This window comes from Haemaphysalis longicornis, unplaced genomic scaffold (genome assembly GCF_048455015.1).
Source record: "Haemaphysalis longicornis isolate Haplotype H1 unplaced genomic scaffold, Haemaphysalis longicornis Haplotype H1 scaffold_9, whole genome shotgun sequence".
Lineage (NCBI taxonomy): Eukaryota > Metazoa > Arthropoda > Arachnida > Ixodida > Ixodidae > Haemaphysalis > Haemaphysalis longicornis.
In genome coordinates, this window is record NW_027526460.1 from 112,594,463 (window position 1) to 112,738,641 (window position 144,179).

The window sequence follows — 144,179 nt, forward strand, 5'->3', positions numbered from 1 at the left end:
AGTCTGTGTGGTGTCGGCGGCCTGCAGCACTGTTGGGGGTTCCCGTCAGTGCTCGTGTTGGACGCCTTTCGCTGCCACCTGGCCGATTCCGTGAAGAAGTTGTTGCGCGAACCCCGCACCTAACTCAGTGTCATTCCAGGAGGAATGACATCCCAGCTGCAACCGCTAGACGTTTGCATTAACAAGCCTTTCAAAGACTGCATCAGGTCCTGTTACGAGGAGTGGATGAGGTCAGGAGACCCGTAAGTGACAGCTACCGGATGGCTGACGCGGGCTTCTCCAGCGGTGCTTTGTGGCTGGATCGCGGATGCGTAGGCCAGCATCCCAGAGGAGCTCGTAAGTCGCTCTTTTAAGAAATGCGGCATCTAGAACGCCCTTGATGGCGCTGAGGACCACTTTCTGTGGGAAGACATTTCCAACAAGGCGACTTCAGGAGACAGCGGCAGCGAACCTGATGATGACTCAATGGACGTCGGGAGACAGTGCCAACGAAAACCGACAATGACTGAAGGGTAACTGCAGTGCAAATAAATGTTTTCTGTGCTCTTTACTTCGTATTATATGCTGATGAAAACTTTTTTTTCTGATTTTGATGTCCCCGAATTACACCTCGTATTATACGCGGGTCCGCATTATACGCGGGTTTTTACGGTACAGTCTGCCAGAAGGGGGTGCACAGGCGCTTGAATGTACTTCCTTATCACGCCTAGGGCAGGTGAAACTCACTTCAAAGCAAGTTTCCTTATGTTTTCCCTTATGTACAGCCTCCCAATTTTTTAATACTCTCACGGGAGCGACGACCGATCGGCATGTCAGTGCCTTAACACGGTGGGGGCCCAGCGGCGAAATAGGCGAGAGTACGCCCATGACTATCTGCATGACTATCTGTTGTGAGAGTCCCCTGCAACGCATGGTCACATTACAGCACAGCACCCCCCCACCCCCCAATTTTCTTATCTGCGAAAGCTGTTTCGCAAAAGTAGCTGTGCAACGTAGACGTTCTTGACGAACGTGTGCCGGGCTATTGATGCCGGAGAAAAATCAAACGCGCATCGGAAATGCGCATGCGCTTCCAATAACCCCGGTTTCTCGTAAACAAAATTTATGCAGACACCTTGGTAACAGCGTAGCAGACGATGCTCATACAGGAGAGTGCTTTCGGCGCGTGCGCGTACTCTCGCCTACTTTGCCGCTGGGCACCATGATGAGGCGCTGACATGCCGATCGGCCGTCACTCCCTTGATATTGACATTGTGAGAGGGTGTGAACACCAGTTTGTAAAGACATTTCAGTCTTGTTAGGGGCCACCGATAAGTGTTATCCCTTCAGGGAATTTTCTGTTTCACGTGAGCTTTATTTCGGCCCGCAAACCTTTCCTGTGATCACGAATACTTTCGTTAATTGCAGCCTTTTCCGGTCTGCTTTAACCCAATGTTTACAATGATCTTCTAGGTTGGAGAGAGAGAGAGAGAGAGAGAGAGAGAGAGAGAGAGAGAGAGAGAGAGAGAGAGAGAGAGAGAGAGAGAGAGAGAGAGAGAGAGAGAGAGAGAGAGGCCAACTCGGTGTTCACCCAAAAACGAAGAATCCTCCAGCTAGGGACAAGTGCACGCATGAGTGACCCTCTCCCTTTATGGTATCCTGAAATTTGCAAGGCCTCACTTATATTTCTGGGCCTACTTCTCGTCTGCTGTTGAGTGAGCAACAACGCCCCCAGCTTTAATTGATTTCTTTTTTTTTTACGATATTAGTTCTTCAAGTTTCTCAAGCTTCCTGACTGCCCCCTCCGAAAGGCTAACTGCAACGCGCAACCAGATATGAAAGAGCGGTCGCGCGTTGCCCGGTAGCGATAACGCGGCCGTATGCAAGTTCGCGTAGCAAACTTCCGCGATAAAAAACGCGGCGTCCGTGTTTACTATGACTTGGTTTTCACTAGCGTAGTACGCGGCCAGTGCTGAATGGGGTTCCAGCGTACGCTGCCACGCGGCTGTGACCGCTGATAGCTCCAGAAAGTGCATAGTAGGCTAGATGATGGCTGCGAGGACGGGGGCTACTCTGCCGAAACTCTGCCTCCGCGAAGCCTGACACCATTTAGAGAGTACGAGATGGCGCAGTATATGCGAAGAAGGAAGTGTATGGCAGCTGCATCTTACCGGTACTCACCTACGAGGCAGAAACGTGGAGGCTCACTACAAAGGTTCAACTCTTACTGAGGACGACTCAGCGAACAATGGAACGGAAAATGATAGGTGTAATATCAGAGAGTTTTAGCAGTCCGTCTGTTCCGTCGTGTAAGTAGTTACCGTGATTACCGGGACCCGACTGCGCATGCGCGCGCAGAAGGGCGAGGATGGGCACCCCACCATGGCGAATACACGGGCCAGGCGAGGGCCGGCCCGCGGAACTAATCCCCCGACCGCGACGAACGCACAAGTACCCAGACGGGTCCCGGTAAACACGGTAAGACGTACACGACGGAACAGATGGACTGATAAAACTCTCTATGAAGGGACGAGCGGAGTGGGTCAGGGAACAAACTGATGTTAAGGACACATTAGTAGAAATAAAGAATAATAAATGGACGTGAGAAGGAATGTAATGCGAAGGCAAGATAACCGTTGGTCATTAAGGGTAACACAGTGGATCCCTAGAGAAGGCAAGCGTGGCAGGGGGCGGCAGAAAGTTAGATGGGCGGATGAGACCAAGAAGTTTGCGGGGATAAATTGGTCGTACTTAGCACCGGACCAGGATAATTGGAGATGTATGGGAGAGGCCTTTGCCCTGCAGTGGGCGCAGATGGGCTGGTGATAATGTATACGCGCGATATTTTATCCGCACCCCCTCTTCCCTTCAATATATTACTTTATAACCGGCCGCTGTTCATTCACTCATTGATTCATTAGCCAATTAATGACCACTTCAGGGCGGAGCTCTGTCCCGATGTGGGAGGTTCACGACAGAAAACTACAGTGCACAGTTGCCAGACCCTGTTCTGGTGAGAAAATGACGTTCTCGAATTAAATACTTACGAATGTGGAAGGCTGTCACAACGTTTGGATGCGTACCAGAAATGCGCGTGTACAAAGCAGTTGGGTTTGTCGAAAGGCTCGTACCCCTCTCTTCTCTAGACATCTGTTGCCTTATGATATATTTTCCGTCTATTTCAACACGCATCTTAGATACAACTTTACCTAAAGAAATCGGTCTCGTGAATTCATGTAAGTGTGACCTGGCCTCGTGCTGGCTGTGTTTCTTTTGTGTACATACGCCCATCCAGTGGTGCGATTGTTTTCATAATGTTTATCGTGCTTTAACGTACATAACCAGCGTTTTTATTTTTTTATTAAAATACTTCTGTTGTGAACTACAGTTTTCCTGTCCGTTTATTTTAGTAGTCGTTTTTGGCACGTTTTTAAAAGTGCGATCACCGTCCCCGGCTCAGTGGAACGTTCGTGCAAGAGAGAGAGCTTCGTGTCGCGTCCTGTTTCTCTGGTCGTCGTATGGGAAACTTTACGCCTGATTACGGTACGTAGTTTATGCATCAAAGCCGTATGAGTAAGTAATGTCCTTACTGTTGGGAAGTGGCTCAAACTTATCTAATTTGCTTCAGTTCGAATATCTGCGCATTTCTGGGCTGGTAATGCAGCAGCCTATTTTACTAGTGCCAACGGAAACTTTCAAAGTGCTTCAGCAGTTCACACAGCAGCTGTTAGCGGTATGCTGTCGGAAAATCGCTCAAGGGCGCGGGGGGAACGGAGGGGCGAGGAGGGGTGGGGGGGGAGGGGGTCGCTTCCTCCTGGCCGGCTGCTCAATAACTAAGTGCAACATTATAAAAAAAAGTACATTAATAATAAATATCAAGCTCCCACCATAAACCCAGTTCCGCCACCATAGATGGAATGTGGGGCTCATCAAGGATTGGCTGCCATGGCCGAAGGCCCGTGCTACGACCTTCGCACAGATGCACAGTCACGGCATATGCTTCCGAACTACCGGGCGGGCAAACGACCGGGAAGCCAGCGGAGGCACCCAGACGCAGGGAGGCCCCTGCCAGGGTCAAAGATCCCCATCGCCGCGGCGGGGGAGCGAGCGAGAAAGGTCACGGACGGCGGAAGTTCAAACAGCCGGCCGCAAGGCGACCTCGGAAAAACGACCGGACCGGCCAAAAACGAGGGGGTCAGTTTTGGGGGGACCACTGGCGAGGTCGGAAGGGCGGAACCACCGGGAGGTCAGCAGGAGGGGAAAGTAGGGTGGCTCTCCGCCAAGTCGCACGAAACGGGTCATAGAGGTCAACCGCCGCCCCGATGTCGAGAGGCCCCAAAAATGGGGCCAGCAGCAACGCCAGGAGCGACGACCGGAGTTCATCGGAAAGGTAACAAGAAGCTAGAGGGGAGCTAGAGCACCCATATTTAAATACGGACGTTGAGAGAGCAAGGAAGGGGAACAACCCCACGGGGGAGACCGATGCCGCCAGCTTTCGCTTTTGTCGACGGGGTCCACCCGCGCGTTCAATGTCAAGGTACGCGAGGAGGGTGAAAAGGCCGCCTGTAGGTCGTCGTTCGGTCCGTTGGAGGGGGAGAGGAGAGGCGCGCGGTAGTGAACTGGTACGGAGCGGGTGACGATGAGGAGGAGAGGGGAAAGAGAAATGACGCTACGGGCGAGGGTACGGGGGGTACGACGACACGATTACTCCGGGAGCAGCATCTGGTCGTCTGGGAGGGGGAGCGTATCCTCTCGCACTCCGGCAGCCAGCCAGTAGTTTCTTCCCGATCGGAGCGTCGCGCGCGAACGGCTCGACGCTCTCTGAAGAGAACATTCAGTTCGCATCGCTTCTCGCAGCACATGAGCGGGGTCGTCAGATAGCAGCGCACGTTGGGGCGGTGTCGTTGTTCGGCGTCGTTGCTTATTAGCGTTGTCCCGGTGCACTCCGTTCTTTTTTGTTGGTGTTTTTTTTTATTGCGCGCTCATCGCACGTGAGGATTGTCAATGTGAGTGCGGGTTCTTCGAAGAGAAGGTGGCGAACAGTGACATCGTTGCGAAGAAAAAAGCGCGAGGATGTCTCACTAGCAGTTTCCGAATGGATTACGTTTACCGCTTTCGTTTTCAGCAGGAGATGGGTGAGAAGGTACGTCAATTTTATTTGTTTGTCCCTGTTACCCGTTCGGTAACTTTATCCCTGATTATTTTTTTGTGTTTCCGTTTTTAAATGCACCGGGTTGTATTCTGGACATAGAAAGCTGTAGAAAAAAGTTTGATGGGCAAACAACGTTATGACTGGGATGTTGGCCCTGATGGCGGGAATTCCGAACGACCCCAACCTGAGCCAGCCGTCAGAGGGTGCGAGTGGAGGCAGTTTGTCATTTAGACTGGAGGTTATTGCGTCTATCAAAATATAAACATAAAGGCATACAATTACTTTTCAAACCATAAATAAATTTTAAATTCGATGCATAGAGTTGAGAGAAGAAGATTGATCTGCCGTAGTTATTTTTGGGTACGCTCCGACAGCAAATAGAATTTACATCCTATACAATAATTCTCAGTCATTTTGGGAGCAGTGTCACACTGCAATGAAATTTAACCTTAGGTAGTTCTTGCATTTAACAATCTTTGTTTTGTTTTTTTTAAACCGTGTAGCCCGTATGCTACTGGAATAATAGCAGTGTTGTTCTCGGCTGCAGCTCAACAAAATTTGTTCGCAAAGTATTTGTGTGTTTTCTCCCCTCCTTTCCCTTCTGGGTTCGTAGTAACTTCGTGATTCGTGATGAACACTTATCCTGCTTTTAACTGCACAGATGGAGTTCAACTAGTGCCTTTGAAATCACTAGTTGCTTCTCGTATTTCTGCAAATGAAATTTTATGCAGGCATTTTGAGCATTTGCTTCTGTAAAGCTTAGGATTAGAATAATTGTCCGAGACGTAATTAATATTTCCGGTATGGGCTGTACTGGCACAAGTTCACGTTTTCAGTATCTGTAGCGCAGTAATCGAATGGTTAAGCATTTTAATGTTGCGAATCACGCGGCTGATTTGGGTGAGACATTGTTAAAACCCACGTTAGCATTCCAAATGACTCTGCCGTCAATCTCGCCGGGTGCGAGTTACAAGGGCGCCAATGTACCTTACAGGAAACAGCGGCTGTGCCAAGCTTAGTTGCAGGTATTTTGTGAATTAGGACAACTTAAATATACCAGCTGTCTCTAGACATACAATATACACACATGACCTAATTCTATGCATTTAAGAACGTTCATCTTAAGCGTAGAAAAAAAAACAGGGACACAGTAGACGAGGACAAGCGCTACTTCCAACTGAATTTTATTGAAACAAGGGGAAATATATAGCAGCGAAAATACAGGAGATACAGAAAAGGTTACGATTATACACAGATTAAAATAACGGAACCGCTTGCCGCTGTCCCACAGCTTGCCGGTGCAGCTGAAATCAACTAGGTGATTTTGAGTGTGTCAGCACGACATCAGTAGCCTTGTCCGATAAGGAGGCAGCTTTCTTAAAGAAGAACTGGTCGTGGTAATGACTAGCTGACATGTGTGGGACAGCGGCAAGCGATTCCGTTATTTTAATCTGTGTATAATCGTAACCTTTTCTGTATCTCTTGTATTTTCGCTGCTATATATTTCCCCTTGTTTCAATAAAATTCAGTTGGAAGTAGCGCTTGTCCACGTCTACTGTGTCCCTGTTTTTTTCTGCGCTTAAGATGAACGTTATGGAATACCAACTAGCCCGAACGCAAGCCCTTCTTCAAGCATTTAAGAAATAATAGATTGTTTCCCACCAGTTACTGATTTCGCAGTTTTTTTTTTTTTTTTTACTCACGCGTTGTACGTCCGCCTCGAGGCATAATTAATCGGTGTTCGTGTTCCTCTTGTTTGATATGTAAATCCTTACATGTCTTCGAAGGTCAACCACCAATACATCTCGTAACTACTGCAAAGATAAATTTCCTCCGTTGAAATCACCTCTACTGTTCACGAGCGTAAATTGCAACATCCGCCCAATAGAAGTAGGTTGTCTTATCAACACGCACCGTTTCAATCGCGTACGAGTGTTTGATTGATCGTGCATTCTCTTGCAACGGGTGAATCCACTGACCTAGTTTCCTCGCAGAAGGTCGCGATAAGTTAACATTTTGCCTCTGCGCATTTTTAGGAAAGACGACGGTGCAGTAAAAGCTGACGTGTACCATAACTCAGCGTGCAGATAAATATCGGCGGTTTGGTCTGCTTTAGTGGGCGCTAAGCTCTCATAGTAGACCTTATTTGGCATCGCTTAAAATTAAATTACTGGCAGATGGGAAGCAACCCGAATTAGTGGTCATATTTTTTCATTCACTTATAAAAATGCTTACTGATAATATATATAAAAATAGATTTACATTTACTTATATAAAATAAACATTTAGTGGAGCAGTGGCAACGAAATAAAACGTGTCAAAAATTAAAACCGACATGGTACCCGAGACTGTTATCTAGGGTTAAATGCACTGCTCCTCTTCTAGATAGAGGAAAGAGATAGGGATAATGTTCATAGTTTCGCTTATCAAGCCCCAACCACATGGAGCGATTTTGCGAGCGACTTGGGGCGCGACGCGACTAGCGACGAACTACTTTTCGCCGCGCACCAAGTCGCTCATCGAATCGCTCGGTTCTGGGCCGCCAGAAACAGTCGCTCGCCTCCCGGAAGTGGCCTCAGCGACTAGCCAATAGGAGAGCCCGTACGGAAGCACGCAACCTCCGGTTTTGAAAGAGAACGGGGGGAAGATCCACGCAGACGACGTTTGCGGTGCAGCGGCAAAGAAAGCTTTGCGTGGCAAAGCTTGAGTACACGCTGAAGCAGAAGCAAGAAGGCTCCCGCTCACACTGGGTGAGACCCGTGTGGGAAAAACGACGTCAAGAAAGCGAATTCTTCACGGCGTTCATGTTTGAGCCGAGAAACGAGGCGCAGAAGGAAAAGCGTGCGCTATCGCTAACCCAAACCAGTTTTAGAGGTGCAATGAAGTGCAAAAAGCAAGGTAGAAAGGCGTAATACTTTTTAGTCATGCTTTTTATGACAAATAAACAAAAAAAATGTTTGCAGACATCCAGCGTACCAAGCGCGTTACTATGCGCAGTGCGGAAACATTGAAATCGCCATCCTCAGTCGCATGCTCAGTCGCTCGAGCCGTCGCTGTCATGTGGTTGTCTCGGAGAGCGACTTCGGTTCGGCGACTGCGGATCCTAGTCGCGTCGCTCGTCGCGTCGCTGGAAAAATCGCTCCATGTGGTTAGCGCTTCAGCGTACTCAGCGGAACGAACGTCACTGTCTGTAACATCGGCATAGGTTACTTCTCGAAATACCGCTACAGTGATAAGGTGTCGGCACACCACGCCAGACAGTTTCGGGCCCTTTTCTCTCCCTCTTGCCCCCTCCCGTAAAACCTCATCGCATCGCATCGCTGCAGCAAGACCTGAAGCACTGCGTAACGTTGCTAATGAGGCATCCCGTGCCAATTATTTCGCCTTCATTTTCTGCTATCGTTTCTTTTTGTTGTTGTTGTTGAATTTTTGCTTTCATGTTACTAGCGTGCGTAGTTGCGAGCTTGCCCAGCACTTTTTCCAGCAGCCGCATGATTCCGCGGAGAAAAAAAAAAAAACAACCTCTCTATGCCCAATGACGTCAATCTGAGAGTGCATTCATCATATCACTGTAATGCGTCTCTGAGGCAAGAATTCCGAGTTGTCAGCCCATTTGTGCGCGGAACGCCTTATGAACAGGGAGGATGGGTTCCTCAGGAACTTTCGGGAACGTTCGGATGGGGTTTCACAACATTAATGAAATAGTTATTCTAATAACGTTGGGGTTTCACGCCCGAAAACTACACCGGTGGTATGACCCATGTTACAGTTAAGGGGGTCAAAAAATGGGGTGGGGGGGGGGGGGGGGGGGGAGGGAATACTGACTGGCGGAATAATACAGGCTACCTTAGTGCGCGAAGAGTGCCCCCCAGTGTCTTTGGGACTGCCACTTTCCGTGGACATTCAGACAAGCGACGTTTTAGGACCGTGGGCATGTCTCAATCGTGCTTTACGGGCTACAAAAGCGCTGATAGAGCACCTGCAACACACGTGTCTAGACCAGTCCCTGTGAATAACTCAACGTTTCTGTGCGCATCAAGTGCTTGAACATCATCGCCATCATCATCATCACGTCATCAACTGGCGTAGCAAGTTAGGCATTTTAGCCCAGCTAACATCGTCAGGCTTCATTAACTATCGTCTCTCTCTCTCTCTCTCTCTCTCTCTCTCTCTCTCTCTCTCTCTCTCTCTCTCTCTCTCTCTCTCTCTCTCTCTCTCTCTCTCTCTCTCTCTCTCTCTCTCAACATCACGATAATCGGGTACACCCGCGCTCTTTTTTTTATTCTCTGCAACCGTAAGCAGAAGAAACAAAAACATTCGCCGCTGTAGGGGATCTACCCCGCGATCTCGCGCTACCTTGGGCAACCCACCCCCGTCATTCCCCTGAGAGTACATTCCTTCCCGTCGACATGGCTCATGTGCGACACGCTGTTTGTATTTCCCGCTTTGGCTCCGCTTTTTTCTTCGAACCGCTCTGCCGGGCGCAGTAGCGTCGACTAGAGACAATGCAGAGGACACGCTCATCAGCGCCTTGACCCGCGCTACCTCCTTTAATTTGCCTGAAGCCGTTTCTCGCTCACAGCTCAAACTTTTCGTGTAAGCCGTGCCTGCGACGCCTTTGTTCGTGCTTGTTATCGTGCTAACCATTCCTCCCCTCAAATTACCTTCTAGTAATGCCTTACTCCTTGCGCCACATACCGCTCAATATCGAATGCATAAAATATGCATTTTTGTTGCTGTAGCTGTACCCCCGGATTGCTTCCAAGCTGAACAGCCTGCAATTGCTTTCAGCACCGGTGTTAATGCCTCATAAAAAGAAATTCTTAAAAAAACACACACAAGCACACAGGGAATGGGGAGGAAAGGGTGTGTGGACGTGGGAGGGGGGGGGGGGGCGGTGGCGAGGTCTCAAATGAACCGTGGTGTCCCATAGCTGTAGATACCGGCCGTTAGTACCCCCGGCTCGCGGCTGATGAAAGCCGCATTCGAAGTAACGGAGGTCCTTTTAAATGCAGTTCAATTTAAGTACGCCTCTGACATAACGTCCACTTATTCAAGAACATAGCGGCCTCGGGTAAGAATGTGGGCCAGCCACACTCAATGGCGCACTTCGCCGTCTGCAGAGCAATATCTTCGCTCACCCAGTCCGCCTCCATCGTATGTTCCCTACGCAATCTCCCGCCGAATGCAAGCTCTGATTACAACTCGGCACTATTCCTCATGTCATATTAGAGTGCAAGCACAACCCCAACCTCCCCCCTCTTCCATCCCCCCTTCCCACCCCATAGCTGTGGCAGAACAGAGTGTCCAGCAGCGATATGGACGTCCAGACACTTTTGGCCTACAGAGAGAAGGCTGCCGGCTCATCGCATGCCCTCCTGGAATAGGGGACCACTCCCACTTCACCGGATCAATACGTTTTTTACTGCTACTAATATTACTGGCCTAAAATTTGCCAATGTGAGCGCTTTACCAAGAACACCGGAGCTGAAGAACTGGAGAACGCAGGAAACAACTTAGTAAGGCGGGACAGGGGCGTAGCCGCCAGAGCCGGGGGTGTCTTGGTGTAAGACTGCCCCCCCCCCCCCTTGAAATTTTCATCTTTTAAACATTATGACTAGGATATTGTTAGGCGCAGCCTCTCTTTCTTTTTATTGTCTTACCGGCGGCGTATAGCACCAACAAAAAAACATTTCTGGCTACGCCACTGAGGTAAGATACGGATTTGTTGGCTTTCGTTCACTTGCTTTACGACGTTGAACAACCCTGACCGCAGAAAACGTTGTAGGCTAAGCACCTTTTTTAATTAGCATTACATGCGGAGTGGTCTCTAACATCAGAAATGCATGCGCGTCTCAATTGGATAGACTGCTCTCTGGCCTTACCATACCGTAACATGCCATGCCATACCATGCTGAATACTCCGGTTCTCGTCCGGTAAGTTTGAATACGCGGGCCTCTACTACTTCTAACTCAACTTAGGCGACGTTCTACGGTAATCCATTTTTGCTACGCCAGATGTATTCGGCGTCACAAGCTACAAGAAAAGGAAAGGTGCAAAAATTTTATTGCGTTGCATAGTGGTCAACGGAACAGCTCGTGAAACTTTGTGCTGGGCCCGCTATGGTGAAGGGCGCGCATTTAATCATGGAATATGATGTTTGACTGACCCCCCTCCCCCCTCTCTCTCTCTCTCTCTCTCTCTCTCTCTCTCTCTCTCTCTCTCTCTCTCTCTGCGTATAGGCATATTTGCTGTTACGAATGCGGGGCTCGTTGAGGAGAATACAGGAATCAAGGCCAGCAATCTGGAACGACAAGGAAAGTGTTGTGAAATAGTTTGACAGTTTTAAGTGCAGAGCACTTTAGGGTCGCGCCTTGTCGTCGTAGCTCGCGCCCTGGACCCAAGTAGAGCCGGCGTTCCGTCGTAGCCGCTGTAGTCGCATCGTAAGAAAGCCAAGCGGTTTATATAGTCATGAGCGTTCGAAATTTGTGAACTGCTGGCGCTTGTCATACATCTCCCCGTTGTTTAGCGCAAGGAGAACAGCAGACACATTTGAGGGAAAAAAAAATGTACGTAATCAACCGGCAGCGCCCGCACTCATTTAGTTAGGAACGCTGGTTGGGTTAGATTTTGCGATAGTAAGCGAAAAAAAGTGGCAGTGCAACACCGGCACGAGCGGGAGGCAAAGGCGGGAAATTGGAATTGCATGGAGGGGGGGGGGGGGGGGGGGGGAGCGGTAGCAGTGAGTGGATAACGGCGCTATACAGCCCATTTTGGCGAATCACTTCTCTTCACTTCCGACAGCTTTCACACTGAGTGGAACGGCTTTCATTTTGTGCTAGGTTTAGGCCAGAAAAGCGTTGACGGACTCTGGCTAGGCTTAAGAAAGTTGCTGTTTTTATTTCTTTTTGTTTCATCTTAGGGAAACAAGTGGAGAAAAGCACGCGTCCAGAGTGGTGCCCCCCTCTAGACGTGTTTTTCTCCACTTCCCACCGCGCTCGTAGTCATTTTCCTGTCTGAGGTTCACCCAGTCCGAAACTTCCATCGCATTAGAAGTTCGTTGCTAATCATAAATAATAATTACGTTACCTGCTTACTGCACCCCCGACTTCTACTTGAAGCGTCAAGTATGAGGCGGCCCCTTTAAGCGCCTGGGGCGATGTAGACTCCACTTGTTTCGTTTCCATTGTTTTTTACTGTAGCCTTGACATTTCTGCGTTCGCAGAGGCATCCAATGTCTAGCATGCATTGTTCACAGGCTACTTCTTCAGGCGCTTCATTGGCAGAGGGTGATACCCGAAACAAAACGCTGCTCTGCTCGGCGCCAATGGCAAAGAAAGCTGTTATATTTAGCAGCAGCTCTGTAAAGCCCGCTGAAAGCCTTACCATTTGCTTTTTTTCTCTGTGTTTTCAGATGGCTTGCTGCTAACGGCACTTCTTCGGATAAGCCGTCGTGACACCTGAAAGGTGAGTAGACGACATATTTTTACCCCAACATGTAAATATCTGCACAAATGCAGGGAATTGTCTCCGTAGCATTCTTATGCCGCTTGTCTAGTGTGTGAGTTCTTTATAGTCAATTTTTTTGTTTTTTTCTAAATTCTGTGCGAGCAATCATCTCCATTTACGCAGGTGTTACTTCCGCCAAATCTGCATTTTTGTGGAAATGCAGGGTGTTACACGCTCCGCCATTTTCGGTATTTTGAGGTGTTTTGTTCGGTATTTTGAGGTGAAGCTATAGCGTCATCACTTAGGCGTTGTACGCCAATACGCCCTGCATAAAAACCAACTTTCTCCGACGATGATGATGAATGATCGTGGGTGAAGTGGTGATGGAAAAAGAACGATTCCCGTGGGTGGAATCGAACCTGAGTCCCTCGCGTTGTGAAGCCGGCGTCTATCCGATTGCTTCATTTCGACATGATCAAAGCAAACGCCAAGCAGCGGGTACCCATTCAGGCCGTACACCCCAAACCCACACGTTAGGCCTACGGAGTGCACACCCGAAAGTTGCTGTTGGTATTTTAGGAAAGTGGTGCGTACATCCGGAATAGCTTATACTGGCCGTGTGGGATCGACCAACCAAAGAATCATATCACGAGAAAGCTTCGGGTTCAACCATTGTCGCCCTTAAGTTAGACGGAGGGTTGTATGATTTTTTTTAAAATATTTTTCTTATGTTTGGGTTTATCTAAATTTTGTTCGACCTATGATCTCCATCCACGCTATCATAACGATTAAAGGTGGAACTACCCCGAAATCAGCATTTTTGTGGAAACGCAGGGTGGTACACAGTTCGCCATTTTCGCTATTCCTTTTATGCTTTGCTTATTTTCTGGTCTTTCAAAATACTGTACGACCGGTTATCTCCCTTAAAGCTATTATTCCGACTAAAGGTAAAACTTCCCCGAAATGGAAATGCAGGGCGTTCCACTGCTCGAATAAAAAATCAACGCCCCTTTCTTAAGATAAAGATGGTTAAAATGCAAAGCTTTCCCTCGTGCATCCTAAATCGAAATACAAATTTCACATTGCCTCGACCGTGTTGGAATGACGCAATCGGATAGATGTCGATTTTATAGCGCGAGGCTCCCAGGTTCGTTTCCAACCACGGGAACGTTTTTTTTCTTGAGGCGCTTGATATACCTTCGCTTATCATCATCGTTTTGTGAAACCCATTTGTAAAGTTGGCTTTCATGCAGCGCGTTTTGGTGATGGGATGGTCTCCATCATAGAGGCTTCGCTTTAAAAATTGGCATGGCAAAAAATATGACTGCAATAAATATGACCCGCAACTGCATTTTTCGCAGTTACCATTGGCATATAACTAATCGATGATGCAAGGTCGGCTGTAAGATGCACTATAGTGCAGAACTATGGAATCAAATTATTTTTTTGTATTCGAAGAATATAATCCTTCAGTGCTCGCCTAAAGCTGGCACGTGCGGCCATTTTTGTGTTTTTGCTCCTCGAAAACTGCGTCGCCCTCTATGAACGTTGATCAGAACGAGCGTACGTTCTCAGTGGCCCAAGTGCAGAGTTTTGCAGATACGACAGGTGGTTTACCTTTGCCTTCCTTATCAAGGGAAAAATAATGGTAGAGGCTGAAGGGGGGAATTCGCGTGACCTTAACCGCCCACAACCCGGAAAGAGCGGCAAGCGGCACCATTATTTGCGGACTGTTACCTGCTCCGGCGTGCTTTGAGATTACGTAAGCGGTTCTCAGGCAGACACGACTTCTTCCTTTCTTTTCTGCTTCCTTTCTTTCATTCATTCTTTCTCTTCCTTCTGTCTTTTCATTTTATTCGTTGTTTTCTGTTTCTTTCTTTCTTCCTTTCTTTCTTTCTTTCTTTCTATAAAAAAAGCGTCCACGTTCTTGCGCGAAATCGGGCCTTTGTGTATCTGACGCTTCTATTGCTTGCGACAACACACAGGAAGCAAAAAATGCCGGAAGAGTTGCGCCAAGGGCTCAGGAATGGTCGTTTATCCCGAAATAACCCTTGCGAACTTCGGCCAAGTGCGAGAGGTGGGAAATAAAAAGCAGAAAATTGAAGAGTGAAGGGAGGAGTGGCGCGAATTTTAAACCTGCGACCGGAAAGGTTGAGATGAAGCGCGAGATTTCTGAAAAAACGGCAATCAGGAACGGACAGGAGGCCCTTTAAAAGACGGAGTGTGCGAAAATAAAAAAAAAATAACAAGACGAAAGTCTGAAAATGGAGGAAAGGAACGTGCAATGGAAAGGCCATCAGGAAGTAGTACGCCGAGCATTGCGTCCGATAGACGAGAAACGTCGAACAACTGGCATGCTCGGCGTTTTCCTAGCTAGTTTCAGCCACATCGCAGCCAGCAGCCCACTTTCAAAAGCGTGCTCTTATTTCTTTCTGTTGCACGCATATACGATGCCTAATTCACCTTCTGCTTGTTCCCATTACATTGGTATTTTATACTCTGGTACAACTTAAGAACGGCATCGGAAGTTGCTTTTGTGCTTCATCCCCGCAGCCGGATGTTACTCTGCGCAGCGCAAGTAAGGCGTTATTGGAAATATTTTGTACATGGCACGAGCCGTTTCCGTGATTTTTTGGACCTAAATTCCTTATAAACTACTGCAGCGACGACAAACAACCTACGGGCAAAGGTCGATGCGCTGCACAGTAAGCGACGGCGCGAGGTTAGGCCGGAAGAGAAATCTTGCGACCGAGCGCAGCCTCTGGCCGCGGTACGCTATGACGATGCGCATTATGCGCGTGCCTCACCTCAGTCACAACGGTGTTTATTACCATCGCCTTTGCACCCAGGTAACATACAGGAGGTGGTTCCCACACCCTTTGCTTTTTAACAATTGCATTAAAAAACAAAGATCATCACCTTACCGGTTCTTTTACTAGCAGTACTTACGACATTTATTATTCTGTTATGAATGGGTGGGCAAGATCTGGCGAAAGGTTTTGCCATCGATAGGCGGAGACAGAGCGACAGAAAGACACAGAACGACAGAGCGCATGCGGACAGTGGTGACATCAGCCGAGCTGGCTGCACGATTGGCTGTGGTGTCACGGCGTTCGCACCACTGCCGATCTACTAGTTGCTAGGGAGACGTCAAGTCGGAACGCCTTTCGCCCCTTTCTCTGCCCGGCACACCGTCGCAAGGCGTCTCGACGCCTCCTGTCACCGCTTTTTGTATGCGTTGTAAAAAAACACGGAGTGTGCAGTGCGTTCACGGCCGAGTAGGCGGGAAAAGAGGATTTAGTGACAACGGCGGCTACTAAATGCCGACATTGGTGGACAACAAAAGGAGATACGGGCAGCCAAGGCAGCTCCTAAAGTGAGCTAACGGGCCTACCGAGATAGCTTGAATGCTAAGCCCGGTTGGCACGATGTCCGAGGGGCGTGGCAGAAACGCCGCGCGGCGGACTTTTCAAAGCGGGAGCAAGGTGGGCGGATCGAGCCGAGCCTCCAGTTCGCGAGGGAGAGGGGAGAGATGCTCACGCATTCTTGGAAACACACCAATGAACCTTCCACATTTTTTTTTCATTAGCTTCAGCTTGCAGTTATTCTGTTCTGCTCACCCTGGATTTCCTTCGCCAGTATTTTAATCGCTTCCATGTTTCATTCACTTTTCATAATTAGCAGACCTAACTTGCAAAGGTTGTGTAATTACCGTCAGCTGTCACTATAAATAGTTACTAAAAAAACGAAAAAAAAAAAACAAACGCCCCCATGTTTTTCCGCTAGGACGAAACTCGAGCCATCCCAAGTTTCATTAAGTAATCACAAAGTCACAGTCACTAACTCTATCAAAAAAAATAATAATAAATCCGTAAAGATTCTCTAACCATGTGTGTAACGTTCATTGCATACAGCTTCGCTGGACATCCACCCTCACCGAGTGGTATGGCTCCTTGTAGTTTATTGTTTCAACAGCTTTCGCACTGTGTTTGATTTTTATTTGAGTATTTGATTTTTATTTCTTGACAAAACCAAGGGGAGGCTTAGGCTAAAGGCGAACATGGCCTGGCAGAGGCCTCAGCCACCCGATTTACAGCGTACATAATAACACGTCTGTACACAAATTTAAGCATAATAGCAAAATCGTAATTGAGAAATAGCGCGAAGGAAAGTGATTACTACATTTCCTATGTTGTTTCTGCTGCACTGAAGAAACAGTAATGTACTGTTTGTACACTACCGAAACAATACTTTTCTGCATTGTTTACTGCGCTATGCATCACATATGTGAAGGACTCGTGGAGGTCGTTGCTTACGCACATCTAAACGACAATGACGTAAGCCTGAACGACAATGACGTAAGCGCCCGCTCGACATACCGAATTCAACAAGGTTTTGTAGTCGTTGCTGCTCTTGTTATTGTTCAACGCTTCGAAGTTTGATAAAAATCGGTGCGCCTAAAAAACTTGCCAGATATCCCCCCCGTAAAAAAATGTGTTCCCGCAACAGAGCTACGGAAAACGGACTTTGCAATGCATACAAGGACAAACGCGTTGTTGTCGAAGACAATATGACAAGCGAATAAAAATACGAAGGCGTTTTTTTTTTCAAATCAAGCAAACCTGTTGTCAAACAACGGTTCTCTAAATTATCACATGTGACCTTCCGAATTCAGCAGACCGGCATACGCGGCCACGATCTTAGCATTATTAATATTTCTCGACGGCGACATTCCAAATGATGACGACATTCCAAGTGACTCGATGGCGACATTCCAAGCTAAACAGGATTGAAATGTCTCAATAGATAGCGCGTGATCATTGAAACGCAAAAAAAAAAAAATGAAGTGACTTCAGCTAACCTCCACCATGTTTATCGAAACAGGATGGGAAGAGCGTGATAGGGGGGGACAGAAGAGAGGCATTTACGTGGCAGCTAGACGCGGCATAAGATTATCGTCTGCCGATGGCATTTGGAGCGAATTGAGGCCAATGTTTTCGTGACCTACACTCCAGTGCACAGGGAATAAGTTATGCCTGCTTTGAGCGAAGTGCCGCTTACAACGATTTCAGTGCATGCTCCCAAGGACTCTGTTATAACGAGCATTTACTGTATACTACGTGGGCTGTATTGCAGCACTCAAATAGGGTGTACATCACCGCCCCACGAGGGGCGGTGATGTATCATGAATGCAACTACCGACCCCTGGTCACTGCATTTGTAAAGTGGAGTTCGCCCTGAAGTTCATTGCCTTTTTCATAAGAATGGCGTCATCGGTTATTCACTTTCCTACTTGCAAGAAGAATTTTAGACTCACGGCCCTGGAAGCCATGCTTCTAAATGGGGGCAGATTGCAAAAAACACGAGCTTTTTTTTTTTTGAGTAATCGGTGAAAGCATGGAACACACGCAGACACGCACACACTTCGACGGGTGAGACCTACACTTCCAGTGGCTGCTGAACTCTGTGAAACTTGCTAATTGTTTTGGCGCCCACAGTATTGCTCGTGAAAGTAATTGTTTTTGGGTCTTGTAAGAAATGGCACGGCGACGGTTCAGTGGATCATTTATCACGCACGTGTCGATAGGTAATTACTCCTCCCTCAGTCACCTCCAAGGCCGTTAGTCTTGGGCGCTTGGCTTTGGAATTGACCCTAATCAAGCGAGGCTAAGAATAGGAGGGAGAGAGACAAAGAAAGTGCGGAGTCGAGACGTAGAGAGCAGTGAACCCAAACGAGAGCTGACACCCTCCCTCCAACCACCCGCCCTTCCCACACCCCCTTTCTGGAATGAAGAAGGGCTTTCTGCATTCTACTTCTTGTCGAACAAGCTTGTCATCATTACTTTAGGTTCCTTGCGCAGCGGGTAGCACCAGGTCAGTGCTATACGGGCTGTTGCATTACCCCTGCAAGAACGCACTTTCCCCCCGCAGTGCAAGGGCGTTCGCTGAGAACACTGAGGTGATTGGCATTCAACTCTGGAATTAAGGTCACTTGCCTCGCCAAACGTTAAGCTCCATGCATACGTAGCACATGCAGCGTTCGCCAGAGCATGAGTAATTGCTGTTATTATGCTATTCTGATTTGCCAGCTTTTCATTGTCGTCACCTGATGTCGGAGTGAAATATGTATATGTGCTTATTACAGACTGAAATAAGTCCCTTTGTAGCAATTAACACTGACCAGAAAAAGCCTCGACATGGCGGTTTTTATTAGTAGTCACATCTGCATTGTTGCAAGCGTATTTGAGACTATCACCTTTGCCCTGCGTCCCCCTGTTTAAGGGGACTGAATATAGTTTACTTCGCTTGCAAGGTCAACATAGCGAGATCGCTGTGAAAATCTCTCTCTCTCTCTCTCTCTCTCTCTCTCTCTCTCTCTCTCTCTCTCTCTCTCTCTCTCTCTCTCTCTCTCTCTCTCTCTCTCCCCCCCTTGGTCTTTACGAGTCCTCTTCGCTAAGCTAGCTGCAATAGGCGTTGTAGGTCCTTCCCTGACACTGATTTTAAGCTATATATCTGATAGAAGTCACGTAGTGTCTCACAAAGATGTTTCAAACATTATAACCACAAAAAAGGCATGCTCCAAGGCTCAGTACTTCGTCCGCTCCTTTTCTTGATGCCCATCAATGATCTTCCCAATTGTTTTGTCTAATTCCGAACCCTTCTTGTATATCAACGGCACTGCAGTACTGGCTACTGACAAATGCTTCAATTCCCCGATTGCGAAACTTACCTCTGACATCATAACATTTTGCTGTGGTTTCACCAGAACTGTTTACATATCACCGCATCTAATACGACGTTTATGATGCGCTTATTCCAATCAGAAGCACGTTACACATGAACCAAAGATAAGTAGTATTAATAAACACACCATTGACTCAGTCAACCGATGTATGCTTGCAGGAGTTGTTCTTGATAGTGATTTAAGGTATACTAAGCATATTTCACCTCTAAAGACAAAAACTGGTCATGGTATAAGGGTATTACTCAAAGCGCGCAATTTTTTACATTTGTTCGCCTTACTTTCCCTTTACTACGCTTTTGTTCATAACCATCGTACGTACTGCGTACTTTCATGTGGTAACACGTACACGCCTCTCATTTGGTTGAATGTTTTCGACAGCAAAAATATTATGAACCTAAATTCAACTAGGTTTGCCTCTAATCACAATGTGCTACTACCAACCCCGCGCTCAAATTATGGAAAACAAACTGCCCACTTAGCCGCTCTCGTGTTTCAGAATCCCCTGCCATCTGACGTTAAACTTTCTTCGTAGTTATTTCACAGATTGAAAACAACTTTGAAGTCCTCACTGCACTATATCAACTAGCGAGTTTCGGAGAATGTTATGCTAGAAAAAAATCAACGCTCTCAACAGAATTTGTTCTCGCAATAAGAACAATAATTCTTGCATGCAAAAACTACGGGACTTCTATCCACGGTTTCCATATCCGCAGCCTGAAAGTCTAGCTTGGCGTCGGATTACCCACACTGTTTAATTCTTGCAGCTACACAACTGTTTACAAGCCGCCATTCTTAACCTACTGGAGCTTTCTTGTGAGGGACAACGCAGGAAAACTTTTTTACGCTGTTTTAAGTTATTTGGGGACCATAATAAACGAGCAGAACAGAAGAACCGAGAACCAGGAGGCCGAAATTAAGATTTGACAGTACAAGCATTGATACATATAGAGCGCCCGCGTTTTTGTTGTCCTGGTTCCTTTGCACTGTTGTGTGCCTACAAGATGGGCATGAACTAGCTTGTTAACCGACCTTCGTGGTCATAGGCACATTGGAAAACCACCAGCAGGGTCATGCCCATTTTCCATTACTTCCATGTCACTGAACGTGCAGCCCGCGGACAGTTTCGATTTCAATAAAATTCATTTCGAATGATTCGCGAGGAAGCGAACTCGCGAAGACGGCATATACAGAATAGATATCACATGTAGGGGCGTGAAATGGGAAGAGTGACGTCAAGGCCTAAGTGTTCAAAGATTTCCCAACTGAGCGAACGTTAGCCGTCGCCCATATACAAACGGCTAAGAATGCCAAGCAGCCCCCGTATGACTATGGCGTGCAGCACTGGGGGAAGTTCAGGCGATGATGTGCCTTTCAACACCGACCGCAGGTATTTAAGGGAATATGTCACGGAATAATTCTGACAGATAGATGCGTGTCTTGCAGACACATTCTGTTTTTTTTTTTTTTTTTTTTTTCATTTTCAACCCACATATGTGCGCGTGACATTTCCCGCTCGCTCTTGACGTCACAGTGCTCCGGAACCATAGCAGTTTAGGCAAACGTTTGTTGTTTGTCACACCTTCAGCTTTAGTTTCCTTTGCGAGTGGATCTGAGTAAAAATCGCATCACTGGGGCAACGGTAAGTCACTAAGTGCCCACTTCGCGTATTCTGGTTTCTGTTTCCCGTATATGCACAAGTTCTGTTTTAGTATTCAAAATAATTAGAACCAATGACGCTTGATCTGTTAAGCATTATATAATGACTGATTGGAAAATATCAGCGTGATAAATGATTCAAGCTAAATAAATGCGACAGGTGTATCTCTAATCTCTACTAGAGTTGGGCGATAGATAGCTTATAGACTTTTTCACACTCAACTTAGTTCTCTAGACCTCAGGAACGAGACTTAGGTACACTTAGACAAGCCCATTTCAACGTCACTTGAATGCTACAAACATGCCTTGAGCAACAACGTTAAGCTAGCCCATCTTAGGTATTTGGTAATCGCAATTTCATTTGAACACGCACTTCATGGACTTACATTGGGCACCCGCCGCGGTGGCTCAGTGGCTAAGGCGTTGCGCTGCTGAGCACGAGGTCGCGGGTTCGATTCCCGGCCGCGGCGGCCGCTTTTCTGATGGAGGCGAAAAGCAAAAACGCCCGTGTGTACGAGATTTCGGCGCACGTTAAAGATCCCCAGGTGGTCAAAATTAATCCGGAGCCCTCCACTACGGCGCGCCTCATCGCCTGCGTTGTGTCGGCGCGTTAAACGCCGCAATCAATCAATCAAATCAATCGACTTACATTGGGCAATGTGCATACCTGGCATTATAGCGTCTGCATTCAGAAGGGTCGAAATGAACGGCCAGCTGACAAATGCACGACTCAAAAATGTAAGAGAAAAGCTTCTGCCCGTCGTGCAGGGCGTTCAGAGGTTTTCCGGGCAGCATTGCGTAACGAGGAAAACGTTCTTTGGCCAATGGTAACAAACGTGGATGGCCGAAGGAACACGTATAACCTGTTTCGTAGGTCATAGGTGAACAGTTACTTAGGATATATGTTTCCTCCCCGATAAGATATATCAATTTCTCGCGATTCAAGCTTAGAGGGCGTTCAACATCGTCCAGTACAGCAAAAAGCCCAAATAGACGTAAGTGTTACTCCGCAGGGGAGCAGTCACGTTAATTTCGGACCTCACTCAAACCTCAGCGTCTTCCTAACTTCAACTCACTAAAACTCATCGGTTCAGCTACGCCGGGTTGAACTACACCGGGTTGAACTCTACCACTCGCTATAAGTGACAAGGCAACTCCGCTTAATTATGTACGGTGAATCGTGATTAGTATGTGCAGTACGCCACGGTGTTTTAGCTGTCAAGGCATTGTGTTGCTGAGCACAATGTTGAGCTTTCATTACCATTCGTGATGGCTGTTTTTCTAAATGGTACGAAACAAGGATACGGCAGTGTGTACCAATAGCGCCTCCCGAGAAATGGTCCCCCAGACGGCCTAAGTTAATCCACAGCCGTTCCTTACACGGTGCGCCTATCACCTAAAGGGAACTTTCGGGGGGTGTTAATAAAGCGTGGCCGTGATAAATGGAGTGGTTTACGCTGTACGCTTCGCAATACTCGTTGAGACAGCGCTGGTGGAAGGTGATTGACCCCCTCTCCCCTCTCCCCCTGATAATCAATTGATTGTGCTAGCGTTTAACCCTGGTGGCGGGCGGCCGGCTCAAGTTACCGTTTCTATTACTGTCCATAGCCTTAATTAAATTCACACAATTCACCACATTATGTACTTCCGTAAGCCCCTCATAGGGGCGCAAGGGTCACTTTTTGTACTCTGAAAACTTCTCTCGTGTTGAGTACGTCATGCTGCACATGCTGTAAGAATCAATACCTTGCGGTCTGTATTATAGAGCAGAGCACGCATGGTACGATCTTGTACGTTCTTGAACATCTATACTTGCATTTTCTGGAGATCTAACGGACGCAGAAGCAGTTCTACTCTGTAAAGGAAAGGTATGACTCAATTACCGAAAGAGTATCTCGTCGAGCAAGGCTGATGACGCACTGATGTTCGTGGATCTATGCTGAGCATACAGCGTTCCGGTCAGTTTTGTTGTCAATGCACTAGATATCATTCAGAAACAAAATGCCCTAATGGCGGTCCCAAATTTTTGTTTGGCGTCAATAAATCAAAAACAGAAAAAGGAAACACTAGAACGATCTTTTTTCAAAAAACAAAATTCGCGCCACATCAGAGCAGTTCTGCGCCCTGCGACGCCACAAATGGGAACGCGATAACTTCGCCACAGAGAGCTTCCGTCGACACCATTTTGACACTCGACACCCTCTCTCTGGCGCTTTCCCTCCATATTGGCAATAATGCGGGCCTCGAAAAAATTGCCGAGCCAGATAAAGCAGCACAGGCGGCGACATTTCCGGAAGTTGCTGTAACTGCAGCGTCGTGGTGTGCATTTTCATTACTTGGACGTGGGCCAGTTTGCAATATTTTTGCCGTTCTCTTGTTAGGTTCTTCGACAATTTACGAGGAAAGCGAGTCGCAAAAGCGCAGTATGATGACATTGGTGGGAACGATGGAGAAGACTGTGGCGGTTTAACTTTGACCACGACAATAAAGCAATTACGCTAGCTCTTTTTCAAAATGTATTACTACCAACTTACCTCGAGAGTACGCGAAAGTGTGCGGTAAGGACGAGAAGGATTGAGCCTTCAAGCAACGGACGCACTGAACGCGGTGCTATCCATACAAAAGAAATCTCCTACGCGCATTTCCTAGGTTCTGCAATAACGAGCCACGCGTGTGCTATCACTGAGTGCTATCGAACAAACGAACAGCCGACCATGTGACTCTATGAAAAACCAGTCGAACATGTCTTCAGCTGCTTCGATGGTATGGACGCGAGGCGACGCAAACCAAACGTTTGTACTCCGATATCACTGTCGTCATTACCGGAAGGCTGGAGGAAAAACGCTAACAGAAGGCTCTCGGCTTAAGTAAGGCCATGAAATTCTGCCAGCAGACAATCATAGCATTAACACCACGTGTCCAATGCTCCCATAATTGTTGCCCCCACCCCTCCCCCCCATTTTCAGCAAGAGCGGCAATGACAGCGTGCACAAGGTAGGGCGGTAGTTGCAGTTAAAAAGTCACCCAAAGGTAGACTCGAAAAATTGTATAGGGAGGGTAGAGTGTTGGGTAAGGCCTGGTATTTCTTGATGGTTTCCGGAAACCACTCTATGACGTCGCCAGTCGCAATCTGTCGTACGAGAGTATTTCGTAAGAACAGCACTCCTTATCGGGGCATATCTCTTTTAGAGCTGTTTGCTCTGCGCGATATGTTGTTGTCTTCCGGGTGCTCCGACAAGATCATACGCTGTGCCCTTCCCTGTTTGCCCTTGCTTGACGCTCTCCTCCTTCTTTCTGGCGCCTTTTCGTGGAGACGCTTTCCGGGTACGAAGCTTTCATGCCATGTCCACACGCGTCTTACGGCAAGCGTGATTCGCAAGGTGAGCATTGCGAAATATTCTTCCAAACTCATGACGTATGCAGCGAATCGTTTGCCATGCTGCCTGACGCAAACGCTGAACGCTTATTTAGGTTATATCCCTGACCCGTAACCACAGAAAACTGATTTACGTGCTTCTTGACATGGTTGGTGTTAACGCGGTTTCGTTATTACGTCCAAGTGTGTACTAATGAGGCAATGCCCAGAAATACGATAAAAATGGCAGTAGGCCAATACGTTGGGGCAGGAGGTATCTCCCACTTTCCCTTACCTTCCATGTAACTTTGGAGACATATACGGTACTCGTAATCCACCAAACCCCCTCTTTCTTTCGCTATGCAGTTTTGCGCAAAATATTCTGGTTACATCGATTTTCGTGACAGGTATACCCAAGTTACTCTAAAATGTTTTTTTTTCGGGGGGGGGGGGGGGCAAGAGAAAAGGGGGTGTAAGAGGAGCCAGTAAGGGTGCGCAGATCTGTGTAGATTTCCATTTCCTACGTGCAAAGCAGAGCTTTCTTGAAGGTGACCCATATCTGGATCCGGTCAGGCAAGAAGTCTTTCGTCGGTGGAGGACGGCCTTCCGATTGCCCCGTGGTTGCGATTTCAACAACTGGGCTGTTACAGCTTGAAAGGGCAGCATTACGTTTCCAGAAGAAATACTGTCCAGCTGTGAATTTTCCATTGCAACTTCATGGGTCGACGGGGCGCACTGTTCCTTGAGATAGCGGTGCCATGTTGTGACGAGGCGTTCTTGCGCGATAACTTGTTTGCGAGATCTCGCAAGGTTTCGCTCGGAAACATTTGTGAGACGAGACGAAAAGGCAGCCATGTGTCAGGGCGTAAAGCCATAGTAGTTTGAATTTGGATACACTTTCATGCTGCTTGAATACAAAAACACCGGTTCATACGTTACAAGAAACAATACTGAAGAGATATTTGATAATTTATACAGGTTATTTTCGTTCGCTATTTTATTTATTGTTTTTTTTTCTGTGTGCCAAAACGTGCAGCTATGAGCATACTGCGAAGTGGCTTGCTTAGGAAAGGTAGGTACAGTGACCATGGCGTGGGCTACGAAAACATACAGGGGAAACTATTACATTAAATTCACAAAAACAGGAGAAATAACGAAACACGCGAGTTAAACGGGGGAGCCGCACAATACATTTGTTTGGTAGCAACGCGTTGGCACAGCCTAGGGATAACACGTCGAAGGCGGTGAAATTACTGGCAGGACAAAACCAAAACGCTCGAGTTAATTCACGAAGACATCATGGCCTCTAGAACATATAGCTGCGAAACTGGGTGCGAGGTTACAAGATGTAAGGAGACAGTTTTTTTTTTGTGTGTGCTTAAAGTTCACAGTGCGCTTCAGTTCATTTTTTTAAATACCTGTCCAACACGAGCGTTTCGAAGGCCTTTGAGTCGACATTTGACTCAAATGACACGTTTGAGCTACTACACGGTGTTTTTCAAAGGCATTTAAATGTAATGCCATTTGAGTAGAAGGAGGACGGCATCCGACCTTTGAAATTCTCAAAGGCCTTCGAAGCGCGAACGGTACCGTACCCTCGAGAGCAGTTTCTGCATGCCGTAATTATAAAAACAATTATTTACGAGTAAACATTGGGGTTTAAGGTGCACAATCTTAATAATTTCTCCTTGTTTTTGTTTTCTATCACTCGCTCTACGATCGCTACCTTGGTAACTTGGTACTCTCAACGCCGGTGCTGCGAAAAAAAAAAAAAAAGGCTGGCTGTCAGCACGTGTTTTGTGCGCCCTTGTAGATTGTTATAATTTCGTCGCTAATTACTGTTTCTTGCTCATTTTAACTCTGCGATTAAATTACTGTCAATAACGAAACAGGGCAGCAGTGGCGACACCAAAACATGGCGGGCGAACGCGGAATCTTTCAATTGCCTTTGAGAATAGTCGTGTAGATCGGCGGCGCTCCTTCTAATTCGAATGGCATTTGAAATTTCGAAGGTCATTCGAGTGCAATGTCCTTTCAAACGCTTTTTTCAGTTTTTTTTTGTAGAAAGAGCAGCCGTGCAGTCATTGTGCTCCGAAGGAGAACATACGACCGCAAGTCCTAACGACGTGTAGAATCAGTGGTTCTTTTTGGCTGACTTAAAAACAATGGGTAATCGCACACATATTGATCAAGTCTGTTTATATCCGGGGGCGCCTAAAATGTGGTAAGAAAAGAAAGCAGCTGCGCATTGCGGTATGTTCGAGAAGTGCAGCAGCCTAAAAAGGAAACAGGGTTTCTTCCAGGAATTTCCTACTGGAGTTATACGCGCGTGCGGAAAGCACCTCGCAAAAGCAACGCTGCCGCTTCTACTCGGCGGTTTTTGAAACAGTCATCCCACTTGAAGCACTCAGACCTGGTTTACGGGCAGCAACCATAAAAAATGTGTAGAATAATTTACATTCGCAAAACACAGCTCTTCCTATCTTAGTGCGTTCTTCGTATAAACATCAAATATAGCCTCTTCTAAATACCTAAAGTTAATGCATGTAAGCGATATGCATAATTACCAGTTATGTAGATGCTTTAGGAAAGAAAACAAAAATGTAGTTCCAGTTGTAAGTAGTATACACCTCTTCCAAATCCCTTTGGGGTTTTGGGGCCAGTAACGATATACAGTTGTGTGGGTGTTTAAGAAAGGAAACAATATATGGTTTGAGTTTAAGTAATAAGTTGTTTAAGTAATACTGCTTTCTTGATTATAGGTTGCTTAGGTTCTGTCATATTAGGCATAATTATCTCCGTCATTTATGTATTGATTGATTGATTGTAGGGTTTAACGCGCCGACGCAACGCAGGCGATGAGGCGCGCCGTAGTGGAGGGCTCCGGATTAATTTTGACCACCTGGGGATCTTTTAACGTGCGCCGAAATCTCGTACACACGGGCGTTTTTGCTTTTCGCCTCCATCAGAAAAGCGGCCGCCGCGGCCGGGAATCGAACCCGCGACCTCGTGCTCAGCAGCGCAACGCCTTAGCCACTGAGCCACCGCGGCGGGTCCGTCATTTATGTACTGTTCTTCCCCTTATGTTTACACCCGTCCTAGTTTATTTTTATACGCAATATTTCCCACCCTGCTCAGGCCCGATCAGGGCCTGCAGTAATAAATAAATAAATAAATAAATAAATAAATAAATAAATAAATAAATAAATAAATAAATAAATAAATAAATAAATAAATAAATAAATAAATAAATGGGCAGCGGCACAGCGGCATGTTCCCCCCGCTTCAAGGAAGATAACGTTTAGTGTTGCGCGTAGCCTTGCTTATGCTGTCTTGGCCGACCTGGAAATACATTGCATCACCTTCAACCATGTTCGTGTTACTTGTACCATGCAACAATATTCAAAAATCACCTTCTGGCGCTTTTTAACAGCTACTTCAGTCAAAATATCAATATAGTAAAGACTCCTACGGGGGAGCCCCGGAGTCAGTTTGTGAAATGAACATGAATAATTACAGCTTGCTCAACATTAAAAAAAAAAAATTGGTATTGCAAGCTAACTGCCCCTGTCAAATTCCGCTGTCCTTTTTATTCGAATGAAATGTACCTCTCTGTATATTGTTTGTATTTGGTGGTTTGGTTGCATTATTTAGAGCGACGTTATTTGTTGGCGTTACTTATCCGTCGACTTGTGTTCTCAGTAATCAATTTCCTATTGCGAAAATGTCAGTTGTTCGCCAGCGAGCAACTCCGCCTCAGTATTTCATTTTTTTCCCCTCCCTGCGTGTTTCTTCATGTCTTGCCAAATCCTAAGCAAAGATACTGTGGCGTGTTGTGTGCTCTCTGCTTCGAGCGAACAACGGTGCCGCCAGTCTTCTTACGCATCTTCTCACCTTATCTTCTTTGTGGGCTTGGATGTCGTTCAATAAATGAACACGCATAGCTGATTTCGTAAGACTACCGAAAAAAAAATGGCGCTCGAGGGCTATATTCGGAACAATAACTCTCTTTTTGAAAACGTTTATAAAAAAATCTCAGGCATTTGTGTTCAGAACTTAGATGCCATTGCCAGTCTGTCGTGGCAGACATTTCGTAAAGGTTAAAATAGCGCAGCAAGGGCGTAAAGCCAGCGGCAGAGTAAAGGTCAGCATTGTGAAGGCGAAGTCGAATACCAAGATAGACATTCACGAGCAGCAAAATCAACAAGGCGTAGGGGACGGGAAACCAACATTGTTGACTTCGAGAAATAGAATGGCATGAAATAGAATAAATCATAATTCGTTTATTTAATGCATGGATAAATTGGAAGGGACGATAAAATAAAAGAAAAACCGTTTTACACGGGCCTCTCCTTCTATGGAGAGTCATCGGCACGTTGAAATTCCTTTTCGTGTTTTGAGAAGCGAGCAAGAGGCATATATCATGCAAAGAGCCACAGCAACGAACGTCAAGCAACCCGACGCCCGTAAAAGCGCCAAGAAAAGAATAAAACGTTCCCGAAAATGTCGACGTCAAGACGAAGATTCACTATGCTCCAGACAGCATTCTATTTCTGCACTGAGGCCGTCTTTCTACACAGCTGTATTGAAATGTTTGCGGTTCGAACAGCGAGGAGTCAAATAAACGCAGAAACAATATCAAATACTTTTATAACTGATTCGCTGCAGTATTCGAGGCCAACGGCACGGAGGGCTGAATACGAATTCGTGCGGAGCGAATCGATATCTTGCCACGCGCGAAATCTCTCTCCGCCGCTCGTTCCTGCCTTTCTTATAACGCTCTTTATTCACAACAATGCGAACGCGAAAGGTCGCGAACGGTAGATAAAAATAACCATAAACAACCCCACAGAACCGAAGTTGCGGAAGGCAGTCAGCGTTTTTTTCCGTGCGTGAGCGGTAGCTCAAAGCGAAGGAGGAGGAGTCGGAAGTAAGGCTTCAACGGTCTACCTGCGTCTTCCAACCCCTTCCTCGTCGCCCTCCTCCTCCTCGCCGAGCGGGAACGGCCGCGAAAGGGGTTTCCCGCCAAAGAAGAGACCGTCGATTGTTCCCTCGCCGAGGAACAAGAGAGGCGCGTCGTCTGCTATCCGCCGGGAACGCAGACGATCAGAAAAACAACAGACCAAACACAAAGGAACGAAAGAGCAAACACGGAGACTGGGGGAGGGGAGAGCGATCGGTGGGCCAGCTGTTCCGCGTCACGATTCAGTCACCTCGACCCAGGAGTGAACGTCCTCTGCCAGGAAAGGAGCAGATTTACTCCCTGCGTTTCGTCTTTTCTTTGCGCCTTTGTGCCGTCTCGCAGCAGATGCGGCCGCTGGAATAGCAGGCGGGTGACCGAAGAGAAGGGGGTTGTGGTTGCCCGTGAATGCATGCGTGCTATCGCGAGAAAGGCCAGTTCAACGGACTTCTGAAGACATGCCGTTGGCCGAGTAAAGAGTCATAGGAGTCGCCGTCAAGTGAAGAGTCGTTGAGTTACAGCCCATTCTGAACGAGAAGCCAGTTCCGCTAGAAACCAAGAGCAAACGACGTCGACGGGGAGCCCGAGTCAGCGAATCATCTACTCGGGGCAAGATTTCCCGGCAGACCATTTTTGTTCAGTCTTTAAATTCACAGATAAGGATCCCTTGATTGTCACAGAAACGAAATCCGTTAGTACACGTGCGGGTGAGTATGTGAGCCCGTATGAGCGTGTGTTGCGTACTCGTCCTACGCCAACGGCAGCTGTTATGACGTATTCGAGCGTGTATGCGATGGGACACCCAGCCAGAAAGACCATTGAAACCAGGACTAGTTACCTAAGAATGATTCGCATTAAAACTTTTTTTGTCTCACGGGTCATTGGCGAAGCTTTAAGTCCGTTAAAAGGTTATAGTTGAGGCGTAAAAAAAAATCAGCACGGTAGGCCAACGGCTGACGTTCGCTCTCTCAAGGTGACCGACCCTGAAAGCGCCCAATTCCACTGCGACGCGAAAGAATACTTACTGACCACTTTGAAATGATCCAATCAGAAGGCTTTGAGAGGCATGCTGTCCAAGCCCCTGTGAATCTCATTTCAGCACGTAAATTTGAAATTTACATTTAGTGAAAGAAGGTAGTGAAGAAGGTCATCCACTGCATAGCAGTCGGGAGGAACTTTTGAGCGTTGAACAGTGCTTGTATGAAATGAGTGCCAGTTGGTAGTTACCGTTAAATCCTCATATATGTCATTGGATTATATGTGACCTTGAATGACCCCGACGTCGACACAAGGGGTAAAAACATTCGATTGATTGATTCTAGGGTTTAACGCGCCGACGCAACGCAGGCGATGAGGCGCGCCGTAGTGGAGGGCTCCGGATTAATTTTGACCACCTGGGGATCTTTAATGTGCGCCGAAATCTCGTACACACGGGCGTTTTTGCTTTTCGCCTCCATCAGAAAAGCAGCCGCCGTGGCCGGGAATCGAACCCGCGACCTCGTGCTCAGCAGCGCAACGCCTTAGCCACTGAGCTACCGCGGCGGGTAGGGGTAAAAACACCCAAGTAAAGTAAGAAGCTATGGCAGCAAGAGATGAATGAAGATTACGAAAGTGAGAAACTCGTTATAAAATGATAGTAATTACATGAACAATGATGAACATGAACATGAACAGTAGACAGCAGTGCGGGTGCAAGTCATGTGCTTCTTTTCGCCAGAAATAATACGCCCATTAGTCTTGTCTGAGCGGGAGCTTTCACGTTACACTTTTTTTTTTGCATTAATAACCCTCAGTTTAAACCAGGACAGACATGAGAAATCCAATAACCCCGTAGACAAAGACGATTACAGCCTAAAGGGCACAAGGCGTACGCTGTCAGGTTTATGCCCCTTGTCTTTTGCAACATCGACTCGCCAACTGGCCTCATTACTTCCACTTTATCTTGTTAACCCTGGCTTTTCTCATACTGATTTTTCTCTTTCCATTTTTTTTGTTTCTACACCAGGTTAAGAGTAAACAAGATGTGTCAAGGGCGGTAAAATAACCTGGCTGCTGTGTCAACGCGTGGATGTGTATATAAAAGTTACCCGTCGCAACAGTAAGACAGACTTTCTTCTAGTACTTAAGCAGACTACAGCGCCCGAAGAATTTTTAACTTGTCTGTACCTATGTAAGGAATACTACAGCTGTTGGCTCATCACAAGTAAGACAGGGCTTAAGTCAAGCAAGCCACTTGTCTTTCCAGCTGTCACCGTCCAGATCGATGCTTCCACTCTGAACGTTCGCGGGCAATGCATTCTTTTCCCAACCGCTACGTCTCCAGCAGCGCTCGACATTTCATGACGATATCATAATTTTTCATCCAGTTTTTCGATTTACTTAACACGCCAAAAAGCTCTGTCGTGGACGCAGCTTTTAATCGGGAAGACCTGTAGACATGCATCACCCTACACAGCCGGGAGATCACTCCCATCTGGCGCCATGATTCTGCCTCGCAAGTGCGTACGATTGGTACGAAACGAACTGCCGAAAGAATGTGAGTCGTCACGCGGTTGTTAATAAATACCAGAGAGCGAGTACGGGTGAACTTTTATACACGGGGACAACTTAAGAACAGCAACAGACGCTGCCTTTGCGCCTCATCACCGCAGCAGGCTGATGCTCTGTACGGCGCAAGGAGTGCGTTACTGCGAATATTTTGAACGCCACACGAGCTGTTTTAGTGGCTTTTCGGACTTAGTCCGCTTATAAACTACTGCAGCGACGACAAACAAACTACGAGAGAAAAGGCAGATAATGTCCCGCATTAAGCTCCATCTCCTTTCAAAACACGCGCGCGCACTGACATCCGAATTCGTCGCTTCGGCGGAGTGACACACTACATGAGCTATTGTTGTTCTTAACTTGCACGCGAGTATAGACTCCTTGTTAAAATACGCATTGGAAACCGTAAAACATGCACCTAGTAAAGAAGTTGGCTTGCAACGCGAAGTCGGCAGTCGCGGCTCCTATATTATAACGTGCCTCACAGAGCAATGCCAGAAAATGTGGAAGCGCTAGCATCGGCAGCGAAATGCGAAAATGAGGGAAATGCATCTAAACAAAAATGAAACGAAGAGCCACAACAAACACAGAGCGGAGCCGAACAAAGGGTACCTCAGAAAAACAAAATTGATGCCGTGCTCGATGCGCCGGCAGACGGCACTTCCAAAAGCAGCGCGGCACAGCTGTTGGCGTTTAAGAGGAGAATGTCTGTAGTCCATGCCCTATGTTTACAAACACAACGTTGGTGCATACTTTAAACAACAACAACAAAAAACGAAATTTAAAGGGGGTGGGGGGGTGTGTGTGTGTGGGGGGTTACGCGCCAAAGCTACCGAAGGGGGTCACGGATTTATTTAGACGCAAGCAGGGATCCTTTTTAACGTGCGCCCAAAAGTCGACAGACGTGAGCTTTTGTTTTGCTTTCATCGCAAAAAAAACGGCTGCCGCTGCCGGGATTTTCCCCGTTTGCTAATCTATACCTTCACAGCTGCTAGAATCCGTGCAAGCCTGATGAGTACGCACAACAAAGCAGGCCTCACAGTGCCGAAGTTCGCGTTGAAGTAGGTTTACGAAAAAAAAAAAAAAACGGTTGAAGGCACGGTTTTGATCTCTAATCCTACCGTAGGTGAATTGTAGTTTCTTTCTCGTGAAATTGCATGCGTGAGTTCTGCATGCATGGAGAATACTCAGAATTAAGAAAAATCCTTCCCAGTCTGACGCGAAGACGGCCAGAGAAGCTCTGTAGTGACGATATGCGTTGACCAGGGCGCAGTGCAAGGAGGGCACGGGACAAAGCACGCCTGTTCGTAATTTTTTCTTGGGCATACTTCCTAGTTAATTATCTGGATGAAACTTGAAATGACTCGAGCTTTATTCTTGCCGACAAACACAACTGACCGTTCCTCCCCACTCGCGCGGAGAAGGCCATGTATTTACAGCGGGAGGAAATTACACAATATTTACAACTTTACTGTAAACTATGCGCGTGTAATTATGAAAAATAGATGAAACTCGGCGAAATCTTACAGTGGCCTTAGTGGCTAATTGTCATAATTTTTTTCGACAGGGTTTTGACAAAAGAAGAGTTTAAAGTTTACTGTGAACCAACGAATCGTGACAAATAAATCAAACTTGGCGTAACTATAGGGTTGTCTTAGGGACCGATTCCAGTTCGATCTGTTCCAGGATATCTCCATTAGACATAGGGCTACGGAATATTCACTAGAAACTGGAGACAAAAGTTTTGTTGCGTGGCGCGACGTCTATGCAATATGCGGACACCGACCACCGCAGGAGGGTAACAATGAACAGCTTTGCATAAAGCGAGCATTTGCCTCTATGAATCCATTTACTCACACAGCTTCTAGCAGGATTCCCGCCGAGAAATCTGGCACGTTGGCCAGTTAAGAATAACGTCTATCAAACTAAAAAAAATCAAGTTCTCGTTTGAAATGTTAAGAGTGACTGGCTTTAGATGTCCCCAACTTGCCCACTTGGAAAAGATGAAGGGCAATTAAGCAGTGCCAATTCGTTAATTCTGTGTTCAAGGTCAGTCGCCATCGGTTCCACCACAGCCACGCATCCTTAGCCCGCCTTGCATCGCCAAGTCGAGCTCCGACGCGCGTGCCCAGCTTTAAATGATAAAATTGGCCAGCCCACAATTTTGTGATCGTGCCACAAAATTACACTCGCTACCTGAACAGCCCCACGGCTACTATTGACTTATAGTCTATTCCTATAACCACATCCTGAGATTGCTGGCTGGTCCGAGAGAGAGTGAAACTTCTTCATTCAGCAGAGCCTCGTGGGAGTGGAACCATTCTTGCAGGTAGCCATTCACCTTCCTGGTTGCTGCCGCTATCTTAAAATGTAAAATTGTCGTAAAAAGTAATATTTCGCATAGAGCGAAGAGTCGACTTGGATATAAACAACGTAAACTTATGTTGAAGAAAGCGTAACGCCGTATTTTCGCGCGTATAACCCGCACCGAAACTGCGAAAATTTCAGTGGCAAAGTAGGGGTGCGGACAATACGCAGGGTTTTTCCGTTACTGCAGCTTCACGGCAGTGCGCGTTGTGCCGGGAAGACTCTACGAAGTAACACAGCCTTCCACGGCAGCGATTGCGCAAAGCATGCAGGGACAAGGAAGTAAAAACAAGGACGAGCGCGCTATAACTGAATTTTATTAGTGAATTGTGACTTCCGCCTTGCAATCAGTGTATTCCGCTTGCTAAATATACGCTTTTTCTGTCTGCATAGTATGTGATGTGTTGCTTGAGCAGCAGCTTTGGTGCAGACTTTCCTGTATCAAATGTGCGGGCAATACGCGAGGATTATTTTTTTTTCTTTTCCGATGGGCTCAAAGTATGGGTGTGGATTATACGCAGGGGCGGGTTATACGCGCGAAAATACGGTAGTTTTTTGTGCAATTTGTTCTGAAGAATTGCTGCCAATGAATATAAAGGTGACAGTTTTGACGGCTTTCAAGCTTAGGACAGGAACGTGCTATTCTTGAAACTGCGCTCAAACCAAGATTTCGCCCTCAATGTTAGATCTGCGAAATGTCTTTGCATCGGACTGAGAAACGCCAGTGTAATTACTTCTGAAAGAAGTGTGATGAGCCGGAAAGCTACACCTGCGGTTATTGCGCGTTTTCACCTGGAGTTTCTGCTGTGCTGTGTTTATAAGCATTGTGGGCTCGTTTCAGCAAAACCGGTCGGGGTTTCAGCCTCCCTTCGGCTGTCTACAGATACCGTTATCTCCGCACACACTGCTTCTTAACTGCGCTGCCCTTACGACACTGATAATGACGTCATCAAAGTTACGACGTCCCCGCAGTAGAACCGCACTTTCAGTTATGACGCCATTGATGACGTCGCTTCCTATCGTGATGTCCCGTTTGTTTTCCGAAACTTGTATCGGTCACAGTAACGGGCTGCTTTCAAGCCCGCAAAATACCGCCGTAACCTCGCGGTAGCCTTGTCACGTACGCTACGCTAGCTGTATTTGCGAAATGCTTCACGACGCCGAAATAAATACTAACGGATTCTAGGAAGTTCGAAAATAACAGCGGGCTCATGAAGGGCGTATTACAAATGCCTCGTCAGCAAAAAAATATCTTAAACCAACATGATATGAACCTACCCTGAGAAGCGTTTGCAAAATGCTTGTTTATTCCACGCGGCGAGGCTGACATATGCGACCGTCATTTTCACTGCTACCAACGAAGGTCAAAACAGTATCCTCGCAAACGGCCACCGCTGTCTCTACACGTATGTACAGAATTGCATTTATGCGTACGCTGCAGACTGAAACGGTTGCCCATAACATGGTCTGTTCTCGCTTGTTGGTGAGTGTTTCTGGGGACATTGAGCATTCATTTCTCTTTCCCTATCTTCTGACGTGGTCCTGTGAAAATACGAGCTGGCGTAGTTGTAGATATCGACGACGAAAAAGAACAGGGAAACGACAATCAGTTGGGGAGCTGCTTTGTTCGCTGCCAACGTTTTTTGTTGTTGCTAGAAAAGCGCTAAGGCAAGAGCTAAAATCGGAAGCCCACTTGATGACGGCTGCAAAAGGAAGCAAGACTTGAAGGTAGCTTGGTGACGGATGCAGCCTTATGACTTCAGTCATACTAATCCTGCGCATTGCAGCGAGAAGCTAACCCCGACCGCGCTAACTGAGCCTCAGATATTTAGGAATTAGGCTACGTGACGGCGATGTATTGCCGGATTCGCCACACAACTACGCAAGTGCGTGCAGCTATATTAAATTGTCGTGTACACGTAGCTGTCCCAGCGTATACTAATTGGCCAGGTGGTTGGTTGCCTTGGCTGCTATTTCCCATTATATGTTGATACCAATCCCTTATACACAGGAAATTACCCCATTTTTTCCCTAACGAGCGTTTGAAAAAGTTACCTAAACGGGTTGATTTTAAAATGGACGTTACCCATAGCGGTGGCTGAGGGACTAAGGCGTTGTCCTGCTAAACCCAAGCTCCCGGGTTTGGTCGGATCTTCAGCGGCCGTTTTTTCTGATGGAGACAAAAAACGAAAACGCTCATGTGTCAAGATTATAGCTCGCGTTAAAGACCGCCAGGTGCTCTAGATTAATCTGTTCCCATTCACAGCGGCACCTCATAGCCCAGTGAAGCTCCGGCGCGGTGAACGCCCAAATTCTGAATTAAAAAAAAAAGTAATGAACATCGCACTTACTTTTCAGAAAGATCAATGTTCAGGAATTTCTCCGAGAAAATGAGAATTACGTAAGCAATGTACTCGATTGTATTAAAACTGCACAAAATTTGCCCTCTGGAGACAATAGTTCGGGAAACTAGGTTCGTTAAGCAGCAAGGCGAATCGGTCAAAAGGTTGGAGATCGAGCGCTAAGTGTAGCGGAAGAACAGGCAAGGACGAGAAAGGAGTCGCGATTGCGACATCGATCCGAATAGACAAACTTTCACGTCTCCTTCTTGGGAATCCCAACGGCGTTAGCGTGTTAGATTTGAAGGCTACGATGGCGCAGATAACGCAACGTGCTGGAATTCCACAAGACAGATAGCATCGGCATTTCCTTCCCTTAGAATTTTCCACACGTACCGAAAGTGTGGCGCTCATTTAAAAAAGCGGGAAGAAGCCTCATGAAATTCTCCCACCTTGTCGCGCGTACGCTCTCTTGTCGCCGCAAGGTCTTTTCGATAGCGAGGCTCGCACGTGCGGAACAGCTCATTCCTTGAACAGCGCGAATTTGTGGAACTAACTTTTAAATTCGACCGTTATATCGAACTAAACAACTTGAAGGAACAAGCTATGCTTTTTAAACGACACCACTATGGCTAGGGCCCGGGATTTTATGGCGCACCCGCGCGCGCCGAAATACGTAATGAGGGAAAGCCAGCTTACAGGGACCAAGCTTATCACCAAAGCATACGCATATCGCCCCGTGAGTCGGAGCTATATGTCTCTGTGACTGTATGACGTAGTGCGTGTGATATATATATATACACAGGAAGAAATGGCGGCAGTATACAACGCCAAAGGAGGCATAGGGGGGAATGGTGAGACTATTTTTTGACCGTTAGTGAAGGTATACTTTTTTATTATTATTTACGTAGAAAGAAAGAAAAACACGCGCCCAGAGTGGGGACCGAACCCACGCCTTTCGATTAGATCTCGAATGCCTTACCAATTCGGGGTTCGAAAAGATGGTCCCCTTCTCCCCGTATAGTCTGAGTGGCGCTGGCTACCACCCTCAAGCGTTACATACAGTTGTAGTAAATATAAATACCCCAGAAAGTGAAGGAGAACACAGTCGCCCAGATAGCCGAATTAGTAAGGCATGAAGAATTTTTTTGAGTCAGAAAGAAAATGGTGAAAAAACGCCCGCCGGATGGGATCCGAACCCACGACCTCCAGAATACGGTATTCTGGAGGTCGTGGGTTCGGATCCCACCCGGCGGGCATTTTTTCACCACATTCTTTCTGACTAAAAAAATTCTTCATATGTGTCTATGACCACAACCTCCCCTTTGCTTTCTGAGGTTTTCTTGACTGCCAACCCTTATTTTCTGTCTTATTTCACGGAGCCCCTCATTTCCCGTTTTCTGATTCGCTACATGTTTAGCGAGGGCCTCTGTTCTGGCAGTCTTGGTGCCAAAGGGAGCTTAAGAGGGTTAAACGCTGGTCGACCACTCTCGACATGTCGTAGACACTCGAGTCACGGCCCGGAGGTTAAAAAGAAGGTCCCCTTCACACCGAGTAGTCCGAGTGGCGCTGGCTACCACCCCCAAGCACAGGAAACAAAAATACCTAAAACATAAATACCCCAGAAAGTGGTGGGGAAACAGCCCCGCCGGTAGCGTAGTGGTTGACGCACCAGACTGGTATTCTGGAGGTCATGGGTTCGGATCCCACCGGGCGGGTATTTTTTCTCCACTTTCTTCCTTTCTTTCTAAATTCTTTATCTGTTTCAATGACCTACCACATCCTCCACATTGCTTTCCGGGGTTTTCTTGACTGCCAACTCTTATTTCTGTGTTATTGTCAACGAGCCCCTCATTTCCCATTCTGATTCGCTATATATATATATATATATATATATATATATATATATATATATATATATATATATATATATATATATATATATATATATATATATATATATATGCGTTGCCTTCGAATGAAGCTATCTTGGATGTTTCCAATAGCCGATGAGCAGCAGCCAGAGAGGGAACACAGAGAGAGAGACAGGCTGCCATTTCAGCTGATGCGAGGATTTGAAACTTGTTCCTTAGCTACTGCAACGACTTCTCCAGCCACTAAGTTCCGGTTCGTGATGTAGATCACGCTTGATAAGGTGTCCAAGCGTGCGGCGTTGGGAAACGAACGTGTGTGCTATTAGCACGCGGTAACCGGAAAAGCCGCTCTCCGTTCAAAAAAATGATTTGGACCTCAAGCTTATATGTCTCATCACTTCTATATGCATTTAGAGTGGATTAGTTATCATTAGTAGGCGCTATTTTCAAGATCAGTGGAGTCAATATACAAGTGTGTGCTTGTATGCGTGTGTCTTTCTTAGGGATGAATGCGGTCAACGCTCAAGAAAAATAAACATTGTCCTTGGTCCGTGTGCGGACCGGACAAGAGAAAATTGCACCAATTGCACCGACGGTGCAATCGCAGGAAAGTGTACCAATTTAGCTCACTGGTTTATTTCCCCACCTTCTCCTCCTCTTACCCCGCACGAAGCGTGCGATCTCTCCCTTCTAAATTCATCCATTCATTCATTCATCCATTAAATAATTAATTAAGTAATGAACTAGTAATATTTCCTCGCACCTTTCAGCTAAGTTCTGCGTCGCCTTTACGTCGTTTGCTCACTTTCGCAGGGCTGGAATGGCGGGTTTTTTAAAGCGAAATCTCTTTTAGCGGGACTTATGGCGTCCTGACGAAAAACTAATCCATTTCTTCATAGACTGGTTGGTCGACCGAAAAGCTCTGATAAGATTTCTGGACACACGGCGCATGCGTGAATCCGGGCTTTTATTGTGTCACAATGGCTACCGTGAAAATCGCGTATAAGCAAACGGTTCTAGACAAGACAATACACGCATTAACCACGGAGATGGAGTACAATAGCAGTATACCTTTATCTTATAAACCACGTATCGGTATGCACTTAGATCATGCATACATGTGTTTACTCAGTGCGCGAAAAATGGTCGCATGCCGGGCTCGTTCTTCGCTTGCGATTTCGGTCTTCGAGGGTTTGATGATCGATTGGACGCACTTGTATCGAAGGTTTTGGCACTCTTTTGACGCAGTTTTTATGTCGGTTTGATTCGTGATTGACTAAGCCCTGTATGGGTCAGTGATTCTGTGACAAGTGCGAACTGACTTTCTAATGTGACAAGAAGAACAAATGTGTATTTGAAGACTTTCGTTTTGATAAATTTTCCCCTTTTCCCACTCTCCCACATCCCCTTCAGGGTCTTATCACCTCCTGCAATAAACAGCCAATCAATCAATCAATCAATCAATCAACCAATCAATCAATCAATCAATCAATCAATCAATCAATCAATCAATCAATCAATCAATCAATCACTGTCGGAAAGCTTTCGCGTTTCTCTCAACTTTCCCAGGAAGGGGTGGTAATTTTTTTCTTCCTCTTCATCATCCTATATACGATACATTGGCGCAGAACGTTGTTTCTTATAAGATCGTCCCACCACTTCGCACCTATAACCGATGCCTGGGTGCTAGCTCTGTTATATAAAAAAAACGTGCTGTCGCCATCCACCGTCTGCCGTTCAAGGCGCGGCCGGTGCAGCCGCGTTTTCTCCTAATCTAGCTAACTTCGTCTAATCTTAAAACGACGCGCCGTCCCCCTACACAGCAATAGCATTCTGGGAAGAAGCAATCTGAGAGCATGAAATTGGAGCCGCGTTTTTAATCACGAGATTGGGAGGTTGCAAAGTCCGAGTAGGAAGAAACAAGAAAGATGCATTTTTAGACCACGGTAGTATTGCAAAGCGTGATACGACTGAAACCCTCAGAATAACGAGGCCGCGTCGCCGAGAGAAGCAACTAAGATTTTACTTCGGAGAACTTGTTGCTGGGCGTGTTGGTTTTGGCCTAAGAACATACTGAGTAGCGCAAAGAGACAGCCACAAGAAATTGGACACGGGCCAGGCACAACACTCCAACTGTTTATTAAAGAAAACAGCATCGTACGTTCATAAGAAAAGAGGGCCTGTGAAAAACGACATGAGAAGCCGTTCGTTCATTGCGCGGTGGGAATGGTTTATGAAGTCCCCCTCACCTGTGGAAAGTCCTACATCGGGAAGACTGGAAGATGTCTGAACGACCACCTCGGGGAGCATGCGCGAAATTTGAAGTCTAACAAAGGCGCACATTTGACATCGCATTGTCTTTCCTGCGCAAAGTTTGAGTCACGATTTTCCAAGACCAAGATTCTGGGAAAATGCAGAAATCATGGAGGCCCGTGAACTGCTGGAAGCTCATCGCATAACATTGAAGGGGACAGAGTGCATTAGTGATATTTTAGTGATACTGTTCAATGCTGAGGTGTGGTTTTTACATAAATTCCTTACATAACGATTGTTGGCACGTCTATTGCCAATGTATGGGTGTACCTATAAATTCACGATGCTGTCTTCGCTAATAGACAGTTGGAAGTGTAGCGCCTGTTTCGTGTCCTCTTTCTTGTGTCTGTTTCTTTGCGCTACTTAGTACGTTCATAAAACTAAGATTGTATTATTGTCCTGACTGTCATGAGCTCTTATACGCACAGTAATCTTACTCCCCACAGCACATGGCTTCCTTGAACGTTCTTTCTTATTTTACTTAGTTAACATAGCAGACTGATTATTTAGAACAAGTGAAGCACTCTCGGCGCACGACGACTGAAAGTTCGTTTCCCTTCACCGCTGACAAATATATTTCAGTCGTTACGCTGAGTGCAAACTGGTGTTGTTTGAAACTAACTCAGAACTACACCGGGCACACGTTAGGGATGAAACTGGTAGATAAAGCTCCTTTTTTTCTCGTTATTGTGAAATGAAGAAAAGAGGGGGGTGGGTGCACGAGTCTCGACCCAAGGGGACCGCATAGCAATTCACTGTGTCCAGAGAGAGGGGTAAGAAATGGAGTAAAATGGGGGTAAGTGAAAACATTAATTACGAAGGCACCGGCTGCCGGCGTAGATATGAACGCCGGATTTGCAGCTCAAAAGACTCACGACGGGGCTTCGCGACCGGAGCGGCCGACGAAATGTGGACCCCAGCGAGTTAGAGGACGAAGACACGCGCCTAGCCGAGAAATGCTCGCTTAAAGAGTCTTTGACCTCGCTCAAATCGTTCGCCGACCCCGTCCGGCTGCGGCCGCATATGCAAAGCAGCCCCGCAGAAACGAATGCGCGGCCATGTAACATCAGCGACGAGGACAAATCACGCAGGTGATCGCCGGCCGACGACGCCGTGGTTGGCCACTTTTTCTTTTTTGTATGGAAAGGAGAAGCGAGTGGAGTGACGCCGTTCTCTCGCTAGAGAAGTTTGTATAAGACCTAGTCCTCCTTTGATACCGCCGAACTAGTCCGCGAAGCAAGACACGTGCGGTGTGACAACGACCCGCGCGTGTCCTAAACTGGTTTCACCCATGTTTGTTTTTTTCCTTTCCCGCCTTTTTTTGCGCGACGGCGCTCGTTGTACGGCTAGCACTGACGAAGTTAGGAGCCAAGCAAGACCATCAGAAGGCATCAAGAAGGGAACGAAAGAAGGCCACAGAGGCGACGGCAGCGCGGAGGAGACAGCATTCGGATCGCTCCTTCACACGTCCCGAGACGGACCCCCTGTTGAGGCCGACACGTGGGTTCGCTGCTACGATGGCATACACATCAGCGTCGCAGGTGTCGGAGGAGCTTCGCTGAAGACAGCGAAACTGGCAGGGGGCTTTAGCATTCAAGCCTGAACCATTGTTGAGCCTTCCTGCCGGCCTCGTTGCTTTCATTGCTTTTTTTTCATTTAACATCACCTCGTGTCTCCGTCTGTTTTTCGTTTCTTTTTTCTTTTTGTTGAGAACCAGTTAAGATACAAACGCAGGCTCATACGCTAATTACACAGAAGGACATCAGACATGATCGCGAACTGTCCGCTCGCTAGTTCTTTCATGGCGCACAAGCTTCAGACAATCTCTACCGTAAGCACCCATGGCTTTAATCCCAAGATTCGGTCTTTGTTAAGCTATGATGTTCTGTTTGCATAGCGTCCTCAAATCAATTGAATCTAACCAACTTTGATGCAAAATATTTTTGTGGGTGTAACGCACCGAAGCTCAGGCTCGCCGTACTGCAAAATAACAATTTATTAGGCAATGTGGGGATCTTTAACATGGGCCGAAATCTTGACTCACGGGTATTTCCCTCTTTCGGTTTCATTAGAAAACAGGCGGCGGCCGCTGCACGGATCGAGTCCGGATCCTTGGGCTCAGTATCCGTACGCTAGTGTCGGCGAAGAAGAAACACATTCATTGTCGGGCACTGCAGTTAGACGACGATGGTGGCCGCCCTGGCACCAGCGAAGCTTGAGCCTCCTGGTGTGGGCCGCGTAACGCGTGCTCCCACTGCACACGTGTGGTAATTACTGGATATGGGTCTCTGGGGCACCCCCATATGAAGTGCTGAAGAATGCCGAGGAACTGGCAGGCAGTAAAGTTGGGTTAAAGGTAATATATTGCTCAATGAATCAAGTGTAATTTTGCAGGATTGGCAAATGTACTTGGTGAGTTGGGTGTGTGCCGGGGGGTAGGCAATTTGAGAGAGGCAGTAATGGGTAGTAATTTCATTGTACATGGTCATACGGTCTCTAGCGGATTTAAAGCCATGGAACGAGCTGGCCCCGGCGCGGATGTTGAGCTCCCGATCCATACTGTGGGCAACTTCATTCCCCTCCAGGCCAGAGTGCGCAAGAGCCCAGATTATTCCTGTGGGGGAAGTTGGGGGTGCTTTTCGGAGAATTTTGAGTGCCTGAGGCGAAATAAAGCCGCAGGCGAAATTTAGAACTGCCGTTTTAGAATGGGCTTCGAACCGCCTATTCCGCCGTGGCTGGGGTGCTAGTGCAATTAAAGGTCAAGAAGTTGCGTTGAACTTGATTAGGAGTACAATGCGAGACTATTGTGAAGGCACCATGCCGCCGATATTCCGCTGCGGCGATGTGGTGGACGTTAGGTTTGCCACGGTATTGCCGATGTAATGCTTGTGCACGTAGTGAACGCATTTCAGTGTGAAAAGTTGGGTGCATGTTTTCGGTATATGCTTGCTTGCCTATATGTTTATATGCTCGGCGCACGCTCGGTATATATTTATGCTTAGCATAGGTGTCGGGAGGTAGAGTGATCTTGTGTTCTGGGGGGTCTAGAGGGTAGATTCGTAGCCTCTGAAGAGTAGGAGCGTCAGTGGTAGTTTTTGAGAGTCCGGTGATTTTATTGGTGAGATGAGCTTTAATGAGTTCTTCGGCGGTGTTAGGCCCTCCGAGGGCTTCGAATTTGGTAGTGGAAGTGCTGAGGGGCAGTTGTACCACTGCTTTAGAGGTTTTTTTGAGGATGAGGTTGACCCTTCTCAGCTCTGTTTTAGATGGATTTAGATACGGGAGAAAGTGTGCTATTCTGCCGAGGACGAAGGTTGGACGGAGCCTGAGGCGTTCAGTCTCCTTAAGGTCCCTGCGTCTATTGGTCACTCGTCCAATTAGACGCATTGTTTGTGCGGCGTGTTGTTCGAGTTGGCGTTTGAAATGGGTATTGGATCTATACGTTAGATGGTTAGGCCCGAAATTGCGATAATTTCAACCTTCGGAAAGGGGTCTCCTTGCACGTGTATGTGGATATTCGGGGGAATGAGATTTGTGTTTTCGGTGGGAGTAGGAGTAGCTGGGACATGGCTGCCGAAGAGGTGAGGACTGTTCGACCAGCCGCTTCTCTCACTGCCTCTACTCCTCTTTGTAGAGCGGGCTCAATTGCAGCGTCGCTGCCTTTGTGATGCAAAGTGTAATGTTATCAGCGTACAAACCAAAATTACGGTTAGGAATTTTTCGAAGTTTTTGGGGGATGGTTATGATGCCGATATCGGTGAACCATCGCAAAAACGTTGGGCTGTAGGGACCGGGCATCTTGACGGGTGGCGCCACCACTCGGCGCTCCCCTCGTCAGTGGAACGAGCCGGTGCATTGGACTACACAGCCTCCCGTTGTTTTTGTCGTGTTTGCTTCGGTGCTTTGAATGTTTTGGTGGGGTTGTGAGCGGACATGTCAGATGAAACGAAGTCTAGACAGATGTGTTGGGTTCTTAGATGCAGTAACGACTACGTAAACTTGTCGGACGCTTCTAAAGTTGGGTATCGGCTGCAATGGCATGAGCGCTTTTTGCAGCGATTTGCGCTTGGCTCCACCCGTTCTGAGTACGAATAAAACTACTATTATTAGTATTCATTTCTTCTTAAATGCACTAACAGCTACGCAAACTTATTGGTTGCTTCTAAGGTTGGGAATGGGCTACATTGACATGAGCGCTTTTTGCAACGCTCTGCGCCCATGGCTCCACGTGATCTGAGTAGGAATAAAACTATTAGGAATATTAGTATTCATTTCTACCACTGTAAATTATCTTCACTGGTTTCAATGACTACGGTTTCCGCGCCAGCCTTAGCGCTGGGATACCTCGATACGTGTGCTTTGAAGAGAAAGGCACTTGCGTACGATATGGATTACCGTGTAGCCGTAGAAACGTTGCGGTAGTTTACACTTTCTGAAACCGTGAGCTTTGTGCCTCCGGTTTTGGTGAGCGACACTGTGACAGCATGGGAGCCTGAAAGGCGAAGTGGAACTCCCACGTTTGTGGTGGTCATTTTTTCAATAGACAAGGTTATTCAACCACCCAACAGCCCAAGCAGCAAACCATTCCTCCTCCTCGTCCCGTTTTACCACCTGCGTGGAATAAAGGCTGGCACCGATAGTGAAAAAATGTGACAGTGTTAACGTCAGCCGGTGTTTTTTAATGCTTAAGTATTCTTTACAGAGTACCTTAAAAAATCGTGTAATGCCTTGTGAAGACACCAAAAACGCGCGATTAGTTGCCTCAAATAGGGGTGCATCAAGCCGAGTCCTCCAGCACAGACACATTTTCGACACGCTGGAAAAAGTTTAGATTTGGAGAGGGGCGCATGGAAGTTCAAAATTAAACAGCAAAATCATCTAACCCCTCATCTGATGATTACAATGGTTGAACGCAAAGCTTTCTTCGTGCGAAATGAATGGGAAATGGTCAAACAAAGACGCTGCGATCAAAAGACCAAACTGCGTGCTGGTCAAATTCGAAGCTCAACTAGTCAAAGTTTAACTCCACAAGGCAACCAAGGAAACCCATACGAGAAAGCTTTGCGATAAACCATCATCGTCGTTAGACGGAGCAGTGCATGATTTTTCAAGCGTAGGTGGCAGCTTGTAACCGCAGCATTCAGTTGTGAAGCTGAGTACAGGCTTCGGGCACCCTCCTGTCTTGCGTCCTTCAGCCACGCAGGAATTGGTTATTGAAAAACCATTTACCAACTAGCCAGCAACCATTGCAATTCTTATAAATCAATGCTTCTCCACGACAAGCAACAACGTTCTACTATCATGCGGTATTTATTCTATCAGCGATTCCCGATGACTGTAGTAAGAGCATTTCTGTGAAATTAAACACGCCGTAGGTAATGAAGTTACGGAAGCGTCATCTGCTTCTGTTTTGAGGTAAATCTTAGAAACCCCCAACTTTGTCTTTCGCTTGTGCACGACGTCGACGCCGTTTTGTCATTAACTGCCAAAGGCCAGCGCCGCAGCATTCCTGGATCGGTTGCACACATTGGCTTTGTGGGAGCATTTAGCTGCAATATACTCCTCGATACGCGACACTGCATGCAGGAATGAAAAAATTACATGAAGGAACGGACTTTCACTTCCAGCTTGACTTCCAGCTTGGCGCATTGAGCGTCGTCTGCTATTTGTACATACTGAGTTTGGGGGTAAATCACACATGACATGCCTCGTAAAGGTCACATCCACGCTCAAGATTTACCGATCTGAAAAAGTCCTTGCGGTTATGTACGCTTTGCAAGCCGCACCGCAGCAGAACGAAAGAAAGCCATGCACAACAACGCTGCGCTGACCGCCACCGGCATTCCACTGACGAGTGGTTCGCCACGGGCGGCGCTGTTCGCTGAAGTGACGGTGACGGTGGTGCCACACAACGGCCGCCCGGTCCCTATAAACAGGCGTTTAGATCCCGCGGCTTTAGGTCACAATTCGTAACTGCCCGTGGCCGTGAGCTTTGACTGAAGGAGAGGGCAAAAGCGATGCAGCTCCAAAGCGAAGCGAAAAGACGCTGCCTGTCCGATAGCAATAGACCGGGTTCCCAAGCTGTCCCCGTACTCCTTCCTGCAAAAAGAAAGGAAGGAAGGAAGGAAGGAAGGAAGGAAGGAAGGAAGGAAGGAAAGAAGGAAAAAAACGAGAGAAAGAACAAAAGAAAAATGGAAGAGAAGAAAAACAGGACTAAGAACAGCAGTAAAAGAAAAGAAACATACTATATAAACTCTCCAGGTAGGCTCATCTCAAAACTGACACCACCACGTTTGTTTTTCTTTCGAAAGCAGCCTAGGATCACTGATTAAATACAATATGGCTCATGTATATATACGTAGGGAGCTATTTGATCCCGCTTTACCGGCCGGACTGGTGAACAGATTCTTTGGGGAGGAGGGGAACTGCCTAAGCCTACTTATGAATACGAATTATTAACACGAATAACGTTACCTACAAAAAAATTTCAGGGAAGCTTGCACTTGCGCGCGAGACTTGCATGACGGAGCTGTTGTAGGTGACCATTGCCGAACACATAGTTAAGTTTCAGCATCATTGTTTATTTGCATAGTTGCGCTGCTAGTAATCATCGTCATAATGCATCGAAAAGGTCGTCGTCTTCTTCGCGGCGAGTGTTGGATGCAAAGTCATCCTCGACATTAAAAACTCCCCCCATCTCAACTGGCAAAGCTTGCACAAAGTCGCACAAGGCTTGAACCATAGCGAAGCTGCAGGATTTCTTTATACGTGCACGCACTGTAGGACACAGAACCGCGCATTTGCAGAAGTTTGAAATTGTTTATTTACATGTTCCCTCGTTTCTTTGCACTGTGATATTAGTAGTCATCGTCATATGCATCGATATCGTCGTGGTCCTCGTGCCACGCATTACATGCGCGGTAGCGCTTGACGACAGCGCTGGAGTTTATATATATATATATATATATATATATATATATATATATATATATATATATATATATAGATTGTTTTTTTACTTAAGCCGCTACGCGTGCTGCGAACGCTCGACGGTCGCCCCGAGGCACGCGCTCTCGAGCGCTCCGCATTTTCATAGTATTTTTACCGAACTTACAGCTTGTAGTAAAACAGCTCCGCTGATAAAAATAAGATGGATTATGGCGTCCAATTTTAGCTTTGCTAAACCACAGTTTAGTAGGAGTTTTACGGGAACATTGTAAATTGGAGTAGTGGTGGCAGCAGTATACAGGCGGTTTGAAGGGAAATTGAAGACAGTTGTTGACATGACCACACCAGTTTGAGGTATGGAATGGGTAGGCCCCACTCCTAGTTCTTTGTGGGTGCTCAATGTAATTATGAAAAAATTACCGAGAACAATTAAGGGCTGATTGGTTGCTTTTGATGTCTGTGGAATGTCATAAGAGAGAGATAGATAGAGAGAGATTTATGCCTGAAATGCATTCTGAAGGTGGACGTCTTGGACGGCCTTCCCCAAGCAGCCTTAAGATTCCTTAAATGCTAGTGGCGGCTTCGGTCATCCAGATTGCTGTGAGTTGTGGCTCCGGTGTAAATTTGAGCAGAACATTCTTCCATTGTTCTAACGTAAAATTATGCCTCTGTGACATCCCAATGGCCAACGTCGTAATAACTTCAGAAATGAAAAAAAAGCTTCATAACCATCTGTAGTCTTTCAAAATACAATATTATGACTGTGCAAGATCATTACCCGCCGCGGTGGCTTAGTGGCTAAGGCATCGTGCTGCTGAGCACGAGGTCGCGGGTTCGATTCCCGGCCGCGGAGGCCGCTTTTCTGATGGAGACGAAAAGCGAAAACGGCCGTGTGTACGAGATTTTTAAGATCCCCAGGTGGTCAAAATTAACCCGGAGCCCTCGGCGCGCCTCATCGCCTCCGTTCTGTCGGTGCGTTAAACCCTACAATAATTCGAATGCAAGGTCATTAAGCTGTTTTGTTTTAATGCGTAGCTTTCTTTGCCGAGTACTCCCACAGTCATGGCCGTGTAACACCCTGCATTTCCGCAAAAATATATCGCAGGAGTTCCACCTGTAATCGCTATAATAGCGTAAATAGAGACAACTTGTCGCACTAAATTTTTAAAAACTAAAAGAATAAGAAAAATAAAAATAATACTTAAAATGGCAACACGTGTAACGCCCTGCATTTCTAGAATAATGCAAATTACGCGAAGGATCCACCTGCAATCGTTGTAATTACGTAAATGGAGATAATTTGTCGAACCAAATTTTGAAAAACTAAAAAAATAAGAAAAATAATAACCAATTACGGAAAATGGCAATTCGTATAACGCCCTGCATTTCCAGAATAATGCAGATTTCGCGAATGCTCCACTTCGAATCGTTATAGTAGCGTAGATGTAGATACTAGTTGGTCGGACAGGATTAAAAAAAACCCAAAAACTCTGAGTGTAAAAACTCGGGCTGAAGACAAGCGGCATAAGAATGCATGCTACGCATTAGTAGATAATATTCTTTGAAATTCTGCTGAATTTTTTTTGAAGTTAATACGGAGTTGGCCGTGCACGGTAGAGCGTCGGTTAATTGATTGCCTGGACATTCGCTCCGAAACCCCCCTTTCCCAGAAACGTCGAATTAGATCGGGAACACTTCTGATTAAACAAGAACAGTCTAGGTTAGTGACAACGGTGTGAAACCCGTTTCCCATCAAATAAGATTGCTTGGTGGCATACGACGAAAAGGGCAAATGCGCGCTCATAACCTTAGTCGCCGGGAACAAGAACAGTTCTCGGCATATACATGAAAAAAAAAAAATAGTATAGTGCAAAGACACCCCTCAGGCACGACTCTGTTAATGAATACGGAGTAACATGAGCCGGATATAGCCGGATATAATTAATAGTTAAACAAGCCGGATATAAATAATGGTTAAACACACGTCGCGCAGTCGCGCCGTTATGACGCGTAATAGCCATCGATATTTCCCCATCACCAGAACGACGGTACTGCAGACGGCGGCATGAAGCACACGCTCCAGGAAAGCCATACAGGAAATTTAGCATTATCCCTGTCCCAGAAATGTTCCCGATGCTTAACGTGATATTTTAGTGCAAAAGTGCGCACTCCAAGCTCACACCTCCGGTGCAGACAATTATTTAAGTCCGTTCTAAAACAATAGCTGAAGGACCCGCCGCGGTGGCTCAGTGGCTAAGGCGTTGCGCTACTGAGCACGAGGTCGCGGGTTCAATTCCCGGCCGCGGCGGCCGCTCTTCCGATGGAGCCGAAAAGCAAAAACGCCCGTGTGTGCGATATTTCGGCGCACGTTAAACATCCCCAGGTGGTCAAAATTAATCCGGAGCCCTCCACTACGGCGCGCCTCATCGCCTACGTTGCGTCGGCGCGTTAAACCCTACAATCAATCAATCAATCATCGCAATAGCTAAAGGCCGGAAAGCATAAAACACGTTGTTCTCTAAACACAAGATACGTGGTTAGCACCCCCGGCCATTATTTCACGTTGTGTAGTGCTTAGGTTAGAGGAAGCGGACGTGTATTACCGCGGTATGGGTGTGAGGATTTATCTCTTGAAACAATGCATATCACACATGCAACTGGTGTATACGAAACAATCGTTCCGGCAGTTTCCGATCGCAGTTCCTCAGCGGAATGTTTTGCAACGCGGCTGGCGAACATCTCGGCTGTTCTATAGATAGCTTACACTGACGTCACCGTACTGCTGGCATGTCTATGAACTACACGCACATTTAACAGGTGCGCACTTATTCCCCGTCTTGGCCGCGCTGTGAAATCTTGACGGAGTTCCCGAGAAAGGGCGGTGGTGACGTCATATGCATATGCAACAACCATCGTGGCAGCGCTTACAGTGTGGCAATATATCACTGCGAATGTTTATAAAAACGTTCGCAGTATAAACTGCACGTATTGGATTGTAATGCCAACCTCAAATGCGAGTTCATAACACGGGGCGGAAGGTCGACTCGGCGGAATCGGCACAGGCTTCGGCAACGGAAGGTCGACATATTGAAACCTCTTAGCGGATCGAGATTCTTGTTGCTGTTGTTGTTCTAACTCACGCGGAACTGTGAGTGTCATTCTACTGTGTCGTTCTCGAATTAAACTTAAAAGGCGAAACACATTATTAGTTAAAAAAAGAAAACGCGATGTAAGCAAGCAAATACATTCAAACGGTTATGCCGCGCCTCTTTCGGCATGTTATCGATGGAGGGTTAAGCGATCGCACTCAGCGCGTAAAACCTCACTCGCGTGTCGTCTTCCGCATGCGTCGCCTGCTACAAAACAAACCTTATCTCGCTCTGTCGTAGTGATTACCGCACACTTATACAATTTTTTTTCCCGCCTCATTCACTGAAATTTCAGAATTTAGAACCACCACTGCTAGATGTGCGCGTACCACTCTTTCAAAGTGATATGACTAACACGGCTGTAGCGGACGTTACTGCACACATTGCAGACCATGAGCAAGTTCAGTTTCAAAGTAATTTTGCAACGTGCGAAATGGCACAGACCCAACTTAACTGGTCTTCGTCACATGTGGCGATCCCTATCAAGCTGCTTCAGCTTTCTCTGCATTAGTAATACACATTGTTGGGCAATTTTTTGCAACTGATAGCAAATGATGGCGCTAGTAGCAAAAAGAATACGTCTGTATTTTATCTGTCTGGCGCAAAAACACTTGAGTTAGACAGAGGGCAGTATCGTCAACGGTCGCCACAATTATGGTTGACTGCACACCACTCTAAAAAGTAGTACAGTTCACTTGCAGTGCTCGGCCGCTATAGGTCTGCCCGCATTGCGCGCTGATGCCACGCACTCCCGTGTTTCCACGGGCTGTGACCAAGATACGCACGACCAGGCACATATTTTTCGGCAGCAGGCAAAAGGTCTCGAGTTAATAAATAAATTCTTAATTCAGTTCTGACTAACACGCTGCTCTGTTACGCAGATGAGGCGAATTCCGAGGAGGCTGCTGGCCGCGCTGCCTCGGGCCAGCGGTCGACCGAACAGCTCGTTGGCAACGGCGGCCGCCGAGAAACCATGCCCCGTGGAACAGCACGACGTCTGTCCCGTGCACAAGGCCGATACCCTGCTAGAGAACGCCATGAGCCGGCCAGTGGGTACCACCAGCACGGCGAGACCCTTCGAGGAAATTCCGGGCCCCAAACCGCTGCCCCTGGTTGGAAACATCTGGAGGTACCTGCCACTTATAGGTAAGCCTCATGCCAGTCACACTTACTGCTCTTGTTGTCTTCTCTGGAACTGTAAACAGGTATTGCTACTGCACGCCAAAGGGGACTCACCTGATCGCATTGCAGTGGTACTTACTAATTGTGACCCACGGGCCTAAAAGCCGCCGTGCTCCAGTACGGAAAGCTCTACCGGTCCAAGAAAATTATCCTAACGGCCTAGTTTGCTTATTTTACGAATACGGTAGACTCCCCGTTGAGACGAACTCGGTGGGACCGTAAAAATTTGTTCGTATTATCAGAAATTTGTGTTAGGCGGAGGTTTCTTGCATTGTGGGCGTTACAAGAGAGCAGAAATGTTGTTCGTCTTAACCATAGTGTTCGTCTTAACCGAGTTTCGTCTTAACGGGAGCCACTTCTGCACTGAAATAACAAATGAACTATTTTAGTTTAGCTAGTTTGCACTAGATGGCGCTCGCTGTCTAGCAGAGGAGTGTTTTATTTTTTATTTCAGTACAGAAGGCATACATTTCTAAAATAGACAAACTAGGCCGTCAGGAACATTTTCATGAACCTCTCAAGCTTTTTTTTTTTTTTTTTTGTAATGGAGCACCGTGATTTTTGAGCTCGTGGGTCATGAATTATTAAGTTCCATGGCAATGTAAGGAAAGGAGTCCCTTTTAAGCTTAGAGCACGTTCACGGGGTTTGAGATATATATCGCCGTCAGTCGAGGAGGGAAGTTCGAAGAAGCAAAAAGAAGGCATGGCGGGGATTGCAATGCGTCGATCATCTTCGCAAATGCGAAGCACTTTTGATGAGGTCCGCTTAGTGTGGTAATGGAGCGGCTTCTCCGTGTTCCTCCAAATGTAGACTGGATCAACAGCGGGATTCATCTAATTCCTGTTTTCATCGAGCCGTTTGAGTTAGGTTATGCCGACCAACGCATTTCAAATGACGAAAAAAAAAATGTACAGTTTCCTGCACGTCCATTTCTGACAGCTGGAAAGAAGCGAATGGAACTAAAATCCTGGGATGCTTGTGTGTTTGCGCCTGGAGGCGTGCGGATTCGAACGTGCTCTAATTGAAATTTGTTTTTTTTATCGCATTCTTTTATTCTCACGAACTTTGTCTAGCTTTAATTCTTAAGCGGGCGTGCATGATGCCAGCTGAACTAGAATTAGCGCATGCTTCCTACATGCTTCGCAGCCTGACGTCCAGAGCGGACACTATCCGTTAACTTCAGAACTATGCATTGGGCCTTGACCGCCACCTTAGCTGAAGTCAGGGGTTGCTTGCTTCCTCACGGAACCCCTGAGGTGTGAGCATTCCAACAGAGGCTTCAGTGGCTTGCACAATTCATTCATTCATAACAGTAATTCATTCATTAATTCGTTCATTATTAAGGCAGTTGCGAAACTTTCCCTAGGGTGCGTGTGCCAAAAATAGACCCTGTTTTAATGTGAAAACATTAGATGGCTAGGTCGGTCCAAAATCTGACATCGCAACCCGCCGCGGTGGCTCAGTGGCTGCGGCGTTGCGCTGCGGAGCACGAGGTCGCGGGTTCGATTCCCGGCCGCGGTGGCCGCTTTTCTGATGGAGGCGAAAAGCAAATACACCCGTGTGTACGAGATTTCGGTGCACGTTAAGGATCCCCAGGTGGTCAAAATTAATCCGGAGCCCTCCACTACGGCGCGCCTCATCGCCTGTGTTGCGTCGGCGCGTTAAACCCAACAATAATAATCAAAAATCAGGCATCGCAATCAAGCGATGGCTGACGATATAACCGACAGCGCAAGGACCAACAAAAAAAAAAGCGTAAACAAAGCGGCTCCCATTGGAGGGAAGCTTGTCCAAACAATTAGGCAAAGTAACTCTGGCAAAAAATTAGACAAATTTGGGGCTGGATGGGGATCGAACCTACGGCCTCCGGAATGCAACACAAGCCTGCTACCCTATTTCACGACGGATATAGGTGATTAAAGGTGAGCAAGCGATTAAAAACGCCTAGCCCGGCGTCATGCGCCCACCTATATCACACCCGTTGTGTTGGTGGGAGGTTTAGACGCGGGAGTCTCACGGCTCAGTGCGACGTTATTGCTGTCCCCCGTGGTCGAGCGGTTTGGGTTGGCGCTATACACACTAAGATGCCGGCGTCGCGGGAGGGAAACGACAGCCCCATGTTTGTCGCCTACAATAAAACAGTTGTGCTTTCAAGCTTCGTTCAGCTAATTATCCGCGAAGTATGATTAATTTGAATTTACCAAGAGACGCGTTTCGGTTTGTGCCCTCCTTGGATTTCACCCAGCTTCGCTAGTCGTCCTTCTTCAAAGTGGAATGGCACAATTTTTTTTTAAAAGTGCAGAGCGCTTTATGGGCTCTCCTTGTCATCGTAGCTCGCTAACGGTCGATGCGACTGCCGGAATCATTCGGCGCAGCGAGATAATGGATCCAAGCAGAGCCTTCCGTACCGTCGTCCGGGGGTCACGCTGAGGCATCGAAAAACCACGCTGTTTAAATAGTCATAACCGTTCGAACCTAGTGATTCGCAGGTGCTTGTTATACATTTGCCCGTTGTTTTGCGCAAAGAAAACTGCAGGTACATTTCAGGCAAAATCTGTGTATATAACCGGCAGCCCCCGCGTTCATTTATTTAGGAACGCCCGTTGGGTTGGTTTTTAGATACTAAGCGAAAAAATCGGCCGCGCAAGGAAGAAATGGCGCGTTCGAAACGACGCAGAAAGGATCCAGCCGCGCAAGAAAAAAATTGGCCGCGTATCTGCTCCTTTCGTTGCAAATGCCGTCAAAAGACGATAGTCTTTATCGGCTTTTGCGAAGTAAATGCCTCCCTTCGCTTTCCCGCTCACTTCTCATGTTGTTCCTCTTGCGTCGCGCTCCTCCCAAGGTAAAGACGCCAAAGGTTTGCTTAAATCATTTTAAATTTCCCGCGTTCCACTGCTCCAAACCGGGTGTCTCGATGCGAACGCTGCCGTACGGAGAAGACGCGCGTGAATCCAGGCGCCCTACTTCAACGTTTATAGAACCGCGTTTCCCTACTCCACGTGCGTTGCAAGCAGAACGTGGAACCTACCTAGTGGAACCTTTCGTAATTGTTGCCGGTTGATTTCTTAAAATGGCGCCAGAAGCTATAGTGGCACGGGCGACAGCAGGCGACGGCGGAGTGAATTCTTTTTCTGCAGTTGATGAAGTATTTAATTTCGCAAAAGTCAAGCATGTTTGATTTTTTTATAAAGGAACTTCTGTATTGATTTGTTGTCTCATATTTGCCTAATGTCTTGTTCTTCTTCAACAATGTTGACAAGTATGAACATTCCACCGGACATAGACGGGTAGATTTAGCTGTTACTATATAAGACTATTGCGCACGCATTGTTTTGCTTTGGCCGGGTGGCTGAATCGAGTCACAGACAGACAGACGGACAGACAGACATACAGACAGACCAAAATTTCTGGGTTTAAGTAGCCCAAGAAAGACTACCGTCTTTAAAAACTACGCCTTCGAAATGACGCAAAACAGCTCCTGCATACGAAATTAAAGCATGCACAGAAAGAGCAGAATTCCCGCTGGCGCATTTTCAGGCAGGGGCGCGCGAGCACGGCGAAGGCGGGCAATTTGAAATGTACTGGGTGGCAGCAGTGAACGGATAACGGCGCTGCAGCCCATTATGGCGAATCACTGCTGTGCACCTCCGACAGCTTTCACATTGAGTGGAACGGCTTTAATCTCTTGTAATGCTGGATTGTCGACCGGCGGGTGTGTCGGAGTTTTATCACTCTGAAAATCCGCGAAACCACCGAAAGTTGGTGCGTGCATCGAGAATGCTCCGGCAAGTGTGATCGTCGCCCGCTATAGGCTGCTAGGTGCGGACAGTAACTGCGATTCGCCGATCTTTTCTTTTTTGCTTTTTATTGTAACACGGGTATGGTATGCGCACTAGTAGCAGTAATGTCCGCCCGCCGCGCAGATTAAAAAAAAAAGACTACAAAAAACATCACATCTCGCTGGCATTAAAAGATTCCACTAATTTTCTTGATATATATATTTAATTTTCCTGTTTAAAAATAAAAGGAAAGGAGCGCACACCCGAAATTCTGCGTAAAATGTTTTGTGCTTATTTTTTTTTTCTGTCACCGTTTGTCCATGAATAATTAACAGTGGGAGGAATTTATCCTGTGTGCAGAAACATCCTGGTAGAGGACGGCCACAATTATTGAGCACTCTGGGCACGCACATACTGTAATCGCCGCTTGAAGGGATATGTGCACAAAGAAAACAATGCACGCAGGTGGAGAGGTGAGCCTACGCAGTGTGAAAGGCGGGAAGCGTGTTGAAGTCCGCCCTCCGATAGAGCGCATAAGAATGAAATAAATACGAAAGCAGGCATTCATTTTGAATCCAGTGCTAAATACAAGCAGCAAGATCCCTTTGGGCCTGCTTGAGTGTTTAGAACAAAGCTGGATCGGATCGTCTGACGATTTATTTAAATTTAAATGATGAAGTATATTTAAATGATGAAGTTCTCGAGACAGAGAAGTGGCGTCGTTATAAGCTGCACTTCGTTAAAGAAAGCGTTGATCAGCTCTGACTCCCAGCAAGATGTTGTAAGAACCCCAATGATTGATACTCAATAAAAGTTTTCGCATCCATCTATTCATCCTCCGCTACAGTGGATACTGTAACAAGTTTCGATAAAGAGGGAATTTGCATTGAGCGATTTCGTTATAACGGGGACTTCCAAATACCTTTTCAGAGCATGTGTGTGTGCTTTTCTCATATCTCACACTGGGACGTCGGCTGTTTTTGTAACCCTACTTGATGACTTGAAATTTACGAGTGATAGCGGAACGTCTTTCCTCGTCCCTATCCACGCAGGCGAGATGGACCTGACGCGGATGCACCGCAACGCCCAGCGGCTGCTGGACCAGTACGGGCCGCTGGTGCGCGAGGTGGTGGTCGGCGACCGCGTGGTGGTGCACGTGTTCGACCCGCGCGACATGGAGCACGTGTTCCGCAACGAGGGCCGCTTCCCGGCGAGGCTGTCGCACCGAGCGCTGCTCAAGTACCGCCGCGAGAGGCCGGACGTGTACGGCAGCGGAGGTTTGTTTCCCTCGTGAGTGAATGCCAGCTGGCAGACCCTTTCGTTCTTCAAACACGCGGTATCACCTCGACACATTCTGTACTGTGATGCGAATGCGCAGTTGTCATTCCGTCGGCTGCACCAAATAAATGGTGCTCTACTAGTTATTCATTTCTTCGCCTTAAGAGCAGCCGCTTGGTTATTGGACTGTGCTAGCCATGTCATAACTGTCGCATCAGACAGGATAATGTGTCTGTGCATGATACTAACGTCCGGGATATTCCCTTCTTTAGTAAGAGTACACCACATGGGGTGGTACGGGGAAGATGGCTGACAGGTGCTCACTTTGTCTGATCAAGACAGAACGTTTTATTTTATTTATTTATTTATTTATTTATTTATTTATTTATTTATTTATTTATTTATTTATTTATTTATTTATTCAGAATTCCCGAAATACCCTCTTTTAGGAGAGCATTACATATGGAGGTGGGCATCAACACATAGAGTAAAACAAATGATTCTCAAACAAATGCGCAAATTGAAAAAAATATATAATTACTGAATACATAAAGTAAATTCTAAATTCATGTCTAACTGTATTAATATTAAAAAAAATAGACAATAGAGGAACGTGATGTGGGCCGTAAAAAAAGCCCATGCTCCAATAATACATCCCAACGAGCGACTAAACGGGTAAGCCAATCGCAGCAATAAATAATAACTTAAAAGAGAATATGTATCGTGCAAAGAAGCCTAACACCATTTTTTGTCACTTCTTTATTGTGCACAGCTTTTTTTTTTTAAGATAAAAAGAAGACAGAAGGCCTTCCGCATTTCTGTGCATTTTTGAGTAGCATCTCGCATTATTCTAACACTGTGACGGTTGCGATCTTCGATTGAAAGTTATTCCACTTTGTTATTGTGCGCAGTTTGAACGATTTAGCACAAGTTCATTGCGTGACACGTGAAGCGACGATCACGTGGAAGAAAGACTGCAGGGGATGGCCTAAAGTCCTCCCGAAGTGTGGCATGTCGGTAGAGCTTATGAAATAAGCGAGCGGTTTTGCGGCGACATTACGAGTCTTGCGGGATGGCACGATTTTTCAATGAATTTAGGTTGGTTGACTCGAGCAGTCAGATAAAAAAGAAAAGACGTAGAGTACAGTTTTGCGGGACTTCGCCTCTTTCAAAGCGGTTACAAAGCGACGGGCGCACATTCTGGAGCGGATTAGAGTTATGCAAGTCAGTTGACGCAAAAGGAACGGCGTGTGTTACAAGATATGTTTAAGAAATCGGAAGGAGCGGTTTGCCGAAGCAAGGCTTACGACTGAGGCATACTAATGCGTAGCATTCTTGCCTAGCAAATGGCGATAATTGGTCGGACAGGATTTAGAAAAACAACAGAAAAATTGGCTGGAAAAAACTCACACTCAAGAGAAGCGGCATAAAAATGGGACGCATTTGTAGATAATTCTCTGAATTTCTGCAGAATCTTTTAACAGACGTTGGAATACGAGAAACTTTTTTTAGTAAGAGGAAGTAACTTACTTTCAGAAAACGACACTGTGTCACGTTGTGTCCAACGAAGTTAGGCATGATTAGACTGCAGAGTTTAGCGATAGATTTTATAAGAAACGTTGCTGTAAATAACGCAATAGTCGGCAAATAGCGTAACCGTAGAGTTTACAGAGGAAGGTAAGTCATTAAAGCAATTTAGGAAAAGCAAGGGACCAACAACACTTTCTTGAGGAACACCGGATGAGACTTGGATGAAAATATAACTAAAGTTACGTACAGACGTGAATTTTTGGCAGCTTGAAAGAAAGTATTGCGCGCACACTCGTCCAAGGACGAGTGCTGTCAAGGAAATATAGATACCCGAGGACATGTTTTTAAGTACTTTGTTGTTGACGTCATTGGGACAGCATGCGGATCAAGTGAAGATGAAATAGAAGCTTCGCCAGTTATTTGTGATATATCGATACTGGAAACGACATCAATGTTAAGATATGAAATAATGCCCTGATAAGTAAACACTTGTACAGGATTTTCCTTCAGCTGCGAAGTTTCTGAGAAAGCTGTGTAGCCGTACGGCTGAGTTTCAGGTGTATGCCCAATTTTCCTCCGCAGAAAGTTACTCCAGCTTATGAATTTCCCCTAATCCTCGCCGAGTAAGACTGGCGAAAAATAATTTAATTCCTGAGGACATTCGTCCACCTAAACAGAAGTACCGTATACGTATTTGTCAAGAAATGTCAAAATGACACCGGGATGGTTGCATAGGATTTGTGCTCCAGAAGCGCCTATCGCAATGACAGAATCGATCAACAGTTATTTAAAAAGAAGTTGATATTCCTTGTCGCAGTTTTTTATAATGACCCCGTGAATCCAATATGCTTCTGTTCGCCATGCAGAGTAGTCTTTTGGTTATTATTAGTAAACGCGTAGTTGCTTATTCAATCACCGATCGACGTTGCTTGTTGTGATGGTCATGGAGAGTATATATCAATCAATTACGCATACAAGAGTATTCCTAAAAAAAGAGGCCAGTTATCTTCAGCTGAAAGTATAAAGTGGGCACCTCAAATATTTCCGGTGAAACGGTACGGTTCGGTACAAATTTCATCATAGTTGGCTTGATTAAACACATTATAGACGTCTTACTAGCTTGCTTTTCCTTGAGTGAATAGGTTGTGGAACCAGTAGAGCCATCGGGATGGGCTGTGTCAGTTAAGAAGGTTCGGTTGACATGCTTATTATCTCAGGGACGTTTTCCACATGGTCGAACGTCGTGTCGGTTTTTTAATCATCTGGCTCAACGAAAAATCAATGCCACATTCAAGAAATATCTGTGCCCGGATGGGATGCTAGAACGGATGCAGTAGGTCTTTCATTACTGGGTTAGTCGAAGTCGCCGAAAATTACGATAACAGCACTGGGAAACTGCGCGAATGCACGCCAATCATTCCCGTGTCGATCAAAGCGTATACGCGCTTATGGAGCTGGGCCAATAATTATCACAGATTTCCACAACGAAGAATTGTAAAATGAAAGTTAAATGGCCAGATTTGCTGGAACATCGTTTCATAAGGGGTAAATTCTGATAAATTTCCGTTTCAAGGACCGCTATCGCCCGCATACACGTTAAGGTATGATGTTTGTGTTCTGCGAGTCGTTTATTTTTTTCCTTTGTAGAGGTGGCTGTATGCTTGCATTACTCCAAAAACATTACATAGTTCTTGCACCTTTAATCTCAGTTTTCTATTTGATGACATGCAAGCAGAGCGACAAGGCTTCGCGGAATGCAGTACTACCCCAAATTCCTCAGGCCAACTACATTAAATTTTGTGATTGTGGAGGGTACTAAACAGGTTGAAGACGGCTTCAAAGTTCTGCTTCAATTTTGCATCGCGACTTTTCATATATTCGAGAATGTTACAACGGTTTATCGTTTCTGACTGCAGATAGCTCTTTATACGAAACAGCAGTCAAGGTGGATGCAGAGCTCGCTCTCAAAGCAGCACAACGTGCAGAAAGACCCTGAATTATTCGCGCACCACACTTTTTAACTCTAGGAACACTTTTCTGAGAGCCCTAGGCAAGTATTGTATACGGAATGACCTGGCGAGATTAGTGTAGACCGAGAGGGGCCGTCCATCCCGATAAGGGTATTAACACCATGTACATGATGAAAAAGGAATGCTGACGCAGACTTTGAATTGTTTGACGAAGAACTTTGACTACTTCTCCATCCCTTCCCATTTCCTACGCACGGACTCCGGGCCACGTGTTTCCAAACGCTTCCCTGCACAGAGCACCCACGTGACATGTGATGTCATTGCGCGTGCTTTTGAGCGCCTGCTAAAAGGGTCCCACCGTTTGGGCTCCGAGGCCTCGATGTAGAGTACTAAGTAGTAGCGCTGACAGCTTGGGTTCTAGCCCCAGCAGGTAGGTATATATATATATATATATATATATATATATATATATATATATATATATATATATATATATATATATATATATATATATATATATATATATATATATATATACCTTATTTGTTGTTCATTGCTCACCTTTTTTGTAAATGTAATTTTTTTTCTAAGCACAAATCTACGTGTTTTGTTTTGTTTAGTATGTTTTGGTATGTTTTTAGGTCGCTTTAGGTATGGGGCGCAGCCAATGACATCATTTAATTCCTTTCTGCATCGCGTGAACAGACATGTCACGTGGGTGCTCTGTGCAGCAAAGCGTTTGGAAATACGCCTCCGGGCTTTCCCTTACCTTCAGTAGAGGCTTGAATCAGTCAATGAATTGCAGGAACGGCGAAGAGTGGCACCGGCTGCGGCACACCTTCCAGAAGCCCCTGATGCAGCAGGGCGCCATGTCAGCCTACATGGACGTGCTACAGGAGGTCACGTGGGACGTCGCGAACCTGGTGCGGCAAACGCGCGACAGCAAGACGCTTGAGATGGAGGACTTCCTCAAGGAGCTCTACCGGTGGGCCCTCGAATGTAAGACTCTCCGCTGGCATGCCACGCAGTCTTGAGAACATCATGAGTCATTCGTTTGACAACGCCGTGCAAGCCGGGGTTGCCAACCCCGCCATTGCTCAGTGTACTGGCTGAAGCAATTACTAGACACGTAAGCCCATCATAGTTGTCTCCTAGAACAAGCATTGACGGGTACCTGGCATAACGTGCGCCCTCAGTAGCAGAGTTTTGAACTATTGTCCGTTGGCGCCTGATATAAAACAGGCGCCAACAGACAAGAGCAAAACACTGCTACGCTTTGTTTTAAACTGCGTGTCATTACAAAATGCCACGCGTCCTTTAGAGCTCGCCGAACTGCTAAATCTACCGCGCATGCGCGTTTCGACGTCCCGTCTAATTTTAAATATGGTTGCCACCAACAGCTGTTGAAATCACCCTCTTGGCCTGCACTGCAATAAAGCATATTCCACCTATTCGGGGCAACGTGAGTGTGTAGTGACATGTATTACGTCACATCGGGGCCGTATAGAAATCCAGACGTTTACCAGCGTCACTTTGAGGCTTTCCCGAGCGGTGTACAGCGGGATAAGCAAAGTGGAGTACGTCGTTCGCGCATCCGCATTACTTAAAAAGCCAGATTTGGCGCAGGTTACTCGTGTTCAGGCAATGTGCATTGAACCTAGGCCTTACGTAAAAGGTAGGTATAAGCGGAGGGGCGAGTAAAGGGCGACCTAGGGCGCTGAAAACGCAAGGAAACGTATATAGCCCCGATTTATACCCGCACAGTGGCCGCGAAGCATTACGTAACGTTGTGATGGCGGGATTGTTGCATCACACATGGGTATGCGGGTGCTTTCACCGAGCGAGGGTGCACTTCTGATGTTTAGCTCTGTAGATTCAAGAGCAAACCTCGGATGTGTGTTGCCCGTATACACTGTGCCTTTCCCTGGTAGGCGATGATGGAAACTGGGAGATGAAGGCCACGCTGCATATCTTTGAACGTACCGCTGGAATGGAGGGGCAAGGAATAGTTTGCCATGCCTCACATATGGCTTTCGAGTGGAGAAGTCCTCCCAAGAAATGCAGAAACGACATCTGAATCAAAGGCAGCGCATGCAAAAAAAAAAAAAAAAAAGCCCTCCCTACATTGCTCACATCTGTTCCAAACGAATGATTTGTATCGGGCACACGAGTGAAACATAGACAGCATAAATCCATAAAACAGTGCCTTGTTTTCGTCCCCCCAGTTCGAAGGAAATTTTACATAAACCGCGAAGTGGTGCGTGAGATGTCAGTGCTCGAAATATTTCGCTTGTCGCAGATCGTTGCGTCGGGACAGAATGTGAGCATCCAAAAAAGTCAACCTTGTGAGAGAAGGCCGCATCGAACGGTGGGTCATAAAACACGCGCCATTGCAGTTCCTCATGCGCACCTCTTTTAGGTAGCCTTGAGGACCATTAAAATGGCGTTTGCTGGAATATGAGTAGCTTTCAAGAAAAAGTGGACTGACAAGATAAGTGCAGTGGAACAACTAGCCTAATGTCTTTTTTTTTTCTTCTTATTTTGCGGCTTTGTCATCTCGCTGACAATGCTGGCAGGATGGAATGGGGCATACAAGTGATCTCATAAAATTTCGGAGCACGCTTTACAGACCGTACCTTTAAACGTTGTGGCGGCGAGCGCATAGCCACGCACCGGTGTAAGCACACGGACATGGGAGGCAAAAAAAAAAAAAAACAATAGGACACCTCACCACTACCAGAAAATGCGGAAACATTAATATCCATTTGAACGTCACCGAGTCCGAAGCGTGGCGCAGTACCAGAGTCTTTCAAAGCACTGAGGGACTCTGGTAGTACGGAAAGCGGTGCAGTCCAGTTGGTTTAGAGGCAGTTTTGCGTTGGTTTTGCTGCTTCAGACGCCGCCGCCGCCGCTTGCTTTACCGCTGGATGGGCATTCAAAGCTTCCGAATTGAAAAGAAAATGAGGAGCAAAACTAATCCGCGTAGATCTATAGTCCGAACCACACTGAACCAGGATCCTCGTCACGCTGAATATTCACGCTTAACTACCACTATCAGAAGCACAATCGGTTACCTGAACGCGCCTGAGAGCCACACTCTAATCTAAATGCTGATTGGCAACGTTTACAGTAGCTGATACAAAACATTTCTCGGGGAACTGACGTCTTCGTGCGTGCTTTGAAGGCGAAAGCACGGAATGTTATTGGAACGGGTATTTTTAAATACACGCCCGCCCCGTCGACACTGCGGCGACGCTATTGGGGGCGAAGCCCCTTAGATGCTCGGGCTGTTGGCGTGTCATGTCGTTATCGTAACCGTCGATTTATGTAGTCATGGTAATAAAACACCGGTGCACTTGTTCACGACTCGCGCTAGAACGCTTTACAGCAAAGCTGTAGAGCTCTACCCCTCAGCCCCTCCCCCCCCCCCCCCAAAAAAAAAACGGTTTCATCTCCGTTGGCAAAAACGCCGAGGCGCGAAGAATACATTTATGCACTGCATGCTTCGCCCCTCCCCAACTTTCCACGTTAGTGGAGATGGTCCGCCGTACTCTATCCATCTTGATCAATCGTGATCCACCTTAATCAAATCCTAATTTACTTCCACCTTATTCCACCACAATCAACTCTACTTACCATTACATTAAATCACTAGTTAACCATTAATTAAAGTGGTAATTATTAATCATATCTTATACACGGCTTGTATGCTTTAGCTCACTTCAGATGTTTCTTGGGTGACGTGATATCATTTGCCCTAGATTTTGTACCGCTCGTGTGTCTTCGCCTAGGCCATTCGAAGTCGCCTTTCAATGTGACATATAAGGCTTTCGCTCGGACAGCGAAAGCATCAGCTGGCGACGTTTGAATGCCTGAATGTTTATTTTTATTGCACAAGCAAGTTTATGGCCACGACAAATAGGGAAAAAGTTGCAATCATGCGAGTTGATGGGCCCTACAAATCCATTTACAGTTGGAGACAGCAGCGTATACGCATAAACAATAAAATAAAAAAAAAGAAAACGAAAAAAGAGTGTATGCACTTCTATACGAAAGGAGGCACAGAAATAACGTTGAAGGAAAAAAATAAAAGAACTAGAAGGGGTAACGCAGATAAATAAAGGGGCGGGGGCTGCAGGGGTGCAGAACAGAAATCACTGCAGTACACATCCTTATGTAGCATTAGAGAAACAATCTAGATAAATTGTATACAGGCGTTCAATGCGGGGGCTGCAGGGGTGCAGAACAGAAATCACTGCAGTACACATCCTTATGTAGCATTAGAGAAACAATCTAGATAAATTGTATACAGGCGTTCAATGCAACCTTCGGGGTTTCACAATGCATGGCATTCAGTACAAACAACTCTCCTCTTCTCCTCATCGTCTGAAACAGGCACGGGCGTGCTCGCGCTGAACACTCGGCTGGGCTGCCTCGAGCGCGACCTGAGCAGCGACTCCGAGCGGCAGCGGCTGGTGGAGGCCGCCTCGGAGACGCACCGAATCATCATGGTCACCGAGAACGGGCTGCCCTTCTGGAAGGTCTGGAACACGCCCGCCTACCGGAAGCTGGTCGACTCGCAGGACTTCATGGCCAGGTGATGAGCGGCACGCACGTTATCTCCATATAAGAGACAGACGTCCGCAGAATTTGTTGCGGAAAGATGGGGCGGGCCATACACGAAGCATTTAGGCGGAAGTGGAGAGGCACGCAACATTGTCCGCGGGAAAGGGGGCGGAAAAAATGTGCGAACAATAAACATTTCAACTGTTTTTAATACATTTTTGAACAATAAATTATCATACCCTCCTAAATAAAGGTAGGAAAAGCGCAAGAGCTAAAAGTCTGTCTAACCTTCGCTGAAAGTGCGTCCAAGCGATCGTCAAACATTCAAAGGCCGAAATAGCGAGTGAGAGACGAACACGTACGAGGAATTTACGCGAAGTAAGTAAACACAGCATTACGTGGTTTATGAGATAAAGGTATATTGTCCCACTCCTTCTTCGTGATCGATGCGCCTATTATGTACAGTCGGGGACTTAATTTTGCAGACCACGCGAGCGCGTGGCAAAAGCCACCGATGCGCGCTCTGGAGGCCCGGCGCCTGTTGTCGAGACCGGCGCGGCGCGCATGCGCGTCCTGTTTCATTCGCAGGCACGCCGATTTTCTCGCTTCCTGCAGCGGGGCTACGGTGGTCACTCAAGCACCGCATAGCGACGCCTTTGTAGCATTCCTTTCTTCCCGATGGCACATTTGAGGCCTAACGTGACGATTGCGAGGGCTTTGGGGCAAGTGCTCCTCGCGTCCTGATAAACACTTGCACGTAATATTTTATTTGTTTGTTTTTGTACTTTATCGTTTATAGACGATGAGACTAGCGGCTTGCGAACGGCGTCTTCGAATGAAGCGCGTACGAAGCACAGCCTAACGGTACCGCGCTACCGGCGACGAAATGCCAGATATATGAATAGCGAAGCTTTATTCTTCTTGTTTATTGTGTAATTTGGCCACTGAACATATATTCCAGCTTGCTCTCCGCTGCCCATAAAGAAGGCGATTTGCAATTTTTATAAATGAAATCATCTGTTTTATTTTTAATGTCCACTTCCTTACTTAAAAATGATTGAAGGACATACCCATATGAATTGTCTGTTCGTTCTGCGCGTCGGCATTATTCAAAACGGCACCTCCGGTTCCCATCGCCATAACATTATTCGCTACTTTTCGCCGTAATATTAATCGCTACTTAGGGCCTTCCGAATATTTTTGTCACTAATGAACGGGTGGTTAACCACTGAAAAACAATCAGCTTGTCCTCCTGTTTCGTTGTTGACCTTGTCCTTCCGCTTCGCTAGGCATCTGCAAGGTGGCCCTTTTCTGATGGAGGCGAAAAGCGAAAATGCTCAAGTGTGTTCGGGATTTCGGCGCATGTTACACATTCCCAGGCAATCAAAATTAATCCGGAGCTTTCAACTACGGCGCGCCTTATCGGCTGTGTAGCATCGGCGCGTTAAAACCTCATAATCAATCAACGCCAGCCGACCTTGAAGAATGGCTCCGGCCTTGGAGCAATTCACCCCCGTAGGCATGAATTCCTCGCTAACAGCATCTCTTGTCCTAGTAAGCCGGCAAATGTCCCTTTGAAAAACAACTTCTCAAAAGTAGCGAATAATTTTACGGCATTCAATGGGAGCCAGAGGTGCCATTTTTACGAATGCGACGGGCAGAGGAACAGAAAATTTATGTGAGTACGTATTTCTATCATTTTTAAGTAATGAAGTAGGCAGCAAAAACGCCGAAATAATTTCTTTTATATAACTTGCAAATCGCCTACTTTATGGGCAGCAGAGAGCGAGCTGGAATATGTGTTCAGTGGCCAAATTACACAATACACAAGGTGAATAAAGGGTTCGCTATTCATATAGCGGGCATTTCGTCGCCGGTAGCACGGTACCGCGAGACTGTGCTTCGTACGCACTTCATTCGGGGACGTCGTTCGCAAGCAGCTGGTCTCATCGTATATAAACGATAAAGTACAAAAACAAACAAATAAAATATTATGTGCAAGTGTTTATCAGGACGCGAGGAGCACTTGCCCCAAAAGCCCTCGCAATCGTCACGTTAGGCCTCAAATGTGCCATCGGGAAGAAAGGAATGCTACAAAGGCGTCGCTATGCGGTGCTTGAGTGACCACCGTAGCCCCGCTGCAGGAAGCGAGAAAATCGGCGTGCCTGCGAATGAAACAGGACGCGCATGCGCGCCGCGCCGGTCTCGACAACAGGCGCCGGGCCTCCAGAGCGCGCATCGGTGGCTTTTGCCACGCGCTCGCGTGGTCTGCAAAAGTAAGTCCCCGACTGTACAAGCGTTCCTTTTTCGCGATTTTCAAGTATAACCGTTTCGACCGAATGGAATCCCGGTTTCACGCACGCGCTGTGTCTCAAGAGATCTTACCAGGGGCGGTATTCCCGTGTTTTGTCCCTTTTGTGTCCCTTTCAAAAGTGTCCCTTTTGAGCGAGCCCTGATTGGCTAAAAGCGAGCACTCGGATGTGACGCCATGCAAGCACGGCGGAGCCATGAGCCGTGGATACTCGGAGCAGACGATTTGGAGCAGAGGATTTTTCGTCGCCTTATTGTTGGTTCGCTCGCGGAACAATAAACACATAAAAGATACTCTGATAGGATTTCAGTTCTTTAAAATTCGTTTGCAAGAACAGTTACGGTATTTGAATCAAAGGCCCACTGCTTGACCGGAAGTACGTCACGATGAAAGGTACGCAAAAGGGACGTTTTCAAAAGGGACAGTTACGAGAATACCGCCCCAAAACTTTTTGGTCGAGCAACCGGTCTATATGGGGAAATGCATTAGTTTATTGAGAGGACGCCATCGGTCCTTCTAAGAAAGCTTGCGCTTTAAGAGGACATTCGTCGTTTTTGAAGTGTCCTAGGGGCCAGAAGTAAACAAAATGGGTGGGGTTGAGGCTAAGCGAAAAAATGGTCTCTACACGTATCAGCATACTGGAAACTGCTGACAGATCCTTAGATAATGTCAAATCGATGAACGTACGCCGCTGGGTGGTCGATTGGGCCGGACCGGTGCGTCATTACAAGCCAAACGTCTCCAATACGAAACGCGTACACCATTCCCGTGTTCGGTCCCTATACGCATTCATATTGAAATCACCGACTACGAACACAGGGTTTGTGTCATTGCAACTAGCGGTCCGAGGGCGTAGGCGTTACTGTCCAGTTCGATGCCTTAGTCCCCTTGCCGCTTGACACGATTTGCTTTGCGATCCGCTTCCGCCTTACGATTTCTAAAGTGTTCCCTCTGTCTCCTCCACATTGAACCGATGCCCGTGCCTGCCGATGGGGAGAGCTGACGCTGATTTTGGATTTTTCTGCCTGCCAGTTCGCTCGCTTGTCCGCGTTCTTTTGCCCCCTTAGTTCATCATCTGCGGTGTACTAGCGCGGACGGCCACCTTTTGCTACTGCCCAGTTAGAGCTCGCGGTATAAAGTACCTCACGCTTCAGACACACGCATAGACGCGGGAATTTCCGTTTGAGGACATCGAAACATATACGGAAGCCTAGCCTATTACAACTCCGCTGTAAAAAATTGGAAACTATTGCACTCCGTCAAGGTGAATTACAAGTCCGCTGTAAAAAAAATGAAACTATTGCACTCATGAAGGTGGTTTACCAAGTAGCTTTTTAGCATGAGAGAGAGAGAGAGAGAGAGAGAGAGAGAGAGAGAGAGAGAGAGAGAGAGAGAGAGAGAGAGAGAGAGAGAGAGAGAGCATTTATTTCACAACCCGTGTCCGGGTCCGCCCACGACATAGGGGTGACACAATGTAGGTGAAATGTGTAAGCGAATTTTATTTCTCTCGAGAATGGACGGCGGCTGTCCCTAATGAAGTCTCGGACATAAAACGTGCATGCAACCGTAGCCATAAATTTTGCTGTGGTTGAATGGAACCTCGGTTTTCGGGATAGAGCGCGCAGCGAACACGCACAGAATTGAACAGTAAGTCAAAACAGACGCTGCTCGGAACAGTGCCGATGTAAGGGCGAACAATCGGGGAACTTTAAGGCCAGCTCCCTCTTGACTCATTTTCCCGTGGCATGCGTACTCAGTCTAGCCCTCTAGTCCCTCTCCAGAACTCTCGCCTTAGAACGAACGAGCGATGAGACGCTTTCACTGCGGAAGCCGTCGGCGCCGCGATTTGGTTCGCTTCGATGGCGCTTCCCTCGACGAGGACAACCGCACGCGGCGCTTGCTTGAAGGTCAGAGGGACGCTACTAGGCGCTTCCTGGGTTTGTACCTGGAGTAGTAAGCTTCGCCGAAGAGAGCCTAAGGGAAGTGGGACTCGTGCCGGGGAAGAACAGCGGAATTCGAACTGCTGCGCCACTACGTGGGATCAACGTACGTTGCTGGCACGTGCACGGAATGCGGCCACGGCAGGATAAAAGCGGCGGCGGGGCACAACGAACCGCCAACGCACGCGCCACGATGTAGATGGAAGACGGCTTAGAGGGAGCACGCACCGAACCCCAGAGATTTCCAATCTTCGTCTTGGATTACATTTTGCATTAGAAATGGGAACGAAATCCTGCAACACAGCGCGCGCTCAGAAGACCAAGCAATAAAATGACGGCTGCAAAAGGAGAAAACCAACTTCCCCTCTTGAAATATACACGACTTTCCTCTGATGGCGTCTGCTTGTTGCAGAAGCAGGCAGCAACCGCAGAGGGCTATGCAAGGCATCTTCCTCCCCCTCTCCCCTCCCACCTCGAGGATGGAAAACGTAATCAAGATAGTTCGTTCAGACGTGACCTAGCCCTGTCAGCCGACACCACAAGGGCCTCCGACAGGAGTGCATCAAGCCGGAACGTCCAGATTTAGAAAAAAATTATCTTCTGCAAGCTGACCTCAAAGTTAGATTGGATTGGGAAAAAAAAAAAAAAAAGCCGTGCAGTGAGACCTTGATCCGCATGCGGAACACGACGAAATATGAGACAACCCCTTCCCCCGTGCTAGCTTGCGTCGGCCGGTACGGTTCCCGCGTACCCATAAAGAAAAATGTTATATCAGCGACACGGGCTTCTGATATAAGCAGAAATCAACAGTGCCTCTCTCGATGTCGTTATCGTAGCACAGCTAGAATTGCAACATGCGGACCCGCTGGAGTGTCAGGCGACTTTCGTCAGGCGACTTTCGCAAGGACGATGATAACTGGCGGCTCAGAAGTAGCAAGTTGTCGCGAAAGGAGTCTGTTCTGAGCACAGCACGTGCCACCCTTGATAGATAGCTCACGCCTGTAGCGCACAGTTCGCGGGCTGCGTTACTTCAGAGGAAGAAATGCGCAGGACGGGAAAGGGAAGGCGATAGTTGGTCGCTCAGCGTTTGTCGCCGAATTCTTCCACACTACTTTATTAAAGCGAGGGGTTTTTAAAGCGAAGGCTTTCCTAGTGGGACCGACGACGTCTTGTCAAGAAACTAATGCTTTTCCCATACAACAGTTGGTTGACGGAAAAGCTCTGATAAGATCTCTGGACACACGGCGCTGCGTGAAATGGGGCTTCCATTGCGTCAAAACGGTTACTCGAAATTCTCGAAAGAGGAACGGTGCTTGATAAGACGATACACGCATCTGTCACGAGGAAGGAGTACAATAGTGTATCTTTATGAGGTGGTGGTGATGATGTTAACGGATGAATCTAGCCTTGCGTGATATGCCGGCGGTTGTTTCTCCGATCAACACCTTTTTGCCGCTATGCGCGGGAGATCACCAGGAGTCACTGAGGCGTGTGTCCCTTAAAAACCCGAGGATCGGGCGCAAAATAAACCCCGTCTCAGTATACATTCAGATGGTTCGTAGATGCGTTTACTTATTGCGCGAGAAATAGCACGTGTCTTCGTTCTTCGTTTGCGATTTTGGTGTTTGAAAATGGTGTTTTGGTGTTCAGCGAAGGCTGGACGGACATTTAGCGAAGGTTTTACCGCACTTTTGACGCCCTTTTGATGTGAGAAGGCTTTCGCGCTTTTCTCAACTTTTTTTAGGGAGGGATGGTACATTTTTTTATCTCGAGCTTCTCGGTATCAACCAGTAAGTGTGGCGCAGGGGATATTCAGTTCCGCACTTAGTTAAGAAGTGGGCTTGGGCTAGGACGTAATGCGGTCAACTGGCAACCCGTGGACCACCAGTGTATAAGAAGGGCTACCGAGAGACAGGACATAGTAATAGATGGGGAAAACAACTGATGGAGGGATGAAATAAAGAAAATTCGAGGGCAACGAAGAGACTCGTGCGTCGCAAAACGAGAGCGCTTGAAGGTCTGCGGAAAGGGCCTTTGCTGGTCAGGATGATCAGGTTGGCTGCTGACCCCTTCACTTTTTACAGCCAGGTAGTATAGATGCAAGCATCTCGCTTGTGAGCAGACCCCCTGAAGAAGGCCGATATTACACTCTTTTCAAGTTCACCAGAGTCCACGTGCGCCAATTCCGGTTATATATTACACTTTTGCACATAACAACAAATCAAAAACAAGTGGTCGCTAGAGGGCACTTGGGCACTGTCCCTTGGTGTCCCAATATTAGCGTAATTGCATTTGCCGCGTTCCCCGTGTAAAGTAACGTAACAAAATCCGCACCGAAAAGCGTTCCCGTGCATTCACGCGGCCATCTTAACAAACTCCGGGCAAAAGCGGGCGGGGCCGGAAGACGCGTCCCGGAGGCGATTATTTTTCTTCCGGATTATTAGATTTGGCGCTGGCAACAAAGGCGAGTCGGCGGACGGGCACTTCTAGCGCCCACGCTGCGTCCGACGCGGGGCTGCAGCCGGCACTGCGGTCTTGGTCGATATCGATTCCCGCGTTCCTCCGCGTGGAGCCGAGAACACGAGCAGGATGCCAGAGGGGAGCACGTAGATGTTGATTCGCCAAAATTGGGCTCCCCGCGGAATTCTTCGCGCACGTGGATGTCGGGAACGCTAGGACGAAAGAGCAACTCTCGATACTCCTCCTAATGCGGTTAAGGAAGGTGTGGTTCCTTTTGTGTAAAGAGGAAACGTAAGACGTTTGGAGAGTGCGATGGACGTCGCACCTTTTGTGTTCTGTTTGGGTTGACAGATGCAAGCGCGCGAAATGAATAGACTGTTTTAGAAGAGTCACGTGTCTTTAATAAGGTGTCCGACCAATTGCGACGCCTAAAAATAACTTGTAAAGGCCTGCCTTGGCACAATCCCTGCGCATCTCCCGTAACGCGGGTAAACGGGCCGGCTTGAATATAATGAATGAAAGCAGATTTCACCTGTATGTAAATGTGACGCATTCTTTGGCTTCTCTGTCTGTCTGTCTGTCTGTCTGTCTGTCTCTGGCTGTGTCTGTGTCTGTGTCTCTGTCTTTCTCTAGCTGTGTCTGTGTCTCTGTCTTTCTCTGTCGCTGTCTGTCTGTGTATGTGTCTTTGTCTGTCTCTGTCTTTGTCTGTCGCTGTCTGTGTCTGTGTATGTGTCTTTGTCTGTCGCTGTCTGTGTCTGTGTATGTGTCTTTGTCTGTCGCTGTCTGTGTCTGTGTATGTGTCTTTGTCTGTCGCTGCCTGTGTCTGTGTATGTGTCTTTGTCTGTCTCTGTCTTTGTCTGTGTATGTGTCTTTGTCTGTTTCTGTCAGTCTCTGTCTATCTTTCGTAGTTGCGCTTCTTATTCCAACGACAGCTATTCAGACGCACCTGTGACAGGTCAGAAAGCCGAGAAGGCAGGCTTCTGAAATTGTCATATAGTAGCCACATAATGCTTGGCATTAGAATTAGGCCAGCTTGATCATGCTTACAAACTGACAACAATCTGGAAACATAGATTGTGTTGTCACTGTTAACTACTGCGCACAGTGTTAAGTCTTTGCGTTACGCCGTGTGGCGTAGCTAGTCACGGTAGTGCAGCGAGACACTTCAACGAGACGCCAGCTGCGTAGCTCTGCCGGCTTGATGGAGCTTTTGTTTTTTCTCCGTGAGTTGCGTTGGCCTCGTCACGGGCCTCCTTCCTACAGCGCCTCACAGCTCCATTTTACAGCGAAGCTGTGTATCGCTGGGGTCCCGTGGAATTTTTGTGTCCGTGGGCACAAATTTCTAGCGCTGTTCGTGTAAAAGCAGGCATCGTTCTCAAGTTGCGTATCATCCTTCAGCAGGTTTTGACAGCTACATGTCGGTGATCCGCGATGATGGATTCGCTTGCGTCGGAGAAAACAATCTCCTGTTCCAATTCAGTGCCGCAAGTACCATTGAACTTGATACTAATATACATTAGAGGGAAACCTGGCGCTAGTGTCCAGGTTAGCCGCGCTTCAGCGAGCGTGCCCTATTACCTGGGTAGGAACGTTGTACTTATTCTTGGCATGGCTCAAAAACAAGCTCAAAAGATTTCTGTGGCTGCAAAAGACAATAATAATATTGTAAAATATTTTCTAAATGTGTTTATCAGTGGAAAAGTGGTGCTACAAGAGGTGACAAAAGGAGCTTTATGAAAGGATAACAAGAACAAGTGTTGCTCTTTCTGTTGATTTTGTTTTCTGGAGCGCAAAGAAGCCATGTGGTTAGCCAAGCCAAGTACGAGGGGAACGTTGCTAGCTGCTATGGCGGCGCTCACGATGGCACGTGATTGCAGCGACAGATTTCCTTTTAGGATGTGTTACTATGAAACTCTATAGCAAAAACCTAATTCGGCAGGGGGTGGTATTCGTTGCTGTGCATTCTTAAACATCGCCGCAGGCGGGCTTCACCACAGCCCTCTAGAACAACTCATCATCGAGACCAAATGTGCATATTTGGCGAATGGCGAGCCCAGTATGCGATAAGGGCAAAATAGAGAAATGCTGTTGCCGCAGCGCAGATACTATATTTTGCTCTAATCGCATGCTGGGCTCGTCATTCGCCAAATTTGCCCATTTGGTCTCGATGAGTCGTTCTAGAGTGCTGTGGTGAAGCCCGCCTGCGGCGAGTGTGGGGAAGCCTTAGCACTCACGAAGCACAGTGTGTCAGCAACAATGGCGGAAACGGCGGCGAGAATGTGTGAAGCGACGGCATGCGGCAAGACATGACGCCGGAGATCGTGCTAGGTAGGCCGGCCGTAAGCGGCAAACTAGACAGGATGACGCGCGACGAGAAGCGGAAAACGCGGCGGGGAGATGCAAGAGAGGGAGAAATGTAGCCTCCCTAACGGCAGAGGTCTACTTAAGATGGTGGGTAATCAAGTGGGGTAAGAAATAATGCAAGAAATGACGACTTAAAAGCTAACAAATAAGATGGAGGATAAAAGGAAACAAAATTGAAGCGGAGTAAAAAAATGCAATAACAAGAAAAAAGATCTGAGGATCCGAGTTTTGGGGAACCTGGAACAAACCTGAATCGTTTAGGAAAGTCAACAGCGCCCATGTCCTCAACGCCGTGTCAGCGTGATTTCTCTACTGTCCAAGAAAGTGACCCAGTTCGAACGCGTTTCCTCGTAGCAGTCGCACAAGTGCTCTGTTCAGTTTCATATTGTGTGTACCTATACTGCGGGCAGTAGCACAAGAGATACCTAATGTCCTCCTTCAGGAGCACACCAAGCACAACGGCGAATCTGCCCTGCCTATCTTGAAAAAAGAAAAATAAAGACTGCTAGTGAATGCAACGTGTGTTCGAGATTTCGGCGCACGATAAAGATCCCCAGGTGGTCAAAATTAATCCAGAGACCTCCACTACGGCGCACCTCATCGCCTGCGTTGCGTCGGCGCGTTAAACCCCACAATCAATCGAATGCAACGTTTAAGGGCGAAACACACGCGCGGATAACGACGTGTTCCCGCAGGCGTTCTTTCCCTCTCCGCAACCGGTCTGCCAGCCTGGGTTCCTGACGACTGCCGGACAGGTTCCCGGAGAGAAAAAACGCGTGCGGAAACGCGTCGTTATCCGCGCGTGTGTTCAGCCGTTTAGGCGTAGTCGGTCGTACCCTTTGTTTGTTTTGGTAGGTTTCCCTGAAACTAGAAGCACCATGCTGCGAAAGTAGAAAACATTAAAGGAGCTTCAGCAAACTTCAAGAGAGTCTTTCTGGGTAGACAATTCTGATTCAGTCGTAGTAGGTGATCAGTTGTCTCGTTCGTATTGAGGACGCGGCTCTTCTCCTCCGGCAGACACGTCGGAATGTAGGCGACGTGGAGGCTTTTAACCGACAAGTCGTGGTTAAGACGAAACCGTGCTGCTTCTTGTGACGAAATTTCTATCGTCTTGAGCATGTTTTGCTCTAAATTAGTTCCGATTTCCGGCACTACCCCAATTTAAAGCTTTGCTGACCAACCACGATCACAATGTAGGAATGCCTTAAATTTTTTTGCTGCCATTACCTTGACTATTTCCTAATCTTGTTTGCTTTCGTAGCGTTTATCCAATGTCTATTTTTCAACTAATGTGACAGAGCTTGCGCTGGCTATGTTGTTACGATTTGCCTGAAATGTGCTCAAGGTTTTCTTCGCACTAATTAATGTTGACGTGCATGAACCATGTCATTGGTTCGAGAAGGTGGGAAACGTATGTCTTTTGCCTAATTGGCGCCTTAACAGGTTGCCTCCTCATGTGCTTTAACATGAGTGTTCAATAAAGTTTCACTCCCTCACTCACTCTTTTGCTTACGCATACATGTAATTTGTTACCTCGACAGTGATGAAGAGGCCAGACCTTCGCGATCTGAAAGTGCTGCCATGCTTGGGGGAAGAAATAACGCTTCGAATTTATAATTGCCCTCCAATCCTTTCCCAATAGCGATGCGTGAAAAAACCTTACCCTACCCAATAGTGCTAAATGCGCATATCTTGCCCAGAGGGCACTGGGCGTACCGTCTTTAAAAGGACAGCGCAAGGCAGAGCGCGCGTTCACGCTATTAGCTTGCGTACGGATAAAAAAATAAATGAAGAAACGCTTCCCTCTGAAATTGTTCCAAGTGGGCGAGTAAGCCTCGAGCTCGTTTCGGTATACCGTGCACTCATCGCTTTCCTTACTGTATGGCGTATGGCTGTATGGCTGTAATCCAATGCCTACGATCGTAAAGCATAAATCAGTGGTGGCATATTCTGAAAAGACCGTTTGCTCTCATTCATTTTTACAGCGTCTCAGTCTTTCCTTCCTTTCCTCCTCTTTCGTTTTCCCTCTTTCTACGCCCTTTTTTCCTGTCTTCCGCACCTTCTCTCTCTCTCTCTCTCTCTCTCTCTCTCTCTCTCTCTCTCTCTCTCTCTCTCTCTCTCTCTCTCTCTCTCTCTCTCTCTCTCTCTCCTTCTTCATTTCTTGATTGCTTTCTTTCGTTCTGCGCAGATTCACGACAATTATAATTGTGCTCAAGGGAGCTGTATATCTCCCGAAACGTCATTTTTATTTTCGACTTGGTCAGCGACGTGTATTTCACATTTTGTATTACATTTAACAGTATGCAGTAAGCTTTTTTTTTACTTTGCAAGCCTCGCCACGGAATGGTATTAGATGCTCACGTCTCCCTATTTAGAGATTAGGGCAGTATTCTGAGTCTCTCCTACACTCCATTTGCCCCCTCCACTCGGCTGAAGGGAATGATTCCCCAATGCGTATGCATGGGGAAGCCGATTTCAAGGATTTCCTCCCATGGAGGCTCGAGTGGAGTAGGGACTCAGAGTACCCGGGTTCGGTTTCCACCGTATGTAGCAGAGCAGAGGTGGAGTGCGTTCAGTGAGGCTCGTGTGTATACACGGCGCCTTCACTGTCCGCCCCGTCCCGGTTTTCTGTTAGCGCAGCATAGTGAACAAGTACCTGGAGAGGGCCATTGCTGCCATGCGACAAGGCACCGCCGGGGAGCGGACCGTGCTCGAGAAGTTCGTGACGACGCCAGGGATCGACATCAAGGACGTCTTCACCATGATCCTGGACATGTTCCTCGCCGGCATAGACACGGTGAGGCATCTCGCACCCATGCCTTCCCAGCTACGCTTTCTCCGTACATGTATGCAAGAAGTTGCAGAAAATGAATACAGAGGACTGGCAGGTGTGGGCTTCACGCGCCATGGAGAAACAGTTACACAGAAAGTGCCTCACTCGGAGAATAGGGAGTAAATGTTGATTTTCCTTGTATCATTTCCACTAGAAGCGGACATTAAGGGGGCCATAAAGACAAAATGCGACGTAGTTTATTTTTAAAGAACTAGGGATCAGTACCTCACTCAGCTCCATTCCAGCCACAAAAGACGTTTTTTAACCGAAGACAAGAAGTATTGAAAAACTTTCAAATTTCGCGCTACAGTGACGCGTTATGGGAAAGACTGACGTCATATGGGCCAGCACTAAAAATAGTTTTCAGTGCGTTCACTGCACGTTACTAGAGGCCCCATTACAGTCGTCCAGTCATGCGTCTTAGCGACCGGTTAGTTCGGCGGCCGCCAATCGCACAAACAAGGTTCTGTGACGTCATAGAAAAGTTTCGGGAAAGTGACGAGGGAGTCGCCACTGTCTCCCACGTTTTCTTTGATGTCTCCATTATTTGTTCGAAGTTTGCGATAATATTGGTATCATTGTTATTGGGACTAAACAATATTTTCTAACAAACCAAACCTGTGTTTTGTCTTCAAGGCCCCTTTATTTAAGGAGCCGTCAATACAGGCCGAAAAAAAATTTCCCCAAAAAACTAAGCTGCGTATAAACGCCGTTATAAAACCGTGAGAATCTTAGCGTTCGCTCGAAAAGCGTCTGTTTGAAGCTTTTCTGGAGTGCCGGTCAGCTGTTAGAAAATTGAACGTATAGCGCATGCTGAAAATTCCCCGGTTAATTATCGCGTGGCTGCGTACAGCTCCGGCACCGATCGTCTCTTCCACGGGCATGAAACTGTTTACGTTTCCGTACTGAAGCCGTATACGTTCAACGATCCTACGAGCCCTAACGAGCGGCTAGGAGCCTCGCTTTCGCCAAAAGAGGGAAGGGTTTAGTTTGAGGACAACCACCCACTTCTTAATAGACAGTCTATAATTGTCGGATTACATCATCACTGCATTCTGCCGGTCCGACTCCTTGCTGTAAGTGCGACTGGAGGCGCTTCTAGCCTAACCCTCTTATGAACCTTCGCATCACTGCGAGGCTCTCCATAGCGGCCACATATTAATTAACCTGTTTCACGTATTTACATTAAAACAAAAGGTACAATTTTTCGCAACCGCACGATAACAAATGAGACTTAGTAGGCTAATTCAGCGCTAGGAACTTTGCCTACCCTCCTCTCAACGAACATTCATGTTTTTAGCGTGGTGTCTCAATTTGCTTCCGCTATAATAGCTGAAATAAAACCGTGGCGTGGACGAGAAAGCACGCCAAAGCAAAGCACATCCTCAGTGTTTGTAGGTAGAAACCGAATTTATTATTATTTTTTTGGGGGGGGGTGATGCAATACATGTGCAATCTCGGTTGATGATGTTACGGTGTCCGCCTCCTTTCGTCTCCACCTGCAGACGGCGTACTCCACGACGTTCATCCTCTACTACCTGGCCACCAACCCACACTGCCAGGACAGGCTAGCGCGAGAACTGCGCACTCTGCTTCCCGCACAGGACTCCAAACTGAGCTTGGAACAGCTCCAGGGAGCAGCGTACCTGAGGGCCTGCATCCGAGAAAGCCTCAGGTATGCGTGAATTCGGGGACAGCTGCCCAAATGGGCTACGCCGGCTCTGCGAGTCGACGGATAATGCGGTGTTTATTCTCTGCGGTGTTTGTTGTCGTTATGAGCGAGCCGAAGGTGAAGTACACGTGATTACACAGGCGATCACGTTCAGAAAAAAAAAAAAAAAAAACGGCCGCGTATCTGCTCCTTTCGTTCCAAATGTTGACAAAAGACCATAGTCTTTGTCGACATTTGCCAAGTAAATGCCTCTTCTTGCTTTCCCGCTCACACGTCATGCTGTTCCTCTTCCGTCGCGCTCCTTCCAAGGTAAACACACTATAGGTTTGTTCAAGCCAATTTAAATTTACTGCGTTCCACTGCTCCATGGGCACTACTTTGCGAACTATTTCCGCCATAATGAAGACGTCGAGGTCCACGGTCTTTTATTTTCTGAGGCCGGGTGCAAGGATGATAAGTGGCCGCTCTCTTGGAAAGAAGAATGCTAATTAAAGCACTTTGTTTATGATTTAAGCGCAACATCGAGGATAAACAGGCTACATTTCACCGAGAAAAACATACAAATGAGTGCAGCAAGTGCATTGAAGATGAAGTAAAAGAACGGAACGAAGCCAGGAAGCGACATCCACCATCGTATACTGCTTGACAATAGATGCAGTTTAACTGATTGATTTGATTGATTGTGCGGTTTAACGCGCCGATGCAACGCAGGCGACGAGGCGCGCCGTAGTGGAGGGCTCGGGATTCATTTTCGCCACCTGGGGGGGATCTTCAACGTGCGCCGAAATCTCGTACACACGGGCGTTGTTGCTTTTCGCGCCCATCAGAAAAGCGGCCGCCGCGGCCGGGAATCGAACCCGCGTCCTCATGCTCAGCAGTACAAGTAGTTTAATTCCAAGCAACACAGTTCAGATTATTACTGTGTACCCCCAACAGGCTAACACAAGGCCCCCGAAAGTAACCCGCACCAATTCAATCACAAAACTCGAGAACACAGATATCGCAAAAGTCTGACTAGCACTCAGCGGCGTTAGATTGGACATTACTACTGCCATATTCACAACTCATAAAAATGCAGGTGTGTCTTTGAATTTTTTTAAAAATGCTAAAAAGCTCGCTCTTTGCTGGTTTTAGTGGGCTGTAGCAACAGCTATGGCTGCATCTTATCACCTCCCGCGCAGGCGATGGTAATAACCATATCTCAAACTGCATGCGGTTACAAACCTCCAGCGAGGGAGGGGTGATGCGCTCTTCATAGACGCCACAGAAAACGCGCTGCTTCAAGCTAGCTTAGCGTAATAACCCATAAAAGCGGGAGATACCCTTTGTCGGTAAAATTATCCCTAGCACACACTAAAGGAAAGTTAAGGCTGAGGAATAAAAACAGTCATAATGCGGGAATTTCCTTTTATCAGCCCCAGCTTATTTATAGCTAAGTACCGTAACACGAGGCAAATCGTCAGCAAGCCTTCGGTGTATTCCAAGAACAAAGGAAATTTTCCCCGGAAGACAGGCTTTGTCCGAGGCTTTCATGACGAGCTTCGCTAATCCGCTTTTACGCTTTGTGACGTCATAAATCACAACGCCGTGTCCGGTGTGAGGCCATGACACCAGTCTTGGGGCTTCTCTCACTATCTACTTTATCCGTGAGCTACGCTTGTGAGCCTGCGACTAAAATAACGTCACATTTCCGGCACTTGAAATAACTATAGAGACTTGTTTCGGGCATGCGTTTTTGATGACGGTAGTCCTTCCCTGGTTAGTAAACGCAAAAAAAAATAGTCTGTGTCTGTTACTCGATTCCGCCCACGAGCTAGAAGTTGGAAGGATGCGTGCACCAGAAGTATATACAGGCAAAATTAGCGTCTCTGGATAAGGTTACAGGGTATCGGCACTCTTTTCTCCTATTTTTGCGTGCCTCCGTCGTGGTGATTGGTCAGTTCGCATCACGTGGCATTTATTTACAATGAGACTGCTCATGGGCGGCACCATTTTGTTTATGCGTTTTAGTTTGCTCTGCGGCTGCGCGCGACTGGCGGCGTTCCGATCGCGAATAAAAGATAACGCGTGTAGCAGCATTTCAGCAGCAGAAGTGTGTCCGAAGATGCCGTTTTGCTGCGTCTTCGGCAGCGTTGTTTAGAAATGACGTCGTCAAAGTTAGCGGTAAGGCCGCCGAAGTGGCAATCTGGCAACACTGATATAAACACCAAAATGGTCGCCGTTGGTCACTTCCGTGCCTTAGAGACGGTACTCTGTATCTTATCTAGTGACACTAGGCAAATCATTCCAAACTACTACTTTTGGCGCGGATTATACATATCAATATTGTTCGGCAAAAACAAAGCACTGGGAATATTTGAAGACATAACGTACATAACGGACGGTAGCACCGTTCTTTTGATTAAAATAGGCGTGAGACTCATGGTAATACAAATGCATCAAAGACAAGCGAGATAAAATTAAATTAAAGTCCCCTAGAGCTGTTCCAAGAACAATGCACAGAAAAGGAACCAAGGCGCGCGAACAGAGCGAGCGCGGGGAAATTGAATTGGATTGGAGAAACTTCAATAGCATCCATTATGGGCGGAGAACGCCTGACGGTTTGAGCGCGGGCCGCCTCGTGTGCCTTTTCCGCGTCCCCAAAGCCCATGTGGCACAAGTTCATACCATTGGCTTTGGTGTGAAGAGGGCGGGGAAAGGCTCAGAGCAACTATATGGGTTAGCACGGAACTAGAACGGGAAGCAAACGCGCACCTTTGGTCGCCAACCATATAATTGGAGTTCGCTCTTCAGCCGTCGAAACACCACTAATGCTTCTTTTTGTATTGTGTTTTCAACGGCGCAAACGTCTCGACAGGTGGAAGCCAAAGAAAACATGTTTAGCAAATCTTTGGAAACCCGAGAGTACGCCTAACATTAAAATCATTCTAGAGGCTGCGCTGTAATGGAGATTTGACATCTTTGTGTGTGTGTGTGCGTACTTGGTGCGGTGAACATACATGATCATATGTATGTATACAGAACTGTGCCATTACGCTGTAGCGGTTTATTCAGGGGGAGTACGTGAGGCTCACGAGGTCGTGCGCAACAGTAAATTACGCTTCAAATATTTGTCTCGAAACATTGAAACCGGGAGGGCGGAAAACCCGGGTTGGAGCCACAGCATTGAAAAATAAAAACGGTTAAAGTAGCTGGTCGCTGTCAAATATAATGCCCCAAATGAAGCAGCCTGGCGGGCACGAATGCAATCCGGATTGATTACGTTGGTAACTCCTTCTAACAGTGCTCCGTAAGCGAACGTCGGGCGTTTGGTATTGCTTGCTAATGTACCACGAAAGATACGACGTGGGGAACTTCTATTGCTCCGAAACGTTGTTTCTATTCCGGAACTGATGGGTCCAGTAGCAACACCAGAGAAATTTTAATTCAGGTGATATAGGAAGGGGGGAACGACGCTCTTAAATGAAGGCTTTGTGGAGGGCGTGCCAAATTTCCACTTTGCATTTCAATAGAGTAAGATCGTATGGACCGATGCCTGCTTAAATATTTGCTCACTCGGGGCTTATCTGCACAGCACTCCTTGTTCAATTGTCAATGCATATTTTGTATGGAATGCATGATTCAGTGGGCTGTAAATGTCTACATCGGGATACCTCTACGTGCTGTTATGGCACCCATATTTTCAGAAATTTCACATACCTGTTTTACACATATTTTTTTTTTAAATTCCTTACATCTTACCATTAACGACACGTGTACACGTCCTCGGCACAAGAAGTTTATTCTTCCTTTTGGTTTTTGTTGATGGGAGCGGAGCGGTGACTTGGGTGTGCCTACTTTCCTCGCTATTACCGCGAAAAACACGTACGTGTCTGAAGCCTCATGAATATTAATTTGGGGTCCAATAAACAATGCAAACGCACGCGCACATACGTGCATACACGCGCAAACACACGCACACGTGTCTCACACGAAGTCGCGTCTCACACGCACACGCGCTCGTAGTCAGATTGCCTGCAACCCACACAAAATACGGAAAAGAAAATACCATAGCAATTAATCCTAGGCGCTTAATTGGGCAATATTAGACTCCAAAATTTTTAGATGACTCATTACAGTTTCGACTAACGTTTTCTTATCTCTAAAAAAAGGTTTCAACACCACCAAGCACGACTCTGCACATGCGATTCTTTGGAGGTGTAAGTGCCGTTGCATGTGCAGTTCAAATTTCTAAATACGCCTACTACGGGCATTTAGCAATATCTCCCGCAGAACCTAATTTACCTACACAATCAAAAGCTAGACGCGAAGGAAAGAGATAAAGCGCTTACCGAAAGTATTGCAGGGTCCCTTTAATCGTCGAACCAAATAGTTCTTGAATGGCCCCGGTCAAACAATTTACACTCCCTGTAAAATATGAGCACCAGGCCTTCGACTGATTGCAATATTTTTTTCTCAAGGCCGTAATTAAGCTCCGTCTTCGATCTTTACAACCCCCCCCCCCCCCACCCCAATCAGAGATATGCCCCACTCCCCCTCCCCCCCCACACACACACAAAGAAAAAAGAAACGCTTAAGGATGTGCGCCCAGAATGCTCTAGAATAGAACGAAAAACGACTATGCAAAAGGCAAAAGGAATGTTAAACAGCCACGCCCAAAACCTGACCTTTAGAGAGAGGGAGAGAGGGAGAGAAGGGTTTGTTGAAAAACGCAGTTTCGCCGGCGTTTGCAATCGCCTACATGCTTTTCTGCTAAGGGTCGGGGATGTAGGGAAAACAGGCCCTAGAAAGCGGGACTGAAATACTTGAAGAGGAGAGTGAATACAGTCATCTCGGACACGTTATCGGCGCTGCTCCCAACTACGAAAAATAAACCCGGTTCAGTGTTAATATGGACTTAGGGCATTCGGTAAGCACGCTCAAATAATGAACAGTACGCTACATCTACTCCCGAAAAGGAAGGTGTACAACTATAGTGCACGCAACAACTTACGCAGACAAAAACATGGCACCCTTGCTAAGGACTTGGAAGAGAAACTCAGGTCAGTCCAACGAGCAATCGGAAGAAGGACGGTTGGAGTAACTCTTGGGGAGAGGAAACCAGCATGTCATACAAAAAAACTAACTCGCGTGGAAGGCATCACCGCTCAATTTAGGAGGAAGAAGCGGAACTGGGCTAACAACCGGTGATCCATTAGGGCAACAGATTGCTGCCGGTCTATAGATGGAACTAGACGAGGGGGAAGACCATTAACTCGACCGACGGAGCTTATTAAAGCAGTGCGGAAAGACAGGACTGCAGGAAAAAAACACACGGGTCAAGTTTCTTCCCTTTTTTATCTGCTTTTTTGCCTTCTTTATCCCGCTGTTTTAATGGTTTACCACCAGCAACAAATTGGCCCACATTAATGAATTAACCACTAACTTCATGAAGGGATGAAAATCTCAACGCAAAGACTGGACTGGACATTCGCGAGACCGAAACGGTAGAAGAACACCTTCGCCCTGCAGTGGACACAATGGGCTGATAGTGGTGATAACGATGATGATGATGATAACTTCATGCCACCTTTTGTTTTTTCGCTGCAACAGTGCGAAAATATTCTGAGTTCCGTATGAAGACTTTAAATATAATTACGTGGCGGAACAAAAAGCGAGAGGAACCATGGTGGCGGGCCTGTATTTGCGGCAAGAAGCTCATTACTATCGGTGGCTCCTGCCTACGGTGCCTTGCTATCTCGACCTCGCTTCTTCTGCAATAAGCCTCGGGGCTGTGAAATACGCTCAAATACAACAATTCGCAAAGCGGCCATGACAGACCGATCAACGCTACGTGCCACCCACTGCTTCGTCTTCGTCCGCGAAGGGGCAGCAGCGCCTTGCACCATTGTCACCTTCCTCGTTTACTCTTGACGCCAAGCATTGCGCAGCGCACCATTGTCCATTTCTTGTAAAAATTCCACTGAGTCGAGGTTCGGGTCGGGCCCGTGATACACAAGCGCGGTGACTAATAGTGCCGCGAACCATACATTGGGTTTGTTTATTTGTGTTTTGCTTTTACCGCCCGGCTGCGCCGGTCTGTGTTATCTCTGCGCCAAGGGAAGCGCGTGTTCCATTCTTTCTTTCTGTGCCGCATGTGTTATCTGTTGTGATAGGGAGAGCATTCCGATCTAACGTGAACAGCCCAGAATAATCTTCTTGGATCTACTATGTTCTCGATGCGAATCGACGTTTCGAGAACCACGCGCGCCAAAAGATAAAAAGCTTGCAGTGCGGACGCCGGGGCATTCGATTCGACGACACTCGCCTGTGCAAGTCACTTTGTTGACCGCTGCTTCGCCGCCTCTGTATTCTTTTGAGTTGTTAGGGGAGCACAAGTTCGCTCCAATAAACGTGTTTCTCATTCAACACCACTGCATCGTCCTTGTCTTCGTGACATCTGGTGGAGGTGCTGGGTACGCACCCTTCATGCCCACTACAACCTCGAAAAGCCGCCAAGCCAGTCCAACAAGAGCCAGCCCCCGCCTGCAAGATTTACCGCCCGAGTTCGGTCTTCTGCCAGAAGGGCCCAAGAGAAGGAACGCTGCAACCAACACCATGGTGCAAGAAACAACGTCGCCAATCATCCTGCAGCAGCCCCGAGAACCGCCATCGTTCCGGGGAGCCCCCGCTGAAGACCCCGAAGAATGGTTGGAGAAGTTGGAGCGCGTCCGCATCTTCAACAGGTGGGACGATGAAGAAACGTTCCGGCATGTCTTCTTTTACTTAGAAGATGCTGCTCGAACTTGGTTCGAGAACCATGAGAGCTCTTTGACCGACTGGACTCAATTCAAGAGGGAGTTCCTTAAGACCTTCACTACCGTGGTGAGAAAAGAGCGAGCTGCGCTTTTGCTTGAAACTCGAACGCAGCACCCCAACGAAGGAGTCGTGATTTTCGTTGAGGAGATGAAGCGACTTTTTCGTCGTGCGGACCCTGAAATGACCGAGGAGAAGAAGCTCAGGTTTCTAATGCGAGGAGTGAAGCAAGAGCTTTTTGCTTGTCTAGTCCGTAACCCTCCGAAGACAGTGGCCGAATTCGCGTCTGAGGCGGCCGCGATGGAGAAGACGCTAGAAATTCGAACCAGGCAGTACGACCGCCCTGTCAACGCGCTGTTCTCGGAGACCATCGGTGCTGCAAATGGAAGCTCCGATACATTGCGAGAGACCATCCGAGCAGTGGTCAGGGAGGAGCTTCGGAAGCTTTTTCCAACGACGCCGCAACCTCAAGTGGCTTCCCTGACCGACGTAATCCGAGAAGAAGTCCAAAACGCACTGGGAACTTCTACGCCGTCGGAAGCACCCCGCGAACCACAAGCCATGACCTACTCCTCGGCTGTTCGTCAACCCCGCCCTGCTCCAACCCGTCGTCAAGAGGCTGAGCCATACCGCCGTCCAACGCCGCCCGCCCGACGCCCTGTAGACCAATACCAGACGCCAAGGAAGACCGACGTGTGGCGAACGCCCGATAATCGCCCGCTGTGCTACCACTGCGGAGAGGCCGACCACATCTACCGTCGCTGTCCCTACAAGAGGCTCGGTTTGCGAGGGTTCTCCGTCGACGCCCCACGCCCCCGATACGGCCAGCGCCCTGCTGAGATCGAAGAATACCTCTCCAACACCAACCGAGGACCAGCCCGCTTCAACCGTTCACCGTCGCCCTACCCGTCTCAGTCACCAAACCGCCGCAGCACTGCTGACTTCTCACGTGGAAGGTCCCCCAGCCCACGCGGGGGAAACTAAAAGCAGCAACTTCGGGAGGTAAAGTTGCACAACGGCGGAAAAATGAAAACCCTCCAACGACGCAGCGACTCGCTGAAGACCATCATTCACGACATGCCCTCATCCCGACGACCCGACCTAGCCCTAACGAGACTCCTGAACACGACGACAGCTACACGGCGCGACGCGTACCCGACCTGACCAAGACGTCCGTTGAGAAGACGACGACAACGACGATGCACAGTGCCCGACCATCAACACGTACAAGCAGAGATACGACGCCCCGACGAACCCGCAACTCGAGGACGACTGCATCTGACGTCAAGGTGTCCATCGACGGCTTTGACGTAGTCGCCCTCGTAGACACGGGAGCTGACTATTCGGTAATGAGCGGACCATTTGCGTCTAAACTGAAGAAAGTTATGACCAGATGGGACGGTCCGCACATACGCACAGCAGGAGGCCACCTCGTGACGCCAAGTGGAACGTGCACATCGCGCGTCACCATAGACGGCACAACGTACCCTGCGGCGTTCGTCGTTCTGCCTAACTGCTCCCGCGACGTGATTCTCGGAATGGACTTTTTGACGGACAACGGCGCAATAATTGATCTGCAGACCAAGTCGATAACATTTTCCTCCAATCACTCCACGACGCCGCAGCCGAACCCCGATCACCGTGCTGCTGTCAGGATCGCCGACGATCACATCACCCTGCCACCCCGCGCAAGCTTGATGATCGCCGTCTACTGTGAGGATGCTGCTTCTGACATCGACGCTATCGTAGAGAGTGATCGAAGGTTGCTTCTCGACCGCGGTGTCTCCGTCGCAAGAGGCATTGCGCACTTTAAGCAACGCCAATCTCACGTTTTGGTCACTAATTTCACCGAAGAGTACCAGCATTTAAACAAGGGAGCTGCAATTGCGTTCCTCGAAGAAACGCAAGAAGCAAGTGATGTGATCGCAGTCGCCGACTTTGAACGCACACCCGTAGAAACATTCAAGCTCCCGCAGCCATTCGACGTGAATCCGGCGCTACCGCAAGAACAACGGAAAAAATTATTGGCTTTGCTGCGTCGCTATAGCGAATGTTTTTCGTCGAGCGCAAAACTACGTCAGACCCCTCTAGCGAAGCACCGAATAATAACCGAAGATGGAGCCCGACCTACCCGACAGTCACCGTACCGCGTCTCTTCACACGAACGGGAAGCCATCCGGACTCAAGTCGACGACATGCTGAGCGATGACATTATACAGCCATCGAAAAGCCCCTGGGCTGCGCCCGTCGTACTCGTAAAGAAAAAAGACGGCACATTAAGGTTTTGCGTTGACTACCGGCGACTGAACAAAATCACGAAAAAGGACGTGTACCCCCTCCCCCGAATCGACGACGCCCTCGACCACCTCTGCCACGCGAAGTACTTCTCATCGATGGACCTGAAGACCGGCTACTGGCAAATTGAAGTGGACGAGAGAGACCGAGAGAAGACTGCATTTATAACCCCAGACGGCCTATACGAGTTCAAGGTGATGCCGTTTGGGCTGTGCACAGCACCAGCGACGTTTCAAAGAGTCATGGACACTGTGCTAGCTGGCCTTAAGTGGCACACCTGCCTCGTATACCTCGACGACGTAGTGGTATTCGCCCGGACTTTCGACGAACACCTTGCAAGGTTGGAGTCTGTACTCGAGGCCATTCGTACGTCGGGGTTGACGCTGAAGCCTGAAAAGTGCCGTTTCGCATACGGGGAACTCAAGTTCTTGGGCCACGTCGTCAACGCCGCGGGAGTCCTACCTGACCCGGCAAAAACTTCAGCCATTGCGAACTTCCCAAGGCCAAAAGACAGAAAGGGCGTGCGGAGATTTCTCGGGCTGTGCGCATACTACCGGCGCTTCGTCGCAAACTTCGCACGCATTGCAGAGCCACTGACCCGCTTGACGAAAGATAGCACCCCTTTCAGCTGGGAAAACGACCAAGAAAAAGCATTCGGCGAGCTGCAAAAACGCCTGCAAAGCCCGCCCGTGCTCGCTCATTTCGACGGAAATGCCGAAACGGAAATGCATACGGACGCCAGTGATATAGGCTTGGGTGCCGTCCTTGTCCAAAAGCAAAGCGGCTGCGAAAGGGTAATCGCCTATGCTAGCCGTGGTCTGTCGAAGGAGGAGAAAAACTATTCTGCCTCTGAGAAAGAGTGCCTGGCTATTATATGGGCGATTTCAAAATTTCGCCCATACGTGTATGGAAGGCCATTCAAGGTTGTAACAGACCACCATGCGCTGTGTTGGCTCGCCAATTTGAAGGACCCCTCTGGCCGTCTTGGGCGGTGGAGCTTGCGCCTGCAGGAGTTCGACGTTACAGTCGTTTATAAATCCGGCAGGAAACACTCCGACGCCGACTGCCTGTCCCGCGCCCCCGTCGACCCACCACCACAAGACTCTGATGAAGACAGCGCGTTCTTCGGGATCGTGACGGAGAGCGACCTAGCCGCCCAGCAGCGTGCCGACCCCGACTTACGCGTCATAATCGAGTACCTCGAGGGATGCAACGTTGCCGTTCCTAGGACCTTCAAACGCAGTTTACCAGCATTCAGCCTGAGAAACTCCGTCCTTGTGAAGAAGAATTTCAGCCCCGGAACAAGAGCGAATTACCTTCTCGTCATCCCCGCGGACCTTCGTGACGAAATTTTGGAAGCGTGCCACGACGACCCGTCTTCCGGACATCTGGGCACAGCCCGCACTATCGGAAAAATCAAGGCGAGGTACTACTGGCCCGGCCTTACCTCTGACGTCACCCACTACGTCCGGAGCTGCCGTGACTGCCAGCGACGAAAAACGCCGCCGACAAGACCCGCCGGACTTCTGCAACCGATCGCCGTCCCATCGAGACCATTTCAACAGATTGGAATGGACCTTTTAGGCCCGTTCCCTACGTCACGATCACAGAACAAGTGGATTGTCGTAGCGACAGACTACATGACGCGCTACGCAGAGACCGCCGCTCTTCCGAGGGGGACTGCACAAGAAGTGGCGAAGTTCTTTATAAGCCAGGTTGTGCTGCGACATAGAGCCCCGGAAGTCCTAATCACAGACCGCGGAACGGCATTTACTGCGGAGCTGATGCAAGGAGTATTACGCTACAGCAACACGGATCACCGAAGAACGACGGCGTACCACCCCCAAACGAACGGACTAACAGAACGTCTGAACAAGACAATCGCAGATATGCTGTCAATGTACGTTGACGTTGAACATAAGACTTGGGACGAAGTGCTCCCGTATGTCACGTTTGCGTACAACACGGCTATCCAGGAGACGACACAGCTGACGCCGTTCGAGCTTGTCTACGGTAGAAGGCCGACTACGATGCTCGACGCCATGCTTCCGCACGTAGAAGACGACGACCTCAACGCCGACGTCCACGGATATCTTCAACGTGCGGAGGAGGCCCGCCAGCTCGCTCGAGTTCGTATAACGGACCAGCAGCTGGTGGATGCGGGCCGCTACAACCTCCGACGCCGAGACGCCGAGTACCAACCAGGGGATCGTGTGTGGGTTTGGACTCCCATCCGACGACGCGGACTCAGTGAGAAGCTCCTGCGAAGGTATTTCGGACCCTACCAGATTCTACGACGTGTTGGCCAACTTACCTACGAAGTGATCCCCGATGGTGACTCCGGCACATCACGACGACGCACGCGGCCTGAAGTCGTCCACGTGGTTCGCTTAAAACCTTTCTACGGACGATGACGAACTTTTATTTTCATTTGTTCGGACTGTCGCTTATGTTAGCATCGGGTCGATGCACTCTTAGAGGGGGGGGGGGGGGGGTAATGCCGCGAACCATACATTGGGTTTGTTTATTTGTGTTTTGCTTTTACCTCCCGGCTGCGCCGGTCTGTGTTATCTCTGCGCCAAGGGAAGCGCGTGTTCCATTCTTTCTTTCTGTGCCGCATGTGTTATCTGTTGTGATAGGGAGAGCATTCCGATCTAACGTGAACAGCCCAGAATAATCTTCTTGGATCTACTATGTTCTCGATGCGAATCGACGTTTCGAGAACCACGCGCGCCAAAAGATAAAAAGCCTGCAGTGCGGACGCCGGGGCATTCGATTCGACGACACTCGCCTGTGCAAGTCACTTTGTTGACCGCTGCTTCGCCGCCTCTGTATTCTTTTGAGTTGTTAGGGGAGCACAAGTTCGCTCCAATAAACGTGTTTCTCATTCAACACCACTGCATCGTCCTTGTCTTCGTGACAATAGTGATGGGCGACGATGAAGAGGAAGACCGTCCATGCGCCACGGACGACGATGTTGAGCTGGCGGGGGAAGAAGAACACAGGCCCCGAAACAGCGATGCCTGCCTAAGCAAGGAGGAGACGTCAAGGGCCCCCGGAGAACTTGGTAGGGGAAGCGGCGTCATCGTATTGTCATGCCTCGGCAGGTCTGGGATGGTCTCAGCAGGTCATAAGCTACGGAGTGGGCGTTTCCATGGCTCACCGTGCCTGGACCAGCCCAACGCGATCCAAGTGCCTTCAAGCGATCGCTTCAGGAGCGGAGACACCCGAAGCTGGAGGGACATAATGGGGACGACGTCGCAACCAGACTCGGACCGGCGGAGACACGGCGCCACCCGCCGTTCAGACTAGCGCCCCACCGGCAGTCCAGCGAGACAGCTCAGCCCTTCGGAACCTGAAGACGTCGACTGAGGAACTGGTATCCACGGTCTTGCGCTGCTATCCCGCCAATTATCGGGCTTCCCAGGGACGTAGGCCTTTATCGCGAGGAATGCGTCCCTTCGGGCAACATCAGCGCGCGGGAGAAGCGAACCGAGCTACATGGACGGCGCAGCGACTAAACGCAGCACAGAGTCCGGTACGCCCCTTTTCAACCTCCGTCGGACTCGTTTTCGCCGTGCGCGGGGCAGTGCTGTTGTCCAGCGGGCTCCCTCATCGACGGCTCCAGCTTCCCGCCATCTCAGCCTGCATGGTGACGTGCGCGGTCGCGCTCATGCTGATGCGTGGTCGCCAACCGACCACCGTGGGACGACGCCGGCGTCACTCAGCAGCGCTCGTCATCCGCGTACCCACCGCGAGCGCGTACATGTACGCCTCTGACACTGTACTGCCGGGAAGCGTGGCGGCCACAGTCTCACCGGCCTCATCGCTACCACCCACCGACGGCGTACGACGACGTGGTGCACCCACCGCCATCCTACTACGCAAGCGTCATGGCGCTCAAGGAGCTGGAGAAGGTCGCCCAGGCACGACGCCAGGCGACCAAAGCTCGACGCGTTGCTTCATTGTACAATTCGTCGTTTACTTTTTAGGGCCAAGCGCGGCGCATCGCGGCATTATTTATTCCTGCGTTTCACGTTGTAGAAAATTCGCGCATTTAGTAACTTTTTATTCTGAGACGTTCAATCAACCCACAAGTTTGAAACTTTAACTGCATAGTCTCCCTGCCATGTCCACTACTCCTTCCAGATTTAAACGCGAGCCTCATGCGTATAGCGCTTCCTCGCGCTTTTATTCGTGCTGCCAGCTTGGCTGACACAGGGGAAAGCAAGATGTCCCAGTTCCCCCTCCCTCCAATTTATCTCGCTCCCGTATCGTTTTACGGCACTTTTATCTACTTTTGCTGAACCACTTTGTGCCCTCTGCACGTGTCAAACGTATCGTTGGAGCTGACGTCTGCACATTGACACTGCTGGCGAGCGCTTAACTTCTGTCACTTCGTCTCGACGTAACGCAGATGGAGAATTTGATATTACGGCTTTCTTCTTTTAGCGTGGACTGCGGCGAACAGTGTAAACGTTATCGGCCACGAAGACGGTGATATGCGACCGGTTTTCGACATGAACCGCTTTAACTGACTTGATGCTGTCAACTGTGCAGCGCACCCGCCAAACTCCTGTGCTTCCTACTTTTTTATTTAGTTCATGAACATCTATTGCTCGATGTGAATGCTTTTATATTTGGTGCCTTTGATGTTTTGATGATACCTTTGATTGCCCCTGACAAGACGGCAGTTTAGTCTCAGCAGAGGTTTACTTTTTTTCGCATGTCCGTTTGCTAACGCCAAGCAATTTCTCTTCGGGCAAACGCGATCCAATCCAATATTCCTGTCAAAGGTGGTACTATTAGTTACGGCGTATAGACTGGAAAAATCATTCCGCGCACAATATACCTAAGCGACAGACCGGCTCGATGAAGCTGCTTTTTTTTTTTTCTTTGTCGAAAGTACTTTGGTCGTTCAGTTTCAAGTTCGGTCATTTATAGTGCGCCTGCCTCCCTGCAATGTTTTGTGCCGGTGTACGACAGAACACTTTCGCCCAAAAGAATACAACTGAAGCAATAGAAATGAAGGTATTCAATTCGCCTGTTGGTATTAACACAGAAGGATATTGTTTAAACGAAGAAGATAGTCTCACATGGTCTCTGCTTGCATGACTATGATTAAATGCACCGAGAACATAGTCGATAGGAAACTGGCACGTGCCGTGGCATGTATTGCAAGACCGGGCAAGAAAGAAGAGTTGTTAGTTTTTCGTGCCCACAGAAAATAGCCCCCCAGCTACAAACTGGTAAAAAGTTATCTTTAGCAAAATACAATGAATGAGGAGACCAATTCATTGGACAAATACGCGGAGGAAAGAAATGCACATACAAAGCGTCAACTCCGACGCATAGGTGTAAAATAGAACGAGCTTTCCGATCACCTAGCAACAGAAATGATCGAAGTCTGTACACAGACAAGTCGCGATTTATGTCTCCAGCGTTATTTTTTCCTTTCCGTGATAAAGCCAAAGAATAAAGGCGGGGTTGGTTTTGTACAAACTTGTTTGGATTCGTTCTATCAGAGAAAAAAAAAAAAACAATTGATTATGTACAAACGTTTTAGGCTTAGTTCTACCAGGTATTTTCATTTTTTTATTTGGAGACTGTCTAGCATTACAAAAAATAAAGTATTCAAAACAAAAACACATTTTAAACTGAGCTATTGTACTGTAGGGCTTCAGGAAAAAGGTTATGAATTGATCTCTTTTCGCTTACTGGAGGAGGAGGTGAACGGGCGCCGCTTGCCGAGGTCTCGCACTGGACGGCCGTCGAGCCGGTGGCGCCATCTGTCGGCCCAGCGGCGTACCCTCGCCTGGCGTGACGGGCATCATTGCCGGACATTGCGAGCCCTTAAACAGCTCCGCTGTTAAAATTTAGAGAGACGCCGAAGAAGTGGGTAGTAGCCTTACTGGCCCATTACCCCGACTGGGTATGGCTATGCAGCTTCTTGCGGGACACTGGCGCATACAATAGCGATAAGTGCTTTCCGCGGGCTAGAGTAAACTAGACTTCTTGTACGCTCTAACACTTCCAGCCACACTTAGCTAATGCGAAGGATGGGGTCAGCTGGTCCGAACATAACGTCACTCTCTTAGACATGTCTACGCGCGTTTTGGTTGCTGTGTTTGACGTCAACTTAGCATGCAGTGTGGTGCCTTTTTGGCCATTTAGGGTGACTGGAGGGCTGCCTTTTTTGCCCAGATAGGCTGTCTGGACGGCATATAGGGTTGCAAATCAGTTTAAGTGGTACTCTATGTGTATAGGCAACAACAACGGACACTAAAAAGATTTTTTGGTAGCCATATCAAATCATGCGGGTGGCATATTAAGCAGAAAACGATCTTTAGTTGCATATTTTGAACGCCGCACTGGCGGCAGTGATTAGTGTAGCGGAATTCCTACAGCCCTTTAACCTTCAATTAGCTTTTCAATGCTCCCCATATTTTCTAATTTTCCCCCAATAAATCTGAATTCAGTGAGCGACCGCTTTTAACGACTGATTATAACAAAAAAAGTTTCCGGGCCGCCGATAACTAACCCATAATGTTTGCCTTGTGGAAATTTCTGTTGAAAAAAAAAAAAATGTCCCGCGTTCCTCGCAAGTAAAAGGCAAAGGTTGGTTAGGTCGGGAAGATTCATGTTAGTAAAATTCATTCATTTATTCATTCAGTAATGAAGATTAATTCATGTTTGTACAACCTGCACCGTGTTGTCATTTTCTTCCCTTGCCTCAGTGTTTTGATCACGAGTACGAGCAGAATTCTCACTAACTGCACGCTGCCTACCCACGTTCATAAATTTCTACAACACATGACATGAGTTATCAGCGCTTTCGCGAGTGTTTGGTAACACAGCATCCTCAAAAGTAGCGAAGTTTCCGTATTATAGACAGCAGCGAGGGTGGAAGTCATGTGTTTTTTTTTTCGCCAGAAATAATACGCTCATTATTCTTGCCTGAGGGGGAGCTTTCCCGTTACACATTTTTTTTTTTGCATTAATACCCCTCAGTTTAAACCAGGAGAAACGTAAGAAATCCAATGGCGCCATCGACAAAGACGATTGCAGCTGAAAGGGCACAAGACATACGCTGTCAGGCTTATGCCCCTACTCCTGCACTCGTCATTCGCGACATCGAATCAACTGGCCCCATTACTTCTACTCTTTGATGACTCTGGCTTTTGTCATACTGATTTTTCTCCTTCTTATTTTGTTTCTACACCAGGTTAAGCCCGATAGCGATTGGAGTCGGCCGCGTCCTCCCGGATGGCATCGTCTTGTCCGGATACAACATTCCAGCAGGGGTAAGTTCATGCATCACTAATCAACGCATGTTAGAAGGAAGCAAAATAGATTACAATTGCTGGAGGCAGCAATGGGTGGTCGATAAAGTGTACACGGACACAAAAACCTAAATGACAAAGGACAACAACACACCTGCAGCGAATTTTCGAAAGGCTCGGGGCCAATATTTCTTTTAGGATTGCTGGATAAACTCAGTTACAATAGCAAAGTAAACATATATCGAGTTGTCATACCCAATACAAGATTTTCATGTAGTTTAAAAGGACCTGTTTCTTTCTTTCATTTTTTTTGCCTGTATTTGTGTGTGTTCCTTTTTGCGGTCGCCTCTTATTGCGCAGTTTATTTTTGCTTTACATTATAGATTTTAATAAGCGCATTATTTCGATGTGAAAGTAAATTATATTAGGTTTTCCTCCCATTCCCGTTCGTGTGCGTTGGATTTTTCTTCGTTTCACTTTTTTTTTTCTACCATTCGAATTCGCCTTGGTGAATATCTTCTAACAGTAGTGAAAGCTTCAATTAAACGCATTCAGCCTATACAAAATAAATGCAGGATTTGGAGGGTAACTGTTTGCCCTAAAGGTTATCCTCAAGGTATTTTGTGGGTCAGTACCGGTTAGTTGGTTTGCTGTAATCTAAATTTTGATGAACATAGTGTGCGCTTGAGGAACCAACTACAGAGCTGGGTAGACAGGGCAGACAGGAATTTCTGCGAGTTCGTAACACGCCCACGAGCAGACAATGTGTTCAATTACAGGGGGTTAGTTTAGGGGGTGTTGGGTTTGTTAATGAACAATTTCCGGTTTGGCGGAAAAGTTCATATAGAGACGTGATTAGTTGAACCTGCTCGGCACCCATTAAATTTTAACATCATAGCGCAACCAGTGACGTCGCCGATCTGCTCGCAATTATTCGCTGTCGTCGGACGCGCCGCTCGACACCACACGTCCACTGAACGTCGCTTGTTACCCGGTTCCTATAATTGGGGTGCAACATAAGAACGACAACGGAAGTTGCTCCTGCGCCTCATCACCACAACCGGCTGTTACTCCGCGCGGTGCACAGCGTGCGTTACTGCCAGGAATTTTTGAACGTGACATGAGTCGTTACCGCAACTTTTGTGACTTAATCTGACCATGAATTATTGCCGCGACGACAAACAAGCTACGCGAGGAAAGCATACGACGCCAGGCATTAAGAGCAAGCTCCTTTCAAAGTGCGAGCGCGCGTTTACGTCATCATCCTGTCGCTTCGGCGGAGTTATACAATGCATGAGCTATTGCCGTTCTTAAATTTTACTGGAGTATAGTATCGACAGCACTCCACGGAGCGTTGCCCGCCTTGTTACTCCATGATGGTTAGTTTGAAACGTACGCTCATCTGTAGATCCGTTATTCCACTTTTTAAAGCGGAAGGATTAGATGACCTATTGATAAAACAAAACAAATCAAAGTCCTGGTTAAAACGCGAAGCTTTCTTCCATGCAACCTGATTCAAAGTCAAAGTCGAAAATTCAAACTTTTTCGACCGTGTCAGAATCAGTGTCTAGAATATGGCACCATGTCGGAATGGCGTAGGTAATCGGATAGACGTCGGCTTCATAACGGGAGACACGCGGGATCGATTCCGATCACGGGAAGCATTTTATTTTGTTGAGGCGCCTGATGTGCATAGGTCGGCGTACTCACTCGTGAGTACACTCATTTGTACTCATTTGTACTCAAACTCACGAGTGAGTACGATGATGAGTGATCACACACCCAGAAAAAAAACAGTGAGTACGATGACGAGTGAGTACAGGGGTAAGTCCACTACTAGTGAGTACAGTACTCATGAGTACACTACTCATGAGTATGAGTACTCATGAATACAGTATTCATGAGTATGAGTACTCATGAGTTTGAGTACTAATGAGTATGAGTACTCATGAGTATGCAGTACTCATGAGTACAATACTCATTAATACTGCTTTTGCGAGTGCTTGCCCTCTTGAGTATATGCACTCCTGAGTACAGTAGTGCAAACAGCAGTGCAAACAAGAAAACGGACGACAAAAGCTGCCACCCGATGACACGCATAAAAACGCAGTTTACGACCACGGCTGTACCGACAACCACCGAGCTCCCCTGAGCCCGACCCGGCCTGAGAACAAGAGGAGACACCAGAAGCAACGCGAGTGCTTACGTTCCGTTTCGCTTTCTCACATGTACTTGCCTTCGCGCAGTAAATCGCCCAACGACAGTGCACCGCGTCAGACGTTTTCTTTCTCTGGCCTGATTTATATGTAACCTGTGTTTTTCTAATCAATTAAACAATTTATTTTTTCTAAGTCTTTCATTCGACCTACGACCTAGCTAACAGTGCAGGTAAGTTGATTATTCGTGAGTAATACAAATTGAGTACTCATGAGTAGTACTCATGAGTACTCATGAGTACAGATTGAGTACTCATGAGTACAGAGTGAGTACGAATACTCGTGAGGACAAATGAGTTTGAGCACAAGTGAGTACGATTACAAATGAGTATTTGATGAGTGAGTACGAGTGATTTTGTGAACAGACGAACTTTTTGAGTCTGAGTTTGATTGAGTACAGCGTGAATGAAAAAAAATGTGATTGAGTTTGAGTGAGTTCTTTCTGTTTTGCCGACCTATGCTGATGTGCATTCGCTTATCATCATAATCGGCGTTTTGAGAAACCTTGCGTGTAAAGTTGGCTTACGTGCAGTGCGTCTGTTTTTCGACGCCATCAGTGAGGCATGAAAGCTTCTCTTACAAAGCCAGAGTTGGAGTTGTAAGCCGGAAAAACAGCCCTAAGGCAACTGCGGAGTGTTTCATAGCCCGAATACCCGTTATAAAAGTAAAGGACCGCGCTGCGGGGCAACGCCCGTGCCTGCGCCGAGCCAGTTGGAAAGCGGAGAGTGGCAGCTGTGGCTGCGGATGTGGTGTTCAACATCAGCGCCCGTCATATCAAACTAGACCCAGCGGCGATTCGCTGGGTCGTGTTTGATATGACGTGCCGCTGTTCATGCGAAAGCATGAACGTCGCCCAGCGGCGCAACAGCCCCAATTCAAAACGAAAAAAAAATTCCCGCGCCTTCCCGCGAGGGGAACACGAGTAAATGCAGAGCATTGGGGGTCGTTAACGCCGCGTAAAGTCGCGTTAGGGTGGGTAGTTGGGTCGTAGTTGCGTTGGTGTTGGTTTGGGGTAGAAAGAGGAGAGTAAAGTCGCGTTAGGGTGGAGCGAGCGTTAACCAAGGAAGGAAGGAGCAACGCAGTGACTGAGGCACGAGCGAGCGCTAGCCGCTTTATATTTGCAGCGCGCGCAGTAGAGGGAGAGCAGTACGGGGGGGGGGAGAGCGCGCATGCGCAAGCAGCGCGCGACCTTCCACGCCCCACCACGCTGCTACCACGCACCTGTTACGCCGAGACCGCGACGGAGCGAACGGACTGACTACGACGCATGCGCGCGCCAGCTGCTGTTGAGAGAGACGAGGGAAGGAGGAGAGGCGCACCTGCTGCGGACGTGGAGCTGTGGACGCCGTCCGACGCAGGAACAGGCGAGGCTAAGAAATGCTCTGCATTTAAAATAAGAGCACTCTGCGACGTTCATGCTTTCGCATTCACAACTCATAAGAAGTGCGTAGGTGCCCGTGAGGTTTTCTTTAAAACAAAGCTTCACTATAATCTCGTCCAGAGGTTTCGCCGTCGTACGCAAGGTGACCTTCATTTGACCGCAGCTGCGACACACTCTTTGCGGCGCATCACGTGACTCGTCAAGCTTGCTTTCAGTGCTCCGCAGAAGACTCCGTTTTCATTCAGTTCTGCTCAACTGAGCGGCGCCGGCTGCGGTTGGAGCGGCCGCTTGGCTGACTGCCCCCGCTGCCTCGCTGCCCCGAAGCTGCTGGCACACGCATGCGCCGCTGGGTCGCCTCGGGCTACGTGAATCGTCTTGCGCCCGGTGAATGAAAGCGAGGCCCGGTCCCCTTCTGTGACCGTTGCACGGGACCGAACTGCTTTGAGCCGTGGTCGGCAAGCGGCGTATGACGACCCGCCGTGTGCCTAACGATGCGCGTTCGCCCAAACCTAATCAGTCATGTCTAGGCCATGGTCTGGGGACAGACGTCATACCTGGCTTAACGATTAGTGTGTACCTAAGTATAATAATTACACAAATTAAAGGTTCACCAAGTGAAACCAACACTTAAACAGGCTAAACCAAGCTTTTGCTTTGCATATCCAAGGTTAGCTGGGCTAAGCCGCAGCCATTTTTTTCCAGGTTCTGCTTGTGACCGAGTGGGCATTCTAGCGTATGCCTAATGTTCGAGGACGTGTACGGGAAAACTTGAATGAATTTCATGATCATAATGGCAAGCGTTGCTGTTAATGTCAGTCTGGTCTGAAGATACTTGTATGTCTTCCGTTTGGGGCGGCAACAGGCCCTCGCTATGATCGGCTGCTGGTATGGATTCAATTTGGCGTGCACTGCAATATCCTTCAAACTCCTGCTTCTCCCGGAGGTGACCCTTGGTTCTTTCGTGAAAGTATTTTTAACAGTTCATTACTAGCAAAGCTCCAGTAACCCGTCCATGGAATATTGTTTATGTCGAATGGGGCGTTGTAAAATTGTTATTACAGACGGTCGCCGAACGCTTTGCCTGTCAAGTACAAAGTCCCTTTCGAGTTTAGATTCTTGCGCGTAGGTAGAACAGACAAGGTGCGCTGACGGGAATACATTTCGCTTATCTTGCGCCCACTAACGACTCTCTCCTTATGAAGAAGACGTTTCCTGAATCTGGCCCACAAGACTCTTGGTAATCATAAGTGAAAGCGATTGATAAACGGTCCCGTACAGCGCAAAGGCGCGAGAATTACGTCCACAAGGATAGGAACCCAAAGTAACCCCCTCCTTCCCTATGAAAAACGACAGTGCTGGTTTTATGGCTTGATTTCTTCTTTGTTTTTGTTTTTGAGGAATAGAACGCTTGCATGCGAAATCAGTGGGAGGCTCCAAGCGAGTAGCAACCCTTTTATCAGGAATGCTACGAGTTTCGGGATAAGTAGTAGTAGTGAAGTCCTTTATTGGGATGGGACGGCCGGTTGGCCAGAGGGGGGAAATAGGAATTGCAGGAAGGCAGGATTAACACTTCTTTGCATCTTCAAGTACCGTGCAGGCAACTTCCAATTGAGGATCTAATTGTCCAGTTTGAGGGACCTAGTGAGCTCTAGGCCCCGGCTCACACTACTCGAGCCAGACCGCTCGCAAAGGAAAATGTGCCTGTGCACGTATACGCTACACTTTAGGGGGCCTGTAAGAGATATACATGTCTTCACGGGCGGTGCCTCTCTCGCAGACGGTGCTGATCATGCACAACCAGGTGGCGTGCCGACAGGCGAGCAGCTACCCGGAGCCGGACGCGTACCGGCCCGAGCGGTGGCTCAAGGAGGAGCGGCCCGACGCCGGCAGGGCGCACCCGTTCACGCTGCTGCCGTTCGGCTACGGGCCCCGGATGTGCATCGGCAAGCGCTTCGCCGAGACCGTCATGTGCCTGCTCGTGGCCAGGGTGAGCTTCTCCACCCTCTGTCGCGGCTGGGAGTACGAATCGAAGTGAGAGGAGTGAAGAATTTCCAAGTACAGTAAACTTTCGCTTTAACGAAGCCATTTCCCGGACCGAATGGTTTCCTTACAGGCGGTACATCGTTAAAACGGTTATGCTTTTCTTATTATGCACTGCTGTGGAGACCAAGAAGAGCTTCGAGTAAAGCGAAGTTTCCAATATAGAAATTTCCTTATGACGAGCGGGTGCTGTATTTTTCTTAGACGATTAAAATGATGTAATTTACCGACCAACTATATAATCCAGTTAAATTACTAATAACTTTCTTTTGTACCGATGGGTTGATACAAAAGTACCTATATTTGTGATTGAGCGATTGATTGATTGAAATGAAAGAGATGAAGTATTAAGAAAATTTTGAATAGAAACACAGTTTAAGGGATGCTCTTTTGCTTACAATGTTTAATAATGGCGATTGAACGGTGAATTTTTCGCAAGTGCTGCGAGCAGAAAAAATGGCCGTTTAAACAAACAAACAAAAAAGAAAGATGAATGGGCAATTTTTATGGCACGGAACCCCAGGGCAAATAGAAGCGATTGAGGTCAGTATCGGTTGGCGAAGGCATCTGCAACTGCTCGATTTCGGTGTTACGACAGCAGGAAGACGTTTGTTAGCTAACTTCTTCCGATACTGTCAAAGATCTACTTTTCGGACCCGAAGAGAACGCTCAAAATGTCTGAGTAATCAAGTAGTTAAACACCCATCCATCCTAAAACTCGATCCCGGGAAAGGAATGACGGTTCCAGAAAAAGCGTTCGACTTTACAAACAGTCTCAAAGATCGGTTCCCGAAAAATAGGTTGGAAACTGTATTTGTTCCGTCGTCACGCGGTGACCACGAGAACCAACAGCTCCTCGACCTTCGTACATCGCACAAGGACAGGAAATCGTTAAGCAGTTACCGTAACTGGCATTTGCGCCGTTGCCTCGTAAAGCTTCGACGGTAAAGTCGCACGCAACGTCGCCTTCACGCCAATCGCACGAAGAAATCTCCTCCTAGCCTCCTCGTATCGGCGAGAAATGAGCTCGTTCAAGTTCCTCGTGTGAGCTGGTACGTATTCTGAATCCTTCCTCCACTTGAGCCTCCAGTGGAGGAGGTCCTTGAAATCGATTTCCCCATGCATAAGCATTGCGGAATCCTCCCCTCAGCCGAGTGTAGGTAGCAAATGGAGTGGAGGAGAGACTCAGAATACGGTCTGACGACTCTCTTGATCAAACAAAACGTGGGCGGAGAGCTCCCGGAAGTAACAAATCGACGTCCAGCAATTGACCTTCGTCGCACCCACGTGCCGTTCGGTCTTCAATCGTTTCCTTCATTTCCAGGTTGTTCGCAACTTCGTCTTGGAGTACAAGCACGAGAAGCTTGATTGCTTCACACGACTCATCAATGTGCCGGACAAGCCGCTCAAGATGACATTCATCGACAGGGACTCGTGAGCCACGTGGGCCCAAAGATGCCGACGCAAGCGCAAGATGACATTCGCCGACAGGCACTCACGAGCCGAAGGAATCAACACGACGACCACCGGGCTAGAGCTACAGTACCGAATACTTGCCGCTGTTTGGACACTCACTGGCCATCCGTTGTAATTGTGGAGGTCACGGGAAGATATTCAAGCTCGTGTGTTTTTGTTCGTGGGTGCTGTTACGCAGCGGGTGGCGGACATGCCAAACAGTGAGCGTTGCCGGAGTGACCCTGTTCGACGAGTGTCATCGAGTGTCACACCAGTGCTCTGCGAGGCTTGAGTGGCGCTGACTGTTAGGTGTTTTGTAGGCGTTCTTAGAATTTCATGATGTTTGGTGCGTGTGGTTACTGCTGTGAAACTACACTCGTCTAAGCGCCAATGTCGAAATCGTTTTTATAAGTCGCTCCCTATCCGGAAGGGTCTGTTTCCCTTTGGTCTTCCAAAGCCTGGCACCAAGGTGGAGGACCGTTTAGTGTCATGCGCTGTCTGCACTCGCGCACTTTATGGTATAGCATGGTTACAAGGTTTTATCGGTATTTTTCATGAACTGACGAAGCTATCGCTTGCGTACGGTCGGACTTGAGTGTGAATTGCAAGGGGTGCTGCAACCAAAAATATCTTCGGTGTGATTCGGTGGCCAATCACATGATATGTGTTAGCGTATGATTTTTTTTATTCTTCGTATATTTACCTGCAAACTTGCTAGGAAGTCAAGGCTGCCGATTGGAACCCATGCAAATGTTGTTTCCAACACTCGCCGAGTTCACACTTGTTTCCGACAGTACGCACGCCGCAGTAGCGACTCTTAAACAGAAATACTATAGTAATAGAAAGTTAATCCATAACTTTAGTTTTAGCTACCAAAGCGACGAGTCGATTTTATATTTGCTGAATCCATAGGTTTAGTTTTAGTAACCAGAGTGACGAGTCGATTTTAATTTACTGAGGCATAAGAACTGTGATGCACCTTCGGCAATATTTAAGCGCTCAGTTAGTTCAAAGTATTTAAGAAAAATACAAGCCTCCTGGAGAGGGCTTGCTAGGTTAAAGAAAGTCCGCAGTTGGCCTGCATTTTATATTGTATTGCATGCCACCTAAGTTGGTTCGGTACAAGTTCAAGTTTTTCAGTGAAGATCATAATGATGATGACATCGATTATGATAAACCCTTTGCTGGGTTCACATGCGCAGATTGCAAGGACTGTGAGTTGTCTGTGTGGCGCTAACAGGCTCAAAGAAGTGGCTAAAGCCTGTTTTCTCCCCTCATCGTGTTGATCGTGTTGCCGAAACGTATTTTAACGGAAGGGGTTCCGTTCCTGCAACTATAGGTTATACGGAAGCGGTTTTTACGGAAATGCGTCCGTTTGTGTCCGGTTTTGTAGCACGGAAAGAGAAAACACGACTAAGTAAACGATAGGACGTTCGTGAAAACTTGAATGTGCTACAGGGTGTACTCTGACTGGAAGAGAACTACACTACACTACACTACACTACACTAGGGAACTACTCTAGCGGTGCGTACATTGCACCTCAGGATATACAGCAACGCGCCATCGTTTGTTCAAGGCATGTAGCACAATGTGAAGAGAGCACGACAGAACGTACAATTTTTTACCGGTCCGTATTGCACGTGTGGCCATCAAGATATATCCTTTTTTTAAAATCGTGGATGCCTGGAGATTTTCAGGCGCTTTTTCAATCTTTCAATAAAAGGCGATATCTTTCTTTTTATTTTCTCTGGTTGTGTTTTGTACAGCACTTAGTACTTCTTGCGAGGCCGCAGGTATTCCACGAAGTGCTGGACCTCTGTGCTAACCAACGAAGAAAAAACCCGAGAACTAACCAAGATATAAAGGGAACACAAATGAAGCATGTATTTCGAGCTTTGCATCACGTTATTATTTTATATGCTGCAGTAAAATAGTGGGAAATCGTGTAGAAAAATGTGGCTACCATTTTTTACAATCACTTGCTGAAACCTCGTATGCATGCTGGCATGAACGAAATAAATCAGGGATCGCGATTACAACATGCATCCTTGGTTTATAGAAAACGTGTAACTTTTAATAACTACGCCAGGTGCATTTTGGCACCGAAAGACGTTCTCTCAGAAAGAAAAATTCCAGGAGTATTATGTATGTATTTATTGTACAAAAGAAAGGAAGGCCCACCAGCAGGCGTAAATTGCCTCGCCTAGGGGCGGACACCGGAACGCCTGCTGGTACAGGGGACGTGGGATAGGGAGGAAAGAGTACATAAAAATAGGAGGATATGGTAGAGGGTTTACATGAATATATAACACGTGGGCAAGAATAAGATGGGACATTGCAGTATTGACAAGATTTTTAATTTCTCTACATAATGTCACGTTATAAGGTTTGTTGTAGGAAAAATATGGGAACCCCATACTAGCAATTCAAGAGGCACCAGCTAACAAACTATAAGGCATCCATACAAGTGCAGATTCATGTTTACGGGCGGTATTGTTTGTCGGCGGCCGTCAATATCAAATGTGTTCATTTACGTCCTAATTTGAGACAGTTGCTTGCGCGTTCTTTTGAAGTTTGCGTTAAAAACTGCAGGTTTGTCACTCTGACATGGCCATCTTTCGAATGCATCAAACTTTCATTTCGGTTTTGTTTGTTCCCTCAAGCTAAGGGACTTTAAAGTAACCGGGATGATATTATCCATATGCATCGGCACAGCAGCGTAGCCAGAAGTATGTTTGGGGTGGGGGGTGTTAAGTGCTGCCGGCAAAAAAAAAAAAAAGCAAAACTAGAAGGAAAAAGAGCCCGAGCGTAAGCACCATTTCATTTTCTTATCTAATTTTCTTATTTTGTTTTTAATATTAATATACCGAAGTGAAGTGGGAAAAAAAAAAAAAAAAAGCCGAAATGCGGAGGGGACTGAGAAGGGAATGCACCGCTCAGAAAATTACGGGGGTGTTCTGACACCGAAACAGCCTCCCTGGCTACGCCCGTGCATCGGCATGACCACAAGGCGAAGCCCATAGAAGCGCAGTGTTACGACAGGCTCCTGTTTATAGACGCCAGTGTTACAAGGCAACCCTACTTCCAATTGTGGAAGTGTCCCGCAAGCGCCCCTCTATTATTATGACTTGTATGACTCGTCAAACCCGAGAAGTGACCGTCGTCGTCAACATAAATCGTGCCAGAATGGCCGTCGCTGGGGCGAGGCCAAAGTCACACGCCGTTCAGAACTTGGTTTGGTTCTCGGGACGGAACGTGAGTAGCGCGCCAGCCACGGAGAGCTTCGATTCTGGAAAAGATGTCCTGTGAAAAGCGGCCAGTCTCTTTGTCTAAGTAATTCGCGCCAAAACAGAAACAAACGAAAGAGAAGAAAGAGGCGCAAACTTGATGTAGCGGTAAAGAAGCGTTTTATAATCCCTACGCTTTCAAATAGCGTTATACCTTCAAAGGCTTTCAAAGCGTTAATCCTTACGCTAAGCCTTCAAAGCGCCTAAGCAAATTGAAGTGAGTGATGATTTTCCTTCATCGCCTACGTATACCCATGCGTAGTCGCGGCCTATTGTGGGCCACTACCACGACCTTAACCCTCCTACTATCCCGCCTTCCCACCCTGTGGGAGATGTGGGAGAAACTAATGACCAGCGGCCAGCCGGGCGTCCAGTAGCTCCTGGCCTCCACAGCGAAGGCTGACCGCCCATCTAAGATTCCTGGAATAGAAAACCACCGCCACTTCAAATAGATCAATAAAGCGTTTCACAACTATACTGTATACAACCACGACGTGCAGTTGTCGTGCTGTGTTTCTTGCCAAGGTTGTGCGGTCACGAGGGCAACGAATACGCTCTCTGTGCAGGTAAGTTGTTAGTTTAGGCTCTGGGCGTCACCATTTGAAGCATGCACGTCTTGTTCGTCGACGTCGCTCAAAAAGAGCGCATGCGAGCTCTGACGGCGTTGTTTTGTTGTTACTGGTAGATCCTCTCAGAGGAGCACGATGCAAACATCTCATCTTCAAAAAACATCTTCGATCTTCGCGGCCTTTTTCAAAGAGTCGCAAAAATGCCTCTGGATCTTCCTATTTTCCTCATATCTATCGGCAGTAAGTTTACCCGAAATCTTCCGAGTGTCCCCTCGAGAGAGCGCGCAGATGTCGTCAGAAACGGAAGTACATAGACAGGCGACATGCTCTCCCTCTTCCGAACAACGCCGGTACTGGACCTTTCGGATGAGAATGTCGATTTTGCTAGGAACTGCGCTCTATACAAAGAACTTCAAAGGAGAGACTCTCCGCATGCCTCTTTGGATGATGTCATTTTCCCTAAGGCCATTGGATCACAAGGAGAGACATTTTGCGCCAGATATTCCGGTTTTTAAGGGACACAAGACTCGGCGACTCCTGGTGATTTCCCGCACATAGCGGCGAAAAGGTGTCGATCAGGAAAGCGATTGCCGGCATACCACGCAAGGCTAGGTTCATCCAGTAATTAACATCATCACCACCGCTCTATATAGGCGCTTCCCAGCTGAACCCCTTGTCGGAAGGTACTTTAAGAGGTCTACATTGGCACAAGACCATGTTATTACGCGAAAGCTGATTCCGAAATGTCATACAGTCAGTTTATTTGTCCATGCGTTCCCACATTTGAAAATTGCGAAACTTATTCCTGCGAAGTGCTGCGTGCCGGAAAACGGCCTTCGCACTCTGACATGCAACTGCGTCAAATTTACGCGGCGGTGTTACTTTTCTTTTCTGCTTATTCTTACACAGAATACCTTCCGCGGAAATATGCGCAGCGGAAATAGCTTTCCTTGCGAGAAAAACTCCGTGTTTTCTTAAGCGGAAGAAAAAAACTCCTTTCCTATCTGCACGCCCACTGCCCCTTATTTAAATAACAGACTCAGCTAAAAGTCTCTTCACGGTAACACGTCCCACCCTCCTTGCTTACTCTCCCACACACACGTAAGGAGAAACCATCTGTTTACTCCTCCAGTGTAGGGTGATTCTTTAAACCGCAGTAATGTGGCAGTCACCTCACGGAAATTAGAAAAGCAAAAGGATGTTCTTTTCCTGATAGAATTCGTAGCGAGCGCTCTTATTACTCGTTTTATTTTTTTCTTTGCTGAGTATTTACTCTGGTACTTATATTGCTCAGTAGAATTTACGAAATTCTTCTTTAAATAGGGAGTGTTTTCTTTTTATCTTTCTCTCTCTCTTTCGTGGTTCACACCACATGAACGTAGTTACTGGCACTGGCAGTGCCAGACAGGGTGAGTGATTCTACTGTGTATTTGAGCTGAAGAAAAGAAAGCAAAAAAATGAAAAGTGGGCGGCCTTTTCTCAGTGCAGAAAGCCGCGATCTGTCACCGCTGTTCGGGCCTGATGGCGACCGCCAGAACGTACGAGGTTTTATTTGTAGTTTTGTGTTCGGTTTTGTATTACGTTTTTTATAGGGCGTTTTTAATTTGTATTTGTTTATTTGTTTGCATTAAAACCAATCCAGCATGGAAGTCAAATTGAAAAAGGTTATCAGCAATAAGGTATTGTTGCGCCTTGAATACCCTTAAGTTTTTCTTTCCTCAAAAGAATGGTATTGTATGAGTAAACCGTGACACCAGTAGTAATACTTTGGAAGTTCTTCCTTGAAAGAGCGTAAAAGAGCGTACTATATATATATATGTATCGACGTAAACGTGTAATCGGCAAAGTTCATCGCATAATCGCTATAATACATCATTAACAGACCAATAGAATGATAGCCAGACAAAACAAAAAGTCTCAATGTTTGGTTCTTGATAGTCAAATTCGGCATAAAAAAAAATCAATTTAACACGAAGTAGCATGCTGCTGGACGAAATGCTGGTAGACGAAAAGCAGAGAGGGGAATATTGCCTAGGACAGTTACCACCAGTAACAGGGAAGAAAAAAAAGTATTTCGGGCCTAATAAGCTTTAGTGCCTGCCCTAATCAGCGCTAGTATTAAACCAAGAGTGTAAAACATGGTTATATTAGTCCTATTTGGTAAGATGACATGTCATCACCACGCTTCAAAGGGGAAACCAATAGCAATCATCATCATCATCAGCAGCAGCAGCAGCAGCAGCAAAATCGCAATTCTGTCTAATCCGGCTCCTCACGCGATTAACTAAACAAAAGAAGACAAGTAGGGGAAAATTCGCGAGCAACTCTACTTGGTGAATGCGGGGGACCAGCGGAGCTGCAGTCCGGCGGCCTCCCGGTAACGACGACAGAAGACATATAAATTCAAAACGGATAACGGCAGCTTGCCTTTACGGCGGGACCGCCACACCGACATGTCGGAGGTAACTCGGCGCGCAAGTGCTTGGAACCCCGACGGGGCCGACGCCTGCCGCAGAGTAGTGAATCTCTGAAAAATCTTTATAACCTACCTGGGAGTCTACTGAGCTTTAAAATGGGACCTATTGATAACTAATTTTTATAGGCTTGTGCGAATAGTGATATTTTAGTTCGAAGCGAATTCGAAGCGAATAGTCCTAGGGGTCGAATACTTTCGAAGCGAATTCAAATAGCTGTCAGGTGTCACTGAGACATTCCGGTAAAAAAGTTCTACAGTAAAATCTCGATCATACGAATATCGCGGGAACGCGAAAAATATTCGCATCATCCGAAATCCGTATCCAACACAGACCAAGAAATTGAGCACTGAAAAAAGTTTTCGTTTAATTCTTTTCTTATTTTCGCATGGAGAAATCCGTGACGTTTTTTTGCTTGTTCTTAACCTCCATGTCGCCGAGCGGTAATTTCTGGACTTTCGTCTATTCACTCGCGGTGCCCAAGCTCACTTCAGGAGCGTTTTTGCACGCGATTCATGCGCGTCGGCGTTGCGCGCGCGATTTTAACGCCCGCCTCGGCGATTCCGCGCTCGCGGTCGCCTGTGCCTCTGTCAGAAAATGACGCGCGTGGCAGTGGGAGGAGCCTGGCGCCAATGGGAAGGCGTGCACCTCAGGGCGGCAGTTTCGAAGCGCTCGAGACAGCTGGCTGGGTCCACAGGAGACGTTTAGGCTTAGCACCCCGGCAGATATTTCATAGGCGCTTTCACTCGCGGCGCGGATGATTTTTTATAGCACCATTTTCGCCCACATTGTTAGCTCGTTTACCGCACAAGAAACTTCGTGTGTGCTTTGAGCGGTATCTTAAGTAGCGGTTAGAAGCGGTGGCTCGACCGCCCCGCACCAGTTCGGTGCCGAAGGTGCCGCCTGGTTGCCGCGGCCGGCCGGCAGCGTGCGGGTGGTTTCGCGGCGGCGTCAGCGCGCCTGTGGAGTCCGCGGCGCGTTTTCGCGAACAGAAAACAACAGCTCGGCCGTTCCTGGAGAAAGAGCCCGTACGTCACCGTCTCTCGCTCGTTCGTCAGTCGGGCGCCTCCGTTCGCGAGAGCCGAAATTTTTCCCATTGTTGCAGTGGGAACAATTTCGTTGTTTGAAACAAGGAAACAGGAGTCTCGACTACCCTGCCGAACATGCGCGAAGGCTGGGACGAAGCGACAACGCATGCGACAACGCTTTGAATATGGCTTAGCTTGTCTTGGCTCCACATGTAGTCAAGATGTAGGACTGATGTCGATGGCACTGCGGCGTGCCTAACGAAACCGAAACTTGAACGAAGTTTTGATATTCGTGCATCCCGAATACTTCGAAATATCGGAAATTTTAAATTCGAGTCGAAGCGAATTCGAATACTGTAATATTCGTTCGAATATTCGAAGCGCCCGAATATTCGCACAAGCCTACTAGTAATTTATTCAAAATGCATATCCATGAGACGTATGCGCATGACGTATAACGTTTTGTATAGAATCAAATGGTTTTGCATCATATTCGAGACCTGAGTTTTTACACAACAAAAATGCACAAAATGCAAGCTATAAAAAGTTTCGCTGTGAAATAAGTTGGCTGGACTTGTTCTTGGGCAACTTGTTTCAAAAATACGTTATGTTGGTGAATGGTGAAAGCATACTTGCTATAAGTGAGAAACTTCTCAAGATTTGTGTAGCTTTTTTTGTAATGGTATACGGTTCACTTGTATCTGAAAACCGCTTAAAAAATTCATGCCAAGCAAACCGACATCTAAGAGAATGTCGAGGTTCTTTAAGATCTGCGTTGGGAAAAAGAAAAAAAAAACAAAAAAAAAACACGGGTGGCCTGTTGTTGGCAGCCCATCAACCTGCACACTGCAAAATGCACTGTAAAATTATTTACACCCTTAAGGATGTGAATCACTGTATATAACTAACACCCTTACACCCTAGCAAAAAGCAAAGGAAGACATCCTTTAAGGGTGTTTTGCCGTTTATAACAACACCTAGCAAAAACACTAGAATATCCCCCCTTTAAAGGGTATTTTATTTTTAATTGCACCCTTCGAAAGGGTGTTTTCGTTTCTTTTATAGGCTGCAAGAGTGTTGGTAATAGGCACTTGAAGAAGGTGTAAATCACTTTAGAGTGTGGTTTACAACCTTAAGGAGAATATTTCTTCTAAATAACACCCTTACACCCCCCCCCCCCGCAAAAAGCTACAAAACACCCTTTCAAAGGGTGTATAGTATAACTAACACCCTTGCACCCTAGCAAGAAAACGAGAAACACCCTTTTACAGGGAGTTTTGTCGTTTATGACGCCCTTTAAAAAGGGTTTTGATCTGCCTTTTTTGCTAGGTGTGTTAGTTATAAGAAAAAAAAAGGTTATAAATATTTTACAGTGTGTCCATTTCATTCCAATTTTAATACGGGCACTGATGGCGAATTCTCTGCTTGTTCCGGGGTTTTATGAACTTCAAAGCCTTAGACAAACCGACAACAGCGCTGGGAAAATTCTCAGAAGTGTTGTCGCCCTTCGAATAAAAAAAATCGTTGTCTCAGATGCAATAAAGCAACTCCCCCCCCCACCCACGCTCGTTATAAACCACGGGAGACTCGCCGCACGGCGAGACGTTTTCGGCACCCGAGCGACAGGCCACGGCATCTTTCCTATTCCAATTCGCTCACGTCGGCATATACGAAAGGAAAGGCAAGAAACCAGAGTCCAATAAGACACGGTGGACTCACTAAGTAATGCCGCCCGTCCTTTTCCTGGGAGGTTCAGAATTATCATTTTATCGCCGCATACATAGAAAGCATCACGTGTTCCGTTGCTGGCTCGACACTGGGGAAAATTGCATCGCGTGGTCAAGCAATTACGTCTCCCTTCTTTGGTGTGCGAGCAGGATCCATACCAGCCTGTCTGAACAGCTTATTATTAGAATGCGGAGTCCTACTGGCTCCTGGGAAGCGGCAGCCACGCTTTGCCGCCGAAACCATCCTTATCTCTTTTTTTTTTCTGAGCTTTCGTTAGGCCTGTCATATCGACGGACACGCGGTTGCGGGTTGCGCAAATCAAATAACGTCGCGACAACGCGAACTGCCTTCCCCGTGAAAACTGAGGTCGCATTGAGCAGGAACGGGAAACCTCGTGCGGAAAGCCATGTTGGTTCCATGTTCGTGTGCTTGCTGTAATTCATTTTCGTGGAATTACTGATAGGCGTCATATGTGTCACGCGTTTACAAAGCTCGCGCGTTGTACTGGGCGTTTATATCACCCGGCGTTTGTACACCCGAAACGCTCGAGCCCGCTCCCGGTGCAACAAAAAGAAACGACGAGGGGCAAAAAATGGCTCGCAATTGCATTTCAACAGTTCCGACGCTAGCATTTATGTGTTTTGGAATGACTTTTTGACTGTAAAAATATTTTTACACTGCTTGAGAAATGCTCCACTGTGATATATAGTCCTTACGTCAGGACCTCCTAGATCACCATGCGCGCGGGTGATCTCGGAGGCCATGCTTCTGTGCGCGAAAAATGCATAAAAAGTTCAACAACTTGTCCACGTGTCAGTACTAGTCTCGGGCAAAAGGACGACTATGAGAGGATGAGGTGTACGTCTATGCTTGCTCGTGCACGAGGAGAAAAGTGTCCGTTACGGTCATAAAGAATCGGTAATTTCGTTGCCGGCGTATGGCGAAGAGTATATGGTCGACCATCACTACACTTACAGTGGGCCGTCAATTACTCTCAGACGTGACAAATATCTTTTAAAATTAAAAATAAAGCCTCTGCATACGCGTTTAACTGCAGGAGCCGTAGGCAATCAGCTTTTCTGAACAACCGATATCGAGAAAGGTCACGGTGTTATAGTGGGGTGGAACGGGCCATTCAGCTCCCGAGAAAATAAATGCGTGAGTGCTGGAGTGGAGGCTTTCGTCTTATTTACAGGGAACCGTGGCACGCGCTACTTTGACGTTCTGATGTACGCTATACAGTGACCGTGGCCTTCTCGAGGAGGACCCATGATTCTAACTAGAGGGAGGTTTCGCTACTATGCTTTTACTGGGGCAATAACTAGTACGGATTCTCGGGCAAGTTGGTGTGACGATTTTGACGAATTCATACTGCAAAGGACGAGAACAAGAAAGAGGACACACAACACAGCGCTGACTTCCAACTAGTTTTATTTCACGTACACGCACATATAAGTATCCACAGCCTACCCGAAATCACTAATACGACCGAAGTGATCAGCGGCGATTATCGGTGCGGTAGACGGAGTAAAGTAAGGAATGTAGGGCTAACCAGTGGATAATCGGAGTACTCAGAGCTGTAGCCGGAACACTGAGCAGGCTAGTCGTACGGATTGATGCGCAACTACTGGGTTAGTGAGAGTAATCGTGTAAATTGTGATTCATCAGAACAAGGGTGGTTCGGGGATTTTGATGGCTGAAATTTCTTGAGTCGCTTGAAGCGTGGCGTCACGGGGCGGGGGACCTGGGGCAGAAGTGAAGGCTCGGTGTCATAATGTTGAAACGTTTATGCCGGTCGGACGGGGTATGGCCATCCAAAGAGCTTGAATGCAATTCCTGCATGAACACGCTGCAAGGCAGTCTCGCCATAAATCCTGTTATTTATTGCTATCATTAAACTCAGCAATTAATCGCTCGACTGATTATTACAGAGAAAGACATCACGATTAGTAAATTGGCCTAATTAGAAAATGCCTGTTTATTGATTGATTGATTGATTGATTGATTGATTGATTGATTGATTGATTGATTGATTGATTGATTGATTGATTGATTGATTGATTGATTGATTGATTGATTGATCTTCTGAGGAGCAGTTGGAGGAACCGGAGTCATAATTTATTTCGGTACCTCAAGAACACATCGCCACTGCGAACACAAAGCCCCTGCGAACACAATTCTGAGTGAATCGCGATTTCCGTGAAGCGCCGGCTGCCATTCCGCGTCTCGCGTCGGTGGTTCAGTGGTAGAATACTCGCCTGCCACGCGGGTGGCCCGGGTTCGATTCCCGGCCGACGCATGTTTTTCTTTTTTTCCCAGAGATTGTTTTATTTAACTTTTCTAGGAATATCACTTTTACAAAATTTTCCGTCGGGGGCGACCTGGAGGGGAGGGGCAGATGCACGAGCGGAGTACAGCCCTCCATCGTTCTCCGTCGTTTCATTTGACGAGAAGTGAACCTTGGACCAGTTGATTTCGTAAACCCAAAGCCCAATATGAAATAATAATGGTACAATCTTGAAAAGCAATTTCCGCTGCAATTCATAAAATTGTGGCTGCCTTCTAGAAAATAAAAGAAATGACTTAAACAAAACAAGTTCAGACATCGCGGCTGAGTCGAACATTTTTGTTGCGGTAAAGGTATATCAAGACCTGAGTTCACCGTGACACAGTTTACCCACTGCAATCTTAGTTCCAAATACAAGCCAGAACGAATTGAGGCTAACGATCGGCCTGAAAAGCGCCCCTCGTTAGCCCCGTCGAAAGCGCTTAAACCTCCGAGTCCGAGCTCGTTTCTTTCTTTGCTAGGAAGCGTAATGGTTCTCTAAAATCGGTTTCTATAAACTCGGCTCAGGTTCGCGGAAAACTCTTCATTGTTAATACACTTCGGTGGCGGCGTACAAAGGCATCTATTCTTGAGAGCATGCAAAAAATAGTACCTACATGGTTGAGCATGCCGAGGCGTTTATCTTTGAGAACAAATAAAACGCCACTTTGGCCGTGGCTTGTCAAACTTAGCCGACCAATTCAACCCATTGTCTATATTCACTTGCAAGTTCTGCTTAAACGCACGCACATGGTAAACATCCGTCAGAAACCTCTCTCTTTGTGAACTGCCGCTCGCCAAGTGAGGGAGTGCCGTCTTTTCTAGGAACTGATGCCCGCTCTCTGATACCGCACATCAAATCCAACACGGCTTTTTAATTTGATGGGATGAACAAACCTGATATGTGTGATAAAAATAACGGACTGGCCCCACTCCTACAAGGCTCTGCTGAATAAAGAAGTTTTACTATCTCTCTCTCTCTCTATCTCTCCCCCACTTTAGGCTGTTACATTTACATTCCCTGAATTCCCAGAATCTCAAAGAACAGCCATTGTTTTCGCGCTGTACAGATCGAGGCCGGCCAGACAATAGAATCCTTTCAATGGCCAAATTTCGAAGAAGCACTGCATTCAGGTCTTTCTCGCTTTTATTTTCACGGCTAAGATTACATATGGCATACAGAGTGTTTTGTGCCTGGCGAATCATGTACACCTTGCTGAAACAGCTTTCCCACCGTTACTCATGACTTCCACACACAAAAAAAATAATCTTTCGCGAGTGCTATTTTCGTGCGCATCAAATGCATGCGTAATAGTTTAAATCAGAGTCTTCAATAAATATTTGTAACGTGAAGCGTCTACATGATACACCAACCAATCTTAATCAATCTAAAGCCGCCTTGACCCTTGACCTTTGACTTTTAGCTTAGTCACGTGACAACTGGTTACACGACACCACAGGGGAAGGAAGGGGGAGAGGGGAAAAAAGCGAGAAAGAGGCAGGGGCATAAGTAGCGTATCGTTAACCTAAGTCGATGCGAACACATTTTCAAGTCAGTCATTTTATTTTTGTTGAACAGTTGGCCTCAAATTTCTCTTTATTTATCCGACACCTACGTCACCTTTAAGCAAGCATGACAATCCTTGCTTTAACAATGCGCCCGAAATAAGTTACACGAAGTGCGGTGAAAATCGCCATTGGATACAATGAGGACTACGCTATTCAAGTCAGTCATATTAATTTGTTCAACAGTTGGCCTCAAATTTCTCTTTATTTATCCGACACCTACGTCACCTTTAAGCAAGCATGACAATCCTTGCTTTAACAATGCGCCCGAAATAAGTTACACGAAGTGCGGTGAAAATCGCCATTGGATACAATGAGGACTACGCTATTCAAGTCAGTCATATTAATTTGTTCAACAGTTGGCCTCAAATTTCTCTTTATTTATCCGACACCTACGTCACCTTTAAGCAAGCATGACAATCCTTGCTTTAACAATGCGCCCGAAATAAGTTACACGAAGTGCGGTGAAAATCGCCATTGGATACAATGAGGACTACGCTATTCAAGTCAGTCATATTAATTTGTTCAACAGTTGGCCTCAAATTTCTCTTTATTTATCCGACACCTACATCACCTTTAAAGCGAGCATGACAATGCTTGCTTTAACAATGGGCCCAAAATCAGTTACACAAAGTGCGGTGAAAATCGCCATTGGATACAATGAGGACTATGCTAGCCGAGAAAGTCAGTTTACATTTACGATGGTCGAACTCACTGTGATCGAACATGGCGGAATCATCGAAATGAATATCATCACCCCAAAGATCGTATTTGTTTATTGTGTTGCATGTATTTCGTCACGAGGAAAAATAAAGCTTCTCTAAAGTAAAATCACAGCAATACAGTTGAAACGTCACGGTCGACACGAGCGGACTGTAGTGTCCGGCGTCGGTGGTTCAGTGGTAGAATACACGCGGGTGGCCCGGGTTCGATTCCCGGCCGACGCAAATTTTTTGTTTTTACTCCGTTTCTGTGCGTACATTTTTATCCAATTTGACTTTTTAAAATACATTTTGTGTAAGAACAGCTCAAAGGGCCAGGGGCACCAGGTAACACGCGAGACATGCGAATTTGCCCGCGGAAACCTTTACACCAACTTGGAGGACGTACAGTGCGCAACGCCCTTGTCTATAACACTGAGTTAAACTTCAACTAGTTACCGCTCAAAAATGCGGACTCAAACTTTTCACAAAAAACGTTGAGGTCAAAATGTATGGTTAAGACTCCAGAATGACACAATAGTTTTCTTCAAATGCTTTTCGGCCGAGGCAAGATAAGGCTATAAGTACGAAAACTGCGTTATAGACAAGTGTGTTGCCCTCTGTACACGGCCGCGATATCGCGAAACGCGCGACCACGACTGCGGAAGGGAGGGGTACGTAAGAAATGGAAGAGCGAGTGCGCGTGCGACAAACCGAACAAGTCGGTTCGGCGGCCCAGATGTCTGACCGCCTGCTTCCACATCCCAAGTTTCCTTTCAGAATATACGTTCACTCCGCGGTGAGGAGGTGACGTCTGTTGTCTGGAGGCGCGGCTGCGCTGCGCCCAGTTTCACCATTAGATTTGTCAACAGCCCAATCGGATAGCAGGCGCCCAGAGAAGCTACAACACCACCAGCATTTTACGGGCGACGAAGCCCCTATATCGATACCGACGAAAGGGTAACGGCTTTCTTCAAACAGTTGCAGCCTCCATCGCCGGCAAAGCTGTCTTCCGGAAAAATAAGGCCCATACATAAAGCGCCTCGAGCGTTTTTATTGCTACATTGCGTAACGCGCGGGCCTGGAACGTTTCGCAACTAGCGTGGGATTGAACAGCCGTGTTGAACACACGCATCTCGCACCGTCCCTAGAGGGAAGGAGCGCAAGGTCGTTGGTCGGAGAAGCCGAGACAACCACGCCTGTCTCGTCGAGGTTACCCTGGTTACCCTGCGGCAAGACGAAACTTGATGATCCTGTCGGGAGTCGTTTCAGAGCGCATACAAACGAGATTCGACTTCACCGGCAGCCCGCATACTGTAACGCCGCTCATATAAGATGCCTGCTTCATTATTCCGGAAAAGTTTAACGAGATCTTACAGTGGCTCGTTTTTAGCGGCACGAAGTTTCTTCATTCACTGAAACGGATCTCCGCCTGCCTGGGTGGGCTCCCATTTACAGCACGTGTTCACGGCGTTCATGAAGGCTATGGTCATAATAGTGGCGGACAGGGCAGGTATACGTCACGAAACATTACGGCCGAACCCTAGAAACGCCGACGGCACCCTCCGCGCGTACGCCGCCTTTTCACTGCATCCGACTGAGAAATAATTCATGTGATGGCACTTTTAAATTCTTAGGAGGTCTTCCCGTTACGCGATGACCATCTACGGACGGGCCGAAAAAAGATTGTGGTTTTCAGGTTTTCACGTAGCTCTTGGAAGGGCAGAATTGTAATTTCCGACACGTCCCAGTCGTCTGCGCCCTTTGAAGCAGCTTTGAAGCAGTTTTGAAACTGCGGGGAGTTGAATCGCAGGATTGTAGTCAAATCTGGCTTGACCTTTCCTGTACATAAAGCCGTAGGGGTTCGTGCCATCTTATGTCCCCCACCACCACCTCCTCCCCGGTAAAATTGCATTTTTTTCTTTCGATGGCCCCTATACCGAGTATGTGCATCGTGTTCTTCAGCCAGTTTATGCCCCTAACTCTTCTGCTTCGTATTCATTTTTTTTGTTCCGCTCTGCTCTGCCTACGATGTTGCATAACGCTCCCATCACCACCTTTGGAAGTCTCCGGGGGATCCAAGATCTTATCAACTTTTGCAAACTTGACCGCTATACACCACTGTACGTGCAAGAAGCACGGCACCTAGTAGCCGCTTAGATTAAAAGGGCCACTGAAATTATTTACAAACATCGTCAATTACCTCACGAGATCAATAAAAAAGAAGCAGTTGAAAGTCTTAAATATTTAGGAATAAGTATTTCTAGGGATCTTAGTTCGAATTAACATGTTAAAGCATTTTGTTCGGCAGCAGAAATTAAACTCTAACATTTGTGTAGTAAGCCCGAGCTCGCTTCGAAAGACGCCAAATTAACTCCCTACCAATGTCTGGTCAGACCGGCACTAAAATGTACCAGTATCATTCTTACGAAACAGGATTCGTCAATATGATTGACAGAGTCCAACGAAGAGCCGCCCAATTTATTTTGTCTCCTTACCCTCGAACTGATTTTGTTACAGAAATGTCGCAACTACTGAAATTACCCTTCTTAGCCGAACGACGCCATCTAGCCACACTAAGGTTTCTTTTTTTGCTTTAAAAACAGCCTTTTGACATAAAGACTACTCAATACTTGGCACCACAACAAGGCAGAACCCTAAGGGATACACATGAACAAAATTGCCGGACCTCCCAACTGCACAACAATGCATTTGCCAATTCTTTTTTCATCCTGACCAATAAAAGAATGAAACACATTGCCAACAACCAATATTCACGGTGATACTATACCATAGTTTCACAAGGTAGCGGTGTCCCAAAACAAAATTCTGCGCATTATGGAAGATATCAAACAGATTGCGTTCATTTGCTACTACATATTGCTGTTGTTATAGTCGTTATAGAACTATTGTTATAAAAATCCGGCATTTTATTCACGTATGCTCAATGTGACGCTATGGATGTACAGTTTCCGCGCAGGGTATATAGTTACATATTGTTGTTTTCCTTTTCTGTGCACTGTAACGGCCACCCCTGTCATGGCCTTCGGTCCAACAGTATAAATAAATAAATAAATAAATAAATAAATAAATAAATAAATAAATAAATAAGGCTTTATTAGGAAAAGGGCTGGCTCCGAGGCCTGTAAGGATGGTAGGGAGGGAAAGGAGGGGGTAAAACTAAGTCCGGCTCACAATGTCAGCCTCGCGTGCGAAATCCCAGAGGGAACGCAGGACTCGGGCGACGTGCGTGCGCTGTGGTGGCGTGATCCAGAACTCGTACGTGGGGGCACTTGGCGGCGATGGCGCGCGCGAATACTCTCAGGGCCGGGGCGCTCCCACACTAGGTGCTGCATGGTAGGACGGACCCCCAGGTCACAGGTTCGGCAGGTGACGTCAGGATGGGAGGGCTCAACGTCGTCAGGTTGCTGGCGTCCACGACGAGGGATGTAAGCTCGACATTTAGTAAGGGCATCATCGGTCAATGCCGCTCCAGCTCGAGCCTTATGGATAAAAACCTCGGCAGCGCGCGGCAGTCCGCTCGGCAACGGATGGGGGTCGCAAGGTACCAAAGCCAGAATCACTTGCCGTCCACGCTGCTTCAGAAAGTCACGCTGGTCGTCGTGGTACTGGAGTCGACGTACGGTAGTGGAACCGTGGTCTAACGGCGGCGAGCGGGAATTGAGAAACGCGCTCGCCAAAACGTGAGCGGCCTCATTGCCGAAGCCGCCCGCGGGGCCGGGAACCCAGGTCACATTTACGTCCACAGTTTGTTGTACGCGAAGTGCGCGGCAGCTGCTCGTAATTTGATGAGTTGGGCAGCCATGCCGTAAAATCTGCCATAATTTTCTGAGGGCCTGAAGAGAATCTGTGTAAATGGTGAGGTGCTCCCCACGGGGAAAGACGCCTTGAGGCAATTGCTGCTATAAATAGTCCAGGGCCATATAAATAGCCCGCCACTCCAGTTCCGAAGACGTGGGGCTCTCGTGATCATCGTACAGGAGTATACGTATATATTGTACTGGAGAATAAATAAATAAATAAATAAATAAATAAATAAATAAATAAATAAATAAATAAATAAATAAATAAATAAATAAATAAATAAATAAATAAAAATAAATAAATAAATAAATAAATAAAAATAAATAAATAAATAAATAAATAAATAAATAAATCCGAATACGCCGGCCACGTTGCCGGTTTTCTTCGGCAGATTTACACCGAGTTTTCAACTGCAAAAGTGCGTTTGAAAGTGCCTTATATTACATGTAATATTTCGGGCACTACTGAATACATTACTTAGGTATGCCCTTGGTTCCGAATGAGAAGACATTTCTTTTTTTTACATTGTCGCCCAAACAAGATTGAATTCCTTGACTGATCTCTCTCTCTCTCTCTCCCCCCCCCCCCCCTTCCGGCCCCCTATCCCGTTAAACTAGCAAAGGCAGTCTGGGACACTCTCTAGCATTTCATTTCCCAACTGTTCTTCCTAAGCTATTTCGCAACAATTCGCACCGTGAACCATAACTTCTCGCGTTCCCTAAAGGGGGGGTATGATTCTGTAGAAAAATATAGTGAACTAGCACTAGATTTGCGACGCTGATGTGTTGATTTCGGGTATGATGGCCCTCTGGCAGCTCGGCAGCGTTGAATTTAACTGATTGCTAGCATGCTAGACATGTACAAATGGTGTGTGAACGAAGAAAAAGTCGATATCAACCACGAAATTGGCGAAAATCAATATTTTTGACAGCTAAGATACCCCGAAAGTACATTAAAAACCAATGTGACGTCATAAGGGTAGTTGGCGTGGCGACCGCGAACAAAAGCAGTGCATTACAGGTTAAAAAATGCTTTACACCTCGGCTAAAAAGACAAATCATAGATTGAATGAATACGCGGTGGAGTAGACAACCCAAAAAAAACTCGGACAAATTAATTTCAGTGTTCCTTTAACAACATTTTTATAGGAAGTGGTCAATTTGGTGGGGTGATCTTTGGTAGACGGCCCCGGGGTTTGTTTCTGTCCAGTTTCATCCTAAACAATGGGAGCTCATAGATTATGCTGGCATCAACTCCCAGTGAAGTTAATTAGCCGACTGCTAAGTCGCCTGTTTTCTAGATGCTTGAAATTGTCATTTATGTGAAACCCGTCTACATGAAACTGCGACAAGCAGCATACGAAAAAGCATTTCACAGATGAGCGCTTCCATGCGCTCTGGTCTTGAATGAATCAAATGAACACTGGTATGTCTGGTCTTACATGAACAAATGTGAAGTCAAACAACATTTTTTTTTTCGTACATTGCCGTGACTTAATTCCCTTTCATGCAGGAGTGATTCTACACCGCTTCAAATCTTTGAATTGGCTGGAGTTACGAATGGCTGTTCTTTACTTTGGGGCCACATGCCCAAAACATGAGCCTCTGCTCTACAAATACAGATTTATTCTCTCTCTCTCTCTCTCTCTCTCTCTCTCTCTCTCTCTCTCTCTCTCTCTCTCTCTCTCTCTCTCTCTCTCTCTCTCTCGCTCTCTAAAACCAAGCGTCGGTATTGCCACCCGAATTCAAGCGTGAAACTTTTTTTTTCGATTCGCAATTTCATTCATTATACCTATTCCCCAAGTGTTTCTTTTGTTCTTATTCTTCGCCGTGTTTCTGAATTCAAGTTTCGAATTTATATTTCACGGTTTCAGTAAGAGGGCGCGCATTGGACCATAAAGCTCCCATCTATTGGTCTACACCCGCCAACATGCGAATGGCTACCGCATTCCATCGAGATGAGAAAACCGAATGACCAACCTGCCGACCCAACCACCTCCAAACCCATAATCCCGAAGACCCAACCAAATCCACAGACAAACGTAAATGCAAACTCCAACCCAACCCAAACCAAACCAAACCAACCAAACCGAACCGAACCCAACCAAACAGAAATGAATCCAGCCAAACCAAAACCTAATCCAAACCCCAACCCCAACCTCAGTTAAACTACACCCATGGCCACAGCTGCTGTAACATGTATAATCGCAGCAGACTTCAGAATGAACGCCTAGAAGCGGTGCCTCCTTGTGCAGCACGTCTTCCCTGTTGTAACTGAAGCCTGTCCATTTGGCAGCAGATATAAACGTGCTGATCGGTCATAAGAGTTATAGTACTTTCGCCTTAAAAAAGAAGAACAATTGGGCAAAAATAAACAAATCTGCTAGCCTTATAGGCACGGTGAAAGCACAACGCCCCCCGCCGGTGCCAAGCAAAAAAGAAACACGCCCATTGTTTGTTTTTCCGCATTTTGAGGTGATTTGAGCGTGTTCGAAATACAAGTCACACACCAAGCCGACTTTCCATTGAAAACTCTCCCCGGGGGGCGGGGAAACTTGCATAATTCCAAGTCGCCTATGCAGAGGCGTGTGAGGACAATCCCTGTGCGTAACATAAACGAAGCTGACTGTGACTGCCATTCCACGTATCGTATGTTTCAGCTGCGGGACTGCCCTCTTCAGCTTCGCCAGCAAAGGGGACAACCGTCCTCTTTTAATATGAACTGGGCTATTGCCACATCGCAGTCCGTCTCTCACGTTGTCACAACCAGGAAGTAAGCTAGAAAGGCGCGCCGATTAAGACTCCTGGCATTGAAGAAGGTTTAACTCAATTCGCCCTGAAAAAAAAATGCTCGTGGGGATAAAAGAAAAATCAAACTCTTTTACTCGTGGCACCAGACGCTTTTTACACCTCAGCGCTCGCTATTCGAACCAGACGTCGCAAGGTGAGGCAACGGCGAACTTGCGTGGCGCCGGCACGTAGCCGGTGGTGAGCGACGCTACTCTAACCATATCCAGCGACTCCTTCGAAAGCAGGAGACGGAGAGAACATTCGCGCATCGCATCATCGCGTTGTCATGGCAACGGCGCACGCGCAGACGCTTTGCGCAACCTTGACGGGAAAGCGTCCTTTCCCCCGTTCCTCGAGTTCAACCTTTCCCTTAAACCCGCACTCTCGCGCACGCTTCCTTTTTCTCTCGTCCCCATCGCCGCCTTTCCCATTTTCCCCACGCGTGACGGCCTTTCCCTACGCCCACGGAACCACGGCGGCGGCGCACTGCACTAGTCGCTTCATCGCTCGGGCAGCCGGAGCGCACACCGCTGGTTCTCGCCCTCTTCTCCGTACTTTTTTGCGCCCCGAGGCCGAGCAGCGAGCCTCTGTCGAAAGACGAACGGGAAGCTCGGGAGGACGCCGGGCCGTCACCCCAGGACCAAGAACCCAGGCCGAAAGCGCCGACAACAGGCCAAGGTAAGCGGAGGACGTCCTGCTTTCCCGGACAGCGCACCGGACACCGGTAGCGTCGTCGTAGCCGCTGCTTCGACAGCAGCCATGTTTCGCGGGGGAAGTGGCGGGGGGCGCAGCGGCGTCTCGCGTCCAACAGATGTTTGCCAGAAAAGAGCGCTTAGCGGCTGAGGCGACTCGCGACCCATAGCATTTGGAGTGAACGAGTTCTGAACGAGTCGACTGGAAAAAGGTCAACTCTATTCTGCTGTTCTGCGAAGAATTTTGGGTCAGAATTTCGTGTGGGTCGCGTGACACGATCCAGTTAAAAGGTATCTCCAGATATTTGCTGAAAAACAATATTGGTGTCCTGTGTCCTTTTCCTGGTGTAGATGTCGCAATGAGTAATGTGGTCTTCAATTATGAGTGGTCGTCAATAAACACGTATTCATATTTAGATAATTTCATTCAATGACTCGCGGTATATTTCCCTTTACGTTTCTGAGCGGGAAGTTGCTTTTCCAAACTTTAATTAACGCCAAACGGGGGAACACAGGTATTTTAGTGTGTGATGAATATTCTTATTAGCCAGCCTGATATCTATGCACATCGACCCGACGGCTCGATTTGTTCCCATTATGCGGCTCCCGAGCGCTGAGGGAAGTTAGCGGCGAAAGCTGCGACCTTGATTGAACCCCACCTGTAGATGGCGCCGCTGTGCGATCAGCGATCGCGCAATTAGGAGGTAAGACAAAGAGGAGGAGCTGCTATCTCCGAGGAACCCCGCTGGGTCGTGCTGTCTTGCAGTTTTTCAGATTGGAGGCAATCTTCGCTTGTTCGCGGGCGACAATAATAGTTCGACAGCGCGCTTCTTTATTTCAGTGAAATTTTTGATATATTCAGCACAGTGAAGGGCTCTGGCTGGGGAACAAATTCCCCGTAAGCAGTGTTTTGGCTTTGCGCGTAGGTACACGGTTCGAACCAGTGATATTTTTACGTTGAGCTATAACTCGAATAAAACTACTACTTTTACTACCAGGCTTTCGCGTTCAGTGCAGAACACATGTGATCTGTGTTCAGATAAACGCCTTGCACTCAACTGCATCAAAAAATAAATAAGAATAAGAATGTGGAGACTGAATCTTGGGAACATTCGCTTACGCGATTCCTTCTGCCACACAAGGAATAAACGTAGGTAACAGGCTGTAGCGGCTAATCAACGCTAAGAAATTCCTGCTAAACGCAAGATTTCGACTCCCGTGACAGCTTGAATTTTTATCCGAGGCATATTGGCATGCGCAGACAGGCAGCACCCCATCGAGGTGTCAGTCCCTTTACACTGATACACGCTTTCGTGTACAAGCCAAACGCTTTTGGCTTGCATGCAGGTTTTCGGCCGATACCCGGAGAGTGTATGCGTCGTCATAGTGATTTTCAACGAAGAAACACAAAAGAAGTTTTGTGTTCAAATTCTCAGCCTACTTGCTTTCCTGCCCACATTTTGCCCCACAAGGTCCTCTTCCTAAAGTTGGCTTCTTCACATTATGAACCTGCGCGCGGCGGAGCACCCTTTACAAGCATAGGAATTTTTTGCCAGGTGTGGCCGATGGAGTATCCCGACTAGCACTCCACTGACAGCGCTAGCTGTGATTGAACGTGCCATTAATAAAGGGACTGTTTTCAAGCGGAAACTTCAATCCCAAACCAGAAGCGCCAGAAATCTTTTTTGCTTGCACTAAAAGTGTCCGAAAAGCATTCACGCCGGTATGGAAACCTATGGTGATTATTAGACGTGAATGCCTTTAGTTGTATCGTACCCGTCTTTCGATTCTCGTGGGCGGATATTCGGTTGCCAGTACTCGAACGGAATCACAAGCACTAATCCGCGATTCCTTTTTATCAAATTAAAACACACCCCGACTCTCCCCAGAACAGACAAGTATTTACGACGAGCTTCACGAATCCGTAGATTAAGTGGGCGGACTGCGCTGTACAATGAGGCTGCACTGCAATTATATTCATAACTTTATACACGATTTACCGGTAAGTAGAGGAGGTGGTAAATTAGTTCATCCCAATTTTTTTACATTTTGGTGTAGAGGAAAATATGACGTAGAATCACGGAGAAATGAAAATCGAACACGGAAATGTAAACCAGAACGCGCAAAATTAAAAAATCCTGTCCGTGGCGGTACAATAATGGAGCGCTATTGGTACGTTTGGAAAGCCACATTTCCCAAATTGGCTACTGTATTAAGCTACGCGTCAATTAGACTTGGATGAAAAGAAATCGCGCTATTTGTGCGTTCTGATTTATATTTTCGTGGTCGCGTTTGTGCATGACTGGTACATATTAATCAGAACGCAAAAATGGAGGAGGCAGCGTCGGTACGTCAGCAGGGTCATCCGGTGGAAACAAAATATATCTGTCCAAAGCTCGACGTTGACAGAGCAGCGAATTAATCTCAGCGTCGTCCTCAGTAGTCGATATTGCAAGCTACCTACCGGCTTTTCGTTGCTTTGGTGCCGTCGTGTAGGAACATTACGCTCACTTAATTGCTTACTTGGTGATCGATTGGTGCCTTGTTCGCCTACTGTCGTTGGAGCACGCGCCCTCAACCAAACGCTCGTACGTTCGCTCGTCCGCTCGCTCGCTTTCTTTCTTGCTTACTTGATTGTTTGCTTGCTTGCTCATTCGGTCGAGTATCCGGCTGGCTCATGTGCTTGCTATCTTCCTTTGTCGTGAGGTTTTTTTTCCGATTTCATGCACTTGGAGAGTCCCTGATAGAAAGGTCAGCTGACTTCCATCCCATTTGATGTCATAAAACTTGGGTGAACTCCCGCTTTGGTTGGCCAATACCGTTTAGAAATATGCATGCCTGTTTATTGTCGTACACACTTGTCAAGCGATGAAAACCATCCAAACAGTTGGCTCCGGATTTGTAGGGTCTACCAGACTGGAGTAGCAAGTAATTTTATTTAGAGGGAATAAGTTCAAGTTGTTCTGACAACGAAAAATTCCCGTAAAGTCGGTGCTGTCATAGTTATGTTATCCATCCCTTTCAGCCATTGTGTCGTTACACAGGGACATAGGCCCAATTAAAGACCTGCTTGGATATCAACCGCTACTTTTCGGGAGCCGTTAAGGGAGGTAGGTTTAGTGTTCAGATGTGTACAACCCAGTCCTTGTATGACAGCATCAGTGGGAAGGGAAAGGTTTTGCGCCTGATCGCACGAATCCTTCTCTACTGAGCGGACGCAGTGCTCTAGCTACAAGGTGAATACAAAGCAAACTATGCAATTTTTTGTATGTTCCACTGTAGCCCAGTTTTTTACATTTTGTTACTAGACACCAATAGCGCGTTTTAACTACGCCTTTTCTGTATCTCGACTATGGGCTCACAGGAGCGGAACAGCGCATGCGCAGAATACGTAACCTTGCCCTGAGCATGCGCAACAGCATTCCAGCTCCAGTCAGCCGGTTCAGAAGGTTTAACGTCACAATTCCCTTGGTGATCTTATTTTCCCACTTATTCACCCCGATTTCCTTAGGGCAAGGGTTTTGTAAAAAAAGAACGTTGAACTTTCGTTTACAGGGGTACAAAGGTTAGTACATGGGTTGACAAAGGTACATGGTTTGATTGTAAGGGAGCCTTAATCGGGATTTTTTTTCCGAGTCGCACGGCCCTTCAGTAATAACAAAGAAATAGCGTTAAAATCAGCATCTCTACACCTAAAAACACCACTTGTATAAAGTTAGCAGAGTACCCCCTAACGCCTTCCGTTGGGCAGTTACGAGAAACATTTAAGGTAGGAACATCCTGGCACAAATTTCCTTGTTGTCGAAAGAGCTAGTACGCACATTCCTTGATTTTAAAGTATCACCTCACAGAACATGTCGTCCGCTCACCGACTGCGACTCTTGAGTGCGGTAATAACTAGTCGCACCAAGCTGTATTCATTTCGTCGAAGAACACACGTGAGAGAAAGGAAGAGAAGAAAATCGGCGTTCTTGCGAACTTTTCCCCTTATATCATTACCTAATTCTTGGTTAAAAAAAGCTGCCCTTTCGTGGGTGCTCCTGTGGCTCCATACCTCATGCCATCTTTAGCGTCATCACTGCCCTGGTCTTTACGGAAGTAGTATGAACGACATTGGGATGTCGCTACTCACAAGAGAAATGGGTGTGAGGAGGGGGGATAGTACCGTACAGTGACCACTGAAGGACGAAGGAATGAAGAAACAGTACAGGAAAGGCAGGGAGGTTAACCAGGCAACGCTATGCAAGTCGTCATGAGCTGGAGTGGTGGGTGAGCGGGTGTTAAGGGACAGCGCATGCGCCACCGAAAACTGTGGGTGCGGGGCTGAATCAACTAGTAGCGGTCAACCAGTACACAGTGACAGCGCGACAGACTCCGGACGGTGTTACCATAGCATACACTACAGATGCGATCCGGGTGAGGGAGGAGATCCGGGTGAGGGAGGAAAGATTGGTGACACGAAGACAAGAAGTCCGTGCGGCTGGTCTCGAGAGTTTTGTCACCAGTTCCTCCGAAGCAGAAATTAAATTAAATGTTTACTTTTCAATCGATGATCGCCATTTATTTTTCTAGTGGATGATTTCAACATAGCAGTAATTAATTTCGTCAAACGTCCTCCGCCCTATTAAAGCGAGCTATTTCTCATTTAGAGATCCCTTTGGCCTGTCTTATTCCTGCGGCACTCCGTGGTGTGAAGCGAATGATTTACCCATATTTCCACACTATCTAGTTTAGATACGAGGTTTAAGGCTCTGCGCTGTTTCTTTTCAACCACAGGGCAATGTATGCGTGGACGTAACACCGTTATCTCCAACTGGCACCGAAACCCATGCATTTTGACAGGCTGATTTGTCATGACGCGCATTATTTGAAACCCACCCCCAGCCTGACACCAGGGATACGTGGTGGTGGCGCTATGATCGGTAGCAATTGCTGCACGTACAGTGGCGGCTACAAAACCGCAGGCATACCAGATACGTCGCCGGGAGCAACTGCCTTGTTAGCATCGTTTTGTCGCATTGTTTTGTCGTTGCATTGTTTTTTGTTGCATTATTTTGTTGCATTGTTTTGTTTGATGGCTATGTTCCTCTTACCCTTTTCTTTTGTAAAAAAATGTAATTGATGAATTCCGTTGTAATTCATTTTTGTGTGTGTGATGCTAGGCCTGATGTGTCACCATTTTCTTGCTCTTTCTTGTCAGCACCACTACTTCTTGGGCTCCGTGCCTGCGGTATTTTGTAAATAAATAAATAAATAAATAAATAAATAAATAAATAAATAAATAAATAAATAAATAAATAAATAAATAAATAAATAAAACTTTATTGACACAAGGATGGCGACTCGGCCTATGTGGGGGCGGGTGGGGAGGGTGGTGTCAATTCGGGAAAAGTTTACATTCTCAGATGAACGCCAGTGGCGAGAGCGAAGTCCCACAACGAGGCAAACACCTGCTTGGTTGTGGCTGCGGGTGGGTAGAGCCATTCCGTCAAACACATAACGCTGCTGTGTTTGAAAGAGGTGCGCTCCGGGTGCAGACCTGGACACGTCCAAAGGAGATGTTCAATGGTCGGTGTGGCTCCTAAAGATGCCGGAGGAGGTGAATTGCTTGCGGTAGTGCTTGGGAGAACGGGTGGCCTCCCTTTCTTTGGTATGTAAGAACGCCACTTGAAAAGGATGTCCTCTGTAAGCGCCGCCCTAGCACGAGCCTTGTGGATTAGAACCTGAAGGCCACGTGGCAGTCCTGTAGGTAACGGGTAGTCATTGGCAGGGATGTGGCTGCGGAGTCAAGATCTAGCACATCACTGGTAGGTGGCACGGGCTTCAAAGGGGTCCAAGTTGGGGTCGTGATGAGGCAAAACTGGGTGGGAGTGGGTGGAAAGAACACCGCTCGCCAGGACGCGCGCGGCCTCCTTGGAGGAAATAAATAAATAAATAAATAAATAAATAAATAAATAAATAAATAAATAAATAAATTGTGCGGCGGCAGAAACGCTGCCCCCCTTGCTCTTACTCCCGTAATCCCCTTAAGTTTTCAGAAACATAGATTAGGTTTAGAGGAGAATCTATATAACATGTTTCTTCTCCTCCCAGCACCGACAGATTCATTTCTAAATTAGATTTTTGAGGGGCAAATGTTTCTATATTAAATACAAGGAATAATTACCGCAAAAGGTCCAGCATAGACAAATCGTGTACTACACCTTGCTTCACTGGTGCGTGTGTGTGTGTGTGTGCCGGTGGCGACGCAGATGAAAGCTGTGGCAGTACTATTAGTCACGGAAGAAAAAAAAAATTGTTTCGTAATACCAGAATAAACAAAGTTTGCAAATTCAATCTGCCTGCGGGTGTGCGCACGCGCTCTTTAATCAAATCCCGTTTGATGGTACTCCTGCGTAGTGAAAGAAGCTATGCGTACCCCATATCTGGTTATTACAGCGGCCTTCTATTACTCCACAGACATCATCCTTTGTGCTGCTCAATGGCCTGCATTTCGCCGTAATTTATCTCCGATCGCTGAAGATAGACTCACGTCAGCCCTTGGCGCGTTCCGGAAAAAAAAGGGAGCCCCCCCCGCCGGTTTCGGCACAAAAGGTCCGCGAGATTAATATCGATTTTCCAACCAAGTCTGCCTCTGTTATCTCTCCCTCTGTGCGCAGAGCCATCCGTATTATGCTATTCGTATTTTGCGTGCAATCTTTGCTAATAATAAGGTACCACACTGCTCCGAAGAAAGTTTCTGTTCGCTGCAGGGCACAACGAAGCCGCATTTTTCCCCCTAAAGAATGAGAATAGTTGTCCGTCGACTTTGCCTCTGGCCTTCTTTTGTTTGAGAAGTACCGATATAATAGTGGATGTTGAGAAAGAAATGGCGTGTCGAGAAGCAATGACAAATTATACGTAACATGCACATGAAAAAAAAGCCGTAATACGTCTTCTGCTTGACTCAAATAAAAATGTCAGGTGGAGCTATAATTTAAACAATTACGTGTGCGCCGCTGCTAATGCGGCAGCCAAATTCAGCCAGCAACAAGTAAGGACGACTCAGGACACCATGTGCTTCCGCGATGTCCCTGCCAACGCCGTGCGCTTCCGTAAGTAGGAAGCAAGTGACTACTTTCTACAGCGCATCGTTGTCAGAACTTCTTTACGTCTAGGATATTCTACAACCCTGCAAAAGTGATGAGAGTATAAAACGAGAAAATGGTCCTCATTCCATCATCCAGGGATCGCCTTGGTAAAGCCAGTACAACATTTAAAAAATCGGTGACAAAAAGGATTAAAATGTTACACAGGAACAAGAAAAAACAGAAGTTCGGAGCCCTACTTGAGCGACAAGCAAAACTATCCAGTGATTGTAGATGTCCCGGCTTTGGGGTAAGCAACAAATAAGACAAAAATTGACAAAGAAGCTAATGAAAGCTCTTGTTTGGCAACACATGTCAAATAATAAGGGAAGAGTGTTGCAAGCACCATCTACTCCCTATATAATGTTAAAACGGGGCAAGCGATGTTGCGAGTTAGGCGTCCAATTGCTCAGTTTTTGTTCATAATTGCAGTGTATTCAAAACACCGTTACTGTCCCTCCCCCCTTAAAGTGCAATTGGTGACGCGGGATGTGACAACACACTCGAAGCCTTGCACGGCGCCGTTTTTGACACATTGCTGTTCGGTACTATGCCTGAGCGAAAATTGCGCCGAACAATAACGATGACGTACATAGGTTAGCATTAAAACAGAGAGAGAGAGAGAGAGAGAGAGAGAGAGAGAGAGAGAGAGAGAGAGAGAGAGAGAGAGAGATGCAATTGCATCAATTTATTTTCAACGCCTGTGACGTCACTGTGGCAGTTCGCCGGGTGGCTGGCCTCAAAGGGCGCCTTGTGTATTCATTTATTCCGTGCATTGGAAATAAGCTAAGGCAACCAGACTGCTCCCACAGACGACATCTCGACACATTCCCGTGCCGATTCCCTTAAAAACCAACGCCTCGGTATTTATGTGTTGGTTACGCGAATATAAGTCGACACCTGTTTCTGAAATCAGAAGTTGAAAAGCGCGAGGTCGACAGAGCAACTTACCAGCCGGTTGGTGTACTTAACTGTAACTTAAAACACACGTACAGTCAAGGACAAGTAAGATGTGAATACGAAAACATGAACCACAGCACACAGAATTGAAAAATGGTGCTCGTGGAGGTCCAATAATGGCGCGGTATCGGTATTTCTTGAAAGCCATACTTATCATCTTTGTCACTGCAATTAAGCCACACGTCAATTTGGCTTGCATGGAAAAAACCCTCGGTATTTGTGTGTTCTGGTTTATGTCCTCGTGATCGCGTTTAATTCGATCATGACTATACATGGCAAAAAAAAAAGAACACGATGCAAGCCCTGTTTATGAAAAGCTTGTTCATTAAAAAAACCATTATTCATTAAAAACCCATTATTAACGTGTCAAAACAGGTACATACACGTGTCACTAGTTATCGCGTTTCACTGATAAGGGAGGAGAGGTTTCGAGTGACGAAGAACGCATGTATTCTGTCAAAACGTCTCACTTCTCTCTGTGTGATGTTTTGTGTGAAATGCATACGAACGGCTGAGGAACGGCAGAGGGGCGGAGTCCTCGTCAGGGTGATTCATCTTTCAACCTCTGCGCTAATAATGAATGAATGAATGAATGAATGAATGAATGAATGAATGAATGAATGAATGAATGAATGAATGAATGTGTGGCTAGTTAAGCTATATAATGGCTTCTCACCTACTTTTTTTTTCAATTCACGAAAGCGGATCAACTTATCCCACCCATGTTTTGGGCTGACTTATTTACGCCTAAATTTCAAAGTAAACTTTAATATATAGTGTATTTCCCGGAAATTTCTATAGAGAGGTCACTGGGCCCAGTAAGAGCCGACTAAACAGCTTGGCACTGCCAGTGGATCTCTACGTGACATTAGCAATGCCATACAAATGGAAATGAGCATATTAAAAAGCGCAGCGCTTCAAATACAACGTTAGGACCGAGCAGCTTTAATCGTAGAAATATATAACAGAATCAGCCAACTAAAATGAGGCATCGTAGATTGTAAAATAGCAGTCCGCCAAAATATAATCAAATTCCCCACCTGTTTATGCTATTTATTTTTGACGGCCAAATACTTTGTTAGCACGCCTCCATTCACCTTATTTAACTTCCTGCCGGTTTAATAAACGAATCACCGATCATGCCCGTCCCGTCTCTGCAAAAAAAATCTGCAGAAATTCAGAGAATTTTGCAGTAATGCGTAGCATTCTTATGCCGCTTGTCCTGAGTGTGAGTTCTTTACAGCCAAATATGGTTATGAGTAGCGAGAGACGTTGGAATATTTTTTTCTTCCTAACTTTTCTTTTGTGTTTGTTTGCCAAGAATGTCAATATATGTTATTATTGCGATGAAGTGCCGTTACTTCGCTAATTATGCTTTTTTCTTCTGAAGATGCAAGTCATACAATGTGAAAGATTGGTACATTTGCGCTATTTTTTATTCTTATTTGGAATGTTCTTTTACGGACTTCTTTTGTTTAGTCTGCTGTTTTGGGGACAGATTTATAAGATTCTTATTTCTTATTTTGTCAGATCATTTTTGTCACATTTTTTTTTTTCTATTTTCTCGTTTTTTTTTTTTGTTTTTCAAAATTCTGTCCGACCAATTATCGCCATTTACGCTATTATAACAATTAAAGGTGTGACTTCCGCCAAATCTGCATTTTCGTGGAAATGCAGGGCGTTATAGGATCATGGCTGTGGGGGTACTCGGCAAAGAATGCTACACATTAAAAGAGAAATCATGTGTATTCTGACATACGAACATCAGTAAACTGACATTTTTTTGTAGACTGTGCCACCGTACAACGAAATGCAGGCGTTCTGAGTCAACTGTGACAGTGAAAATGTAATGCGGTGATCTATCTTGGATATAAAAATTTGCCTACTTTCGGTTCTTGTTCGCAAAATATTACTGTTCACGGGCCGTTATGTGGTATTTGCTCGTATGAACTAGTAACAGTTGAGTGCATAACTCAGCATAAACACAGAAAGACTTTAGTAGAGGAATAAGCTAGGGCTGGAAGCGCGTTTGAGCACAGACATCCAGACGAACAGAGAAAAAGCCACATTGTAAAGCGAGGAATGGAGCAAAAAAGACGCCCAAAGACTTACAAAATATCAGTGTCCTATCATTTACCTGTTGTGCTCTTCAGGTAACGAACGAATTTTGCTAAGCACCGACCGTTGAAGGTTGGAAGTTTCGTACATTCCGGAACGTACGCAACAAAATGTGAAAAAAAAAAGTCCTAACCAAACATTTCACGTGAAGCATTACGAATTTTGTTCACAGGCAAAACGCAGTTATGCGGATAAATTAAGCCCCTAGCCTGAGCGCCACACATAAATCAGCGACAGAAAATGCGTCTGTGTAAGCCCCGCAGAAAGGTGTTTCGAAATGGATTGTGAAAGCAGACCGTTATTCAGGAATTGCGTTGTCCGTAACGTGTTTACGACACTACGGAGACGTCTGCTCGCAAAATGGCGTTGCAAACAATCGACGACTGGCGTGTTTTGCTCGAAACAATTTGTTTCTCAAGAGAGAGAGAGAGAGAGAGAGAGAGAGAGAGAGAGAGAGAGAGAGAGAGAGAGAGAGAGAAATCAACGTACCATTTCTTTCTGCGAGGCTCTCGAATGACAACCGAGGTAAATTCTGTGCGGTCGAAGTAAACATGTTTCAAAGGTCGGCGGACTTTGCGTGTTGAGCGTGTTTTGCGATTCTTTATTCCCAAGCCTGTGACCTTTCGCGAAAGCGCCAGAGGCGCCCTTCAGGTTCTCGCTCAAGCTTGTAAATGGTAAGCGGAAAGCTACCCGCTGAAGGAGAACTGATTTCCATAACGCCTCAGTTGCGTGCGATATTTGAACCCACGATTTTCTCCTCGTAAACATTGACGTTCATGGTATTGCATCTTATTAGTTTTACGCCCTGAACGAGCCATTTTACCGCGTAGGATAGGTTGTAGCAGAACGTTCAAAAGCGTTACAAAGGGGAAAAGGAAAGGAACTACAATAAACGAAACTCGTCACCACGATGCCTTTCAAAAGTGCTCCGAAGGCATATATTAAGTATGGTTTCACATGGATATATGTATACGTATCCGCACGTTGGCAACGGTAGAACAAACGGTATAGTACTGCGTGCCACGTGACACATGCACGTGACGCACTTGAGTACAACAGGGGAAACCCAGCCGCACAGAACTCTCTGCAGGGAAGGTGTCGGGTCTGTCTCACTGAACAATTACGTCAAGAGGCAAAGAAACGAAAGCGATAGCGAAGGAAGAAACGCAAATACAATGTATCAGTAACGAAGCCTTCGATATGCACCGCCAGGCATTCGCCTTCTGAGTACACAGGCAGGTTTAAGTGCCACCCCGAGCAATTTTCGCTTTGACATTGAAATGATGGGGAAACCGGAGCGTCGATTCCCAGCGCTCAGCGTCGATACTTACGCCATGTTTATCCCCTAGACATTAAGCCATCTGCAGCCCCATCGACATCGCGGTATATGAGATGGCAGCGTCCCAGCTAACACGCGCCATACTTGGGCCAGGCTGGGCATGAGGCAAATGCGACGTCCATTGGCTCTAGCTATTGATTACGGCTAGAGCCAAATAGCCGCGTCAGTCTAATTTTCCCGTAGAAAGAATGCAAATACTAATACGGTATTTCCGCCTTGAAGGATATATTTGGGCGTCCTGTTGTCTCTTCGTAGTTTCATCGCCGCGGCAGCGGATACCCCACGAAGTAACAGCCGTACGGGAGACGTGTAATCACCCCGAAATTGTTTTTATTTAGCTTTTTCGAACTAGTTGTTCGATGGAAAGTCAATAAAGATTCGAATATCAAAATGGTAAGCTTCTCATTAAGATCGCGTTAAAATATGGTCCCTCTTTGCACGAACAGCCCAATGAAACCATGCTGGGGTACCAGAAATCCAGCCCCTTTGAAGAGAATGACAAAGAAACGCAGTGGTAGCGAGAAAACGAGACTCAATGCGCGTAAAAAAAAGAGAAAAGGCTTCAAGCGTCTGTCTTGGAAACCACCCTGCAGCGAGCAATAATGAGCTAGAAGTGAGCCGTTTCAAAACAGTAAACCCGGCTGGCAAGCACGCAGTCACAACGCAGATAGGCGTACACATACGCCCGCAAACACGCTCCAAATTATCTCAATATCATTACTTGCTCTCGGAAACTTGAGAAGCTTGCGCCGCACTAACAAAAAGTGGTATGAATAGACGGAGAGGACATTACGGGCGCCACCGCAAACAACCCGAGCGTGGACGCGACCGTAAATCCGCCCGCCCCGCATCTGCGTCGGATGCTGTCGTCATAGCCGCGCAGAGAAATTAAGCCGTCGCGACGGCTCCGCGATAAAGACGTCTGGCTCTAGCTTCAGCGTGTACTGGGTATAAAAGCGCCCGCTGCCTAAACGGATGCGCCATTTTCTCTGTTGTACCGCGCAGCCCGCGTTTCCGCGTGGAAGCCTTAATCCGAGCGCCGGAGAGTATGACCGTGGCCGCACAATGGGGCGGACGCCATACGCTTCCCTTATCGCGTAAAACTACGCGCGCCGCAAAATACGGCCGCACTCGAGACGACGATCGACTATACTCGGGCTTTTATCATGAAGCCGACCTGCTTAAGAATTCAAATACGAGAGCTAAATCTCTTGGAAACTACCACGCGCAATCTCCAAGAAGAAGCGACGAAGTACTAAGGAGGCGCAGTGTTCCGCGGTGGAAGACACCGACGCGGAATCCGTGGCGAACGAAAAACCGATCCACGTTTATTTGCCAACGGGAACGTTATCGAGAACACAGCAATCATCCGGGCGACGAAATGCTGTCGGGCTGATATCGAGATGTAGCCTGAAAAAATTGAGCTCACTAAGCCTGCATTTGGAATGGGTTGAATGAATCGACTAGAAGACACCTTCCTGTACAGGATTATAATAGCCCATCAAAAGTTGCTGAATCGCTGTTGGCAATGCCGACGTGGATTGTGTGTAGTTGTTGCGTGAGAATGCGCTCGCTGAAGCACACATGCACGCAACACACACCCCCACATATGTATGAATTCACCACTACACTTTTCTTCTTGAAAAAGCCACGGAATAGTTTGAAGAGTGGCAAAACATTAACACGCGACTATTATGAAATTTTACAGCACTGTTGAAAAGAGAAGCCCCCCCAAAAAAGTCGGCACAGGCTTCCACACAGGAACGTGCTGTTCCTCTAAGACAACACATCGTCTCAGAGATCGACCATCCCAATAACAAAAGTGCATTAATTTAGCTATGGATTAGTTCCTCACCCACCATATTCACAGGACTTGAACCTGCGGGATATCTTTTTGTTTCCAGACTTTGACATCTGGATCACTGGGAAAGATTTCGGTCAAACGAAGAAGCTTTCACTGCTGTCCATGCGTGTTTCAGGGCACTACGTAACTCTAAAGTTCTCATTTTTTCTATTGATTTTTCTTATTAGTTTTTCCCCTCTCCCTCCCAGCAGAGAAGCATGTCGGCGGACGCATGTCGGCAAACGTCTTTGAAATTCCCTCTATAATAACGAGCTTTTCTCTCTCTCTCTCTCTCTCTCTCTCTCTCTCTCTCTCTCTCTCTATCTCGCTACCGTCAGAGACGCCTCCATTACCCACCCTTTGCCCGTCCGTCAACGCGACGTCTGACCATGGAGCAAACAAATCACCCCTATCCTTAATCACACATCCCACACTACATACTCTTACAAGTGTCCAGCCTGCCGTCCTCCCAACACGACGTGCCATCTTTTTTGCGTATGTCCCGACCACCCAAATCCCCTCCCTTCCCTTATTCCAGAGCAGTAGGAGTGCGGTCTGACCAGCTCTGAGCTCCAAACTCGGGAACCCCTTATCTTCCGTGCTAGAGCAGGAGCGGTCGCTCGAGGCTTTCTAAACCAAGAAAACGCCCCTCAGCTTTATTTTATTTTATCCTTATCGGCTCAAATAAATGTTTCTACAGCAGCTATAAAAAGCCCCCTGTATCCTCAAAGAAAAAAAAACTTAAAAAGCAAAGGGAAACATAGCTTGTAAACTTTCCTGTGCTAAACGAAAACAGCAGGGGGGGGTGGTGGCATACGAAGCGCCTCTAGGCGGCAAAACCGATTCCCCTTTGATGAGATCTCCTTTAGTTCTCAAATCAACAAAAGGCTTCGGATTAAGGGAATTATTTCCTCAGAAGGTCGCGGACCTGTTAACCGATGTTCGTTTTTTTTTTTTTTTTTTTTTCCAGAAAGGACAATGATCTAGCGCTGTAATCTCCACTTCCAGGCTCGCTCGTCCGTATTAGTAGGCTGTTGTGCGTTCGAATCAACTGCTGTGCGGCGCGGCTAAATTTAGGCGACTGCCCACGCACGACGCGGTACAGAGGACGGTTACTCGGAGCAATACTAAAAAAAAAAAGACAGTGCAGACGTCTGAGCGTCTATACACTTGTCTCGAACTGCCGCAAATCCCCACTCTTACCCAACCACCTCTTTCCAGCTGGGCCTCCAACAAACCGTCCATTTAAATAAAAGTAATCACCTGCTCCTGTACACATGTCACGTGAGATAACCTGAGCAGTGTTTCTACCACGGAAGATTATTCCAGGTACACAGCCCACCTCAAAAGTAACAATCCCGTCGTACTATTTCATTTGGTTTCATTTTTATTTCCTTAAGGACCCCACTGGGGCGTATTACATAAGGGGTGGATATACAAAAAAAAAAACATTTTAACGCATTAGTTTATGAACACAGGTGACTACTGACATTTGCTATGAAGTTTGATTGGCAGGTGGTTGAAACAATGGAGCAGAGAAGGTCGTTCCAACCTTTGGCTGCACGGGGGAAAAACGAAGCGGTGAAGGTGACAGTTCTTGTACGATAACGGGACACTTGAAGTGGATGGCCGGTGCGGTGTGAAATGTATGTCGGGTGGAGGATGTAAGGGGCTACATTTAGTGAAGAATAAAAAATTTTGTGAAAGAGGGAAAGGGTGGCGACCCGGCGGCGGACAGAGAGTGGTGATAAACCGGATCGTGCCTTCAAAGATGAAACGCTAGCGTTGTACGAGTACAGGAAATGAATAAATCGGGCGGCGCCATTTTGAACAGATTCAAGATCATTTATGAGATATTTTTGGGGCGGGTTCCATATGGCGGAGGCATATTCAAGTTTTGATATCGAGTGTATACTGTCAAGGAACTGTCGCTTTTGTTGTGTAATGTGCACAGATGACAGTTTATAGTACCACCGTGTGCGCGGTGTTGGCGTTACCTGATTTCAAACCGACACGCAAAAGTTGCGGCAAGATTACAGTACACGATGGACAAGGCATCACCCTGACTCTTGCCCCCGTCGTTTCTCTTTTGTTCACGTAGGCGAAAGCTTATTGCAAAAAAAATCCCGGGCCATCTCCACTAACGTGAAACCTGCGGAGGGGAGAAGCATGCAGTGTATTGAAGTGTATTCAGGGCGCCTTGGCGTTTTTGCCAACGGAGATGAAAGCGTTAGGGGTAGAGGTATATGGCTTCGCTGTAAAAGTCTCGTGTCTTTGAAGCACGAAGCGTTCTAGCGCAAGGCGTAAAGGAGTGTCCCAGTGTTTTTTTTTTTTTTTTCAGTACGCCTTACGAAGCATTCCAGGCCGAGGCGTGAACAAGTGTCCCGGTGTTGTTTAGCACGCGTTGCATTCTAGCGCGAGGCGGAACGAGTGTCTGGGCGTTTTAGTACCGTGACTACATGAGACGACGCTTACGACGACGGCATGAGACACCGACAACCCGAGCCCGTAAGGGGCTTCGCCCCTAAAAAAGTGTACAGAAACTGCGAGAAGTGTGTACTATTGCCTATTTATAGGGTGGTTTCCTTCGTTTAGGATTTTTTTAAAGACGATAGCCTTTCTTGGGCTGCTTAAACCCGAAAATTTTGGTCTGTCGGTCTGTATGCGTATACCTCTGTCTGTCCCTCGATCCAGCCACCCGGCCAAAAGATAAAATACTTGTGAGAAGAGCAGTTTATATAGGCAAAATATTTCCAAACCAGTACATCTGGAAAAACTCCTCATACTTGTCAACATTGTTAAGCAAAAAAAAAAAAAAAAACATGAGACATATTTGAGGCCAAACATCAATACTGAATTGGTACTAGGTTGTGTTCTTTTTATTAAAAACGCACGTTTTCTTAATTTTTTGTGATATCAAATAAGAAATCCGCGCTGAAAACAATGTTTTCATCAAGACATGCAATAAGCTCTCGCGCCCGAACAAGACCTCGTGGAGGCATTCAAAGAAGTCCAAAAGCAATGAAAGGTATCAGTAGATGGCGCGCGAGCAATGGAACGCGGAAAAATTGAATTGACTTTACTCAACCTCCACCGCATTTACCGTGAAACGAGTGAGATGGAAGGGGGAGAATCGTGAGAGGTCGGCGAAAAACAGATGATAGGCATTTATGTGGAAGGAGCGTCTTTCGACGACATTTACAGGGAAGGAAGCGCATACGCGGCTAGTCTTTTTCTTCCGCCCGATTTCCTTATTTACAGTATTATAACGACTGTGTGTTAACTTCGAAAACCATGAGTTTTTTTTTGAGACTCAGGGCATTACACTACTGGTGCTTTCGCATATTTGTTTCCCAGGTTCGGTCTGTGTTCTTTGTACTTTTTACTTATGTATTCGTCTTGTGGGGGGGGGAGGGGGGGGGAGGGGGGGGAGGGGGGGTATATAAGATGCTTATTTCTTAAAGTTTACTGTTTTTATGTTGAGATTTAAAAAAAATAACTGGTTGATTCCTCTGTCATAGGAATCGGTAAAACACGAAAGTGAAATGTGCAGTGAAATCTGCAGCTGAACATGATTTGCGGGTCGGCGGATCTCTTGTGGATGTGCTTGGCGAGCGACGTCCTGCTGGCGAGTCGCTTCGGCTCCGTGACGGATATGACGTCAGTGAAATATTGGTGTATCCCGGCATGAAACACTTTCGTGTTAAAATATAAAACCCGAAAATGAACAACCCTAAGCATAACGTACTCTTTAGTACTAAAGGTTGCTTCCCCGCAAGAAGACCCAATGTGCAGAGGTGCGCCCTTTACAGGGTGCTTGTTTCGTCGTAGTGGCGTCATTTCCGCGACGAACATGACGTCAGTGAAATCTCTGTGTATCCACGAATAAAACACTCGTGTTAAAATATCCTACCACCAGTTACCCGTGCGCTACTGTAACGATTAAATTGTGAGCTTCACCAGTAATGCATTTTTGTGCAAATGCAGGGTTGGGTCAATTGTGTACTCGGCAAATACGGCCCAGCAATAGCATTGCGGGCGAAATGCGAGTTCGAGGACATCCCTAATGCAATCCGTACTACGCTTGTATCGCCCTACACTTGCGCGCGACAGACGTCTATGTAAACGCAAACCCTGTCAATAAACTGTAAAAACCGCTCCTATCCCTTCCGGTTACCTCCCCTAAATGGGGATGCTTCTTCTCCGACGAACGGACCTGAAAAGGGGCCTACGCTCAGGACGTGTTTTTTTCCGCTGGCTAGAAAGAGCGCCCACGTACAAGCGAGGTTTCTATTTCGGACCAACGCGGCCCCTTCGAGCTTGCCTCCGCTGGTTAGGGCGTGGGAGGCGCGTAGCAACAGTCGTTGGCGCATGTGAGTGGCGTTCGATCCTAAACCCCGAGTCAATAAACTCTTCTCACGTGATTACAGCCAGCAGTTAGGCTTTGACGCAACGATTTCGTTGGCGTGTTTGCCGCGACCCACATGGCCTATATACCCGGCTGTAGTTCGGCTGAAGATTCTTATATAGAGCCGCCTCCCACGCGGGGTATACTGGTCACCGCTAAGCCCGCACCTGAAAGCCCCTGGCAACAGACCGGCTCTCCGTGGTTGCTTTCTCGTTCTAGATTAATGAGGCACTCGCTGGACGGCTAATGTTCCCTATCTTCGTCAGTGTGCTTAAGTGGGACAGGCAAATTAGAGAGCTTGTGTAGATTAACGAGATAACCAGGGATCGAGTGTTAATCCAGATGACGCAAAATAGAAGCAAGTGGAAGTCCGCCGGAAGACACTGCTGGAGGTGATGGTGGTGGTGGTGATGATTATGATAATGTAAATGAAAGATAAGCTGGGGATGGATTCGCATATATAGTGCAATTGTACAAGCTAGCCGTTTATTGTAGAATCTGCTTATATGCATTTCGTACATCGCTGATCATTGCTTTCAAAAAACGGCCTGAACGTTCGCGTGACTTCAAACAGGGTAGCTGTCTATGGCTGGGATTCATTCGATTGTCTCCGGCAACAGAGCGACGTAGGCAAGAACCGTACACGAGCGTAGGGACGCGTTGCGGCGCTCACTCAAATGCCCGGGTAGTAAAACTGTGGGCCACAACTTTAGGCGCATGAAAAAATTCATAAAACAATAATAATAAGGTCTACGAGCCTTCATATTTTGCTATAAGAGCTTATATTTCCCCTAAAAAACTTGCTTGTTAGCAAAGCGCTTGTGTTGAGACGTGAAGCCAACTTTAGGTGTACTCTTGGTTTTTGTGAGTTGGCTTTTCACATTGTGTGTTGCGCAGTGAAGCATGACGATCTGCGGAGGGAGTATTACAGAAAACACTTGTGTTATCAAAAGTGTCCCGAAACAAATCGAATGAAAATTAGCCGTTGAGAAGAACCTACCGCTACATCAGGTTTCATTTACTCGTCAAGGTTAGTTATACCCCTGCTACACTCGTGTCAGAATGTCTTTCGTACCGAATGTATTTTGCTCAAATGAGGGCCTTCGAATGCCATTCAGAATCGGCCATGCTGCAGTGCAATTTTGATGGCACTTGAAAGCTTTAACAATCGCTCGCCGTGCTGCTGTCCAGTTCTGTGGTTGCACAATAATGCAATGATGATGATGAATAAATCTTTATTTGCCAAGCTGGTGCAGATGTTAGGGCACCCGCCCGGTCGGGGGCTTCCCTATTCCGGGATACCCTGAGCTCGGCTGACGGTCCAGGCCCTCTTCCCCAGTTCACGCTGGATCCCAAGGTCCGGGCTCGTCAGGCGGTTCACCCACTGCTTGTAGGAGGGGGAGGTCATTGGGGCAAGGCCTGTAGCAGTCCTTGGCCTTAAATTGATATCAAATTATAAATAACGCAAGCTTTGACAATGTTCTTGCTTAATTCTGGGTCGCAATCGAGTTTTTTTTTTTTGTTCTGTTATCTGCTGTCTGGCAAAAATGGTTTGTCGCTTGCTCGCACTGGTGCTTGATATCATGATTTAAGTGAATTACAAGTAAACAAAGTTCCGCAATTAATATTATTTTGCTTGTTTTAAGTACGCCAGTAATGTATTTGTTCATGCTGATTTGGAACGATGTGCGCCAGAGTGCTAGAAATGGCATTCGAGAGCTCCAAATGTCTCTCTGGGTGCTCATTTGGCTCGAATGTCATTTGAACCGAATGGAATTTCAAAAGCCAGTGGAGCAGCACAACTTCGCATTTGAATCAAATGACAGTTGGTTCAAATGACATCCGGACGCTAGTGTAGTAGGGGTATTAGTCTAGAGTGAATTTTTAACGTTACAGAACCACTGTTCAATACGTGGCCATCAGCGGAAAGAGTATGGTTACAGAAAACTGCTGGAGTTGTTTTACCGAAACTATCCCGAAACAAATCATAAGACAATTAGCCGACAAGACGACTCTGACATAACGCGCCACAGCTTCGCTTTCATCCTTCTTGACAGAGTAGAAGGGCATTGAATTAAGTGCTGCAGTGAGTGTTTTGCCAATCCAATCATTTATTTCATCGAAGTATACGTGTTTTACGATAGCCTTCCAGCTCTACATAAATTCGTTCTACCGCGGATGAAACGGCATCTATAGAGCATTTATAAAACATTCGTATCGACTCCGCTGACTTTGCGAGCTCGTAGCACGCCGTCTACCTGTGTCAGTATCCTGTAAAGGTCATACGCGGAAGTGATTCTTAGGCTGGAATCGCCATCACGGACTTTCAACAAGCATGTAAATCTTTCCCCAACGTCTCCCCCGATAATAATACCCAAGTTATTCATGCCCTGCAAGGAAGCACAATTGGACGAGCCGGGATCCCTTTTGTGAGTCTAGAGCGCTCCAGCAACCTGAATAACTCGCTTTGTTGCCAGGTGTTTTTTTCATTTCGCTTCTCCATTTCCTCGGCACTTCGGCGGTGGCTTTGTCGGCCGGCAACATATCCGCTTCAGTAGCGGTTGGTGAAGTTGACCGTAATCGAGAAGGGACCAGGGGGATATTACCGAAGAAAGAATATATCCGAGCTCCTATCGTCCTTGATGCCGCCTTTTCGCGTTCTTGGTTCGTCGTCCATCAAAAGCGGTTGTAATGGAAGCAAAACACGCATGAACAAAACTTGCATTCATCGTCGCCACGTGCCGCACACGACAGACTAAAAAAAGAACGGTTCGTAATAGAAGACGCTAGAGGCCACTAAAAGCTCGTCTGTACGAGAACTGCTTTTTTGCCGCTGCTTTCAATAGCAATGTTGTTTTCTGTATTTATGGTTGTTATTTTAGTGAAGAGTTGGGGGTTATCCCTTTCATAAGAAAACAAGTAGACTAAATAAAAAGAGTCAAGGAACTACCATAAAATGAGGGATAGAAACGGTGTAGGGGAAGGCAAAGTCGTTTCTCGCAGTAGGTAAAAAGACCACGTAACCAGATACGGCCGCCTACATATTCTCCTTTTTCGTAAAACGGTGAAAATGGGGAAAGGAGTACTAATAATGGGTCAAAAGTAATGACTAAAACTGAACTAGCTTAAACCTGACAGGACCACGGTATTTAGCACTTCATGGCTGCCACTTTTATTGTTTTATTAAGGAGAGACGCGAACTCCCAACTGCCTTAATCT

The 144,179-nt window shown here is 47.1% G+C and overlaps 2 protein-coding genes and 1 non-coding gene across 5 annotated transcripts in view; all 3 read left to right on the plus strand.

Annotated features, from left to right (window-relative positions):
* Window positions 1-4,732: 4,732 nt before the first annotated feature.
* On the plus strand, window positions 4,733-103,921 carry LOC144153038 (cytochrome P450 302a1, mitochondrial-like). Of its 3 annotated transcripts, XM_077684672.1 has the most exons (11): window positions 4,733-5,122; window positions 12,547-12,599; window positions 51,710-51,974; window positions 56,843-57,080; window positions 61,374-61,567; window positions 64,964-65,165; window positions 76,850-77,006; window positions 78,548-78,717; window positions 95,030-95,108; window positions 100,462-100,671; window positions 102,049-103,921. In XM_077684672.1, exons 3-11 carry the CDS (start codon window positions 51,710-51,712, stop codon window positions 102,160-102,162), a joined length of 1,629 nt encoding a protein of 542 aa, XP_077540798.1. In that variant the 5' UTR covers window positions 4,733-5,122; window positions 12,547-12,599; the 3' UTR covers window positions 102,163-103,921. The 3 variants fall into 3 exon arrangements, with proteins under 3 accessions (XP_077540798.1, XP_077540796.1, XP_077540797.1); XM_077684670.1 differs by lacking the exons at window positions 4,733-5,122; window positions 12,547-12,599 and adding an exon at window positions 24,177-24,362; XM_077684671.1 differs by lacking the exons at window positions 4,733-5,122; window positions 12,547-12,599 and adding an exon at window positions 51,442-51,647.
* A 9,573-nt stretch (window positions 103,922-113,494) lies between these two features.
* On the plus strand, window positions 113,495-113,565 carry Trnag-gcc (transfer RNA glycine (anticodon GCC)). Its single transcript has one exon. It is a non-coding gene; the product is annotated as a tRNA-Gly (tRNA).
* A 9,368-nt stretch (window positions 113,566-122,933) lies between these two features.
* LOC144153614 (uncharacterized) overlaps window positions 122,934-144,179 on the plus strand; it is a 63,852-nt gene continuing 42,606 nt past the window's right edge. The window contains exon 1 of the mRNA XM_077685264.1: window positions 122,934-123,151. The gene's annotated coding sequence lies outside the window, so the exon portion shown is untranslated. The remainder of the gene's footprint in view (window positions 123,152-144,179) is intronic.

Bases quoted from the DNA above. Each gene is read 5' to 3' on its own strand.
- LOC144153038 (XM_077684670.1), top strand. From the start codon at position 24,192: ATGTTGTTGTCTTCCGGGTGCTCCGACAAGATCATACGCTGTGCCCTT. The intron at 61,568-64,963 runs GTAAGACTCTCC...CGTCTGAAACAG, and splicing joins CTACCGGTGGGCCCTCGAAT to GCACGGGCGTGCTCGCGCTG. The intron at 78,718-95,029 runs GTATGCGTGAAT...TTTCTACACCAG, and splicing joins TGCATCCGAGAAAGCCTCAG to GTTAAGCCCGATAGCGATTG.